Raw genomic sequence first — 102040 nt, forward strand, 5'->3', positions numbered from 1 at the left:
GAGCCCTGAGGATGGGACTTTGGAGACAGGACTCTGGAAGGAAGTTGCTCCAGAAGGGGGAAGGAGCACTTGTAAGCTTGCTCCAAGTGGCACAAAAATCCCCAGGTCAATTAGCACAAAAATGACAATTTCAAATCTATAGTGCTCAATTTGACAGTGCTTCTACCAAATCTGTGCATTATATCTGTAGGGCCCCTTGTTTGGTAGCACTAAGCGGGGCCCTGAAGCAGCCCTGTGCATCAACTTCCCATGACAAGCCTGGAAGGGACGTGTCTGTTAGGTCAGTCTCACAGATGGAGAGACAGGTAGAAGGGCATGAGACTAGTCCACAGGCCAGTAGCTAGAGAGTAGTTGGAAGAGGGCTGGAGTGCCCAGGAAAGGAAATTGCAGGCAGAGGGACTCCTAAATAATAACAGCTCCCATAGTGTGAATACCAGTTCTGGGCCTGGAACCATTTGAAGCTGTCTTTCTCTCTACATCAAACTGTTTAATTCCCATAAAAAGAGATGATCTCCATCTTTTAACAAGGAAACTGAGACTTGAAGAGGTTCAGTCTGGGTGAAAGTGGGATTGGAACATGACATCATGGCTGAAGAATGTGAGCTGTGGAGCCACAAATATACCATCATTAAGGGCTGCCCACTCCCTCCAATTCTCTGAACCTCAGTTTCCCCTGGGACAGTGGTAGTGTCCATTCTCTAGGATGGCTGGGAGGTTAGTTGAGAAACATATCTAAAACAGTCAGCAGAGCTTAGTGGCAGTGTTTAGAAGTTATCAGCACCCAACACCCACGGTGAGTACCAAGTGCAGTCCCTGGAGTCCCCCACTCCTGTTTCAACTGGTTTTTCCCCTGCCTGCTTTTTAATGGATATGAGAAAGATTCAGAGACATACTGAGGAGCTTGATTTCCTGGGAGGTGATGCCACCCACTCCATCCTGTTCCAGCCAACCCTTGAGCAGCTGGTGAACCTGTACAGGTCCAGCCTTGTACCAGGTGGCCCTCAAGGACTTGGGGGAATTTCTGGAGAAACCAGGTGCCTACTGATCCCTGAGAGGGCATGACAGAAAGAATGCAGCCAGGGACTAATGGTAGGGCATCTCAGAGTAGCAGTATCAATCGGTGGAGTCAGGGAGGGCTCTCTGTAGGCCACTGGGTAGGAATCAGCCTTTTAAAAGGCACAGTAAGAAGGAAGGACCAGCAGGAACTGAAGCATAAAAATGAGATGGTGTCTGAGGATTCCCAGACCTAAGTAGAGGTGTCCACCTGGCAAGGAAGATGAGGTGGCCCATCCCATTCCTTCAGACCCTGCCAGGCCTCTGAGCAAGACTTGGTGGATAAAATGGAGTACTTGGTTATCTTCTCTAGATCAGTGTGAGACATTAGTGTCCAGTGGAGGCATGGAAGTTCTGCCCTGGTTGTGGCTACTTCCTTTTCTTGAAGTGAATTCCTTGTGCTCAACCTGGTGGTGATATCAGCTCCTGTCAGTGTTCCAGGACCCAGAGACCAATGCACAAAGTCAGGGGCAGAGGCTCATGTCTAACTGGCATAGGCAGAGGAACTGGTGCATTCAGCCCACCCCATAGTTCTCTATCTCTTGAGAAGGAGGCGATGAGCCCCAGTCAGGTCCTTGCATCTTCTAGCCAGAAGCAGACATTATACTAGGTAGTTTTTGTGTTACCAGAAACAAGGGCAGACCCTAGAATTGATAGCCTACAAGCTCTGTCTCCCCTCTAGGCTTGCTGGGTTGCAATCTGGTGCCTTTGTCCTTCTGTGCTGTGGAAGGCACTCAGAGGGTTAAGAGTGAGTGCAACCAGCCTTGTTTTGAGCTCTGAGGACCCTGACAGAGCCAGACTATTCAAGAAACAAAAAAAGTAGGAAGCTCAGGTCTTGCCGTCATAGATGCATAGGCCATTGGATAAGATGAGATTTAATGTGGCAAACAAAAATCAAGTGCTGGTAAATTCTGCTTGCCTGCTTTGATTTCCCCTAAGAAGATCTGGAGATAAGGACCATTCCTCAGTTTGACTTCTTACAGTCAGAGGCCAGATGCTTAAGAAAGCTTTCGTGTCTGGAATCTCAGGGCCATAAGATGATAGACCATGGTCATGTAGAACTAGCATCATGTAATCTCAAATTATTATACTCACAGTATCCTGAGACTTCAAACATCGTAGGGAAATACCCATTTTACCCCCTCCACCCATTTCAGCCAGATAAGGAAGATGACCCTTGATCACATACCTGATAGCTATTCTGTTTTTGTTTTTTTTTAAGACAGTCTTTCTATGTGCTTCAGATTGGACTTGATCTCACTTTGTACCCCAGGGTATTCTTGAACTTGTGGCAGTCCTCCTGTCTCTGCCTCCTAAGTGCTGGGATTACAGGCATGTGCCACTATGCCCAGCTCTGATAGCTATTGTTGAAGCTGAGTTAGACTTCATAGCAGATAGTAGGGTGAAGAGGTTTTGAGAACCCAGGCAGTGGAGAGGACATGGGGAATTTCCAAGGGCAAAGAGCTGCCAGCTCTGGCAGCTACCTGGCTGTTTGGAGTGGGTCAGAGCAGGACTGGTTCCAAAATCTATTTCCCATAATTAAATGGCCCCCCCCTCTTGTTGCCCTCCAACGGCTGTACATTTCAAGACATCATCTTGGAGGCCCGCTATGGCTCCCAGCACCGCAAACAGCGTCGCAGCCGCACAGCGTTTACAGCCCAGCAGCTCGAGGCCCTGGAAAAAACCTTTCAGAAGACTCACTACCCAGATGTGGTGATGCGTGAGAGGCTGGCCATGTGCACAAACCTGCCTGAGGCCCGGGTGCAGGTAGGGCCCAGCTCCCTAAGACCCTGTAGAGAAGCACCAGCCCACCCATTTGGTCCCCAGTGTCCATGAGTCGGCATCTGCTTCATCTGTGCCTCGGTGCAGCTGCTCCCTCCACTGATATCTTCAGCCACAGGAGAGGCGATCTGGGAAGGATATCGGGGTGGGATTCCTAGAGGTGCGGAAAACCACATTATCACCCATATCTTACCCCAGAGCATGCCACTGTACAACAACCCCACTTCTTATCTTTTCCCTACGTCTAACTGTTCCTTTCTTTGTCCCTAGGTGTGGTTCAAGAACCGCAGGGCCAAGTTCCGGAAGAAGCAGCGCAGCCTGCAGAAAGAACAGCTCCAGAAGCAGAAGGAGACTGAGGGCTCCCATGAGGAAGGCAACATTGAGCCAACCCCAGACACTCAGCTGGAGACGGACCAGGCTCCTGGTCTACCCAGTGGTGATGCCCCTGCTGAGCTTCACCTGAGTCTGTCGGAGCAATCCGCTAGTGAGTCAGCTCCCGAGGACCAGCTGGACCGTGAGGAGGACCCCCGGGCTGGGGCTGAGGATCCCAAAGCTGAGAAGAGCCCCGGGGCTGACAACAAGGGTCTGGGCTGCAAGAGGGGCAGCCCCAAGGCAGGTGAGGCTTGGGGGACACTGCACTCTAGCTGAGTCTACCCTGTGGGGGCCTAAGTCTGTGATGGGTATGAGCAGGGCAGAGTCCACAACTAGCACTCAGGAACAAGGCCAGTAACACAGGGGTGGCTTGTAGACCTGGGCTAGGTGTTTGCTCTTTAGTTACTGTGGGATCTGTGGAAAGTGCTAGAGCATTGATGGCAAGGCTATGGCACATGTGCCACAGTGGGCTGTGTTATCATGGAAAGTTCTGAAAGGTTCGCCATCACTGGTTCAGAGGGTCCTGGGGAGGGATTGTGAGGCAAGGAGGAACATTTGAGGAGCTCAGGACAAAGATGATTTACCAACCATTTGAAGTACTCCAATGTTTCAGTAGCCAATATAGATGTACCAGTGTATACTGAGTGAGTACCATGTTAGTACTAGGGAGTCCCGTGTGCAGCAGTCACTTCTCCCTACATTCCTCTTTTCTTTCCATTCCTCTCCTTTCTAGCCCCTTCCATTCTCCTTTCCCTTTCTCCTCTCCCTTCCTCTCTCTGTCTCTGTCTGCTTCTGTTTCTCTCTCTCTGTCTTTCTTAAGTACTGGGGATCGAACCCAAGGCTTCACACTGAGCTACATCCCCAGACCGTTTTATATTTTTATTTTGAGACAGTTTCACCAAGTTGTTATCTTGCCTAGGCAGAGGTTGAGTTTCCTAGCCTCCTGTCTTAGCCTCCCAAAATGCTGGGATTTCAATCATACCACCACTACCACACCCAGCTAAATTCACCCTTTTCTTTGGATTTGGTCCAATGTTCTTTCACCTCAGGAGTCTGATTCCTCAGTGTTGCTTGTAGAGAGGGCACCTGTCAAGCCAGTGTAGAGGATGGGACTCTTTGAGGTTGGCACCTGTCTTCTCATCTCTTGCCTACAGAATTGCCCTGAGCTGGAGGCCCCTTCCCCAAGCTGTATTTATGAAGGAGCAGAGCTCTGGCATGTGGCATGTCCCAGACACAGACACCAAGCCTATGCAGGGAGGGCACAGGAACTGTGAGCTCAGGGCTGGAGGGAGGCAATAGGAGCTGTGGACAGCAGGGGAAGGAGAGGCAACAGCTCTTGAAAAGATAAAGAGGCTCTCTAAGGACTCAGATATGGGGGCCCTGGTCATGCTCCCTGGAGCTTCCTCAGGTCTCCCTTCCCTGAAGCCTCTGAGTGACTCTCGGGGGGATGTCCTGGCTTGGAAGGGATGGATATGCCTTCAGTCAACGCTTTGCTGTCAGCAGTGCCACCGGGATGGGAGGCTGAGCACACCTCTTGGCAGACGAGTGCCCTCATCCTGAGTACTTGGTTCTTGGTTTTCTGCTTGCAGATTCCCCTGGCAGCCTGGCCATCGGTTCTGCTGCCCCCGGAGGCGGACTTCTGGGCCCCTCCCACTCCTATTCCTCGTCCCCGCTGAGCCTCTTCCGTCTGCAGGAGCAGTTTCGCCAGCACATGGCGGCCACCAACAACCTGGTTCATTACTCGTCCTTTGAAGTGGGAGGCCCGACCCCCGCTGCAGCTGCTGTGCCCTACCTGGGTGTCAATGTGGCCCCGCTGGGCTCCTTGCACTGCCAGTCTTACTACCAGTCCTTGTCTGCGGCCGCCGCTGCCCACCAGGGCGTGTGGGGGTCCCCGCTGCTGCCTGCACCCCCTGCAGGCCTGGCACCAGCCTCTGCTGCCCTGAACAGTAAAACCACCAGCATCGAGAACCTGCGGCTCCGGGCCAAGCAGCACGCAGCTTCCCTGGGACTTGATACGCTGCCCAACTGACTGGTCTTCAGCCCAGCCAAGGGTTGTGGGTGACCCCAGCTAGTCCCATGGTTTTGCCCGGAAGGCTCAAGGAGCCCAGGATCTGGGGCCTGAGTCTTCTCCCTGTCCTCTTCCTCAGAGCCACAGCCCCAAGTGAAACCTTTGCGCCCTCTGCATGGCCCTGCTTGGACCCCACGGACGCAGAATGGGGAGGAGGTGAGGGAAGGCTAGCTTCCCTCTTCAGTGTCGCCTCCTCCCTGCCCCGCCCACGTCCACCCCTAGTAAGTTGATGTGTGGAATGTGAGATATAATTATAAATATATAAAACTATTTTCAAGCACTACCTGCCCCAGGCCCCTACCCTGCTCCCACTGCTTCTCCCTGCCAGTCTCGCTCTCCCTGCAGCATCAGCAATCCCCTGCAGTTTCCCTCCTCTTTATCTTCCTCTCCCTACCTCTCTCCTGGTCCCAGACTCTCTCTGTCTTCCCCACCCTGATCTCTCTCCCACATCTCTTCCTCCTGCCCCTTTGGTGCTGGCTGTGTTGGTGTCATCAGTTCCGCAGCCGTATTTTGTTTGGGGTTGTGTTTTTGGTTTTAGTAATTTCACTTTTTCCTGTTTCTCTCCTCTTCTCCCTCCTGACTTCTTTCCTGCCTGCCTGTCTCCTCCCTTCCCCTGCATCCTCTTTAGGCAGCTGTTCCATTCCATGCCCCAACAGGAAGCCAGGGCCTATAGAAAGACCTTGGAGCAACAGGCAGGGGTGGTCCTATCCCCCACTTCCACCCTGACATCTGGAAGGGGGCATGAGCCACTTTCTCTTCTCTCCTCAGTTTGGAGACTCAGTTTTCCCACTCCAAGGAGGAGGGACTGGAGGCCGAAGTGGGCAGTAAGATGACCAGTGTCCCTGCCTGTATCTCCTCCAAGGCCTGTGTTCACCCCGGTCTGACCAGTGCTCTAATGCCCTCTTTCATATGATTTTCCTGGTTGTAGGAAAGCGGTAGGAAAGAGGTACTCACAGAGAGAACTGGCATGGTGTTCCTCTCTTGGAGGCTCCTGGCCTCCAAGTTCAGCAATTTCTGTGCTTCTTTGGAGTGTGTCTGAGCCAGGAATGTCAGTTGAACTCAGGACTCTGATCACAGTGAGTACAAACCACACAGCAATGAGCACTTTCAAGCTTCTGTTGGCTTCTTGTTCCCAAACCAACAGGGGAAATAGGGGCTTCTGTCAAGCTACTCATCAGCGTAGAAAGGCATGTTCCTGTTGTGACCAGCAACCCAGCTCAGCAGAGCCCCTTTCGTAGAGATGTGACCTTGGACAAGCCCAAAGCCTCTCTGGGACCATGTCCCCATCTGCACTAGCTAGCCTGTAAGATCCTGTTCAACATTCTGCATTCTGTGCTTACAACCTCAAAGGATAGAAGTTTTTAGTTAAATCTAAGCATAACAACTACAACAAAATGTTCTGAATATATAAATTGGAAAATTGCTGTTGATTTACAGTGGAGCGATGAGTACTGTACACAGGAACCTGTCTACTGACACAGCCTAAGTTTTCCAGTAAGTGTAAGTGTAAGTTTCCTTTCTAGTTCAGACAATCGGGATTTGTCCTGCTTTTCCTGAGTTCTAGTGCCAGCTCCTGGAGTCACCCTAGTTCTATACTCATGGTCAAGGGGGAAGGGAGTGGCTTGGACAGATATTTCCTGGTCATCATCCCTAACTCTTCGTGGCTCACCACTGGACCTTCTGCCCCTTGCTTAGAGAAATTGAGTGCCAGGTCATGGTTCCTAAAGTTTGTCTTCCCCCCATGGGCACCCTGATAGGATTAGCTTACAGGGCAGTCAATGCCCATCATTGGAGGTCAGTCTAGGTTGATGCAGATGGAAGAAGCTTTGGGCAGGAAAAATGAGGCAGGTGGAGGTGTGGACCAGGAAAACCATTTGAACAAATCAGTAAAAATGAGACTAAGTGGGCCGTGGGGTTGAGGGGCCTAGTGTCCAGGCTAAAGAGCCCATCTTCTTGTGGCAAGTGTGCACAAGGGTTTCTGAACTGATGTCTTGCTGAGATCTGAAATCCAAAGCCATGTGAGCATCAGAGAAGGAGACCTAGGTAGGGGATGGGAGGGTAGCAAATACTATGGGAGACACAGAAGGTGTTTTTCATTTGGAACCAGTTCTGTGGCTGTTGGCCCGTTGGTTGATTATCTTTTGTGGTCAGCTCCAGGACATTCTGTTTCCAAAACAAACAAACAAACAAACAAACAAACAAAAAATATCATCTAGACCAGGTATGGAGCAGAAGCTTCTTGTCTGTCCAAATGACTATTGCTAGGCCTTGGAATCTAACAGCCCTAAACATCACTTCCTGATCACCTGGGAGGCAAGTCTACCTGTCGCTATGTCTTACTGTGGCAGCAGCTCTGCCCCTTTTAGGCTCATCCCCTCCCCTTAAGGTCTTTGTCAACTTTTCTGCCACCAGTGGATCCAAACCCATGAACCTGGAGAAAGGCAGGGAAGGTGCATGTGGTTCTGGCCTTTGGGGAGTCTCAAGCGAGTTTAGAACACCAGCCTGAAAGCAGAAGGAGAGAAGGAGAGGATGGCCTTGTAGGAGGTAACTATGGGGGTCCTTGACACGAGGAGTCAGAGGACACGACCCTGGAGCCTCCTGTCCAGGCCTGCTGGGCCTCTCTGAGGGCTCAAGCCCCAGCTCTCCCTTCCAGGAACTCTCATGCCACTCTGCTCCGTTCTTCTAGAGGTCGCCTATTTCCTGCTTCCCTGTTCTCCTGGAGGGTGTTCCAGGGGCCTGGGTCCCCACCTCAACTCCTAAGGCTGTTGTTCTGTACAGACTGCTTTCAAACCAGCTGTTTTGTGACCATATGTGTTTTGAGGTTGTGCCAGCCTGTGGCAAAACACTGTGTGCTGTATTTATTTATTCTGTTAGCTGAAGAAACAAAACTCAAACCATCCCCTTCCCCTTGTCCTGCGCCCTGCATAGTGCAGCATGATACTCAGTCCCTTGTATCTGTCTGTTTGTCTGTCTTACTTCCTGTGGTGTTGTGACCTGTTCTTTGTCCTACTTGGCTAATAAAAGATAACCTGGTAGCCCAGCTCTTGATCCGTGTTCATTCCGAGGAATGCCTATAAGGGGCTGAGCAGGTAGCATCTCAAGGTCTGTTCAGTGTCTCTCCACTCCTGCCGCTAGGGCCAGTGGGGAGAAGGCAGGCCTCCTTCCTGCCCAAAGGCCACTCCTGAGCTGTCCTTCAGCTCTCTTCATGATCTTTACCAGTCAACTTGCTGCTGATGTGAACACAGGGGAGCAGAGGGTGGTGGAGAGCTCCATCTTCTCTGGGCTGTTTCATCCTCACCGAAGCACTGGTAGCAGGAAAGCTGGGGCAGGAGATGTCTAGCATAGGACCCCCAAGAGTAATCAAGGTAACCCGAAGGAATAGGGCTGCGTGGTAGAGAGAAGGAAAGGATCCTGTAGAAAATCACAAGCAAGCCAGGGCCAAAAATGAATGATAAGGAGACATTTTTGGATCTAAAACCAAAGCTGTTTCCAGGGAAACACGTGGCCTTCAGAGGGAGTGAACTCTTGGTCTTCAGAGGTGAGCAAATGAGAAGCTGACTACAGTGTAAGGTGTATGGGGTATACGCTGCTGAAAGTCTATGTGCAGATGTGAGAATTCATGCCATGAACTCCTAACTTTACCTCTAGGCATTAGTGTGTGCACATATGCTCATTTGAGCAGGACAGAGAGACCATGGGACTGAATATTGCCGATAACTGTCAGAAAAGTGCACAACTCAGAAGTTCTGGCTGTGAAATCTTGGTTCCTTTTCATTTCAAGAAAAAGAGGACCAGAGCTCTCCATCATCCTGACTCTACTCTCCTTCCATGAGTTAGAGCCAGAAGGAGGTGCACACAGTGGGTTGAGGGCTCTTTCTGTTGGAGACCTGCAGGGAGCCATCTGTGGGGGTTTTTCCAGGAGCGGGGCCTGACTGCTCCACTTCCCAGATCACTTCTACCCTAGGAGACACATTCCTCTCTCCCCAGTGGGGCTGAGGATTAGGGCGGGGAGCATCCCCTTTCCTGGGCTCCCTGGCTGCCTGGGAGGGACTGGCAGATCAAATGTCAGCCCTGCAACCTGTGCCTCCCACATACCTCAGCCTCCAGGGCCACACCTTCCCTGGCATAGAAGGTGAGCTGGTGACACTGCAGTTAAGCTCACTCGTTCAAGCAGCATTGGTGAGCACCTGCTCTATATGTGTACCAGCCTCGGGCAGAGCACTGAGAAGCAAAGTAACAGGGAAAACATGTCCCTGAAAATCGCAGCACAGGGTGATTCAGAGGATTCACAAACAAGGAACTGTGTGACTCCAGAGAGGGTTCCTAGCTCAGCTGAGGAGGGCAGGAAGCCCTTGGGAGGGAGGCTGACCTGAGTCCCACAGGGCCAGGGTTCATAAGGTGGGTGGGGGTGTCCGGAGAGAAGCACAGTATGTCAAACCTGTAGGAATGATGTCTGACCCCTGGAAAAGCAGGGGGCCTGTTCTAGGGGTGGGTACACTTGAGACCAGTGGGGTATTGCCAGTGCACGAAGTCGAAAGTGAAGCGGTGGGTTTAGACTAAGGCAGGCCAGGACCTTGAGGGTATTGAAAGGTATTTCCAATGGAAAAGTGGGATGATCAGACTTGTATTTCAGTAACCATGTTACTTCTGTTGTTGCATGGCGATACATGTGAAGGAGCCAGTGTGACCAGAGAAGAGTCCATTGTCCATGTTCCAGGTATCATCTGGACTAGGGATGTGGGGGAAGGGAGAGAGGTCAAATTTATGTGAGATTCAGGAAGTAAAATCACCATGGTGACTGAGGAGGGGAGGGGTCAAGAATACTCCCAAATCTTAGGCTATCAACCATTGGAGAGATGAGGACACCAACTCTGTTGGGACTGGATGCTCCTGAACTCGGTGTTTGTGGGCACTATATCTAAGGAGCCTTCGGTTTATTCAAGAGAAATGTGTTGGGCCTCTGTCTGCTGCTGCTTTACTTGAGAAATACATAGTTCTTTCTTTTGGCCTGGTGCCTCATAAGTAAGTCACTTAATCTTCACGAAACTCTGAGGTAGATTCTCTTATTATCCCCATTTGACTGTTCAGGAAAGTGAGGCACAGAGCTGTTAAATTATTTGCCCTGGACCATGAGCTAGTCATGGGCCCAGCACTGTGTGGACCCGACTAATCTTGGAACCTGGGCTGTTTATCTTGATGGTTGCCAATAAGGAGAAGGTGACCAAAGCCACATTGCTAAATGAGACCTTACAGAGAGCAACTTGAGGTTGGGACCTCTGTGAAATGCTGGCTGTGACATGGAGAATTCTGATAATGGAGCTGAGACAAGCCGGTCCATGTTTGCTGTTTGCTGTGGTCTTGCTTCCTCTCCTGCAGGATGGGAACCATCAGCTATATCCAGCCTGCTTCCTGGGAGGCTTAGGTGTGATAAAGAGAAGAGGTAATGGCCCAGCAGCATGGTGCCCGGGCAGCCCATGGGGGTGAGATGGGAAGGGTAGGAGGGTTCTCCCAAAGTTCTCCCCCAGTTTGCAGTCTTGTGAGCCTTGGCCCCATGTTTCTTCAGCTTGTGTGGGGGACCTGGTTCCTTAGGTAGCCTTGAGGAAGAGACACCTGCTGAAAGAGCTGGGGGTGGGGGGATAGACCTCTTCAGGCTGGGCACCTGCCTCCCCATCTCTTTCCCACAGAGCCCCCACCCCTAATCTTTCATTCTCCTTTTGCTTCTGGGAAAGCCGATTAGGAGGCGGCCTTCAGCCCGCCCCCCTGACAAGTTTGTCTGAACTCCCAACAAAGGCCCTCAGAGCCTGCAGAGGGAGGGCTCAGGCACAGGAACCTGACACCCGGTGCTGCAGGGGTGCGGGGAGGATCACTCCAGCAGCCTAGAGGCGGCTCTGCCTACCTCAGGGCAGGCAGGAATGTACCTTCTAGGGAACCTGTTTCCAGAAAGGCCTAAGAGCAGGTAGGGGTGGGGGGCAGGCAGGCTGGGAGACTCCACCTGAGAACCCCTCACAATAGGGGAGATGACAGAAGCCTGTGCTTGGGATGTGCACACATTCATGCACATGCTGATACACATGCACACAGTCTCCTGGTCTCACATTCACAGCATACACATGCATACATCTCACTCATATAGACAAAGAGTGCTCACTTCTGCACTTGACCACAAATCCCGGGGTGTCTTCTCTCTGTCTCTCATACAGACAGATGGATGGATGTGCACACACCCTATAAAACAGCAGACACACAGCCCCCTGTCTGCCACCCAGATACTCCCCACATACCTGTCCCGCCTCTCCGCAGCATTCTGGCTTATTGACACTGTGCCCTGCACACTCAGAACCTCATAGTGTGGCTCTGTTCCCCTCTCCAGGTGGGCCTCACAAGAGACTGCAGTTGCTGCCCTGATGACATTGTCCCAAAGCCCACAAGGAGGGTCCAGCGATAGCCTGCTGCCACATGTGTGTCCACAGCCACTCCCACTCTTCCATCCCAACCAGCCACCCAGAGCCAACCCTTACACGTCTTCTCCTCCTTCCCAGGGCCACTTCCATGGGCATGTGACCTGCAGTCACACAGGACTCCAGGCTTTGAGGGCCCCTGTAGTCTGCTGTTATCTTGAAATCTTTAAACTTTGTTTTGTTTTGTTTGAGACAGGATCTCTCTATGTAGCCCAGGCTAGCCTCAAACTCATAGGGAGCCTCCTGCCTCAAACTCCTGAGTGCTAAAATTACAGGCATGTGCTACTATGCCCGGCTGAAATCCTTAGTTTTTAAACAAGCATCTCTGAATTTTCATTTTGTACTGAACCCACAAATTATGAAGCTGATCTTGCTCCCTCATCATGGTGTCTTTCAGACAATCCACCACTGAGAGCTTGCAGTGCTCCTGAATCTGTCCAAGTGCCTCAATTTCCCCTTTCAGTCAGGGATTCCCTCTCCACCTACCTTCACCACACAGCTGAGTGCAATGGGGCTAGGAATGACTAAGAAGAGCATTGTGCATCTAAACACACCCTTCCAGAACCACCTTAGGACTCAGTATCCTCCTCTGTAAAATGGGACTAGTGATGGTGCCTGGATTAGGGTTCTTTGTGAGATAACATCTATAAAACTTTAAGCACAGGTTTGGCATTTAGTAAGTGCTCAATAAACATTTATTATTATTACATTTTTGTAAGTAAACAAAAATAAATTCACCCCTATAGTCTAGTGGGTAAAAAACAGATTACTCAAATAATCACCTGCATCTAAATGTAAAGTAACAGGGTGAAAGAGAAGCACTCCTGCCTCTAACCTCATAGAGCTTACCGTGAAAGGGAAAGCCAGTCCAAGGTTAGGGTTAGAGACCAGCCTAGGCCAAAACACAGCTGTATTAGAGGCTGATGGGGCAGGGGAGTGGCTCAGACAGGGCCAGGGCAAAAATGCAGTCTGTGGTCAGGTTAGCGCTGACTTACAATGGACCAGGCTTCTCAGATTTTCCATTTCATCATCTGTAAAATGGGAAGACTTCTGCTTACCTCTAGGCTTGTGGGAATTGAGTAAGCTAATAACAGAAGTGAAGGATTAAGCTACCACTAATGACTCTAAGCCTGGCCCCCCAGGTCTTCCCTACCTTCCAGTCTGGGAGGCTGTGCCACCATCACCCATGTCTCCAGCTGCGGGAGCAGCCACCTCAACTGGGATCTCTTCCAAGAGGAGTCTGGAGATTTCAAAAAGCCCTTTGAACAACAAAGGCTGTGGGAGTGGTATTTCCTCCCAGGGGCTGACTGCCCAGTGGCTCCTTTATCTTGGCCACTGGGCTAGGGCTCCAAGAGCTGTTCTTGGAAAGAGCTTGTGTGGGGCGTGTGCGAGTGGTGTGAATTTGAGTGTGTGCGCACAAAGCTGCTCTTTGTTGCTATTACTACCTGAGCGGGCTGACAGACCTGTAAGCCTGGGTCCTTAACAAATCACCTTGTACACCCTGGGCCTCTACACAGCATGTGCTGGGCCACCAGCAGGGAGGGAATGCTTTCTTTTTTAACCTGAGATTGTCTTGAAGGAGAGAGCTCCAGGAAGCAGAGGCACAATGCTTCAAGACAAACTGAAGAGGCAAATGCAGTGAATGCTGGACATCAGGGGAAGGGTGAGAGGGTTTCCACTCTGCCAGGCAGGATGGACCTCAGCCTTGGGCCTCTCCAGTATGCACAGCACCCTGCAGGTGGGGGCCACAAGGTGGTCCAAAAGGCTTGCTCATTCCGGGTTCTCTTCAGTCTGCCCTTAACTGTGCACCCAGCAAGCTTCCTGCTGGCCCTTGGGCTGTGGGCTATTGGAAAAGTCCTTCTCTGAGTCTCAGTGTCTATTTTAAGTCAGGCTTCACTTGGATGGCTTCTGACCCAGTATTGAGTCCCCTGGACTGGGTTTGGTGGAAGCGGGACATGCAGGCAGGAAATTGAGCAACTGTAACTGTACGAGCAGCCATTCTGCCTGCTTCCTCACTTCTCTCTCCCCTGCTCCAGCCACCAGAACCCTACAGAGCCCATAAGAATGGGCAAGGTAGGCTAGGGTTGACCACAGAGGGCCAAGCCTGTCGATGGTCTGAGATTCCTGCTGCAGAAAGGAGCATCCATAGGGGTCTCTACTTCAGCCCTACCTGACACCAGGCCCTTACCCACAAACTGAAGGGGCAAGAAGCTCACTGCCATCCTGGGCAGCATGTTCCAAGTCAGACTAGGAAGTTCTTTCTAGTGTGGAGCTGAAATCTTCCCTACTCACCTTCATCTCAGGCCTGGGAGCCACACAGAGCACACCGCTCTGAGAGATGCCACCAAGCCAGACCAGGTGCAGCACACTGTCTGTGCCTCTTCCCATCTGTCTCTGCTCTTTCTTCCTCCAGAAAAGCCTGTTTACTCTTCGGGACACACTCACATGCCAGCACTTCCAGGAAGCCTTGCCTGACTACTGAGGGTGAGGTGGGGTGGGGAAGATGTCCCCTCCTTCTCTTGACACCTTTTGGTCACCAATTTAGTCTCATCCACTGCCAAAGGAAGCACCCTGAGAAGGACTTGGAGAACACAGAGCCTGACTCAGAGTTGGGGGTCCAATCAGTACTGAACTCGTCAAATTAACCTGGAAAAACAGAGGGACCAGGTCTCCCAAGGAACCTGGTTCCTATCTGGCCTCACCATTGCTCTATGGCAAGCTCTGGATTTTTCTGGGTCTGTTTGCCCAGTAAAGGATGGACACAGTGGTCTGTGTAGGGAGTTTGCCTTGGAGAGTCTTGATTTCTGGGTCTTGCTGAGATTTCTCTTCCCCCAGCTGCTCCCCCACTGTTTTTACCCAGGACCTCTTCTGACTCTGCATATTCCCAAATGTGGGTACAGATGAGACGTCGAGGCACTTGCATGGCAAAAGCCGGTCAGCCCCTGAGGAAGTGGAGTCAGAGGTCTCCTGGGATGGTACCTAAGGATGAGCATGCCATTCTGTGTGTGCAGGGTCTCGCCCTTTTCTGACCTACTCACTTGTGGCATTCTTAAGAGATGAGGCCGGCCTGAGGCACAAGTGAGACCACAGGCCCAGTCTCTTTTAGAGGATACAGTCCTGGCCCAGCACAGACTTCCATGCCCTCCTTTCAGTCCTTAGCACTGGGGATGTTCAGAGTTCAGGGAATATAGTGTGGTCTTTGCCAGGAGGGTGGGAGGGGCTCAGTCAACTAATATTGACTGAGCATCATCTGTGTGGCAGATGTAACCAAGGCAGTACTGAATGGGACCAAGTCCCTGCTCCTAACCTGCAGGAGGTGGGGAGAGATAACAAGTAAACAAGCAATGAATGAAACCTATCTATCTATCTATCTATCTATCTATCTACCTATCATCTATCTATCTATCTATCTATCTATCATCTATCTATCTATCTATCTATCTATCATCTGTCTATTTTAAAGGTGCTGAGAAAGTTATGAAGAAACTGAAACAGCACAAAGACAAGGCTCAGTGCATGGCTGGGTTAGAGCCCTGCCAAGGAGACAGAGGGAGTGAGTAGCTAGAGAGAGCTGGACAGATCGACAGTCAGGTGGACGGACAGTGAAGCAAGAGGCTGAACCAGGCCTGGAGGCTCCACTGAAGGCTTCTGAGGGAGAAGGGATGGGGAAGGGAGGCCAGATCTATTAAACTGATGACTCCAGGCCCTAATCCCATGCCAGGCCTAGTCTAGCAGACTGTGTAGGGGGAGGGGAGCACCCCTGCCGGGGTGTAATTTCACGCTGAAGGACCTGATGGGGCATCCCAGGGACTGATCCTTTCTGGATCAGAAAACCCACTTCCCTTTGTCCAATGCAGGGCGATTAGTGCCTTAACCCTTTATAGGCTGGCTCTGGGCCAGCCCCGCCCCATCTTACTTCCAACCCCTTGGGTCCTAGGTCAGAGCCCTTTGCCTTCAACCCAGCCAACTTCCAGAGCTGGTCATCCTGCTGTGAAAAAGAAGCTGTGACTGAAAAAGAAATCCAGCACTGTCCCTGTGCTTGTTCCCTGGCACTCAGCTTCCCTGGGCTTTCCTAGTCTTCCCTGACTCCTGGGCTTGGAAGAAGTGACCTGGCAGCTTCCACCACCTCTTTCAGCTCAGGCCAAGTCCAGGCTCCTTCAGAAAACCTGAGGTCCAGTCTCATCCTCTCACTTGCTGGCCACCACAGTGCGCAGCCTCCCAAGTGTCTTGATGGGGTGTGCACTTCTCCCAGGCCACTGACCATAACCTCCTACTTCTGCTGGGTCCTGATGGAGAATGAACATTGACTTCCAGAGGCCAAGTCCCTGGACTGCTAACAAGCCATGCTTTCAGTAATGTCCCAGAGACTTTGTGGCCATCTTGTCTCAAAGTGGAATTTCAGGATTGAGTAGGTTGTCACAGTCAGCCTGCTGCAGCTACGTGTTCTTCTGCTTACAACCTCCCCTGTTTATGTCTGTGCAAAGATCCATCGGAGAGTCCTCTCATGCTTTTTGGCTCCAGGTGCTCTGCTCTGCCCTTGGGGAGACTGGGTCATCCTCCCAGGCTAACTTCAAAACATCCTGGGCTGCAGTGGAAGGCTCTCCCCTCCTGTGCTCCTCCAGGGAGGGGGAGAAGGGCAGGGACCAGGCTGGGCCTCCTCTAAGCTCCCTGGATCTCTAAAACCCCAGCCCAATTAAAAGAAAGCCCCTAAATGTTATTTACACTTCGAAGTCTTAAAAACCATTAACAAAAGCCACTTAATTCAATTATCTTCCCGCCTGGCTTGGTTCTCAGTGCTGAGCACACCGGCCTCTCCTCACCCCCCTCCTCCTGCCCCCCCCCACTGTCATTGTGTCGGGCTAATGAGGTAAACTGAAGCGAGCCCTGTCCCCCCTGACAGGTTTATGAGAATTTAATAAAGCGTGGCCGGGACCAAATGAGTTGCCTCAGCCTTGGAGAGCTCATTGTCTTCAGCGTCAGCGTTTTTTTGACTTGAGCTGCTCCCTCCTCCATCCCATCTCCTGCCTGCCCCCCACCCCCAGGTAGGTGCCAGGCTGTTGAGCTGGCAGAGGCCAGTGAGGCTCCACAGGGGAGAATAGCCAGGTCCATCCCAGGGGAGGTCAGAAGTTGAATTGGCCAGTGTGCCCTGGGGAGTGGCCACGTTGTTCTTTGTGACCCTCTCTGGAGAGGCTTCCAGAGGCCGTAGGTACTTGCCAGCTACCTTCACTCCTGTGTCACAACCCCAGGTTATTTTAGGCTTGACTCATTTTTTTCATGCCTGTTTGGGGGGACCAGCCAAAGTGAACTTCCAAAGTGATGGGGCTTTTCCTTCTGATAGGGCACAAGCTGGGGACCTGAGCTCTTGGTCTCTTCACATGGAGAGTCGCCTTCACCTTATATTTTCCTGAAAGACAATGAGGGGATGGAGCACCACCCAGTGAGACAGGAATTTGTCCAAGGTTCTAAGGCAGAGACGAAGATGGTCAAGAGGCTTGCTGACTGCTCCCCAGTTCACGGGCAGAAAGGCTCCTGCCCTGGGGTTGGAATGCCCTGAGTAGCCCGGGTGCCTTCCCTTCACATGTCCTGAACAGCAGAGAACTGACCGTGCTCTGCCTGGCCGTGCAGGGGTCTACACTAGCCCAGGAGTTCCTGAATACTAGAAACCAGAATTTTTTCTTGCCCCAACAAAGGTGGTTCTGGGAGTTACTTTCTTCTGGGCCTAAAGCTTGACCAGACAAGAGCATCATCTGGTCCTTATGTCATTGGGGTGTTGGCAGAGCAAGTCTTAGAGATCAAGGCTTGTATTGTGACTATGATCAATCTTTGTCCACAGAGTTCAGGGTTCTGTGGCCAGTCAGAGTTAGGACTCAGTAGTGGACAGGGTTGGGGTATCTGCTCCCAGGGACTAAACTTAGGCTATAACTACAGTGTAGAGAGAGCTAACATGTGCCTAGTCAAGGCTCAGAGTCCAGATCAGGGTCTGACATACAGTAAAGGTCTAGGGTCAAGTTCAGTGTATGAGCAAAGTCAGGAACTGGAATGGACCAGGCGAGGGTTCAATCTAAGATCAAGGTTGGAGTTTAGTCTTCATACTGGAGCTTCTCTGTGGCTTTGATAAAGACAAAATCTATGTCCAAGTCAAAGCTGGTCATCCTGCTCTGAGAAAGAAGCTGTGACTGAAAAAGAAATCCAGCATTGTCCCTGTCCCTTGTTCGTCAGGTTCCAGAAATGGACAAATTATTTAGCAAATTTGCTGACTTGCCTTACCCACCAAACTCTCCTGCTTTTCCCTATCTCCCAGGCCTTGGACCTCAGAAGGAGAAAAAACAAAACAGCAGTCTGTTTGGGCTGAATTTCTCATCCCCTGACATGTGCCCAGGCTGCCCTCTGGTGGCAGTCCCTAGCAGTATCAGTTTTCTTGGGCTTGGTCCACTTATCTGGTCATCTTCTACTTTGGGCAGCCTGGTCATAAGGCTGGCTCACTGATGTCCAGCTGGCTAGGCCTTATGCCACCTCACTTCCCCCACCAGAGAAGCACAAAACAGGAATCTTCCAGTGAAACTCCTGTGAGACAATCATCTTCATAAGTCTGGCTTCCTGGGGACCTAGAGGCTCGGCCCTGGGATAAGATTTACAACTCTTATTCACTCATAAGGTATTGGCAAAAGCACTTAACTTGTATTGGGAAGGCACTGAGAGAATAGCAATAAATAAGATAAGAGCCCCAACCTCTAGGAACTTATATTCTATTTACTTCTCCCTAATTCCCAGCTTCTAGTCTATAGCCCTCATCAGAGAGGTTCTGCTGTCAGATGGTTAGGAGAGATTCCAAACTGACCAACTAAGGGTCCCTTCTGCCTAACTCAAAGGTTGGACCTCTCTAGGCTCTGGGCTCCCTACCTTTTCCTCTTCTCATGTGACTCATCTGGACTCATGGCTTAGCCACCAGCCACATACCAGGGTTCTGCTTACTAGAACTCAGACTATGGCTCCAGTTTCTCCATGGCAGTGCTCCTGGGCTAACAGGTCATGACTCTTGAATTTCCTCTAAATGTTGGTCCTCCACCATACACCCAAGGCTCAAACCGAAATTCTGGCATTCCTCCTACATTTCTTTCTCTTCCCTAGGAGATCTGGCAGGGTGACCTGTCCAATCTGCCTCAGAAACAGGTGCACGCTCTGTCCACTCCCCAGTGACCACTCAGTCCCAGTCCCCACAGGGCACAGATCTCTGTTGTAATCTCCTAACCCATCCCATTTCCTCTCTTTCCCCTTGACACTCTATTTTCCACACAGCAAGCAGAATGATTTTTACAATCATAAATCAGGTCATGTCACTTCCCTGCTTAAAACCTCCACTGGCTCCCACTCACCAAGAATCAAAATCTAAACCTCTCGTCCTAGTTGACTAAAGTTACCATGAGCTGGGCCATATCCTTTTCTTCACCTCTATAGTTTGGTCCCCTAACTGCTCTCTACAGCCCTGCTTTCTTATTCTGACATATGGAGGCCAAGTTCTTGCTCACCTTGGGGCTTTTTCACTGGCTTGAAATATTCTTGCTGTTGAAGACCCTTGCATGGCTGACCCATCATTTAGATTCAACTTAAATGCTGCCTCTCAGAGCAGATCTGCCTGAAAGTCCCTTTGCCACACCTTCCTATTGCAATTTGCTACACAGTACCTTTCACTAGCTAGCTGTCTTTTGATCTTGTTTGCTCACTTAATTCTTTACTGTTTTCCCCCAAGTAGAATATGACCTCCATAGAGTGTGTTCACACTGTATTCTCGGAACCAGCCACAGGGCTCAGGAATTATTTATTGAATTAATTAGTAAAACCTGATTCTGAGTGAATGCCCTCATTTCTTCTAGTGGAAAGAGAGGGAAAAAACCCAATTCCTTCCCCCTTACTGGTCTCTAATGTGCAGGCCAGGACCTCTCCAGACCCTAGGGAAACACTCTGCCCTCCATTGCAGCCTCTGGACCTCTGAGAGCAGTCCTTGATGCTTTGGTTTTCAGACTCCAGTGCCAGGCTTAGCCCTTATCAAAGGCCCTCTGCAATCTCCCAGCAGGACTCACCAAGCCCTGCTCAGATTTCTCAAGGTCAGGGAGTTGATGCCCTGGTGCTGCCAGGACTCTGTCTTCACCTTTAGCAGAAACAGGGCTCCCTCATGGCCTGCATGGCACTTGCCTGGGGAGAGGACTGCAGCAGGGAGGGGCAGGGCATGTCCTCCAGTCCCACTGTGTAAGGGAGTGGGCTGCTGCAGGGGCTCCCCGCTTGTACTTCCTGAAGAGCCTTGGCCCTCAGCTCTCACTGAGGAAATAATGCGAGAAGAGAGGAGGAGAGTGCCCTGTGGTAGCCCCAGAGAAATGATGTGCAGGTTGCTCTGCCAGTGCTGACTGGGAAGTGGGCCCTGCACATTGAGTATGCCTGAGGAGCACATTTGAGACCAGTGACATTCTTCATCCTGAGCTGGCAGCTGAAGGGACTCTAGGGAACCAGTGATCCCTTCTCTACACTATTCTGTCCCACTGTACTCACACCACTGCGCTATGGCCCACAGCCCTGAACTCACTCCCCCACCCCCTAACAGCTGCTCCCACAGCAAGTTCTGAGCAGGGGTGGAGGTGGGGAGTGGGTGGGGTGGGGGCTCTGAGAGTGCAATTTCTGGGATCTGCTAGCAGGTGGAAGAAGGCCTTGGACTAGGTCTAGCATTGCAGGTTGAATGTAGGTGTTTCCTTGTAAGAAGCTGGAGGGAAAAGGCGGTCCAGCCATACCCCAAGGCAGCATCCACAGTGGGCCCTTTCACATCTGCTCTACCAAGGCAGCAGGTGTCTGAGGCTGCAGACCAATGAATGAGGAGAACAGATGAGCCCGAGGACGTGACCTTACACTCATACACATGCATGCATGCTTACATGCACCAATCTAGTTAAGCTACAGGAGGAGAGGGGCAGACACTGGAGGTCAAGGTGAAGTGGCGCTCTGAACAGAGATTGTCAGCTCCAGAGGCAGAGTGCTTCAAGTGCTTTAGGGTCCATTGACCCATGTGAGCCACTGGAGATGAACTGCCGGGCATCTACTGGCAGATTTGCTCTCTTTGAGGAGACCACATGAATATCTTCAGTAGAAAAGAAAGCCAGCAGGAGAGGACAGAGATGGAGGTGGAGGAAGGAAGACAGAGCCCTAGGGATCTTGCGAGTGTTTGGGCCATGGCAAAAGAGTAGCAGAGCCCATCTTGAAATGAGAAACAGAAGCCCATGAAGCCAAGGAGGGTGGGCAGGGAGTCACAGCCCCCCACTTCATGGTGGGCCAGCATGTGCCAATGTTGCCACTTGCCGTGGTCTCTGCAGGAAGAGGAGGAACTAGTTCAAAGTCAGAATATTCCTTCGGTCCTCTGCTTCTTCTTCTGAGGCAGCTCCCATTCCTCTCCCAGATGCTGTCAACTGCTGGACAAACCCCACCTCTGCAAGCTCTGCAAGCCTGGGCTTTACAGTGTATGTACGTATGGGGGCAAGCTCTCCCCTCACCGTCCCTGCTCTGGGTGGTGATATCTATCTCAACTACCACCCCTCCTTACACTTCCCATACCTGTGTGCGATGTTGACAGTCACCCAAACACTGCCATTGCTACAGCTGTGGCTCTTAAAGGAGCTACAGCTAGGCAACTGCACCCATGGTCACACGCCTACATTTTCCCAGCTCTCTTCTGACACACCTGTTCTCACAGACATCTACAGGCATACACAGTCTCAGAGACATTTTCCCTTCACAGTCCCCCACTCCTCTCCTTGGAGGCCCCTTCTGGAGCTCCAACAAGGACTGGTACTAGGATGCGAAAGTGCTTAGTCATAGGCTGACAGGACCCCAGAATTAGGGTGCTCAGCCAGAGGTCCTACAACCTGTCCCTCCAGCCTACTTTATTCAGGAGGTGCTTTATTCAGGAGGGAGGTGCAGTCCTGGTTGGTGGCTGGCATTGCTAGCAGCCAAGGTGACAGTAGGCTGGAGAAGCCACCTTGCCACTGAGGGCCCAGGTCAGACAAGAATCGACCTCTTATCTGGGTGTGGTGTGGTATGGCGGCACACTTCTGTAATCCCAGCACTCGGAGGCTGAGGCAGGCAGATCGTTGCAAGTTTGAGACCAGCCTGGGCTACAAAAGTGAGCCCAAGGTCAGGCTGAACTGCGTGGTAAGACCCTGTCTCAAAAAGACCCCCCCCCAAAAAAAAATTACTTAAAAAAAAAAAAAAAGGAAACAACTTCTTCCTGAAGGGACCATCCTGAAGTCAGAACCCTTCCTCCCCAGAAAAATCCCAAAGGCCATGTTGAGACAGAGATGGGATTGGGTCCGGTGGAGGTGGGGTTGGGGGGGACTGATAGAAGCCTGGAAATTCTCCTCCTCTTGACCCTAAAAGCCTGGCTGGCAGCCAGTCCTCTTCCTCCACAGGGCTCACATGCCATGGGAGAGCAGAGGGTCAAGGTCCAGTTTCATCAAGGCTGAGGTTGAGGTGGAACAGGGCAGGTTCGGCTCCTTTTTTTTTTTTTTGGTACCAGGAATTGAACTCATGACCTCGCGCTTGCCAAGGCAGCAGCTTACTCCGCTAAGCTAAACCCTGGGCCCTTCAGCTACCTTCTTTGGGGTATGAGCGTCTACACCGATATCACATTCTCCACTTCTGTAGCTGGGACAACTGAGGCCAGCCACCATGCCCAGAGCCAGCGCTTTCAATGGCACTTGACGGAGAGAGCCGGGACAGGGGAGTCAGGCCGGGGTCCTGCCCGCTAGCAGACAGCCGCTCCCGGGACCCCTTCATGGCGCGGCACACAGACTGCTGCGGGTGCGGGCACGTCCAGGGCGAAGAGGCCGGGGCTGGACGGGCCCGAGGACGCTGCGGAGGCGGCGGAGCTGAGCTGCACCGCCGTGGTGTCCTGTGCAGTGCGCTCGCTGCTCTCCAGCTCCAGCGCCACCGGACCGGCGCGTGCGCCGCCCTGGCCCGGGCGGGCCATCCCCACGGTTCTCGCTCGGGGCGCGGGGGCCCGGCGGCCACACACGCAGCAGGCCAGGAAGAAGCCGAGCGCCAGCACCAGCAGCGCAGGCCCCACGACCAGCGGTGCGTTGTGCCCAGGCAGGAAGGAGGCGAAGGCACCCACCAGCGTCACATTCACGCCAGCCAGCAGCACGCACAGACCGCAAGCGCAGCACAGCGCAGGCGACGGCAGGCCAGGCAGCCTGCGCTGAGTTCCCCGGCCGCTGTCCGGCGCTCCCTGCTCTTCTTTGTGGACATGGGTCTGCGCGCCCGGGGCACGCATCAGCAGCCGAGATCAAGGGCCAACTCTCCTGGTCCTGCGGGCACACAGAAAGAGGGTGGATGAATAGGGCGCCTCAGTCCCAACCCCAACTTGGTTGGGGGCTACATTCAATGTCTGGGAGTGGAAAGGTCATCCAGAGCAGCTCTCTGCCTCAGCCTCTGGGCACAACCCACTCCTTTTACAAATTCTGCAAAGTCAGTTCTTACACCTAGGGCCTGGTCCTTTCCCACCTCCTCTAGTTATCCACCAGGAAGCCTCACCGTTAAATAAGAGAGGGAATAGCTGTAAAGTACTCAGCAGGGAGCTGATTAAATATCATCATCATCATCATCATCATCATCATCATGCTCAGTAGACCTAATTAGAGGGCAGGTGGCAGCCCTTGGATTTTAGACAACTCCAGGACCCCACATGGAAGGAAGCAGCCTGACAGTTCTCTGGCATGGTCCCTCCTCCTTCAGACAAAAAACCCACACTAGGCTCTGGTAAGCAGGGCAGTGACATTAATTTTTCTAAACATTAAGTAGATAAGGTTCTGGTGTGAGTAGTTACATGAGCGCAAAATGCTCTGAAGATTCACATGTCCAGGGGAGCAGGGAGAGGGGAGAAGTTCCTACAAGGGCTGGGCCCCTGGGCTCTTCCTATTCCGGGCGCTCTATTTTATTCTGGCCCTACAAGCCTTCAACCATCTGGGATCCCACAGCTGGATCTGGATTCACAAGCTAAATCACTGAATGCCAGAATTCTGGTTATGCATACAGAAGCAAGGGTAATATAAACAGAGTCTAGGGACTTAGGACTTCTATTTGAGACTTCTGTTCTATAACACGGAGTCACTGGTACCAAGGCTTGGGAAGGGCGAGAGCATAGCTGTGAGCTGTGAGAGAATTGTGAGACAGTGTCAGAGAGGGCCCTGTGGAGAGGGAGCAGTGAGAAGGCGGCACGGGTGGGATGCAGTGTGCAGGATGAAGAGCAGGCAGAGAGGACTAGCTGGCCTAGTGCTCTGGGCTCAGTGTTGTTTTGTGATGCAGAGCCAGTAACAGAACTAGCTTCCTAGAGGGGTAGTTCATTGCTTTCAGTGAAATAAAGTGCTTCGAGCAGTGACAATTTAATAAATGTTAACTATGTTCTTGTGTGATGGTTGACAGAGAAGAGACTCATGCAATCTCAGATCTGAGACGTTGGTCATGTTGGAAACAGAAGAGTCAGTCTGTTCTTCAAGTATCAGATTTTAGCTTTTGTGCTACCCAAAACTTGCACACTTTTGGGTTGGAAAAAGCTTGAAGACTTGGTGAGTGAAAATGATAGCTAGCAGCAGAAAAACACAGTTCACATACTTTACTCTGCTTTTTTTTTTTTTTTTTTTGTACCAGGAATGGAACTCGTGACTTGCCAGGCAGGCGTTGTGCTACTGAACTGAGCTATTACCCTGGCCCTGGATGCAGGTTAGAGTCAGCTTGGTCCGAGCAGCTCAGAGGCCCCCAGCCACTTCTAGGTTTCCAGATCATGATGCCTCTCCTGGCACCATGCTGAGAGGTGGCAGTTCTACTTGGACTCACTCTACACCAAGCTGGCATGAAATCAGAAACCCCCAAATCCTGGCCAAGACAGCACATGTTGACCCTTGAGGGCACCCACAGGCTAGATTCCTCAGGAAGCTCTGCATGTACACAAACCATCTTCTCTCTTTAACCTATTGCTGACGGTTCTGCCAGGGAGCAATAATAACTAGGTAAGTACAGCAGCATGCAGTTTGCAGGGCACATTTACATTTATGATATCATTGAATTCCTATAACTGCTTGAATAACATTTTATGTCTGAAAAAACTGAGACTCTGAAGGAAGTGGGTAGGGGTTCCTCTGGTGGTTGCACTGAGAGAAAGGAAAAAAAAAAGCCAGCGTGAGGCTGGAGTCAGAGGAGGTGATCTGGCGCTTGGTGTGCACAGGTGAATGTTGCCTCATTCTACAGAGAAGGGTTTGCTCCTCGGGAAGAACGGCCCGTGAGATTTCTAGGTCTTCCTATTCTGATTTCTTTCCCCCTCACTTATCAATACCAGACGTAACTTCTGCAAAGGCAGAGTCTTCCTTCCTGTGGGGAAGTCTTCTGAGGTTGACTGAGGGAGCCCCTGGTGGCGTGTGTGTGCTGGAGTCTGACCCTTCATCCCACTTCACACCACACTTGAAAACTGACAGCGGATGAAAGATTAAGGAACTCCTGGGTGGCCAGAGGATCCAAGGATCTCATTTCTTTTCTCTTACAGGGAAACCTCTGTGCCTTTGGATTTCAGTTTGACTACAATGTACTTGGCATGTTTTTCTTTGTGTTTATCCTTCTTGGGGTTACTGATGCTTCTACATGGTGTGGCTTGATGTCTACCTCCAGTTTTGGATAAATGTATGCCATTCTTTTTTTTCCTACATTCCCTGTCCTTCTCACACTGTAACCGCACATATGTTTAATTGTTCTATGTTGTCTCACATGTCTTTTAAATACTATTTTGTATTTTCCACACTTTTTTCCTTTCTGTTTCAGTCTGGATATTTTTCTACTGAGTTAGCCGATCTGTTAACATGTGCCTTTCCTACTTCTTAACCTTAGTTATAACTTTTCTTTTCTTTTGTTATTGGCAATCAAACTCAGGACCTTGTACTTCCAGGCAGACACTTGAGCCACTGAGCTATGTCTCAGCTATAACTTTTCAGCTCTAAACTTTCCATCAATTATTTTTCATAGATTCCTATTTTCTATTGAAAGACTCCCTCTTTCCTATTTCTTGAAAACAGTAAACTTTTAATATTTATACCTGAAAATTTCAACATCTGGATCTCCCTTGAGTTTGTTTTTCTTGACTATTTTTATGGTTCTTGGCTTTTGGTCATTAGTTGTTTTTTTTTTTTTTTTTTTGGTATAGGGGATCAAACTCACAACCTCATGGTTGCCAGGCAGGCACTTATGCCACTAAGCTAAATCTCCAGCCTGGCTTTTGGTCATTTGATCGTATATTAATGGGACACATTTATTTTTGTTTCTGTGCTGGGCTTCAAACCCAGGGCCTCACACATGTTGTACCACTGAGTTACACCTTCAGCATCCACATTATTTGTTTATTTTTGCAGGGCTGGGACTTGGACTCAGGAGCTTGCACATGCTAGGCTGCACATTCACCTAGTGCTGAATGTCCAATGTCATGCATGAGAAATTATAGATACAATTTAAAGCTCTATGCTAGATGATGTTGTTTTCCTTCAGAGAGGAAGCTTCTCACAGGCAGCTAAAGAAGGGACAGTCATTTCAGTCTAGTTTGGTATTGCACTGATAAGAAACTTGGTTCCAGTGTTTTTGAGGCTATTACTCACAGAGTGTAGCCCTTTGGGCACCCAACTAAACCCTTAAAGAGGGCCTGGGGTGTACCTCAGGGTAGAACATTTGCCTAGCATGTTCAAGATCCTGGTTTGATGCCCAGTATGGTAAAAAACTGAGAATAGAAGCTGGAGGTGTTCAACAGGACCTCTCCACTTTGTAAATCCCTAATTCCAATTTTACCTTATTAATCCCATTCTCTCTCTCTCTCTCTCTCTCAGACAGGTTCTCACTTTGTAATTCAGGCTGATCTTGAAGTCACTATGTAGTCTAGGCTGGCCTTAAATTCACAGTGATCCTCCTGCCTCAGCCTCTCAAGTGCCAGGATTATAGGCATGAGCATACCTGGCTTCCATTTTCTCTTACAAACTGGAAAATAAATCAAGGTACAGGTACAAATTCCTTATGATGAATATAATCATTATGTACATCTCAATTGTACCAATAAACAATTAAAAAAACAAGACAAAACACCAGAAAATAGCTTTTTTCTCTTCTTTGTACTAGGGATCAAAGCCTGGGCCTCATATGCTAGGCAACTGCTCTACCACTGAACCACATTCTCATCCCTGAGGCAGATTCCTTAAATGCTCAACCTGGCTTTGTAAAGTATACTCAGTGGTGCACTGGTCTGATAGAAGCTAGTCTACCTTTAGTCAGAAACACAGTTTTAGATGAGAATCTGAAATTTCTACTTTCTATTGATAACTAACATACAGAGCTCTTTATCCAATTTAAGTTTTCAACCTAAGATTATTACTATTACATCCCCATTTTATAAATGAGGAAATTGAGGCACAGAAAGATTAAGTAAACTCACCTACAGTGACTCAATGGCAGTAGTAGATTGGATTTAAAATCTAGTATCCTGACCTGGGTGCCTGAGCTCCCAGCCTAGCACAATGTTAAACGGATTTGCTAGATATTGGTTGGATGACTGAAGCATCAGGCTGGCTCTTCTCCAGGCCTTGTACATAAGCTTCTGTAATTAGCATCTACACTGATCAAATGTTAAGAGCGGAAGAGCACAGGGTGTGTTTTCTTTAATACCGAGCAAATTCCTGCCTAGGGGCTGAGCTTCTAAGTGCTAACTGTCAATGAGTAATTCTTATCTGCTCCTGGATAGCAGAGCCAACTCCATAAACAAAACCACTCCCAGAATTTCCACTTGGGCACAGGAAAAGCTAAGGGCAGGTGGGTACCAGTTTTATTCTTGAAGTTGCCTCCATTCTAGGGTGGGAGTTGAACGTGTGCAGAGGTGAGGTGTTGAGGGCATTTGGGGTTGTAATTCAGTTTGCACCACCACTTCCTTTGGTGAACTATGGTCCTCCAGATGTCTCTGTCAAGGTGTTGGTCCTGTTCTGTTCTGTAGTGGGACTTCTGGCTAGCACTGTGAACTGTCTTTGGTGTTGTTCAGTAAATCCTCTCCTGGCAGATCCGAGATTGGGCAGGGCTGAGTAACTAGTTTTGATGAATGACACAAAGCATTCCTAGTTGGAGTTCTGGGTTACAAGGCAGGGCCCTTCAATGGGGACTGAATTCAGGGCCTCACATATGAATGCTGTTCTATCCCTGAGCTATATCCCCAACCTCCCCTAGGGCTTTCTAGTTCATTCCAAGCTGAGCCCTCAAGCCCAGTACCTGAGCAAAGAGAAAGGGCCATTGCTCTGAAGTCCTGAATTTCTAGGATTAGAACTTCTAGGATTAGAACTTTCATGAGTCTTCCAAGCTGCTGAGCCTAAGGACATCACCAAGACCAAGTTCTCCAACTATAGGTAGAGGAAACCAAGGTTCAGAGTGGGAAATGGAAGGAATCTATACCAAGTCAGTTAAGAACCAACACTTTCCCCATCTATCCCAGGTTTTGAACACTGCCATCAGCTGCTGATGACCCTGGCCAAGTAGCTGTTCCTCCCTGATGGCCCGCATCTGGCTGAGTGGGCTTTTTGATCTGTAGGAGAACCCAGAAGCAGTGTGGGAAAGGGGCTGGCACTACTCAGAGATAGGCCTCAGGTGTCAAAGGTGTTGAATTTTGATCTGGCTTGGCAACTTAGAAGATCTAAGTTCCCTTTCTGGGCCTCTCTGAATGTAAATGGAGAAATATAACCAGGTTATTGTTCCCAAACTGTAGTTTCTTTTCAACCTGTGGCCTAACACTCTGCCACCTGAGGTTTGTGGAAGTGGAAATGGGGACTTACTCAGAAATTGCTATCATATCAAAAGGTTGCATGAAGACAGGACACTGATCAATAATGTGGAATATCCCTGTTCATCTTTCCACATTCTTTGCTTTAGGCCTGGATTCAGTTATTACCTGAGAAGTCCCTGCCAAACAGGGGTTCTGATTATGGGACAGAGGTATGCACACCAAGCAGAGAGTCTGTGCTAGGTACTTTCCCTAATTAAGACATTTAATCTTCACCCCAGCCCTGTGCACCTTGTAGCCTGTCCTGAGTCTCAGTGGGGGGGGGTGTACAGTCAATGGTAGTGGGGAATTCTGGGGCTTGAATCTGTTCTGTTAGCCTGAAGAGTCCATGTTTCTGCTATACTAGAATTTCTGCTTACTGAAAGCATAGAAATACGTAACTATTAAGAGTAAGCCAGACATGGTGGCATATGCTTTAATCTCAGCACTCAGGAGGCTGAGGCAGGAGAATAGTTGCAAGTTCAAGACAAGTCTGGGCTACAAAGTGAGCTCAAGGCCAGCCTGAACTGCATTTTTAAAAAAAAAGGTGTGGCCAAAATTAATATTGTCCAGTTAGTCATCGGCAAGTTTGGCGGTGGGCCTCAGGAGGTAGAGGGTTAGGGCCTTGGGGCAGACTGTCTGTCTGCAGCCCCTGCATGTAAAGCCCCATCTCCCCTGTCCCCACCACACAGTCTGGGATTTTTGCACTGCACAGGAGCAGCAGCCTAACTGGGGCAGCTCAGATCTTTTGGCCCTTAGTTCCTGTTCCAAGAGCCCAATAGTCTCTTTGCCAGAGGCTGGGGTCTCCAGGAAGGGGTCTTCCTCCCTGAGTGTATATTACACACACTTACCCTTACCCTTTGGCTTCTGTGAGACTCAGTCCCTCAGCTGGAACCCTTTGTCCCTCACTGAAACTCTTCTGATCCCTGAAGTCTAAGCCTTCTCCTCTGGTGCCCCAGTCCTGTGCTCTCTCTATTCCTACCTTACCCTCAGCCTCAGGGAATCTCATCATTACTCCTTCCTGGCTGGAACTCACTCACCCTCTGTATACTCTCAGCTCCTGCAACTGAATTCTGCCTTCTCGGAGTCCGAAGAGCCACCATCATCCTATCCCAGCAGTCTCTTCCCCATCCAGGGACACGTGAGCCTATAACACACACACACACACACACACACACACACGCACGCACGCACGCACGCACGCACGCAGATTCCCTGTGCTAGAAACCAGGTTCAAAGCTGAAGCTTGAAGGCTTGGCTTTTTCAATTCTGAAAGATAGTTTTGCAGGGTACATCAATCTTCATTGAAAGTTATTTTCCTTTAGAATTTGAAGTATGTCACTCCAAGCTCTCCTTGACTTGAGAGTTCAGGCTGAGAAGTCACCTGTGATTCTGATGGGCTTTCCTTTATAGGTGATATGTCTCTTTTCACTAACAGTGAAAAGAATTAAGATTCTTTTCTTGTGTTGAATTTCTGGAATATTAACTATGAAATGGCTGGATATAGATTTTTTTTGATCATGGCTAACTGGAGCTTTATATGCCTCCTTTATCTGTGTGTCAAATTCTTTTTTTCCACCAGGAAAATTTTCTGTCATGATGTCTGTGAACATTTTTAAAATGTCATTCTATGGAAAATGAGATAATACAGTAGTCATTGTTCATTCTCTGCTATTTGGTTCTGAAAGCCCTGTAATGCCTTCATTCTCTTGAATGGTTTTATACTGTTTTGTTACATTTGATATTATCATCTATGAAGCTATGTTCAACTATTTCAAAGAAAGAGACATTATGGTAGTTACTGTTAATTATGGGTTGTCTTGTAGTAAAATGCTGTGTTACTTGCATTGTTCTGATCTGATCTGCTTTGTTATGTCCTCTTTTGTCTTAATCTCTTTTAAAAAATTTAAAATGTCATTTGTGGTATCTCCTGCTTGTTTATTATTTCTAAGTAATCTTAAATTATTTGTCTTTGTCTCATCTAGCAGCTGCTGGATTGATTTCTCATGGTTACTTGCTAGTTTTGAGAAACCTTTCTTTTCCTGGTCCTTAACTGCAAGCCTGTCTTCAATATCTGAGATCCTGTCCTCATATTGGCCTAATCTGCTTCGAATACTTTCAGTATTGTTTTTATTCTCCTGGATATCTGCTTGAATCTGCTTTATGGATTGTATTTGTTTCCTGTGTTGTGCTTCCATAATTTGCTTAAGCTCATTTACTTTTTTTGTCTGTGTCTGCTCTAATGTCACTAAGCATGGTGTGTATTTTGGTAATCTCTGTAATTATTTGAGAGATTATATCTCATTTAATCTTTTCCAGAGCCTCAATTGTTTTGTTGTTTCCACTTCAGAGAGACCTGGTGGGGGGCTTTCAGACTGTCCCATCTCATTGGCCCCTGGGTTAGACTTGTGATTATATAACAAAATGTAAACCAAATCAGATAGGGCCGGGGATTTAGCTCAGTGGCTTAAGCACCTGCCCGGCAAGCATGATGTCATGAGTTTGATTCCTGGTACCATCAAAAAACATAATTATATGCAATATGTAAGTGCATAATGTGTCAATTTTAATTTTAGTGTTAAAATTTAAAATGGATTAAGGAGAAAACAGGGAAGTGGAAGAAGAGAAAGTAAGGCTGGAGGACAAAGGTAGATAATGCCAACTTGGAGAAACTGGTACAGAAGACTCAAGGAAGAAGAGAGGTGGAAGAGATAAAAGGAAGAACAGAACAGAACCACACCCACAAAGAGGTTAGGAACCACTCTTACACTCATAAAAAGAAAACTGAAAGAGAAAGAAAAAACAAAACAAAATAGACAAACAAAAAACTGAAAAAGCAAAAGCAAAACGAATAGTCCACTTCCAGGATTCTCTCTGAGTTCACTAGTTGACAGCTTGTCCAGACAGAGTCCCAAATCATGCAAACCATCCTAGTAAGACAGCAGTTGCTTTATGGTGGAGTAGTGGATAAGCAGGCCTGCCCCGAGACCAGACTCATTGGGCTCGCCATAGACCAAGCAATTTCCACAGATATGTGCTGCATGTCTCTACAGGCGCCTCTGGGGTTGTCAGCCATCACCATCACCCTGTGCATCCCCAGGTTCAAACAGCTCCTCTCGTGCAGTGAGCACAGCTCAGGGAGAAGGTACCTCCAGTTACTGCCTGCTTCTTCATTAAAGTTTTTCTTTTACTCTCTCTGTGGGTTTCAATTTGTACTTCAGATTCTTCCTGAGCCCAGGAGGACTCGCTTCCTTTCTTCCTGTCATCCTCACAATACTATGCTCCAGCATCTGTGGGTCTTCATCTCAACCTAGCAAGCACTCTGTGCCCCTCAAGAGCTGTTTCAGGGCTGTGGTATAAAGTGGGAGTCTGGTGTAGATGGTCTCTGCAGCTTTGACTTCTAGATCAGCCAAGGGCCTCAGCCACACAGGGGTCTCAGCCTTCTCTGTAGGAATCACAGGGCTGCATGCATCAGACCCATCTAGACCAAGGTAACGCCACTGCCTTGGGGGCTTTTTTGCTCCCTTCCTGATGTGCTCAGATATGTCATTAGTCAGGGCCACATCTGTGGGGAGAGTGGAATCTCCCGCCTCAGTCTGTGCATCAGCCTCCTTCCCCAGCAACTCAGGGGCCTGTGGACAGCAAGAGGCGTGGGCCAGACTGCAGCAGTAGAACTGCTCTCTCCATCCACCTCCTTCCATTCTTTAGGACTTACTCTGTGTTCCTCTCTGGCCTAACTCTTACCTTCCCAGAAGGACTGCAGCATCATATGCACAACCACGTGGCCCTCCACCCTCTTAGCTCCTTGATGCTTCACCTCCCAGGCCCAGCTCCTCCATCTACCCTACCGGCCCCCAGCTTGTCATCCTTGCTGTCAGCCACCATCAGTTCCCTTCTGTGACAGTTTCCTGATCCCATGCAGGGTTAGGAGGGGGGATGTTTGCTCTGTGGTCCTCTTGCCTTTGCTGCCTTCACCTGAGATCCACACTGACCGACTTTAGTTACTCTCTTGTCATTTAACATGTCCTTTTGTCCTTCTGCTAAAGTTGCCCAGCAAAGACTTAACCTGGCCTCAGTTAGAGCCTTCTCAAGTCTACACTTGCCCTGCTGAGCTTGGACAGAGAAGAAACCACAGTAAGCAGCATGGGCCCTCTATGTACCTACAACTCGGGCTTCAGTTGGGCCTTTAGGGTTCCTGGGAAACAGAAACCTCCCCACCACGCCCTCAGTAGACTGGGCCCTCCACTCAGACATTCTTTTTTTTAAATTTTTTTTTTGTCTTTTTCTTTTCTTATCGGTACCGGGGATTGAACTCACGACCACACACTCGCAAGGCAGGTGTTTAAGCTGCTGAGCCAAATCCCCAGCCCCACTCAGACATTCTTAAACCTGTCATATCTTAAAACCTTCCTTCAGTCCCACAGAGGTCTCCAGCCTTTCTTTCTTTCTTTCTTTCTTTCTTTCTTTCTTTCTTTCTTTCTTTTTCTTTCTCTTTCTTTCTGTCCCTTCCTTCCTTCTTTCACCTTTCTCTCCTTCTTTTCTCCTCACTCCCCCCCCCTTCTTCTTTTTTGGCACTGGAACTGAACCTAAGGTCTCTGCATGCATGGATCTAGAACTCTAGTCCTTTTTATTTAAGGCTCTTGGTCTGTTTAACCTAATCCTCTAGAACAAAATGTTGGTTATGGGTGTGAGTGGGAGGAGAAATATTGAAATGGTCAGAGTTACAGGAAGTAGGGGACTATATTTTGTGTGTTGGTAGAGTCACTTCATTTTTGTGTTGTTTTTTGAGGGGAATTTATATTTTAAGACAGGGTCTCACTAACTGGTCTAGGCTGGGCTCAAACTTACAAACTTCCTGCTTCAGCCTCCCAAGCCTCTAAGACAACGGGTGTTCATCACTCTACCTGGCTCTTTCTCTTTCTTCAAAGCACTGCTCATTGTATGTACTTCACCTCCTCAAACATCCTTCACTCCAATTTGGTTTCTGTCCCATTGTGCTCCCAGCTCTACATTCACCTGAGTTCATTGATCACTGCTCAGCCCGGCTTCCTGGAAACACTGTCTGAGACACCAATGTCACCATTTCCCACAGAGCTCACAGTCTCAGCCAGCCCTAGGCTCCTCTTCTCTCACAGGCTCCCCCAACCTGTTTCCAGCCCATCCCAGAGTCCTGCAGCTCCTCCTACCACGTATCTCTCTAGTCCAACCTTTCTCAGAGTCTCACTGCTGCTCTTCCTGTGTGTCCACGGCCCCCACTGCAGCTGCCCTGGCTCCAGCTCCTCCAGGTAGCCCCTTGATTCTGCTCAGAGGAGGTGAGTTCACCAGGTGTGAGCTGCACTGGTCAGGTGTGGTAAATGGGCCCAACAGGTGTGGTGGGACTGCAGCTCTCTGTGCCTGAGCTGCTTTGTCTTGCTGGCTATCTGAGTTCTACTTTCAGTGCAGCTGGGATGCTGCTTTTTCCCTCTTAGTCTTGTGAGTCCTCAACTCATGGCTCCTAAACTCCTGACTCCTTCTGAACACCCTGATGTGATTACAATCAGTCTGCACCCCCTGATTGTCTTCCTTGAGGACTGGGATTAAGATCACTTGCTTGCTGCTGTATCCCCAGTGCAGTCTCTGCTTCTTAAATAGACAGTGAAGGGAGGCATCAGTCAGAGGGGGCCTCGTGTTTGTTGCTTTTCTTGCTTGTTTGTCTCTTGGATTTGGAGTTGCTTGGTGTCCACTTTGCTCTGCTTCCAGCCTCACTTTGGGCCTAGGGCAGAGTGTGGAGCGGGGCAGATTCTATTGAGTTAAGAGGGGAGGGGTCAAGGCAGAGCAGAGGGGGCTCGAGGCCGCCAGTCCGCAGACATGCATCTCCTGTGTCTGCGACCCTCTTTGTTTTTCTCACCGCCTTTTTTCGCAAGGGCATGGGTCTGATCTTTGCCTGGCACTGACCCTTGCCCCAGGAGCTCAGGGCTGGATGGAGTGTCTCCTTCACTCCTTCTGCAGTGCCTTCTCAAGTCTTCCACCTCCCTCCACCCTTCCCCAGCTCCAGCAGCCTTGACTTGCCTGAGGCGGTGCGTGGACACTCCCCGCGGTCCAGCCCAGCTCCCCGAAGCGCAGGGCGGCTGGGGAGCACCGCAGTAACCGCAGCCTGCGGACTTCCAGGATCTGGGCCGAGTGGGGCACTGGGGCGCAGGGGCGCGGCGCGGTGGGCCTGAGCTGGGCCCGGAGCAGAGCCCAGAGAGGGGCTGAGCGGGCGCCGGCCGGCAAGAGCAGCCCGGCCCCGCCGGCTCCCGGAGGCGGCTCCCGCAGAGGCGGCGGCGGGATGGAGAGAAGCGCGGGCCCCGCTGCCGCCCACTCGCGCAGCGCCCACTGCCCACCGCGCCCGGAGCCCAGAAGGCGCCTCCGCCCCCAGCTCGCGCCGTCCGCCGTCCTGCTCCCTTTCGCTGCTCTGGGTTCCGCAGTTTGCTAGCTCCCCAGCAAATAACTCCCGCCCGCCCACACGCTCTCCGTGCACTCGCTGGAGCCGAGTCTGGGCAGAGCGCGCTACTCAGGCTAGCCCCGGGGGCTACAGGTGGCACTGGCCCTGCCTTCAGCTTGCGAGTCCCAGTCCGTCCCGAGGGCCCCGGCGCTGTGGGGGCGGGGAGTGTTTCCTGGGATGGGCTTGTCAGCGCCCCTTTGCCAATCAACCCCCTCCAATTCTGCAGTCTGGAAAGGATGTGACCTTGAGCCCCAATGGGTGATTCTATTTCCTGATGGGATTTGTGCTAGTAGCTAGCTAGCGAGTTTGGAGCTTCAAGCCGTGGTGAAGGCTAGGACGGCAGCGTGCCGGCAGAGGCTGGCTCCAGGCTGGACTGTGCAACCGGGAAACCTAGAGGGTGGGGAGGAGTGTGCGGGGTTGGTTTTCTAGGCCTGGAGGTGCCATCAGGAGGGTCTCTCCACCTCCCTTTTCTTTCAATCACACATCTGGTTGTCCCTGTGACAGGTGCCTTCCTCCCCAGTGGCCTTGTGAGTTTCCAGCGTCCACCTGCCGGTGATGCCAGGCTCAAAGACCTCTGCTCCCTGCCCCGTGTTACAGCTGGTGGAGTATTCAGCTTAGCCAACTTCTCACCGCTGGGATAAAATACCTGACACGTACATTTTGAAGGAGGAAAGGTTTATTTGGGTTCAGTGTTCACAAATTTCAGTTCATACTTGGTAGGCTTAAACACAGAAACATTACGGTGGAAGGGCCTGAGTGGCCAAGAGCTGCTCAGGGGGGTGACTAGGAAGCACAGAGCTAAGGGGGAAGTCCCGCATGAGGGCTTCTGGGTCACAATCCCAGCGGCCTGCTGCTTCCTACCACTCACCTGTAACAATAAATCAGCTATGTTGTCCTCCAAAAGCCCAGCCTAAGAGCCCAAGAGGCCTTTTGGGGACATTCACCATCAAAACCCTAGCAGTCCTCCTACAGTTGGGCACAGCCCAACCCAGGTGTCGGATTATGGTTACTGGATAGAACTGATTTCCTTTATGGAACAGACTGCTGGAAGAGCTGGGTCCCTGTCCATACCCTGTACCTATGCAGGGTCACTGGAGGACTTTATAGCCACTCTACCATATCAGCCCTGCCAGCTTGGCTCCCTTCACCTCTTCTCAAAGCCTAAGAGATGAGAGAAGGCAGGGGCCTCAGATGGCCCACTTCTGTGATATGGGGTGGTCAGGGTTGAGGTAGAGATACTCTTGGGGAAATTACACTGGATGTTCACCTGGATATTCACCAGGTTTCAGGAAACCCCCAACAAGGAAAAATGAGGACCCAGAGGCCCAGGCCCCAAGAATTCCCGGCCAGCTTCAAGAGTCCTTTTAACTCAGTTCTTCCCCACTGAATATCTCTTGTTATCTTATATGATCACTCCTTGGTTTATTTTTATCTTATTTTATGTTTTACTTTTAAGACAAGGTGTTACTAAATTTCCCAGGCTGGGCCTGGGCCTGAGCCTGCTTCAGCCTCCTAGAGTGGTAGATTTCAAGGGTGTACCACCATTCTGGGCTCTTTTCTTGTTTTATTCCTCTCTGATCCCTAGTACCTCTTTGTACCTGGCTCTTCAAGCCACTGGGGATGTCATGGTCCTGCTTTGGGCAGACTGTGGCTGAGAGTCGGGATGATGGGGACCCCAGCCCAGCTCAGGCTCACATTCTCCACCCCCACCTCTGCTACCCTCAGGTGTCTCTTAGGGGCACTGAGATAAGGACTAAAAGTGAAATGGAGAAGAAGTTTCCTCATTGGTCAGGAGGAGTCCAAGTTATTTGTTCATGATCTATGGTTGAAGAAAAGGTAGAGGGAAAGGAGATGATACAGAGAGCAGGAAGAAAGGAAGTGGAGACGAAGGGAATTAAGGGAAAGGGAAGCTGATTCTCTCAGGCTAGAGGAAGAACCAGTCTCCTCTACTGCCAGCACTTGTGACATGCAGCCCCTTCTCAATGGCTCTTCTGTGGTCAGGGAGTGAAGCCCTGTGGCCCGTGTGGAGGACAGAACCCTTTGTGCAGAGAGAAAGAGAGGAGACCTGAATGCAAACCTGGCTTCCAACTTGCCCTGGGTGGGCTCAACCGTCCTTGCTCCTGAGAGGTCTTGGCTTTCCCATCTGTACAATGACATGGGTGCTGTCCCTTTGGTTTGGTTTTTCTGCATTCACTGGATGCCTTCTGTGTGTCTGACTCTGCTCCTACTCTCAGGGGAGTCGGTGGATCAGAGCCACTCAGAGGAAAGCCCTGGTACTGTGGGAGCTCAGTGAAGATTAGGGGTGCTTCCACAGAGGACCCGTCTACACTGGTCCTGGGGGAATGAGAGCATTCTAGTTTGTCTTCTGTCAAACCAGGACAGAGGCCACATGGAACAGATGCCTCCACAGAGTATAAGAGTGCTGTGAAGACCAAACAACACCTGGAAGTGCAGGAGAGGAGCAGGGAGCACTGGACGTCCTGGCTCCAAACCCTGTGATAAATGGGCCCTGTGGGACTCTCCAGGAAAGCATAGGAGATTGTTTCTCTCTAAAATTAAGCATTAACATTCACTGAGTGTCCTGGGCTATCATGATGTGTGCTGTCATGTACTAGGGACTGGAAAAGAGGCAACATTCAGTAGTCACTATGTTTAAGTAGACTTAATAATTGCTTTGTGAAAAAGACTTTTGAGCCTCCCTGCCAGCATCAAAAGAGAGGGGACACGGGTTGGTGGAAGAGGACAAAGTGTGTGTGTGTGGTTAGGAGTCTTTGAATAGGGTGGGGGGGTTGACAGGCAGTGGACACAAGCCAAGGCCCAGAAGCTTGTTAAGGAGCTGTGGGAGGGTCGGAGAAGAGAAGCACACTGTGCAAAGCCCTGGGTGCTGTACTCAAATAGCAGGAATCCTGGGACTGGGCTCACCTGGGGAGCCACCTACTCTGACCCCATGCTGGGTCAGCGGCTCACCTTGACTCCTGTCATTTTGTTTGCATTTGTCTGTCTTTGAGTCTTTCCCTTCTGAGCCTCTCAAGGATATGGTTCTTGTGATTCACCATTGCTCAGAGGCTGTCCCTGAAGGATTACCCAGGGTTTGTCGTTTTGAAAGGCATTCTTTCAGCTAGTGAGCTCCCAAGACCCAGAGCCAGGCTGGGGGAATGGGGCTAAAGGACTCAGGGCCTGTAATTAACTTTGGTGGCCAGAGTGAAGCAAGGGACTGAGGGCTCCCTGGTTATAGTCAGCGTTCTGGGCCTCAAATCCAAAGGAATCACTCAGGAGATGAAAAAAGGAGAGAAACTGAGCTGCAGTCTAGAAGAAAGCCAAGTAATGGATGGAAATGTGGGAGCCCCTTGGAGCCTGTAGCAACACCGGTGGGCTGTGTTCTGTAGAGCCTGGATGAAGGCAAGTGCAGGTGTAGTGTCTCCAGGGCACAGCTCTCTGTGGCTCTGACCTTTCAACTAGGATGAGAGGGCTCTGAGACAAGGGTAGCAGGCAGGAATGGCAGGCAGAGCAGGGGCAGCTCCTCAGCCTTCCTCGGTACCCCGGGCTCCTGGCTTCAACTTCTCCAAGGTCCTGCTCACAGTGGACAAGCTGCTGCGGCCCCCTGGGGAGAGAGCAAGACACGTGCTGCCAGGAGTACTTGGGGGTGGAAGAACCCCAAGGGCCCCTGAATCAGTGCCTGGTGACCCAAGGGCAGAGCTGGGATAGATGTTTCAGCCAGCAAGGACCAGATGGCCCATGGAGCAGAGAGCAGCAGAGATGCAAGCAGCTTGAGTGAGTGTTGGTTCCCCCATTCCCTAGCTGTGTGGTCTTGGGTGTACCCCTTAATCTCCTTGTGACTCCTTGCCTCATATAGAAACTGAATCTCATTGCAGTACCTCCCTCATGTGGTAGTTGTGAGAATTGAAGAAGTTAATATATGTAAAGTGCTCTGGACAATGTCTGGGATGGGACCTTCTGCTGAGTACATACTTCAACAGAGACTGTAGGCTTTGGGTCGCTCTGGCCCTAGGATTTTCCAGTGTGTGTGGGATGGGATGGGAGGGGAGAAGATGCTGGGTTTCAAGTATCAGCTCTGAGAGTCAGATTCCACCATGAAGAGGGGAGTAGGGAAAATAAGCTAGGCAATGTGACCTGAGGGAAACCAAGAGATAGTAAGGGGCTCCCTGCCCCAGGGTCCGTTCTGGGCAGGACAAAGGGAGCCACAAGGACAAACAAGAGGAGGCCAGCTCAACCTGGAACAAGGGCTTGACTGGACACAGGGAAGAACCAGCCAGTGATGCCGCTTCCCTGGCTGGGCAGGTTCCTCTGCATGGCCCTCAGAGGCTCTCCTGGGGTGCCCCAAGGCTATCCAACCAGGGAGGAGAGATGAAAGGTGGATTCTAGAATTTCAGGAACTTACCTTCTTTGTTGCTGTTGCTGTTTGATCTTCCCTCCCCATGATCTGGCTCTGGATTAGGGTGAATTCTCAGGCCCCCTGCAGAATGAGACCCCCTGATTGCTAAGCCAAGCCCAAATCAAGCTCTTTTGCCAAAGAACGTCCTTCCTTCTGCCTAATCTCCATTCCCGCTGGTGTTTTCCCACTGCATTCCTTTAAGTCTACTATATGATCTGAGTTGATTTGGGGAGGGGCATAAGAACTTCAAGAGTTCTTGAAGGAGATGGTGGATTTTTAAGGAGACTGAGGTCGTGGAGAGAACTCGGAACACGTAAAGCCCCTTAAGGTTGAGGGAGTGTGGAGTCTGTATGTGGGTTGCTGAGATGAGGTGGGAGCCTTCAGACATCTTGGGGCCCTAGGGGACACAGAAGGTCCTTATGGGGCCTTAAGGACCTGAGGGGGTTATCTGGAGATCTAGGAGGCTGTGGAGGAATGGAAAAGCTGTCAAGGAAAATGGGCTCCCTAGGTTCCAACACCCTTTGCTGCAGGCAATAAGCTGGATTCTGGTACACTGTAGTCATGGCAACGGCTGCACAATCCACATACACAGCAACTCCAGCACACATGTCAAGAGCAGTCTGACACATGGGTCCTCTCAGCACACAGTCACAATATACACAAGGGGGCTTGCACAGTCCTTGGCAGAAGGTTCTGCTGGGGCTCAGGGAGGAGGCTCACTGATGGAACGCAGGATGTGATCCTGGTTGAGCCGAGCCTTCAGGAAGGGGTAGGCAAAGATGAGGAGACCTGAGAAGCACAAAGGGTTTTCTGCGGAAAGGACCTGGTTAGTGTGAGGCGCAGGGGCTGTGAGTGGACTGTGAGCCTGGAGAGTAGCTTATGAGGATGACCTGGGTATGCATGGGAAAAGCCCAAGAGTGCAGAATTGGAACTGTGGGTGTGTAGATGGGAGCCAGTGAGTGTGTACATGGGGCAGCTCCCCAACATCCAGCCTAGGTTGGGGGGCAGTGCTTATCTGTGGCAAGGGTTATAGATGGTGGTATTCACAGGCTCCTGGGTCCACCTAAGCTCAGATGAAGAAGAATTGGCTTTCTGCTATCAGGCCTGGTTGATACAAATACACAGCTCCCCCTTCTCCTCCTTTGACTCTCCAGGGCTGGAGTCAGCGGCTTCTCTGCATGCCCCTCCCCAGCTCCCTCTGGAGTGCAGAGTAGGTTCTGCCCTGCTTACTCCTTCTCCCTCCGGGACCAAGTGCTTGTGCCTGAATTCTGGGTACAGATGCCCAGAGTCACCAGCTTGGTGCTCCATGTTCTGCTTTTGGCCCTGAGGTGGAGTGAAAAATGATGTTCATTGTCACTCTGAGGATGTCGATGAGCCTAACTCAGACAGATAGATGGACAGAGCTACTGCTGAGACAGGAAGAAAAAAAAAAAAGAAACCCTTTATCTGAGCACAGCTGTGCTGTTTTGCTTGTCCCCTCAATCCATCTCAAACACGCTGATGAATCAAGCCTCTAACCAGGAAAACCCAAGAGCCTGGGGCTTGGGGCCAGGAAGCCAGACACAGGCAGCCAGAAAGGAGTGTGACCACCAGCCTCCACCCCATTCCCCTCAACTGGGGGTCCCATCTCCATTCTTCTCTCTTCCCTGTACCCTTGATGGCTACCTTGCACACACTTCCAGCTTCCATTCTCCTCAGCCAATTCCTGTGGATCCAGCTCACCCCACCATTTCTTGCTCACCTGATCAGGCCCCTGTTCCCCACCAAAATCTCCTCCCCACTGCCCCAGCCCAGCCCCTGCTTACCCAGCCCAGCAGCACCAAGGAAGACACCGCCCACAGCAGCTGCGGCCTTGGACACTGAGACGCCAATGATGATGCTGCCGGCCACCAGGCCAAGAGCTACACAGGCCAGCTGCAGACAGTGGAAGTCTCTGCTGTTGATGGGGACATCCATGCAGGCCTACATGGGGGAGGGTCCGTCCTCTTGGATGTCCCCTTGTTGAAGTTCTACCCTTAGAGTGGGTGTTTCTGAGTAAGATTAAGAGTCTAGGCTGGTAACCTTTGGATTTATCTACAACGTCATCCCAAAGCTCTCTTAGGGCTTCCCAGTCTTACCTTGACTTGGGGACACCAGCTCACTCTTAGTCCCACAAAATACACTGGAGCTGGAGGCTGCTCTTGGGACTTTTGCCTGGCCAGATTTCTACTTCAACTGCTAGAGCTCTAGGGAACTGAGCCTGTCCCATGGGATCCTTCCTTCTTTCCAGGAGCAGGGACTGCTTCCTTGCCCAGGACATCCTGACCTGGCTTTCTGGAGCCTGACTGATTTCCACTGAGCCTAGACCTATTAAAGTTTAAAGCACTGAGAGGCGGGGCGGGGCACAGATCCAGGGGACACAGGCTCCTCAGAGATGAGGGAGCAGGAGGTGCTGAGTTATTCATGAAGTTGCAACTCGAGCCATGGCCTGGGTCCTGGAGACTCAATGTGCAGTCACTGGCAGTTCCACTGTTGGTTCCGAACAGGAAGAATGAGCTGGTGGTTTAACATGGGGTCAGAGGACAGGGAGTGGAGGGGACTCTCTGGTTACACACTTGTCTTCTCTCTGCCCTCTGCCCTGGAGAAGCACCTGCAGCTCCTACTTGGAGACTTGGGGGCAGCAACATGGAAGATCTGCACAGGGCTCAGGAGAGAGGAACCGTGAGTGGGTCAGAAGGAGGAGAGAGGGAGGTAACCTTCCAAGTCCATACTCTGCCCCCTTTACCCTGTCACCTTTTGGCAGAGCTGAGGGGTCCTACTTTGAGGCTTGATTTAGGGGACTCCTTTCTCAGGAAGTTGGTACCCGCCCCCTTGAGTGGACCCTTCCTGGCACCCCTGGTGGGAAGTGGACAGGGAACACCAGTGGTAGTGGTGGGTAAGGGGTAGGGATGGGAAGAAGAACTGGAGGCGGTTCTGGATGTCAACAAGGCAGGAATAGGAGGCTGGGAGGCTTTCCAACTTCCTGGATGGAGCAGCCCCATCCAGCCTGACTGACAATGTACTTGCAGGATTCACCCAACTGGAGCCTGGCCAGCAGTAACCCAACCCAGCCCTACCTTGATCTTTGAGCCCTTTGCCGGCCCCCAGCCTCTAATTCCAGCCTTCTTGCATTCTCTGGCTCTTGTCTAGGACAGGGCCTTCACTGTCCTAGAATTCTGTCTGCCCCTTACCTGGGCACATCCCCAGGTCCTATGACCCTGCTTGGAGTCTGGTCACTGGCCCTTGTTAATGCCACCCCTTCTTTTCCTATCATTTCTTCAGCTTCAGCCAGACTCAGGGTCTCCAGCCTCCACCCCTGCTTCTCCCCTCCCAGCCTGCCCTCCCTCCTCTGAGCCTGTTTGCCCGCTGCTGGCCCTCTGAGCTATATCCCCAGCCCTTTCTTCTCCAAACAGCCTGTATGGCCAGCCTGCCTTGGGGCAGCCCTGACCACACCTGGACCAGTGCGTATCCCACCACACGAAGGGCCTGTTCTTTGCCTGCAACTTGTCTGCTTTCTGCAGGATGGCCTGGTCAGAGTGCACAGGAAAGGTTCGCATTGCACATCTAACTTGAGTCAGCAAACAGGAAGCCTAAGGGCACAAGGGAAACTGTCTATTACCAACAATCTTCCCTCCATGTGGAGCAGGGGTTTAAGAAGGCCCCAGGATCACCCAAGGAAGCTTCAGTTGTGGGAAGGCACCACCAGGAAGTCAGAGAGGAGGAAGCCATAGGGCATGGAGGGACCCTGGAGACCCCATAAAGAGGAAGACCCTGGAGCCAGCTGCTCCCTAGTCTCCACTGCCTAACCAATATCCCTTGTGCCTCCTGTCAGGATGAAGTCTGGTTATCCCTCTAATCAGGCATCAAATGACAGCTCATGTGTCTGTCACATGTAACTCAGCCCCCCTGAATTAGTTTTAGAAGGAGCTGCCAAAGTAAGTGTCCAAGAAAATGTGTTTCTCAGAAGTCCTGCTTTGGGAACCCGAGTACCTTCCATAAAGCCATGTCCCTCAACTCCTTTAAGACTCACTCCAAGACTGAGTCTCCCCAGCAAGACAGCAAGACAGGGCCTCCCGGGCCACGCTCTTGATGGCACCTAGACACTTGTACACTGTAAGTATCAGATTCTAGAGCACAACTGGAGACCAAATTCCAAATTAGAAATTTTCCTTGACACTTTAAACCCCTTAAGACAAAGATAGAACTAGGAGAGGGAATGGGGAGGACAGACACCTTGAAGCCAGTATCAGTTATCATGTCTGAACTCCAGACGTTTCAGCTTCATCTTGGAATACGTGGGAAAACCACAACAGGACGGCGGAGGAATTTCCCCAAAGCCTCAACAGAGCCCGTGCCCCTGGGCTTCTGCTCAGCTGAGAAGTTCTCTAGCATGTGCCTCTTCTGAATTTCTACATTGTGAGGTGAGAGGAACTGGCAACCCTACTGTATTAGTCTGTTTTCAGTTGTGGCAAAATACCTCAGGCCAGATACTTTATAAAGAGATGTTTATTTGGTTTATAGTTTTGGTGGTTGAAAGTCCAAGATTGGACAGCCCATCCATTTGGCTCCTGTTAAAGGCCTCCTGGGGGATGGCGTCACATTGGGAGGAGCACGTGTGACTGAGGTCACATGGTGAGATAAGAAGTCGGAAGCAGGAGAGAAGTTAAACTTGCTCTGTAACAACCCAGCCACAAGAGTGCACTCACTCCACAAGATCAGCATTCATTCCTTCCACTGGCAGCATCCCCAGTGCCCTATTACCATGCACTGAACCCCACTTCTTTCTACCACCTCCCAACATCGCCACACCAAGACCCAAGTGCTAACACATGAACCCTTGGGAACACACTCAAGTCATAGCCAAGCCACAGCACTGAGTGTCAGAGGAAGAAACTGTGGTCAAAGGGACTAGTCAAAGAATGTCTTCCTCCAAACCAGACAGTGATATTAAGGGCTTCTGAACCAGCTGTGATGCCCATCCTCCACTGACTGCAAATGTAATTCTTTCCTCCTTAAGAGCTATGTAATCCCTGAAAAAGAAAATATATTTTGGTCTCTACTTTTGTCAAAGTAACAGTTAAGTGAGCCTAGGCACTACAGCCCAAGCCTGATCGGTCTCCAGATCCATCCCAAGCATCAGAGTCCTCCTCCAGGGACCTGAGAACTCCTGGTGCCACAGTGCTCAGAATTCCACTACAGAATCTCTCCTCCTCATCACCTGGACAGGCGAGGGCAGTTACCTGTGCACTTTCCTTTGCAGAAACACCAAGTTCAAATATGGCGTGAGAAGGGGAAGAGTGGGAGAACTGGCTGCAGCTTGATTTGGTTCTGCTTATTTCCCTTGAGGGGTAACAACCAGGGGGAAAAGCGTGATCAGTGCACCAGTCCCTGGGTGACAGGCAGCTTTTCTGGACCACTCAGAAGCTGAAAGCAGGGAAGCAGCTTCCAAGGCAATTGCTTCCGTGGCAACAAGAGTGTCAGCCTTGGGGGGACCTGCCCCCGCTAGGTCTGAAACAGCAGGAGCAGCTGGCATGGGACGGAGGAGGCACTGCTGTCCGTGGAGATGGGTCTGGTGGGCGGCAGTGGGCCAGGAAGGAGGCGGGGCCCAGCACTCAGGTAGGTGAACACATGGAGGCAGAAAGACTTGGTTGCCTCTGTGGCCAGAAGCCTCAGACAGGAGTCCTTGGGGTTTTGACTGAACCAGGACTGGAGCTGAGGCCAAGCCCTTCTAAGTAGATTTGAGGAAAGGGGTTGAGGTGTGAGACACTCCAGCTGGTTGAGACTAGACCTCTCCTAAGGCCTCGTTGGATATGAGCCCTTGCTCTGGCTTTCACCATCTCAAGTCCCATGCTAGATAGGGCTCTTTCATCCCAGAGCCTCTCTCAGTACATCTGCCCTGTCTGCTTGTGCCAGGTGTCCCAGGGCCCCCTGTGGATAGTGGCAGGGGCAGGACTAGAACCCAGGGCCTTTGGTCCACAACCAGGTTCTTTCCCTGGCACCAATTTGCCTCTCTGGGATGGGGTACTCCAGCCCAAAGGGGCAGGGTACCCTATCAGCAAGGGGATCCCACAGAGGGCCCAGGCCTGGCATACCTCAAAATGGCTACCAACTGTACCACACAAGCCCTCCCACAGCAGGCTCTCTGAGCCAAAGGAAAGGGGAAGTTCCCTCCATCCCTGGGACTGTGGGTTGAATAATCCTGCCCCAGGAGTCAAGAGCAAGCAGAACTAAAACTAGCCTAGCTGATAGGTATGGAGCACTTACCATGTGTGCCAGGAACTCTCTCAACATTTTAGACTTATTACTTCATAACATTCCAGCAGGAGACATTCCCATGCATAGCTGAAGGAACTTTCAGAGACTAAGTCACTTGCCCAAGGCCCAAGGTCAGTAATATACTTATGTGGAATTTGAACCTGGGCAGTATTTCCTAGATTACAATTCTGGGCAAATGATTTTTTCCTTTCTCAGCTTGGTTTTTCATGTTAAGTGGAAAAAAATAATGGTATCAACATCATAGAACTGCTTTAAGAAATAATGTCTGTAAACTTCTTAGAAAGCATGGTTGTTTAGTGCACAACAATGCTAGCAAAGCCAGAGTAGGCAAGGTAGTAGCACTTAAGCAGAGCCATGGAGGGGAGAGGGGCCTTGCCATGGCATGCCAGGGATAGTAGGAGGCCGGAGAGCTAGGGTGGGAGAGGGTAAGCAGAGCAAGATGGGGCTGGGGTGGAATACGCTTGAGCCATGAAGTCCCTTGAAATCACATTTCTGTGGCCAACCTAGGGGTGGACTTCTCAGGCAGGGCTGAGCTCCTCTCCTGGTTCGGTATCTCCAGCATCTAGAGAAGCCTTGGGGCTAAGAGGCTTAGGTTCTATAGTCTGATCCTATTTCAGGTAGAGATGCAGGGATATGAAGGTAGTAAGGATCACTGCAAAGGGAAGATTAACAAGAAATGTCACATACATGTGCAGGTACTCAAAGTGTGGGACAGACGGTAGCCAGAGTGAAGTGCCGAGGCCCACCTCCTCTCTGCTTTCGCCAGGGCAAAGAGCTGTTGTCAGCATCCAGTCTACGCCCTGATTCTCAGCCCTCCCTCTTGTCACCTTCTTAGGAACTTACAAAGGTCCTTCAATCTGGCTCTGGGATTTATCACATGGGGTGATGTACATGGGAGTTCCTGCATGGTGTACACGGAGGCTAGGGATAGGAGGCACTGTTTTTCTGTTGCCAACTCTGGCAAGACATGTAGTCCTAGGCATGCAACAGGCCCTTCATAGTGGCTTAGGAATTCCTCAAGTTTTTTCTTGCATGGGATGGGTATGGGGACATCTATTAAAGTACGCTGGGAAGTCTATTGTGTGATGCCTACTTAACACTACCTGTCTCCTGATGGGCAGCCGCTGAAGAGCAAAGGCTGTTTTTTCATTCATCTGAGTCCTGCAGAAGAAATGATGTTTGATGAATTTCATTTCTTCATCTAAAACCAGAAAGGCAACATACATATTGCTTTTGTGTTATCGCATGTGCTGTTATATTTAGGGATCCTGACAAAAGCTCCTTCTCCCGCCTATCTGGGCTCAGTTGCTGTCCAGGAGGCCTGTCTCCTCAGGCTTGCTAGGAAAGAAAGGGCCACCAAATAGGCCACAGCTAAAATCAAAGAGTTTTATTAAAACAAGCAGACTATATGATTAGCATTGAAGTGGCTGAATTGAATACATGTCTGTCTGACATATGCAAAACTATTTTCTTTATAAAACTTGGCAGCTTATTGACAAATGTCTGCCCTTTCACGCTCCCAGACAGTGGGCAGCAAGTTGGTACGACCCAGGCAGTGGGGGCTGCCTCTGATCTGGCTTTGCCTCAGTCACAAAGCTCCATCTATCTGCCCCACATCTGTATCAACCTCCATACAGGGCCCGGAGGACACGGACAGGCTCTAAGGTGCTCCTCAGAGTAACAGCTTAAAAATGAGTCAGGACTGTAGGGAGGAGCTCATTAAAAACCAAGCACATGGACATTCTGCCTTTGAAAGTCCATGGGCAAAAAGGGGAAGCTTAAAATTCCATGTTTGCTGAAAGAGCACAGTTAAAATCATTTTAAAAATCAAATAATACTGACTTTAGCAGCAATCACAAAAACGGAAGAGGATGATAAATGAGGAACACATCGTGGTCGAGGCAAAGAAAGATTATGTGCTCCTCTGTGCCGCAGATGGAAGACTGATCTGGCCTCCTGAAAGAGAAGGGCCCTCTGCCCTCCCTGAATTGAGGAGATAGCTCTGCTCAGAAGGGAGCGGACAGGCAGAGAGGACGTCCAGAGGACAGAGGAAGGTGGAAGGACTGCTGGGGGAGGGCGACTGTATACATGGTGAAGAGGCATGTGTGTCAGCAGCCTCTGTCAGCCCACAGTTCTCTCCCTGAAGGCAGTGGTCCCAGCTGTCGTTTCCAGAGCAGGCTGGATGGGGATCTGCAGGCAGGTGAGCAGGTGGAGCCCCACAAAAAGATGTCCCTGCTGCAGGCGATTATGCAAAGTGACAAGTGATTGCTTTCCTTTCCAAAGACAACCCCTTTGGAAAATGCTTTTTCCTCCAAGGACCCTGGGGAAATGGGGGGGTTGGGTGGGAACTGCAGGGCCTTTGTGGATGGAGAAAGCTTGAGTGGAGCCAGAGAAGGCCTCTCTGTCTACTCTGCCAGCTTTGGCCTCACAGGTTTCTAGGCGGCAGCGACCAGACAGGTTTAGGCTTAACCATGAGTAGAATGGCTCAGAGTTCTGTGGGGGTCAGAGGCAGCCCTGCCTCTCCACCACGGCCTGCTTGGGTCAGGGCCCGCCGGCGGGCCAGGCGAGACTTGGAGGGAGGGGAAAGCTTCATGGAGCACAGGCTCTCAGCCAGCACCTCTGTCTCCTGGGCCAGTTCATTCTCCTCGTGCTGAGACAGCTGGCGGTTAAGAGCAATGGCTTCAGCTGCAAACAGTGTCAGATCCATGGTGCTGCTGTTTCTGCAGAGACAGGAAAGGGTACCAAGAGGGAAGCAGGAGCCCAAGTTAGCTTGGTTTGCTCTGTAACACGCTGCTCCAGCTGGGCGCCATACTCCCCCCGGATTTCCTGAGCTGTGTGGGCTGCTTTCTCCGAAGCAGTTCTTTCCTGGCTTTGGATTTTTGCTTGACTAAAGCTAGAATGGAGTTTCAATCACTAGTCTGGACAGTCAGGTCCTCTCAGAGGACTCTCCACTGGGTTCCATCACTGTGTACATAGCCATTCTGGATCCCAGTGCACTAAGCTCACCTGTGTCCCCTAACCCAAGCCCCAACCCCCAAGCAAAGAAGGGAGCTCCTGGTTCAAGGGCTATGTTGTTTATGTTGGTGTCCCTAGAACTCAGGTCAGGGCTAAAGTGTGGTGGGCACTTTGAATTTATGAAATATGTCACCTGTGGAGGATATTAGATTTGGTGCTTGAGGTTTCTGGAAGTAGCCCCAGAGAATCAGGTAGGATCCTCAGCTGGACATCAGCCCCATCAAGATAATGAATCCAGACCTTGCAGGGTAAGATTTCCCTGTGAAACTTCTAAAAACTGGCCATGTGGCTGAGTCTTAAGGGCGTTTCCCACATGGCTTCCTTTTTTTTTTTTTTTTTTTTTTTTTGGTCTTTTTCCTTTTTATCGGTACCGGGGACCGAACTCATGACTGCTTGCTTGCAAGGCAGGCGCTTATGCCGCTGAGCTAAATCCCCAGCCCCCAACATTGCTTCCTTTGGCTTTATAGGGTAGAGCCTGTTGGAAACATATATATCTGGGTGTTAAAAGGCTCTTACAGTCAAGGGCCAATGTGTAGCCTTTAACAAGTTATCTTGATCTCTCTATTCCTGACTTTTATCATCTATAAAATGAGGAAATCCTCTCTTTAAATTTGAATATTCATCTGCTGCATAATGACCTTTCAGTCAATGACACAAAATATACGATGTTGTTGTCTGTTTTGAGGTGTATGTGATAATTGGTCCCTCTGCCTTACAATGCTGCAGCCCAACTTTAACCAACTGCCCAGTGTGAATAACTCATTAACACGGTATGTCTTTGGGATGTAAATGGTGATTCCCCATGTCAGTCAAGTGGTTATGGAAGGTATCTGCCTGGAAACATGCACTGGAGGACAGGGGAAGCAATCAAGCTGGAGTAAGAGAGATCTACAATGTCAGGAAGAGAGCAAAGGGGTCTGAGGGGATACAGAAGGGGCACGAGAGCTTCTCTGAAGGGACCTGAGACTGGAGGTGGTGTCCTTTGGCCCACCTCTGCCCCAGTGTGGCTGAGGGCTGGAGAGAAAATTAAGGCCATGGAGAGAAAGTGCTGGGTGTACTTGGAGCATTTACCTCTGGAGGACTTGTGGCGTGGGGAGTCCCCTTTCTGGAGCTTGCTAGAATGGAATGACAGACTGTGAATACACTCTGCTCCTTCTTTCCACAGCTGTCCCACCCAAGCAAGCACAAAGTGGGTGCAGATGACAACAGGATCTCCACCCAACACTAGGACCTGGCTCTGCTGGTCTGTAAGGTCAGACTTCCCAAGGAGAAAGCAAGAAAGGCACACTCTGCGGTCACAGTTGCCTCTGGTGTTCTTCGCTTACTAGTATCACATCCAGCTCATGGTCATGCTGCACATCACTCCTTTGTGGCATCACTTACCCCCTGCACCCATGGGTGCTGTAGAACTTGAGCGGCACTGAGTCTCTGCTTGGCATCTCGAACCAGGAGCTTAGAGATGAGATCTTTGGCTTCACTGGAGATGTGAGCCCAGTCCCTGTCAGGGAACTCATACTTGCCTTCCTGGATGCTCTCGAACAGCTTGTTCTAGGTAAAAAGGATTCTTCCTGAAAAACACTGGCCAAGGGAGTGCAGGATGCACCTGTCAATTGTTCTGATCACCCTGGGTCTAATCGACCTCAGCTGCTGCTTGTGGCTGGGGTATGCTACAGATACAGTCCCTTTCTTGACACACTGCATCTCCTTAAATCTCCAAAAGATACAGAATGCCCTTGACAAGTCGAGATAGTTATGTTATTTGGGAGGTTGGTGACAGGCTGCCAATATAGCAAAGCCCACTCCGTGACTTGGCTCCTGGCAATCTTTCAGAGCCGTATCTCGCAATACCATTAAGTGTATCATATTTCTCCCTCCACACAAAAGCATTTGTTTCATGCCTCTGTCTTTGCTGGTGCCATTCCTCCTTATATTTCCTGTCCCTCTTCTCTAGCCAAGACTCATCCTTTTAGAGTCAGCTCAGGTGTGAGTTCCAAATGCCCTCTCTCAAACTTGTAGCTGAACTCAGTGCCTGGACATGAGCTCACGACTGCCCTGAGAGAAGAGGAAGGGGCAGTACACACCTCTATCAGACCAAGAACAATCTCCAACCCAGTACTGGCATCCCACTGACCCGTGCACCGTGGGCCCTGCTCACCTGGCACACCCTGCACACCTCTCCCCGGTCCCAGCCACAGTCAGCCCCGCAGTGACCCACAAAGGGTGGGTAGCCACTCAGCATGATGTAGAGGACCACGCCCAGGCTCCACAGGTCACAGCGCTTGTCGTAGAAAGTGGCCTCATCCCTGAAGACCTCTACCACCTCTGGGGCCATGTACTCCGCGGAACCGCACTGTGGGTACCAAGGATTGGGGAGGGGAAGATGACAGAAAAGAGAAGAGGTGAGTCCCAGGGAGGCAGGATGGCAAAGTGTAGAATGTAATCTGAGCGAGAGGATGAAAGCATGGCATCATCAGGAATGTCAGAGGGATTGCCTGATACCACTGCGGCACTCAGAGAAGCTTAAACTGAGCCCATCACACCCCTTCTCCAGTGGGCAGAGTCTCTCTGTGCCTCTGTAAACAGACCGTGTGTGGTCCAGGGATTTAAATGTATCAGGAATATGGCCTGGGAGGGGATATGGGAAAGCCCACTCCATCCTGCAAAGATTTCTTAAAGTGATTCCTGCTCAGCTTCCCCACTAACTGGGAGCAAGGGAATGATTAAGGTAATGATTTAGAATGAAGAGACCATCTAAATTAGAAGAATTTTGACAAACCCTCCTTCCTCCTCCCTGGCCCAAGAAGGGACAGGGAGTGCAGCAGTAGCAGAATCAGAATGAGGAACCAGGCTCCCTTCTCCCACCCTGCACAGGAAACTGCTGAGAAGAGTAAGACACATCTTATTTGCTGCCCTCTTCATTATTACAGGTGAAGAAACAGCTCGCTACTCTGCGAAGTTAATTTGATTAGAAGATAGTAAGTGCTCTCAAGAAAGGATATTTTCTTTGTTATAAGCAATTAGAGTTAATGATTTTGAGAACAAGGTAGCTTCTCTGTTAGAAACCACTATAGAAACACTTCTAACAAGGTTGCTTAGAAAAAGATGGAATCATTTAAAGACATGTCTTTTATAAAGGATATCAGGAAAATTCACTTATGAAACTTAGAAATCTCAAAAGAGTCAATGTAACTTTACTGTATCAAGTATGTTAAAAAATGTCCTGGGAAGAATTAGCTTCTGGGAGCACCATTTGGCTGTGAAATGTGCAGTGGGAGAAGCAAGAGGTTAACGTGACTAAGCGATCCCACATATGTGGCCAGGAATTTACAATTTCCACCATGGGTACTTCTCTTTCCTCTCCTTCCCACACCACAAGGGGGTTGTGCTGATTCCCAGAGGGAATGGGACCCACAGTTATGCACACTGCTGCACGTGCAACCTGGTGGGGCTAGGGGTAGTGTGTTTTCACTAGAAACCACAGCAGCCCACTGTGAGAGGCCCAGGGCACGCAGACGTACGTACTGGAGTGGTCAGCTCTGGTGTGGTTATGGGGATGCTGGAGTTGTTAAGTTTCATCCCACTGCCCAAGTCAAAGTCACAGATTTTCACTGGAGACACCTGCGAAGGGAAACAGAAAGCAGAGGTCACAGATACGAAAAGCCAGAGGCACCAGGAGACCAGTATAAACAAAGGGGTACATGGGCATATGGCCATCACACTTCAGCTTGACTATCTACCAGTCTCTATGCATCTCCTGGGGTTGAGTAGGAGCCACTTGGGGACTTTTTCCAATGTGTCCTCTGCCTCTGTTCTCTCTTCTTTCCCAGCTGAGAGAAAACCAGGTGAATTACATGGTGTTAGACTGTGGTGAACTCAGTGTAGAACTCCTGACAGTAAACAATGGCATAGGTTACAAGACAAATGCCAGAGAAGTAGCTGGGCATGGTGGCACACACCTGTAATCCTAATACTCAGGAGGCTGAGGCAGAAAGATAGTCACAAGTTCAAAGCCATCCTGGGTTATATAGACAGACCCTGTCTCAAAAAAAAAAAAAGCCAGAAAAGTTAGTACGTACAGTAGTCCCTGACTTGTGAACTAGTTCCATTCCGAGAGAATATCTGTAAGTCAGATTCATTCATGATTTGACAAAGTGAGTCTTACACGGTACATCTGTGACTCTCACACAGTACGACTGTGAAAGTTTGCAACTTTCATGTTTGTAAGCCGGGGACTTACTGCGTCACTGAAACACAGTTGTCTTGCAGTCCATTTAGTGGAAGGCACAGGAGCTTGGGGTAAAACCCTGACCATCTCAGGTGGTTTCGAGTCATCAACAAGTCATGGTTTGCTTGCTGGAACTTGGCTGGTTTAAAAGTCCTAGGGAAGCTGAGCTATTCAGTCAACGTGAACAGCGTGCACTCAGGTGCCAAGCCCAGCGACAGCACAATATATGGCCATGACCACAGCAGGGTGACTTATGTCTGCAGGAGAGAGGGAGGACGATGCAGAAGGTGCTGAGGAAGCTGGCCCAGGGGTCCCCGCTCGCTGCTCACGATCAGGAAGACCTGTGCCACCTTCTAACTTCTCTCCTCCCCCACTCTTTTTCGCATTCTTTTTCATTTAGTTTCTCTTTTCATTGTGGCCAGATGAAAACACAAAATATGTTCTTTTGGCCATTTTCAGATGTACAATTCAGTGGTATTAATTATATTCATGATGTTGTGGCACTATTGCCACTCTTTCCATCACTGAAACTCTTTCCATCACTGAAAACAGAAGCCACACCCCAGGAATAACTTGCCATTTCTGCTCCAGTCCCGGGCCGCTCAGACCTTCTTTATGTTTTTATTCACTGCCTATCTCAGGTATTTCATATAAGTTGAAGCACATAGTATCTATCCTGTGTGCCTTGCTTCTTTCACTTGGCATATTGGTTTCTGGGTCATTTATTTCGAACATGCATCAGTACACGTAGCATGTAACATGCATATTTTCAGGTTGACTAATGCTCTATCGTATGCATGGACTACATTATGTTTACCCATTCACCTAGGTGGACAGCTGGGTTGATTTGCCCTTGTGAATATTATGAAAAACACTATAATGTATTTTAATGGGCAACTAAGTATCTACTTGAGTCCATTTCCAATTCTTTTGGCATGTACCTGGAGTTGCTGGGTCATGCCTGCATTTAGCCTTTTGAGGAATTGCCAAACTGTTTTCCACATTTTACATTCCCACCAGTAATGTGCAAATGTTCTAGTTTCTCCACATCCTCACCAACACCGGTTATTTTCTATTTTTTTTACACCACTTTTTAAAATTTTTTTTTTATCGGTACCGGGAATGGAACTCATGACTGCCTGCTTGCAAGGCAGGTGTTTATGCCGCTGAGCTAAATCCCCAGCCCCTATTTTCTATTTTTAAAAAATTTATAGCCGTCTTTGTGGCTGCATAATGGTATCTTTTTCATTTGTTTGGTTATAAGACTAGGGTTATAGTGCTAGGGTTGAGTTGAACCCAGGTCTTCAGTTGAGCTGCAGCTCTGTCCCTTTTGATTTTTCAAACCTTGAGACAGGCGTCTCACTAAGTTGCCCAAGCTGGGCTTGAACTCACCCTGCCGCAGCACCTCAGAGTGCTGGTATATAGGCATCTGTGGCTTACCTCTGGTTTCGATTTTTCCCTAATGACTAAGAACTGAAAGTCTTCTCACATGTTTGTTAACCATCTGTACGTCTTCTTGTTGTTGAATTTTAGGAGTTCTTTGTTTTTTTTAGGTATCATACCCTTATAGATATATGATTTGAAAACACTTTCTCCCACTGTGAAGGTTGTATTTTTGCTTATTTTTAGTTTTTCCAATCATAAAAAGGGGGTAATAAACCTGTACTATGAAGAGCAAATGAAGTAAAGGACATGCAAATTCCTTGTAAATCAGAGGCAATGATGGGTAGTTCAGAGGCCTGGTGCAGTGTGGGGTCAGCCACCTTAGTTTTAATCTAGACTCTTCCACTCACCAAGGACTAACTTTATGTAAGTTTCTCAACTTCTCTGAGCCTCTGTTTCCTCATTTATAAGATGAAGATAACAATAGAACCTTCTTCCAAATAAATCTATAAATATTAAATAGGCATATAAGTCCCTGTGGTGTAAGCACTTCAGAAATGTTAACTGTAATTATTTATAATAATCATAATAATGAAGAATTACAAATTTGTATGGCAGAACCATGGACAGGTAGTCAAAAGATCTTACCTGAGCTAACACATAGTTATTCCCCCTCAAAGAGCTATATACACCAGGCTGACTCATGTTTCACTTGTAGTCATGCCTTATGCATGAGCCACAGCTTCACCCACGCCAAGACATGTAGCTCTAGCCTATGCACGTTTATAGACACACATAGGAGCCATGGATATGGGCCACCAATACTACTGGGCTAAATCTCTCCTAACAAACACAGAATTTACCGATTTAATACCCTGTGATGGGAATGCAAACACTTCCATTTATAGTAAAATGGGTTAAGGCAGTGTTTAAAATAGGTTGCATTTGATCAACATCACATGTAAATGTTTTCTCTTTAATGGGCACTTTTGGAAATAGAACTGGAAACTGAAGCACTTCTCAAGAACTTGCTTCCTAATTATTACTTCTTTGCTGGGTGTGATGGCACACTCTGTGATCCCAGCACCCAGGAGGCTGAGGCAAGAGGATCGCCATGAGTTTGAGGCCAGCCTGATCTTCATAGGGAACTCAAGGCCAGCCTGAGCTACACAGTGAGACCTTGTCTCAAACAAAACAAAACAAAAACAAAACAAAAGCCCCTAATTATTTCTTCTTCTTTTAGTGGTACTATGGATTGAATACAGGGCCTCAAGCAGGTTAGGCAAGCACTGAGCTACATTCCCAGTCCTTTCTAAATTTGATTTTGAGACAGAGTATCACTACCTTACCCAGGCTGGCCTCAAATTTGTGATCCTCCAGGCTCAGCTTCCTGAGTAGCTGAGATTATAAGCACACCAGGGTTTTAATTATTACTTCTAATGGTAGGTACCACCTAGCCTACATACCACACCACAAATATCATTTGTGGGCAGAGATGTGCCCATGTATGACTGAGTTGTCTCTGACTCTCAGCTACTCTAACGGAAGGTATACAGGACCTGTGTAGGTCTCAGATATTTTATAAGATGTATGCTTAAGCCAATCATATTAATGACAAAGCAAAGACAACGACAAAACTAACCCTATTTGGAATGCTGAAACGTTATATATTAGGCATGGCATTCTCATGTGTCCATGATAATCAGTTGTAGTTAGTACCTGAGGCTGAGGGAATTGCTAACGATCTACTGCATGCTGAGATCAGGGTGGCTTTCCTGATCAGTATGAACTAGAATATCCCAAAGCAGGCCATTAGTACCTTTTCTGGAGATTCACACAATATGTTTTCTGGCTTCAGATCACGGTGAGCAATTCCTGAAATGACCAACAGCAAAGAAGTGGTTAACATATGCACATAATTATCAAACATTCCACACACAATTAATTTTTTCCAAATGCTGTTGTTCGCAGATTAATTCCCAATTATGGTACATTAAAAAATCAACGAGCTGCAGGAGGCAGAAGTAACCAGAGACATAAACCAAAGCACAGTTGATTTTGCAAGTTCTTTTGAAGCAGAGACGTTAGAAGTCTGGCAGGGATAAGAAGGCCTAAATGAATCCCAGCCAGCCTACCTTTCAGCACTGTGGTGACAACCAAGAATTCTTATTGTGCAGCCTAATATAAAGCAGAACAGAGCTCTGCAAATGGCAATACTTGGAACAGCAATGCACAAATAATTAGAGTCTTATTTAAGAGCATCTCAGGGGGCTTAGAATGCTCTACCTCATTTCTTCCTGTGTAGCTGATTAGAAAAAAATTTTCCTTCAGTGGGGCTCCCTCAAATTTCTCCAAGCCTGCCTGCCTTTTTCTCACCTCTGCAAGGACATCCCTGGCCTAAAGGTGCTGTTCTTCAGAGAGGACACCTCTGCATTTTGGCTAGGCCTCCTTAACTGATGAGGGGTTAAAAACTGCTGACCTGGCCAGAAGGTGTCTAGGGGGAAAACCATCTTATTTGTTTTGTTTCCTATGATACTGGGGACTGAACCCAGGGCTTCACAACTCCTAGGCAAGCACTTTGCCATTATACTACACCCCAGATCTTTGAAAAATTTATTTTGAGACAAAATAAAAGTGCTAAGTTGCCCATGTTATTCTGAACTTGTGGCCTTCCTTCAACCTGAGTAGCTGGGGTTACAGGCATGGGCCAACAGTGCTAGGTGAAAGCCATCTTCTAACCGAAACAAAGGGACAAAGAGCAAATAGGGAGGGCCATGGTGCTCCAGAGAAGAACACAGAAACCAACCTTTCTCCCTTCCTTTTTTCTTCCCTGCCCTCTCTTCCCTTCTCTCCCTCCATCCATCCATGCCATGCACAGAACAGAGACAAAAAAGAAAGTCTGGTAGCTTGAACAAGAATCCACGTCAAAGACTGAAAAGTAGCAGAGGATTCTTGGGGATAATGAAGAGGCAAGATCTGCCCTAAACTCACTGGATGATCAACTTTTTAGGCAGCCCTCTAATTCCCTACTGGAATGCACAGCACAGGCCTGGCTCACCTGAGGCTCTTTACTAGCAAAGGAAAAGCTGAGCTCTGGCAAGCTAAGTAACATCATCAGTCACCTAATTGAATGAGAACCCAGAGCAACCCAGTTCAGCCTGTGCAAATTGAGTCAGGCTCATGCTCAGCACACTAAAAGTGAAGGATATTTTCCATTATGGCAAGTGCTCCCACAGAAGGATCATGAGCCGCACATGGAGCCTTACTCGTTGAATAGGTGCCCATGGCCCACTCGTCCTTCAGTGTGAGAACTCAGAGAGCCAGGCTGTAATAATGGACCTGCCTGTATGAGTCACCAGCCATCGAGCTGTGCCAGTTCATTTCCCAGAGGTTAAGCCACAGTGTGTCCAGTATTTAAAAGTATGGAACTTGTTTCAGGGCTGGCCCATTCTTACCCAATTCATCTTCCCAGCATGAAGTTATTTAGAAAACAGCCAAGTTTGGCTGGAAATCGTTTTTCATACCCTCAGCTCTGAATCACATGGGCAGCTGGCCAGCTAGATGTGAACAAGCACTTCAGAACTCCTAAAACCACCCGCCTCCATTCCCTTTAGTGTAGTCTTGTAAATAAATAAATAAATAAATAACAAAACCACCTCTACCCCTCCTCCAAGGTATGGCTCTTGTAAAAAGCATGACCCAGTTTTGCAATCTATAGAGGCAGCTTGGGGAGCAGTTGTAAATCTCTGTCACGTAGGTGTTACCTACATGCATCCCAGCTTTCAGAAACAGAACTGCTGCTATTCATCATGCTGAGGAAAGTCAGACCACCCCCTGCCAGGAATTTTCATCCTAGGTGCAAGTCAGAGTCCCACCATGGACAGTGCCAGTTTGCAGACCTCTGTCAACCACTGGAGAAGGCCAGGTGGGATCTGTGACCCTCCACACACCAGGCACAGCAGCTGCACTATGTCGGGGCACCTTATGGGTGTGCTTGCAGCTCATCTGCAGTTGTGCCTGAGCTCCACAACCAGGGAGCCCAGTCAGCAACCACAGGCATGAAGTAGGGGAGCCAGGTCATGGATTCTTGGCTGACCTCCACCTCCACCAGGTAGAATGCTTTCCTCAAGGAATTAATATTAGGGGGAAAAATGCTTTCTGTCTGGTGGAGGATGAAGATGGAGGAAATAACATTTCATGAGAATCTAGTATGTGCCAGGAACTAAACTATGCTCCACCTATTTTATATATATATGTATATAAAATGTGTGTACTATATACACATATGTACATATATATTTTACATAGAGAAGATGTACAAAACTACATAAATGAACTCATACAAATAAAAGGCCTAGAACAGTACCTAGCACATACCAATTGCCATGGACTACTACAGATGATATTATCATCTCTCCTAATCTTTAGCATAGCTCTATGGCTAGCTCTTTTCACTGAAAGCGCACAGTTGGAAGAGAAACGAAGCCAGAACTCATTTTTTCTATAACACTGCTATTGGAAAATTTGAGAAACTTCAAATGGTACAACATATTTACAGAACTGTTAAAACAATTTGCAAAAAGACTTGATTTACTACAAAAGTTCCTGAATTATTAGTTCTAGGAAAGGGAGTGTAAGCAAAGTATAACTCAGACAACAGCAACATACTAGTTACCACTGTGATGTTCAACAGATACTTCAAACTGTCATATGAACAGAAAAATATATTTTTCATTTACTGTAAACAACATATATAAAAGCATATATATATATATATATATATAGTACCAATTTTTAAGAAAGAGACATAGGTGATGTATTTTGAAAAACTAAAAGGAATGTTAAAATATTTATAAGAAAGCCAGGCGTGGTGGAACACGCCTATAATCTCAAGTCTTGGCTGAGGCAGGAGAAATGCTGCAAGTTCCAGGCCAGCCTGGGCTACAAAGTGAGTTCAAGGTGACCCTGAACTACATGGTGAAACCTGTCTCAAAAAGACAAAATACTTACATGAGAATGGTTGTTATCATGCATGATTTTTATGTTTTTCATCAGGAAAAGGGCATGATCTACACACTCAGGCAGGTATACTTACCTTGTTTAATATGAAATTCATTCTTTTTCCTCCCACTTTCTCCTTTATCCCAATCCTATTTAAGAGGATTTCTCCATCACCTCTCCATCATCCATAACAGAAGCCTATGAGCCATGCTGGACTGACCCTGCCTCTCAAGCTGTTTGCTAACCATCTCCAGAGCAAGCCCCCTGCAGGCCTCCTCCCTCCTATGGTACCCAGAGGCTGGCCAGCCTGACCCACTGACCCAGGGGTGGCTTGGCTCACCTTTGGTGTGCAGGAAGTCAAGAGCAGCAGCAACGTCTCGCACCACTTGGCTGGCGTCTCGTTCATTGAAGTGCTTCTGCTTCTGGATGTGGGCTAGGATGGAGCCTGAGGAGCAGAGGGGACAAAGGAGGATCACCTTTGCAGGCTCTAATGAGCACTACTTCTTAGAAGCCAAGTTTTCACAAGTTTGAGGTGGTGACATGGGCTGACTCAAATGCTAAATGTCAGCACCAAGTGTGCTGCCTGGAACTAGCATATGTCTACTGAATAAACTTAGACTGCTACCCTCTGTGCCTGTCTATGAGGAGCTCAGGAGTGGCAGAGACCAATTATTTACATGGCCAAAAAATTAGTGATCTAGGAATTATTTGGCTTCTGAAATCAAAAGGAACTGGAAGTGAATACACATGGGGCTGAGAGGACTTGAGACATTTGCTCTTCTGCATTTAGACTTAGACCCAAGTAAGAGCACAAGTGGAAACACCAGATCCTCTCTAGATGAAAAAAGGGGTCAGCTGCTTTACCTCTTGAAGTTTGTCTTATGTTGTTACTACTTTTCTGGGAATAGCTAACATTTATTGTTTAGTTACTATGTGCCAGGCACTATGAAGTGCTCTTTAAACAAATTATCTTACTCTCACAAAGGTATAAAATGGGCAGTATAGTTGTCCTCATTTTATAAATGGGGAACTTCATGCCAAAAATGGTTAAGCACTTGCTTCAGACATTACCCCATTAAGTTATGGAATCAAGATTTTTAGGTGTAATACATCTGGTCCCCAAACCTGTGCAGACTTCTCAGCTGAACCTGCTGGAGGGATAGACTACTCTAAGCCTTGTGCTCCCTCTTTACCCCTTGGGTCTGGCTTCAGTGGAGCTACACTCTAAGCATTATATAAAGGCTACAGAGGACCCAGCTGCTTGTAGCATTCCAGACATGTAATTCTGAGTCCTGATGTGCAGTGATGGCAGGGTGGGGTCAAACACACACATAAGCATACAGCTTGGCTTCATGGGACCACACTGACTACTGAAAGCCAGTATTTCTGGGCTGAAGGTGTCATTTCTGTGTCCTAGAAGTGGCCTGTGCTTGTTATTTCTGGGTATGTATATATGTATGCATTTTTGGTATGGGGAGGGAATGAGAGAAGGCAGGAAAGAACTACTAAAGATCTTTCACTTGATTAAACAAAGGATCCCAGTGTGGTAGGGAACATTTCCAAAAAATCCATCTTCTGGTTCTGCTTTAGCTTGCCCCACTTCAGGGAGCCTCTTGCTTCTAAATTTGTTAAAAGGGAAGGCAGAGAGTAACATATGTACTTCTAAGGCAGCCCCAGCTTCCAGTTGTTTTAACATTAGCAGCTAGTATTGAGCTCTTAGTGCACACCAGACATACAGCTAAGTGTTTCGTGGCAATTAATTTAAGCTATTTAGCAATCTCATGAAGTAGGTGCCATCATTGTCCCTACCCTACAGATGAAAATACTGCTTGGAAAAGGGAAAGAGATTTGCAGAAGGTCACAAGGCTGGAAGTAATAGAGCCAGACTAAAGCTTAGCTTTGTTGGTTTCCAAAGCATGCATCCTTGACCCCAAGCCCCAGTGTGCCCTTCCACTCAGCTCTGTGTATCCCTGCACCCTGTAACCTTTATCTTGAAAATAGGTCCTAGGGTCAGGGGAGGCTTGGGGAGTAAAGAGCACCTCTGTCTCCTTTACTATGTCACAAGAACGAACTGAAAACACATGTCCTAGTGATACCTGTGTGGGTGACAGCAGTATAGGAGCAGGCAAGTGTAGTGCCCTTCCACTTAAAGGAAGGATGTAGCATTTCAGACATGTAATTCTGACCTTACCCTCCCCTCTATCCTGGGTCTGTCCCAAACAATGGGGTCCCCTTCTCCTCTGTTTAGCCTTCCTGGACTTAATAATGTAAGCCAGAGCTTCCACCCCATAATTAATTTAGTTAAATAGTAAATGTGTCAAAACAGGGATAAATTGATCACTAAAAGTATCTATATATGACTCATATAATGAAAAAGCATTTACAGAATGCCGAACAGGCAACATTCTAAGCTCTGTGAAATGCTAATTAACATCCATTCCTTCAGCCTTCCCTATCCCAAATCAAGGGCAACTTTTAAGTCCTTCATCCTTTTATTAGCTTGACTTGTTTTAGAAGTCTCTGGGATTCATGATGGATGATCACCACCCTTGGTCTTAATTGGAAGTCCAAACACATACTCAACAGGAAGTACCTCCTTGCAATTTCTCAAAGACCAAGTAAAACCTTGTGTCATCTTCAAAGAACTCAATCAGCTCCAAAATGTTCCTTAAATGGGGAAAAATAGGAGGAGAGGGAAGGGGGGAATATTATATATTAAAGTTTATTTATAAATATACAAAAACCCCCACAATACCCTGTAGTGTGGCAGAAATCAACTTGAAATCAAAATGCTTATTAAAATCCCATGTTTGAGAAGCAGCCAATGGTGTTAGCAAGATTCAGGTCACCTTATCTTTCCATAATGTTTAGTCTCTGGTGTTTTCACCAAGTCTGGCTGTCAAACCCCAACCCTAAAACCCACTAGGTAGAGTTATAAAAAAGTCCCGGTCACATTAAACTGAATAAAATCTGCAGCCGACTGGAAGCAATTGCGGCTAATAACAGTGAATAGTAGGTGTGTGTCCTGGAGGCAAGCAGCAAATAATTACTTGCCCTCCCTCTTGCCCATAAATCACGGGGCAGTATTTACATTGCCTGGAGAAAATGGAAACATCTGTCAAATAGACTTGGGGCCTAACATGGGCACTGCTAGACCCTAACTGCTAAACGCTGCTTAATGAAACGGCTGCGTTCCTGGCCACTGTAGCACTTGTGGCCTTCCCCGGTGAGCACTCTCTGTCTGCCGGAGTATTGCTGTGCTCAGCCAACAAGGTCGTCTTGTAACTCAGTAGGGAAGCCACCAACCTGGATACTGGAGGTGTTGGGATTTTTTTTCTTTGAAAGAATGAAATAAACCAAGTAGAGTCTCTAATGCTGAACTAAGAAGCTGCAGGGCTGAAAATAAAAATCTGTCCTTCATAAAAAAATGCTGGCCACTTTGGGAGACACTACACTTTTACTAGTGTGAAGGCGTCCAAATAAGATGGCCAAAATGGCCTAATTTGAAAGAAGATTGTAGAGGCAGTGCCTGGAGTTAAATCAACAGCAGCCCCCTTCCTCCAAGCTTAATGACAAAGCCATCAATACCAGGCTACTGGCTCCCTGCTGACCCTGCCATGAAGGGAGAGAGATGGGGAAGCAAGTCGTGGGGGTGACCCTGATTTAAAGCCACCATGGGAGTGCCACTCATTTGGAGCGGCCTTAGTGGAGACTGAGGTTACTGTGGCCCAGTCACCAAGCAAGGAGCATCGGATCTGCTTCAGGACCTGAGCGGCATCCGTGCACATGGAAATATGCTAGGACAGAAAACAGCAGTGAATATTCTTAACACTTCTTGCACTCATCACAGTACTAAAACAGCTCTAAAGATTTCTACCAGTCAGCTGGCCAGGCTTCCACAGGCACTTGAAAGAAACGGAACCTCAGTTTCCCCAGCCACTGATTCCTATTACTCCCCTAACTTGAGGGACTGCTGATATTTTAGTGCTTCAGCTAAAGAGGAGATGGCTTCTTGGGGTTACTGCCGCTTTCCCTCCCTCCTTCCTTACCTCTTTCCCTCTCTTGTTGACAGATGGAAGGACTTACTTGCAGTTGTGGGGAAGGAATGAGAGCCAAGTGCTGGGGTCAGGGGATGGTACGAAGTCTTTCTGCGGCCACACATCCCCCAGAGAAGCATCGAGTCACCCACACTCACTTGTTTCCTTGACACTGATAAAGCGTCTCCACCTCTCGGAACACCCGACTCCGACTGTGCCCTGCTTGTTTTTCTATGATCTGTGGGAAGAATAAAGTATCATGTACATCACCTTTGCAAAACAGTCGCTTGGCAGGAGCTTCCTGGAAGAAGACAAGGTGAACACAGTCCAAATCCAGTTTCCATGGAATGGGCCATGGTGACACAGGCACTGTGGTTCTTTCAGCAAAGCAGTAGCCTGGCCCAAGAGCTTTCAGTATGGCTGAGCCTCTGGCCACACATGACACCAAGGTCTCTAGGTGGCTGCTCTGGGGAGACAAGGGGAGCCAGACTGACATAGAACTAGCTCTGCTCAGCTCCTCTTGCCTTACAGGTAAGAAGTGAAGGTCTCACAGAAGGGTCTTAAGGTGAGAGAGGACACAGGAGGAACCAAAGCCTTCAGGCCAAGCTCAGATGCCACTCTGAAGACCCTCGAGGCCGAAGTGTCCGCTTGTTCCTCTGAGCACTCACTCTTTGACAGGGCCTGTCTTAAGTAATGTATATATTTAATCTCAGTTAACCCTTACAAAAGGGATCAAAGATAGGAAAGTATAAAACATTCTGCCCACAGCCCAGGGCTGACCTTAAAGGCCTCACTGTCCCATCCCTGTGCCTAGCCTAGACAGATTCTCCCAGCGCCTGGAGGCTTCTCTCGTGCGAACCAGTGGCTTGCTCCCTCCACACCTCTCGCTGAGGTTCTTGGTAAACGCACGAGCCCATAGTGGAGTGGGTGATTTTCAGTAGACCCAGATTACTCTGCAAGCTCTGTGGTCCCACCAGACCGTTCCTATCGAAGCTTGTAGACAAGCTTTCTGCAGACCTGTACTCGGTCCTGGCCCTGCTTGATGATGATGTCGCACTCTTCCCTTCCAGTAATGCTGGGCACAACACCTCAGAAGTCTCTAGTATGCTGCAGCACATACTGAACTGCAAGTTGTTAAATAAGCCCACATCTATTAGTAAACCACCCTGGGTCCATTTTCTGACAACAGGCAATGAGGTCCAGTGCTGGGGAACTATGAGCATTCAGCATCATACACCAAGCAATTTGGGTCAAAATGAGGGGCAATTTTGCAGCAAGCAGGCTTTCCAGCAACAGCACTGTTTTTCTCAGAGGAGGTAACAGGCTCTGACCACTAGAGATGGAGAATAGAATATGGACAACTATTTGGGAAGAAAATCTTAGAGAAAATCTGGATCAGATTATCTGGACATTGCATTCTGACCCTAAGGTCCATCAGCTGGACACCTGTAGGGAAAGTGGTAATAAGTCAAGTCTTGTGGAGCCATGCAAGGAGAAGCAGCCCATCTTTAGGGGGCTTCCAGAAAGAAGAGGTGACACAAAACATTGGCAGTGCTGAAACCAAGGCTCTACCAATCCACGGGAACATGGAATAAGGGCCAGGCTGTCCTCTTGTGATCCGACCTGGGAGAACGGATCTGTCATTTATCAATGTATCAAAACTTTTGACAATCAATTTACATTTGTGGTTTTTACCACAGTAGGCATACTTTTAAAGAAATTACTTGGCCAGGAATATGGCTCAGTGGCACAGCAGCTGCCTGGCAAGCACAAGGTCCTGAGTTCAATTCCCAGAATGCTCCTCCCTCAAAACAACAACAAAAATAACAACAAATAAATGACTTATAATTTATACCAGTCTTTCTAAAAGGAATGGGGGTGGCTCTCTTGGTATCATGTTTCTGAGGCTGTAGGAAGATGGGGATAAAGAGATGTCTCTTTCAGAGCCATCTGGCTGGGTTCCCTGGGAAGAGGACTGGGAAGCAGCCAGTATTATCTTAAGCACTTTACATATTAACTTATTTATCTCCCACAACAATTACATGTAGTCTCTATTATTATAACCATTTCACAGATGAGGAAACCAAAAGAAGAACAGCTGGGGAACTTGCCTGATGAAAAAAACCAAGATCTGAATCTGGTAAACACAGCTTGAGAGCCGAGGTTCTTCCTGAGCAACTATACTATAGGATGTGAAATATATTTAGTTTACAACAAGCTGTAAATGACTATGTACAACATCCAGAAGGGACACTCACTTTGACAGCATACTCTTGGCCAGTCTGCAGGCTCACAGCACCTTGAACTTTGGCATAGGCTCCCTCTCCCAGCAACTCAGAGGTCAGCTTGTACATATCTAGGGATGAAATGGGGGAGAGGAATAACAAAACACGTCAGCCTGCTGCAAGCTCAGGAGGGAAGAGTTCCTGTTGCTCAACTTCCCCAATCTGACCAGCCCGAGAACCAGGCACATGTTGACTCTGGAGGGCTCAGTGACGAGGAAGATGTATAGTTTCCCCAGTCACAGCAGGTCTCAGTTTCTCAACCGAGGCCAGATGTAAGCATCCTGTTCCTCATTTCAGAGATCAAGTCAGAGAAAGGGTTTCAATTCAGCACCTCTTTCCTGAGTACCTACTATGTGCCTGACAGCATAACAAAGACATTGTGAGGAATAAAATAGAGTCTTATCGCACTGAGGTTCTCAGTCCAGTGTGAAGACAGACAGATAACCTATTGGCCCCAGAATAAAACAGGAACTGCTAAGTACCATCAGAGATCACAGAGGAATAAGACAATTTTTAAAAATGGCTCAGGAAAGGGGAAATCTGGAGAACCCAGGGAGCCTCACAAAAGAGATCAAATTTGAATGAACATCATTCATTAATTCACTTATTTCCTGAGCAGCTACAATGTGCCAAGTTTGTGCTGAGCAGAGGTGATGCAAAGGGGAAATAAGCACTGTTTCATTTTATATCAGGCACAGTGGAGGTGATTGGAGGTTTCTAAGAAGTTTCCAGAAGTTCCCCACAGGAAAACAGACATAGAAGTAGGATGTGAATGATGTGCTGAGCTTTTAGGTAATGAGTCAGAGCAGCTGTACCACAGCAATAGGCCTGGAGTGAAAGAACGTTGGGATGACCTGCTCTCACAGAGAGCACAAGCTGACCTCATCTGCCATTGACCTTCACTCCTCAGCTTTTCCTCTTGATGCAGCTTAGTCTTAAACCCCTACACTGAGCAGAAGACTAAACTGTGACAGAGATCTTCTTACTCTTAGTCATGAGAAATTGGTGACTGTGTAAGCTTTCCTTAAACAACAGGAGGTACTCTCCTGTGTTCACCAAGAGTGCAAAAGACTTGTAGACTTGTAACCTATTCTAAAACCCTGGGGAATTTTGCCTATTAACTCCTAGTCCTAGTCTACCCTCCATATATATATACAGTTCTCTGCTTTTGAGTTAAGGACAAGCAAACAAACAAACCCTTGCACTAAGTACTTCCTTGGTTCTACCATGGTTGGTCTCGAAGCTATGTGAATAGATGGCACAGTGTTGTTCGTATTTTAAACGACATGTTTCTCTCAAGGTGCATGCACATTCATGTTAATCCTTTACACTTATCAAGATGTTCAGTGGTTGGAATTCAATATTCCTGATGCACAAAGTGCTTGTTGTCAGAACCTCTGGTGTGCCTACAAGGTCAGGCAAAGGGCTCATGAGGGGAAGATACTTCAGGTCTTCAGAACAACACAACACAGGTAAAGGGGACATGTTACTCCTAGAAGTTGCTACTGATCCTCTGGGTCCTCAACAGAGGTTCCAGCAGAGTGTCACGTCACCCCACCGTAACCCCTATATCACCCCGTGATAACAACTTGAGCACTGAGTTGCATGCCACATGCATGGAGTACCCCAGAATGTCACACCACTTCACATCACCCTTCCACAGGGAGTCAGACACTTACAGCACAAGAAGCTTTGATCTCTAGGAGTCCAATCCTCCCCTTAGCTAGGCCTGCAGTGTCATCTGCAGCCTCAGCCCTCGGTGTTTCTCACTTCCTCTTATGTGGTTGTTCTCCTCTCAGCAGCCTTTCCAGGAACTGCTGTGGTAAGGCTCACATCTGACAAGGTGCCAGGACACACGAGGCAATTCACTTACAGCTCTGACATATTGGTCTTCCTTTCCACTGAGGAGTACTTGACAGCCAGGGGAGGCCAGCATGTAGACCAGGAACTGTGCCCATCCCCAGCCCTGTCACTGCTGTGTAAACTTGCTCCCTTCTGAGATGCAGCATCCAGTTACTTGCAACTACAGGTGCCACTGCTTAGACAGCCATTGGCTCACAGCTGTGAGGGCTGTGGGAGTAACAGACCTTCAAACCTTCCTGGCAAGGAGTCGGTGTCTCGGGCTTTCCGCTTCTTCTTCCTCCTCTTGTGGCCGTCTGTGATGGGAAGGGGCTCACTGCTGCCCATCTCTGGAAGACAAGAGGAGATATGAGGGAAACAGCAATGTACTGACTAAGCCATACGTTCACCCGGAAGGAGAAAAACAGGACGGGGGGGGGGAGCCCAGGAGCTTTACGCTGATGGTTTTTAAATATCTGTGAGGACTATTGATTTGTTTTGACCCAGGAGGCAAAACTAAAGGCAAAACCATTATAGGAGATCATTAACTGAGGAAAAGAACTCAGACAGGAAGGCTAGATTATAAGAGGATAGCAGAAGCCTGTTTTAATCAAGCTCATTAGAACATGAGATTTAGATCTGCCACCAGTCAAAACACATCCCCCAAACACCACAAAGAATCCACGAACAGAGTGCCATCTGCAGCAGCCCCAAACCTCAGTGCCAGAAAGGCAGGACCCAGGGAGCTAGGCCAGAGAGAGGGTGCAAGAGGAGCTCATGTAGATGAAATCAGAAGCTCTGTAACTTCCCTAAAGATAGAGGTCTCTCACTGGGTGTGATGGCACATGCCTGTAATCACAGCACTCAGGAGGCTAAGGCGGGAAGACTGCTACTAGTTCAAGGCCAGCTTGGGCTACACAGTGAGGCTCTGTCTCAAAAAATTAAAAAGAGAAAGAAAGAAAGAAAGAAAGAATTAATATATACAGGCCTCCCTTGGTGTTGCCCTAGGGAAGGTAATGAGAGGGCTGATTACGGAGCTGATCGTAGCCCGCGTTTCTTCATGCCTAGGAGCACAGACTTGAGTGCCACTGCAGCCTGCAGCACTATCTCCTTCTCCCACACCTTCCTTGGAGGGGTGTGATGAATACCCATTTTGAAGCCTCCTTAGTGACAGGTCTGTGCCAGGCTGCCAGATGAGGTCAGTTAGTGTGAAAACATTATTCTCTCTTCTTGGCAGGCACCTGGCTCCCCTGTGAAAGGGAGGCAGACAGACACTGGATTGAATGGGCAGGAAAAGGTCAGGACAGTAAGGAGATGCAGGAGACCAAAACAAGGAAAGAGAAAAGGAGCCAGTGCCCAATCACACTTCTGTTTCTAGGCCATTCTAGTAGGAGCCTTCCTCTGTTAAAGATAAATTACTTACAGAACATGTCATGCCCCTGATCCAGAGTGGAGCCTTAATACTCTTTGCCTGCAGTTAGAAATAATAAGATTTCTCTGAAGTCTCTGCTTCTAAATCCCCACCAGAGTGATTAAACCTTTTACATCCTTCTAAAATAGAGGCACTCGAGTGCTGATGGGGCACACAGTATGAGAGACTTTTAGATCAGCCTTCAATAAACACAGGCTCTAGGTTGCTGGACTTCTTTTTTTTCCTTTTCTGAGATATTTTAAAATAGAAGCTGGCTCTTGCCTACTGAGGCCACTTCGTTCTCAAAGGATCCAGCTGAACATGAACAGAAAAATGGCAGTTGGGCCCAGAAAGTTGATTAATGTCAATGCCGGTCTGCTTGCTGTTCTCAGGGTGAGCACACTGCAGCCACTAGGAGTAGGAGGAAGCACACAGAGTGCACCTTCAACACCACCAAGGAGAACGCACAGTTCTGCAGACAAGGGCCTGACATCTCAGTTTGGTGCATTCTTCCATTTCTGGAATCTGTGACAGCTGATATTCAATTATACTTTAGGGTAGAGAGCAGATAATCAACAGATAAAAAGAATCCACAGAGGACCTAAATCCAACAATTTTAAGCTCAAGTTACATATGGGGACAGCAATATCCTATGAATTCAAAGAATTAAACATTGGCACTGAAATGCCCACCTTTGCCAAGGTGAATCAGAAGGAAAAATGTTCTCCCTGTGCATTTGTTGAGCACAATGAGAAACTGTACAGAAATCAAATGTAAACTCACTCTTCTCCAGGAGCTTGAAAGGGAACACTGGCCATGGGACAACAGACTGGGAAGGAATGAACCCTGCCCCTTTGGCCCTGACCTTGCATGCAGTCTAGCGCCCACCCTTGTGCCAGCTATTTTTTTTTTATCAGTGCTGCAAACCAAGTGTGGGGCTTTGCTTCTTCTCCCTCCCAGGCCCACACTGTGGTGGGGGCCTGCAGACAAGCGAACAGGCCAATAGGCAGGTGGTGCAGAGCAGCAGCAGGAGAGCTGGCAGCATTGTGACTCACAGAGGCTGCTCAACTATACTTATGGCTCTACTAGAAAATCTGTTAGCGACAGTCCATACTTGCTCTTCACCACCGTATGGCTACGTAGCCTCTTGCAGAAGCAGCATAGCTCTGGGCACCGCCAAACACTCAGTATTAGGTTTTATGGTTTCACACACAAAAGACAGAGTACCTGGTCTATTCTGCATGGATCTCAATGGAAGAGGAGACACCGGAGGGACAAATGGTTAAGTCTGCCCTTGTAAAAAGAACTTGAAAGAAAGTTGTTTTTGAAACTAGAAGAGAAAAATGCAGAAAGAGTGAAGTGAAAGAAACAAGTTTAACTTCCCTACTTTCACAGGTAGAGCGAGGTAGCACAATTTCACCAAGGGGTTGCCAGTCCCTCCTCTGGGGGTAGGCCACAGAGAGTGACCTTATGCAGTGACCTAAGGCAAGTGGGCCCTTAACTCAGTATGCATGTAATCATTGGACAAATGCTTCCCCGGCAGAAATTCCCACAGTCAAGCTGCACTGGGGCTCACCTGCTGCCCCTAGCGTAAGAGGAGTTCTTGGCCATCAAAACCAGTTTAAAAGCCCTTGTCTCTCTGGAACAAGGGGAACCCTACCCTGTACTCCCAATAATTGCAAATGAGCTGGAGCTTATGCTCAGTCTTCTGCTCTCAAGCCTCCTGTGAGGAGCTCTGTTATAGTGCTTGTTTTATTTGGCTCTAAATGTGGTACGTTCCTTGTGTTCTTAAGGCCAAGGTTCTGTCTTTCAATAAGTCATGGCACAAAATGTCAGATATAGATGAGCCCTCAGAAACCATGCACTGAGATGGAAACAACATGAAAGGATACACATAGAAAGTATTAAGCAAATGGGCCCTGTAGGTACCCAGTTACTCTGAAGGAAATGTGGGTACACCTGTGCCCCACAGAAAATGGGGGGGGGGGAGCTATTCTCATCTATGAATTTGGCTCAGGAATTCTAGCCATTAATTCTCTGCCATACTCCCTCTCCAAAGGCCCTGTGACTAAGGGTCCTTAAGTTTCTAGCTGGAAGTCTGGTTCTTGCCATGGGACTGGGTGATGTATCTGTTATTTTAGAGAAGTAAGCACTTCTCAGCTTTCAGATAGATCCAGCTGATCTGGAGGCTCCCAGCACTGCTGCTGTCTCTAGGCTCTGCCCTTCTTTCGAGCAGGTCTGGAGGCCTGTACTATGTTCCTGGTGCAGGTGGAGGTGATGAGAAAGCACACTGCTGAGAGGGAAAACACATGGGCTTGATCAGGACACCAACGTGGAGATTCTAGTTCAGATACCACCACACTGCATCAAGGCCAAGTTACTTTTTGTCTTGCAGAATCTCAGCTTCTTCCATCTAGAGAACAGATTTAAAAATATGCCTGCCCTGTCTACTTGCCCTGTCCACCTCACAGGGTTGCTATAAGCACTCAATGGTATACTTAATATAAATGTGCTTCAAAAAACAAGTGTATGCGAAGGCACGTATGTGTGTGAACACACAAGAAAGTGAAAAGTCTGGACAGAAATACACAGAACTGTCAATACCACTATCTTTCAAAGAGTGCCAGTGAGGTGCCAGGCACTGAGCTGGGTATAAATGTATGTCTAATTCTTTGTTGTTGTTGTTGTTGTTGTTGTTGTTTGTCTTTTTTGTTTTTATCGGTACCAGGGATTGAACTCATGACTGCATACTTGCAAGGCTGGTGCTTATGCTGTTGAGCTAAATCCCCAGCCCATACGTCTAATTCTTACAATATCAAAAGATAAATGTTATACCATATTTCAGGCAGGGAAACACTTTCAGAGCAGATAGCTGGTAACCTATTAAATGCCAAACATCTAATTAACAGCTTCCCTAAGATTTAAACTCAATGCTGCCATTTCAAATCCAGGCTACCTCTAACCTACAGTAGTGTTCTCTGTGTGATTTGTCTTTTCCAAATTTTTTAGTATTCTACAAATTGTATACAATGAAATGCATTATTCTTATGCTATTGTTATTTAAATAAAAATTTATGCTAATGAAGTACACAATTTTTCTTTACTATACACTAGAATTTAGAACCTAATTATGATTTTGAAATTGTATTTTTTTCTGTACTGAAATTCAATATTCAATGATGTAAAAGTATTATAGAATGTGGTACCTTAAAGATATAAATTTACAACTGTGAAAAACACAAATGTTTATTTTTTTGAAATGCTATTCCTTTGTCTTTTGTTTTTGAGAAAGGATCTTATTATATAGTCCAGGTTGGCCTCGAACTTGCTATACAGCCCAGGGTGGTCTCTAACTGCTTCAGCCTCCTGAATGTTGGGGCCATATGGGTGTGGCACTAGCTTGGCTAAAATGCTACTTTTCTTTTTTCCTTTTTATCAGGACCGGGGACCGAACTCATGACTGCCTGCTTGCAAGGCAGGTGCTTATGCCACTGAGCTAAATCCCCAGCCCCTAAAATGCTACTTTTAAAGAACTATTTTACAAAAACAATTATCATGTAGGGTATAATGAGCATGCCTGTAATTATAGCCACTTGGGAAGCTAAGTAAGGAAGATCACAAGTTTAAAACTACCTGGGAAACCTAGAAAGACCCTGTCTTAAAATTAAAAAAAGGTTTAAAAAAAGTAGAGTACTTGCCTATCACAAGATCCTACGTTTAGTCCCAGTACTACAAAACAGCCGCAAAAAGCCCCAAGTGTTGGAGCTGAAAGCTGTGGCTCCCAACTCCTGCCAGCCCCTGGCAAGATGCCTGGCTCCTTGCTATGGCAGATTTTGGGTAAGAGTAAGGCTGGGCTGCCTGCATCGCAAGACTGCTATGAGGATCAAACAGACTGTATGTGGAAGCATCACTAACTTATTCACTCAACCAATATCATATTTATTAGGCAACTACTGATCCAACTAGAAAGGAAGAATGTAAGAGACACAGCCTCCCTTGTTGTGGAATTTAAATCTCCTGACATAAAACAATTTCAATATAGGATAAGTATTATGATAGAGAAATAACAGGTGCTGTGAAATGGAGAAGACGCTAACTCAGGTGGGTAATTAGAGGATAACAAAGCTCAGCCAGCACTGGAATGTAAGTGGCAGCTGCCCAAGGTAGGCCTCAGGGAAAATTCCTACTCTGAAGAGTGAGTCCCACAGAAGACATGGCATAGCTGGTGTGGGCCACCACCCACTGAGCAGCTGGCTGGGGCACAAAGTAGATGGGGAAGTTATGACTGATTGGATCATGAGCAGTTTCAGCATCTCAATAACAACTAATGTTTCTATTCTTAGGTTTCTCTGCTTATCTTGGTTTCTTTGATAGGACAGTGATGCATGTTTTGTTTCTTTGAGAAACTTGTTAGCCAACAAGTCTGACTATATTGGAAATGTAACAAGTGTTAGAATATAGATCCAACACTCAACCTGGCACCTGCACAGGGAGTATCCTAGAGCACTCAGAGAGATGGGAGGGGTCAAGGTGGCCCAGGGGACTGGGATGAACCATAATAGCAACAGGTGCCAAGAACTGCTCTCCCCCACAGATGACCTCAAGTCCACCTTATGAAGAACAGTGTCATTTCTCTGGAAAGCCTGATGCACACTGTCTCCTGAGCCATTAACTGCATACTTTGATAGAATCTGTGCTGTCACATCTGGAGTGCGCTACAGAAGGGGGTCTTCTGGCTAACTTGGCTCTGCAAATGGCTCCTGCTCCCTCCATCTATCCACTCCTGAGCTCTTTCAAGGTCCCAACTTGCCCAAGCACTTCCTTTATCCACAAGGCTCTCTAGAGAAGTAACTGTGGAGATTCAAGCCATAGACTTAGCTGCCTTCTCAGGCATCATCCATTTGAGGGACCCAAACAAATGGAGAGCTGAGACAACTGAAGGACTGGAGTGTGGTATAGTGGTGGAGTGCTAGCATGCACGAGGCCCAAAAACAAAAAAGGAAAACTGAGGAACCACAAGAAATAGGACAAATATTCTAGGAAGAGGCCAAGACTAAGCCACACGAGACAGGAGGTAACGTGCAGGGCCGGGGAAATTGACTCAGAGTGGTCATGACTTTGAAGAGGCAGCACAGGCATGCAGCTCACTCCCACTAGGAAAACGTACAGTGCACACCTTTTGTGGGGTTCACCACCATGTTTGAGGTGCTTGATAGATACTACCCTTGACATGCTGTCCTTGTTTAATCTTCACAACTCTCTGAGGTAAGCACAGTTACTGTTCATATTTTGCAGATGGAAAAGCCCAGGTACAAAGAGGAAATGATTTGACCACGGTCACGTAGCTAGTAAATAAAAGACTGGGATTTCAATCTAGACAGTCTCGCTCAGAATTCAAGCTCATTACACTATACTTAAACATTAATGTTGAGGGGCTGGGGATTTAGCTCAGCGGCATAAGCACCTGCCTTGCAAGCAGGCGGTCGTGAGTTTAATCCCCGGTACCGATAAAAAGGAAAAAGACAAAAAACAAAAACAAAAACAAAACATTAATGTTGAAAAGGGCAGGTAGGTGTAGCCAGGAACCACTAAGAGTGTTGCTGTTTACACACCTTGGTGCCCAGCTTCCCACCTCATGCAGGGACCAGATGCTGTTGCCTCCTCAATCCTCCAGTGACCTGGGCCACTGTTTACACAGGTGTACTGGACGCTACTGTTCCCTCCCATGTGCTGTGATGTCAGAAGCACTGCTTTAGCTTCTGTAAATAAAGGGGCACGATCATCGCATCCTTGCTATTATACTACTTTAAAGTTTCATCTATCAGAAGTTTCTTTTTGCTCTGAGGTATCTTTGTATTCTATGCTTTGTTGTATTATAAGGATGAACTACAAACCAAAGCCTGGGTATCAGGTACAAGTCTATAATCATCTGCCTGACCTGGTAGTTGGCTGATGTGGTTTCTGATATTACTAAACAGGGAATGAGGAAAGGGCACACTCAAGAGGAAGACGGTCAAATTCAGTACACCATAGATGCAAGGAACTCCAGGGGATCGGCTCAGAGGACAGTGAGTGAGATCCCACACGGCTGAAGTATTCTTTCTCTAGAGTCCTGTGGATGGGAAGGCTTGGCCGCCTCAGGCAGACTGCACTAAAGCTGGAAGGGAGCCCTGCTTGGGGCCAGCAAGGTGATCCACAGTAGGCTTCAAACAGGGCTGGGACAGGGACAGTCCTACAGCCAAAGGTCTAGATTCAGGCCCATTTTCCCCTTTGCTGATTCTGGGGTCACAGCCTTCAGGCTGTGTGCGTCTCCTAGTGGAAAGAATGACAAGAGTTAAGGGCAGAGAAGGTGGAAAGGAGTGCGTGCTTATGGAACAGCAAGCAGGCAGGGGTGAAAGACTTGGGTGAGGAACAGTGAAGACTAAGAAAGGCAGGCTGCAGTGGGTCACCCAAGCTTATTAATCTGGCCTACTTCAGAACCTGTCCTCACATTTCTTCTATGCTCAACAACCGACTCACCCTTTCAAAACAGCAGCTCATTCAGTTTACAGATCTAACAGTCCCTGAAGTGCTTTTCCTTGGGGCCACTACTGTGCCCTGATATGCAGTAAAAATGTGTTGTGTACTTACTGGAGATATAGCTCAGTGACAGATCACTTTCCTGGCGTGTGTGAAGCCCTGGGTCTAATTATTTAGCAGCACACACACACATACACACACACATGCAGTGTACTCAAGGACAGAAATTCAATACAATTAATAGTTTTTGCTTTATCATCAAGGACATTCTTAAGTGAAAATGACACTTTTAAAAATGTGAGCATGCAATAGTGAAGCACCAAATGGTCACTGGCACAGTTCAGTGTCACTAACTTCAACAGCAGCTCCTCCCTGTCACTTTGCAACAACAAATACTATTTTAATATTGCTATGAATATCCTTTGTGAAGCTCTGCTCTAGGCAAGGGGGAGCTACAGCAGAACCAGGTGCAGGCTGGGGGGACATGACGGGATAAGGGAGGCTGCTGCAGCAGACTGGGAGGAGGTAAGGAAGGGCAGCAAGAAGGCAGAGAAAGGCAAGGTCTGCTGCAGTGGGAGGGAGGACACTACAGAGGTACAATGCATCTTCCCAGAGCCAGTGACTAGAGGTGGAGATGGAATCAAAGGCTACACTCTCCTTCCGAGAACAGATAGTGTCTTATTCTTCTTTATCTCCATTGCCTAGAATGAAGCCAGGCAGAGGTGAGCCTCAGCATACATTCATACATATATGCTTTTTTTTTTCTCCAAGAGTAACTTATATGCTTTTTAAAGCCAAACATAGCGGTATACGCCTATAATCCTAGCCCTGGAATTGAAGAAAGTTCAAGGTCAGTCTGTAGTACATAGTGAAACCCTGTGTCAAAAACAACCCCAAACCCAAAATGCTTTTTAACCAAAATCAGGTTATAAGAACACAGTGCCATCTGAGAAGGGGAGAACTCAGGAAGGGGAGCTATGTTCGGGTGAAGAGCAGAAGAAGACTGGTGTTACGAGGAAGCTTCAGAAGTAAGCAATGCCACATGGCAGCCAGGGACTGTGAAAACTCACAGACAAGGCTAAAATCATCTCACCCAGTGATCACTATCACCCAGCCAAATCTATAAATAACTTATAATTAGCCAGACATGACAAAATCTCAGATTAAAATGGAACACAGAATGCTTTAAAATATCATTATGGGCCACACGTGGTGGCGCATGCCTGTAATCCCAGCACTCAGGAGGCTGAGGCAGGAGGACTGCCGTGAGTTTGAGGTCAGCCTGAGCTACACAGTGTGTTCAAGGCCAGAGTGAGCTATATAGTGAGACCCTGTCACAAACAAACAAACAAACAACAGCAACAAAAACATTATATATGTCATATGTAAGTTAAAAAGGAATCGGAAGTGATACATCCCAGATTATTAACAATGGTTCCTTGGGGAGAATGTGATGGGTTTCTGCAAGAATTTCTTTTTTTGGTAGTGGAGAATGAACTGAAGCTACATGCCCAGCTCTTTTTATTTTGCAGTAAGGTCTTGCAGGCTGGGCATGAACTAGATTCTCTTGCGTTTCCCTCTAAGAATGCTGGCATGTGTGCCACCATGCCTAACTTTAATTCTACTTTTTAACATTTCTGTTGTATTGATTTACTTTTACAATCAAAAGTAAGTAAATATATCAGTGCATATTTCCTTATGTCCCGTGGTCATTTTTTTCTGGAAGAAATGTGCCTCCTCCTGATGAGCACCGTAGGCTGCTCAGCTAAGTACGGCTGCTCAACTAAACCCTGAAAACCCAGCACTCAGGAGGCTGAGGGATGAGGATTGCTGAGAGTTGAGGCCAGTCTACACCCCATAGTGAGACCTTACCTCAAAACTAAGAAATCAATCAACCAACCGACTCATCCTGAAAACCACTAACAGCTTAGGTGACTGTAGGTCCACACCTTTCTCTGGAAATAGCACATATTTTCAATTTGAAGTAACCTAAAAGGATAAGTAAAATGTACATCCAATCTTACCTATAGGTTTCTGTGAACTTGGAATTCCAAGGCAAATAATGCTGCTGTCAGGGGTTGGTGTCTTACAGCCGCAGGCAGTGTTCACTGGCTACTGTGCTCAGCAGCTCCTTCAATTCTCTATCTGCTTCTGCTTCATCTTACTTGGCATGAAAACCTTCAAGAAGCTGAAGTAGAAAGGACATCAAAATGCTGACTTCTCTAAGAGGACCCAGAGAAGACAGAGATCTACCGTGCCCCCAGTCCTGTAAGTTATACCAGAAAGTAGAAATGCACATGGAATCCACAGATGATCCCAGGATTTAAAATCAGACAGCTCAGTCTCTGCAAAGGCTGACCCTAAGCACTGAAGATTTAATGAGGGCTTGATTAAGATTTTTCAGATTCAGTTTCCACTGTGGAGCTTCATACCCTGAAAGATCTAACTGAGCCAGGGTGAAAGCAATAGACCCCTCTGTCAGTCTGAGGAATCTTGTGCAAAATGGAAAAGCTTACAGTTCTCTGCGGCCCACTTTTTAGTGGTGAATGGGCTCTGGTTCCACCTCCTAGTGGCCAGGCCTGATCTTCAGTCAAGAGGTCATACTGCCAGAAAGATAAAGCAGATGCTGAGAGCAGCAGGAGGCAACAGTGGAAAGTCTTGTCCCAAATGCATAAATACTGCCAGTTTTCAATGTGATGCCTTCATTTTCTGTATGTCCGCTGCTATTTTTAATCCTGTGACTACAGCTATCACGTGCCAAAGTTGCTTTGTCAACTTCTTCTCTATTAAATAAATATGTACTTCCTCTCTTCCCAGGAGAAAAGATCCAAAATTGTAGCTTAAATTTGAATTCTTGGCTTTTGTGATGGAAGCTGGATGTGTTTCAACATTATCTCAAGCCACATGTCTCAAAGTAGACCTGTCCCCTGCCCTACCCACAGCTTCCTTCCTCTTGATTTCTTCTCTATCAGATTGCATCATCCTGCCAGTCACCAGCCACAGTAGCCTTTAAATTATTTCCAATATTTCTCTTCTATCTATATAAGTTCCCCATGTTGACACTATCAGGATTTCCCTTAATCTTGTATAGTTCCTCGAAAAATAACTCCTATTGGTCCCTTGAGGCCCATCACTAATTACTAATTCTTCAAGTTCTGGAAGCATTCTTAACTTTCTTTCTACTTCATTGTGCATCTCATCAAGCCCACAGTTCTCCTTTGTAACCAGAGGAGGCTATACAGCTGCTCATGTGGCCCTCCTACCAGGCCATAAGCTCCTCAAAGATATGGACTCACATTCTTCATCTCTGTAGATCTGGCAATTGACAAAATATCTGGCACTAAAAAAGGGCTCCAGTGAAGCTGAATGAATGACTTCACCCACAGTATCCTTTTATTGTCCATCAGTGGACAGTCTTGCCTACTACATTTTTTATTCCTAGACAAATCTCTGAGACTCAATAACACTGCTTCCAAAGCCCAAGGAAACTTAGCCCTTTCTTCTGCTGCGACACTGCCAGGGACAGCTGTAACATCTCTGAACTCTGGGCCTTTAATCTTGACACAGTGTTGTTGGTGTTTTTTTTTTTTTTTTTTTTCTTCTTTCTTTCTTTTTGGTTACAGGGATGAAACTCATGACCTTGTGCTTGCCAGGCAGGTGCTTATGCCACTGAGCTAAATCCCCGGTCCAGCTGTTGTTTTTTGAGACAGGGTCTTGTCATGTACTTCAGGTTGGCCTTGAACTCACTAGGTAGCCCAGGCTGGCCTCGAACTCACAGTGATTCTTCAATTGTGGCCAAACATTGGGAAAGCTGGGACAGAAGAATTGCTGTGGGTTGGAGGCCCAGCCTGAACTACCTGGCAAGACCCTGTCTTGAAGGAAAAAAAAAAAAGGAATTAAGAGGTCATATGTAACCTTTAGAGCAAAAAAAACCTCCGAAAAATAAGGGATCCCTCACACTACCTTCAAGATGGACAACAGTAGGGCACCAAAAAGACTACTACTTACAGAATTTCTTTTTTTTTTTTTTTTTGTCTTTTTTTGAGACGAGGTCTCGTTATGCAGTTCAGGCTGGCCTTGAGCTCACTTTACAGCCCAGGCTGGTCTCGAACTCACAATAATCCTCCCACCTCAGCCTCCCAAGTGCTGGGATTATAGGCATGAACCACCACACCCGGCTACTTACAAAATTTCTATCTATGGTCCAAAGATTTGGACCTCCATTTCCTTGATGCAAAATCTCTAATGGGTATGGAAAAACAAAGCTCCTGTATGGTTACAAATGGTCTCCCCAGTGTTGCCCAGCCCAGCTTCCTGCTTTCCAGTCCCTTTCTGAGCCTACACCTATACTCCAGCTACAAGCCTGGAGTACCTGATGGCCCTAAACAATTTCCAGCTTCTCCCACACATGCATGACTGAATCACACTGTGACATTTCATTACATATCTCATCCTAAAGTCCAGTGTGGTAGTACATGCCTGTAGTACCAGCACTTGGGAGGCTGAGGCAGGAGGAGTGCTATGAGTTCAAGGCCAGCCATGGCTACACAGTAAGATCCTGTCTCAAAACAAAATGAAATGAAATGAAACACAAGACAGAACATCCTAGACAGAGTTAAGGATGGGGTGAATACTATGTCTAAGTCAGCTCTGACCCCCCTACATTTAGTTCAGGGTCTGGCACAGGGCAAATGCTTCCTTATATTAACGAATGAATATATTCTCTGAAGTTTTTTGCTCTTAAATTATTTTGGTTGTACCCTTATTTTAGCAGACTGAGCACAGGAAGTAGAAAACCCAAAGAGAAAGAAAAGAAGCATAACCAATGTGATCCAAGCAATGGAAAATCAGTTTTATGGGCAAGGAGAAAGCAGCCCCAGCTGTTTAGCCCAGAGAAGAGAAAATGAGGTCTAACTGGATTTCAATTTTAAGTAGAGTAAAGGTTCTCATGAGAAAATCTTGATCTCATCCTCCCTTCATTATCAGAAGAAACTTTTCCATATTCATGGAAAACAGAACAATAAAAACTGGCTTAAGTTAAGGTCAAAAGGGCTTAAACTGGAGAGAAAGAAGAACCGAATTAACACCCCTTTTCCAGAGGTACTGCATTTTTGTTCTCTTTGGCAGCTCTGGAGGGGCCTTGTTTAGCCCTTTAGCTGATGGCTGTGCAAAAGGAAATGAATACATGGCTCTGGTCTTGATTACTGCAAAAAGAAGCAGAGGAATCACAAGTCAGGTAAGATTTTCTAACAAGCCACTGACTTTTTATTGACCTTTTTCCTGCAGGCACTTTTGTCATGTCAGGATTTGTAACCCTGTGATCAACTAATCTAGTATTTCCAAGTTTTCTGCTGGTGCAATGGAAAGAGAGAAGATAATAATGCCAGAGTGATCCAGGCATGGTGGTACATGGCTGAATCCCAGCACCCCAGAGGTTGAGGTAGAATTACTGAGTTTGAGGCTAGCAGAGCTACAGGGAGAGGCCCTGTCTCACACAACACAACACAACACAACAAACAAAACAATGTCAGAGTGAGAGAGTTGGGAAAAATGGTCCTAACAAATGTAGTTTCTATAGAAATACTACCAGACTGGGCATAAATATACTGGCCAGTATTATTATTAAAGCTAACATTCATTGAGCACCTACTACATGCCAGGTATACTGCTGGTTAGTAGGTTATCTCAGTTCTCTTAAGAACTCACAAGGAGAAACTGAGACTAAGTAAGGTTAAGTGACTAGCCTGATTCACACAGTTAGCCAGCGACAGAGGCAGGATTCAAATACAGACAGTTTGGTTCTACTCCATAGCCAACCTACTGTCTCTTTATTTGGGTTGAAAAGCTGAAACTTGAACCCTAGTCTCTCTGAATCCAGGTTCATATTCTGTTTTACTCCCTTAAACTTCCCCAAGTCTGAAAGAGAAAAGCAACACATGACACTGGCAAGAGACAAACCCTCAGAAGAGAACCCACATCCCATACTACGTTGGGGAAGGAAGCTGAGACCAAGGACTCACAGATAAGGAACAGCAGACCAAGCCTTGAATGCCAGCCTTCTGTCTCACTTGTAGGGTTCCTTCCTCTGTTATGGGTTCTGGTTGAATCTGATGCAACCAGATGTGTTGGATGGGCTGTCTCCCTAGAAGACACTCCACAGTGAACTGCCAATCACATATCAGAACTTGTGCCTGAGATACAAAGGAGCCTAAAGCTTTTGTGAACTCATCCCAAAAGCCTACAAGTTAAAAGTGGCAGTGAACTGACCAGTGGCACTGCAGGGGCTGCCAAGATGCTCACCTATTCACCCAAGGGAACAGATCCGGGCTCTGGAAGCTTCCATACTGGGTGAATGGTGCACAGTTTGAAGCCTCCTCACTGGTATCCCTATTCTGGGAGCTTCTCTGCTCCCATCAGTCTCCATCTTGTGGTCACAGAAAAGGGAGCTCTGGTCATGGGCCATTAGGTCTGCAGCACAGGGGAAAGATCATGTGCTTTTAGGCTCAAGCTTCCTGTGCCACTTGCTAGATATCTGACCTTAGAGAAGTCACTTTAATCTTTCTGAGGTCATCTTTAAATTGAGGATAAGTATCCCTATACTACATGGATTGGAAAGATTAAACAAATTATAGTGGATAAAACATGTTGTAAGCTACAAAGCAAGGAGACATTTGATAAATGTTAATGTTCTCCCCAGTTTTTTGGATTTTGTCCACGATTACTATTCCAGTGTATTTCCCCTCCTCACCAACTTCTCTTCCCTCCCCACTACACACACACACACACACACACACACACACATGTCTTCCTCTAGATCACTGTTTATGTTGCTCTCTTCCTCACAAATGTATTCTTGCCAAGGCCCAGCATAAATTCTTCCCATCAAGAATCTTCTGATCACATTGGGATTGATTTTTCCTTCTTCCAAACTCCCACTTTGTTTATATTCCTTAGTATATTTACCATAGTGAGTCTGATATCAGTTATTTATGTATTTATCTATCTTTCTAACTACACTGGAAGGAGAAAGCTTGGAGAAGACCATTTCTTATAGAAGGGCAAGAAATGTGCTGTCTTTGGTGTGAATTTCTCAGTACCATGGGCTTGTATGCAGCAACAGCTTAGTAAGTATTTATAGATTTGAATTTTTCCATCCTAGAGTAGGAATCATTATAGAAACATCTAGAACTAAGTTCCTCCCCTGCAAAAAACTATGTATTTAATAAAGAGGCAACTTTTGAAATATATTCCTATTCCTAAACTAGGATCCACAAGTACTAAGGTGTACTTGTGTTATTCCTTCCACCATTCTACCAACATAACCTGTACTCCTCTCTGGACATCTCTCCAGCATGCAGGGAGACACCGCTAGGAAGATGTCTGTCCATCATAGAAGAAGGGGGATCTGGGAGCAAGTTCTTTGAAGAACTGTTCCATTCCAGTGGGTAGAGGTGACTACAATTAAAACCATAGTAAAGGATTTACATAGTTTAGGATTTAGATCATTTAGAGATCTAAACGATTTCTATCTGCTTCTAAGTCTATAAAATTGTTTAAATTGTTGAAAACAGTATCCATCACTCAATAATTATTAGATATTATATTAACAATATAGACCCAGGCATACTGGTACATGTCCTAGCTACTCAGGAGGCTGAGGCAGAAGGATCTTTTGAACACAGAGAAATGGAGGCCAGCTGGGAAAACATAGGACTCTGTCTCAAAAATTTATAATAAATAATTTAAAAATTATTTTAAAAAGTAACAGGTTGAATTTGGGTATAGTGGTGTACACCTGTAATCCCAGCGCTTGGGAGACTGACACAGGAAGACTGCCATGAGTTCAAGGTCAGCCTGGGCTACATAGTGAACTGAAGGCTGGCCTAAACTACACAGTGACACCCTGTCTCAAACAAAACAAAAACCAAAACAAAACAGCTAGAAAAAGTCAGGAGACCGCACTTCCAAAACTCTCTCTCCCCTTGCCTGATTCTTGTGTAATCTTGATAAGTCATTTCTTTCTCTGGGTCCTTCCCCATCTATAAAATGAAAGGTATAGAAACAGATGGTTTCCAAGCTCCTTCTACTTTCAACAATGCATATTTTTTTAATGATCAGCAGAGAACTTGCTGTTCCATATGCTGAGGCAGTTGGCAAGGAAAAATGTGAATTTGTAGCTGCTGATCCCAGATGGGAAAGACAACTGTTTACCACGGCAGAACAACTGATTAGTCAGTCACCTGTGAGCTTTCCCCTTTGTGACCTGTACCAGAGACTGAGCAGATACCTGAACAGAGCACTAATAACAAAACAGCAAAGGCAGGACACTGACCTGAAAATAAGGCAGCAATGTGGAATCCTAGTCAAGCAGAATTTCTGTACTTGCTGGCCTCTGATGCCTGTAAATGGGGTACCACCAATACAAACTACTGTCCTTCTAGTCACAAAGAAAAGGAAAACTACAAGGTCCTCCTATGAACCAAATAACTCATAAAAACCAAGTACCAAAATATATAAAAAATGTAATTGGTTGATTTAATCCTAAAGATTGCAGAGACCTCTTGTGTCAGGCAGAGGACCAATGAAACAGACATTGTCTCTGGCCACCAGTGTATTCAAGGGTATATATAGGGTGCCATATCCCCGGGGCAGACTGTGATAAATGCTCTAGCATAGAGTCAGTCTCTGATGCAGAAGATGGGAAGGGGAGCAACTGATCTAGCAGGAGGATGAGAACCATCACCAAAAGGGAATATGAAACATGGGGCTTGAAAGATGGCAAAGAGAAGGGAATACAAGCTCAGACTGGAGCAGCAAATCAGGGACTATTTAAGGAACACAGACTAGTTTATTTTGACTAGGGTGCAGGGTGTAGGTTGGAAAAAAAAAGGGATCAAGGCAGAAAAATGATTTTGGGAAGAGAGATTATGGAGAGACTTCTTGAAAAACCAATGAAGTCGGGCTGGGGATTTAGCTCAGCGGTATAAGCTCCTGCCTTGCAAGCACATGGTCGTGAGTTTGATTCTTGGTACCGATTTTAAAAAAAACAACAAAACAAAACAATGAAGTCTGCAAAATTTCTGAGCAGAGATAGTATAACCCGATCAGAACAGTGTCTTAGATCACATGAACACTCATAAGAAGATACAAAAGGAAACATATTACAGAATTGCTGTAGGACCTCCTAGAAGGAGACCATGTACTTCCCACCTAGATGTGCACTGCAGTCTAATAGCTCTTATTTACAGGCTTCTCTCCTTTGTTTTAGCCTCATGAGAAGCGAGTTGCCATGCTCCAACTATCAAAATCTGCTAAGCATGTGGGTACAGAACTCCCAGACAGGTCAAGAGACTAGGATCATAAGAGAAAGAGCTGAGATGGAGCAGGAGGGTGGGAATACTGAAGTCTCCTGCTGGCTCAGTTCCATAAAAACCCAACTCTGGGTCTCCTTTTCACATGGCTTCACTTGGCAAAGCATAGTTAGCCAAAAGCACTGGGTGACGAATGAGGCTCTAGTAGGACCCTGGACACCAACTCTCCAACAGGTCAGCACCTGCTTGATCGGCAGTGGTCACTAAAGACTAGTCCCTTTCCTATCCTACAAGGTCAGTTCCACTTGTGAAGGCCAGTGAGGTTTCAAGGCCCAGATCAGATAAGCTCTTTCCCCAAAGCTTCTCTAAACTATCCTAGACCAAAATGACCTACTTTCTTAAAGTCACAGCAATCATGTACACACTACATGACAACTGAGCAGCTGAGTTAGATATAATCCTATTTCTCCTTCACAGTGATCCTATTATCCCATTTATATAGAGAGAAGAAATGAACTGAGAGGGGAGATGAGCTGTCCTAGGTAATACAACTGAGAGGTGGTAGAGCTGAGATCCCCAGAGTTGCCTCATTCCTGTCACCAGGTTGGCCTTCAGCCTTTCACTGCAATTTCTGCAAGTAGCCTGGAAGGTCTTTAAGGAGAGAACCTGCACCTGAAACTATTACCTCTCACCACTGGACAACCACCAGCACACAGCAGAACTTTTAAGTACTGTACTGTTCAATAAATGAAAACAGTTAACTTTAAACCAACACAGCACACACATTTTATAAATTCTCCACGTGAAAAACTTCCTGACGTTGGACTGTCTGTGCCTTGAGCCTTACCACAGCCTTGCCCTGACCTTCAGTTTGGACTGAGGCTCAAACCAGTTACGGGCTGACCTCCAACCTCAGACACAGACGAACTCTGTCTTGTCACAACACAAGTCCCAGCTGATCCTAGGCACAGGCTGAGCCCCTACTGGGACGCATGCTGCACCTTGGTCTTGGCACAGACAGGCCCCTGCCAACCAGCCACAGTGTACTGAGAACAGTACTAAAAGTGGGTCCCCTTCGGCTGTCCCTTAGCAGCACGACCGGGTCGTGACCCCCAGTCGCTCTTAAGGCCGCGAATGCTCCTTTCAGGTTCACGGACTCACTCCGCACCCCCAACCCGTCCTGCTCAAAGGGATGCGGAGCTGTCTTATTTTTACCTTGGCAGAGCACGGCGGGAACGGCGGCGCGCACCCGTACCTGCGAGTCTCTGTCGGGAACGCGGAAGAGGCGGAGCTAGACCTGAGGGGCGGGCCCGAGCAGAAAGGGGCGTGAGAGAGCGGAGTGGCGCCTGCGCACACAGGGGAGGCGGGGAGCAGACTGCGCAGGCGTACTAAAAGAGGGGAGGGAGCCTTTCGGCTCGGAGGCGGGGCCTGGCCTCACACTCCTTTCAGAGTGGTGGTAGGAGTTGGAAGGTAGGGAAGTGCCTGGAGGGCGTGTGCAGGGCAGAGCAGATGTGATAGGTATTTACTGAGCGCTTCTGCAAGCCAGGAAGAAATTTTAAAATGTCACTTGAATGCAAGGAAATGCTTCTACGTTTTTCTAAAACAGGGCTAATTCTGTAACATGTCTTTAAAGGTCTGGATGCCTACAATTTTCCATGAAAGTTTCAGTAAAATGTCTCCAGCTGTTCAAAATTTAAAACGAAAACAAAATTCTTTCAAAAATTTGGAGATAAACAACTGTAAATGGATAAATACATCAACCAGGTCCTTGCCCTACTCCCCAGGCTGTGGGTGCCACAAGAAGGAAGAACAGTCCTAGCTTGGATTTCATTCAGGTTCTTTGTGTGATGGACATGAAAATCCTTTCCCTACCTTATTCAGGCTTGTGGTGAGGGTCTGGTGAGCTATGCTACTTAAAAAGCTTCTTGAACTTTAATTCTCTGTTCCCCCTCTGGGCTGTACTCACCTGTATGATGGAAGGAGGTGAGGAGCCTTGAGGAACATTTGGGACTTTGCTGTATTTCCCAATCCAGATGAAGGAGTAGGAGATCTTCTCCCGAACTTCAGTGTTCAGTTCCTCCTGGAATCAGTCCAAGCTGAAGGCCCAGAATCTCTCACCTATCACCTTTCAGCTACTCAGGCAGGTTTCAAGCCCTCAGAGGACTTGTTTCCCTAACCATCTCTATAGCCAGCTGGTCATGACTCAATGATCTAATCCAGATTGCTGTGCTCCCCACATGGCAACCAAGTTCAGTTACCATCAGAGAAGGGCTGGAGGGTGGGGTTCAGAAGAAGGAAGGCCCCTCCGAAGCAGGTGAGACTCCAGCCTTGCTTGTGGCTCTTTCCACATCAGGTTTCATAGCTCCTTACGTAAGGTGGCAGCAGTGAATCTCAGGCTGTAGGGTTCATGGGAGCCAAAGGTGGTGGGATGTTCTTTACTAAACATGAGGATGATCTGCTCTAGGGAGAAGATGGCTTACTCCCTTGTTTGCTACTCCAAAGATTGTCATGGCTGATGAGCCACCAGGAAAAGAAAGTCTAGTTGGCTTCCCAGCCAAACTGTGACTAATTCCAATACGGTGCCTCTCCAAGGACCTTCTGGTAGGGTTTGCACTTTGGAGGGAGTAGCTATTTGATCACCAAGGACCCAGTTCTCTCTTTCTTAACTTCTCTGCAGTCCCCTCTGCATCTCTCAAAGTGATATCCATGTCAGCTTCCTGATGTATTTGTGGACATTGCTATGGAAGTTGTGATCCTTGGACCACATAGTTCTGAGGTAAATTTACTCTTGCCTTCAAGATGTGTTTCAAAATTACCTAGACGCCAGCACATGGACTTTCTAATAGTTTGTATTGCCCAGGGTTGGAGGAGGTAGTGAGATACAGTGGTGCCTTGGTTTAGGGATTTAATTTGTTTTACATTTTGGGGGAAGATGGTCGTGGTTGTGTTTGTCATCACATGCAGTGTTTGTGAACAGAAACAAAACTTAGCCAAATGCTTTTATTTGTGAACTGAGTTGTTTGCAAACAGAATTGTTTACGAACTCAGGTACTGCATTCTATATTTGTTATAGGAGATGTGTGACACCCTTTTAGAATGATGGACCTTGGGCCTTCTTTAGTTAGAAGGAGCAGCAGAATGAAGGGCAGAATGAATCTGGAGATCTCAGAGTAGTGAAAGGATGGAAAGATATTAGGGACTGAAAGGGGAGACAGGCAGCTGGCTAAAGACAAACTTGATTTGAGAAGCTTCTATATGCAAGTACTTATAACTATATCTGACCCATAGTGATCATTAGCCATTATTGTTATTATGAACAACTCAAAGGTTCCAAGTAGTGAATGAGAGATCAATCAGTCCACTTCTGATCATGAAATGGATGGGAAATTGAGGTCTACAGGTCAAAGGGATTTTGCATGGCACCTTGGGGGCTGGGCTGGGACTTGCACACAGGCCTTCAGCTCTCAGGAGACCCCTTGCACAAAAATATCTAGATATTTTACAGGGAGAGAGGAAACTTTAGGTGGGCTTTTGCTGACACTTAAGAACCAAACTCCTGTCGGGGAAGCTTGTGGATTGACTGTAGTGCAATGACAGCAAATCTGAGCCAGCAGTCTTAGATGTGGTCTAGAAAATAGGTTCAGGAGCTTTGTGTCCTACCTCTCATGCTTCAAGTTCTCTCCTGTAATTAGGGTTGGGATTATACTTTCACTCTGCCCCTTTACTCATTAGTTCCCCAAAACCAGCTTGATGAAGGGGATAGAGTGACTGACCATAGCTGGTGCCAGTTGAACTGAATTAGGATGCAAAGTTTCCTATCAGACTGAGTTCCTGGAAGACAAGGAGCAGCCCTTCCTTTCCCAAGGTTTCCTAGCCCAGCATGGGTTAGAATTCTCAGAACCCTGGGAGAATCTTAGTGTCCCCACCCTATGGATCTGAGCAAGGGCCAGACATGATCACACCAGCCAAACCTCCACATGGTCCAGGATCTCACAACAAAATCCCCCTAAGCTCCATTCTGCCCTAGATCCTTGTGGCACCCAGACCACAGCTTCTCACCAGTGACTGCTTTAGTTTACTTCTTTTATTTTACCAAAAATAACAACAATAAAGTCTTTCTTCTTTTTCACAAAAATAGATTCCCCCAACCTTTCCCCGCAATCAGCCCTTGCCACAGCCTAGAATCCATCGTGTAAGCCACAGCCAATGCTGGAGGAAGCTCCTACTCCCTTTACTTTGGAGCTGCTGGTAAAGTTGCCATGCCAGAATATGTCTCTTGGGAAATTCTTTGGAGCCGGCAGAGGCAGAAATCCCAGGCTCGGCTGGCAAGCCTTCAGTGGTTTCCCCAGAGGACAGGCAGTTTCTAGGCCATGAAAGGAACATGATTTTGGAGGGTTGGCTTGGCAGACAACCCCAGCCAATCCAAGAAAGTGTTATAGTTCTTGCCATCTGGCTAGAAATCTTTGCTTAAAGCAGAACAGTCGTGTCCTGGAGAAAACCTCTTTCCATATGCATCTCTGTGTAATAATCAATGAGCCCTGGGATGGGAGTCACAAACACTTGATTTTACTCCAGCTCCACAAGACTCATCCTCAGGATGGACAGTTTTTCTCCCTTTACCTGGCTTCAGTTTCCTCTGTTGTATATTGAGAAACTGAGACTGGATGATTCTCAGGGCCCTTCTGGTTCTCCATCCTAGCCTCTCAGTGTAGGTTCCAGGAGGGTAGAATCCTCTTCCTGCTTCAGTTCCCACACACATGGGTCTGGGCACAGGGCTGGGCATGGAAGTACTGAGTAATGGGCTGCTGATTGAACATCCCAGCCTCTCTGTGAATAGCTGTGTGGAGATCAGCCAGCTGACTGTCTCTGAGATGGTTGGGAAGAAGGCAAGTATTTTTAGGATAGGGGCTCTCCATAGCTACGTGATCCTCAGTGTCCTGGGATGGGAGACAAGATTCCACATACTTCCCAAGTCGAGTACCACTGGCGTTTTGGGCTGAAGGTTTATTTTGTGCTGGGCTTCAGAGCCTATGAGTCAGGCCTGTAGATTTGGGAGCTAAACAGGAGAACATGATTCCCAGTTTAAGAGACAGGAGATCTTCATGGACATAAAGGATCATCTTGAAGCTTAGAAGACTTATTATAGGGCTCCCCTAGAGACAGGGATGAGTGAAATGACAGATTGTTTAGCATCCTTGGCTGAAAAAATCAGAAATGTGGTTGGCCTGGGCTTTAAGGAACTCAGGTAAAGCTCCCCTTTCCAACTTCCACTTAGCACCCCAGGATTCATGCTGGTGGAAGATGGTTGTCTGAAAGGCTTACCTGTAGAACTACCTCTCCAACTGCATTTTATGTACTTACACATCTGGTCAGATACCCTGAGTGGGGATACTGGCCTGTCATTATTCCTATAGTGGTCATGGTCAAATAGTCCCAGTCTTTTTATACATCCAATGGTCCATCCATCCAATATCTGTGAAGGCCCATTTATGTGCCAGGGAGGGTCTGGCTTTCAGGCACACTCTAAGGTCAAAATCATGCTCACAGACACACTCACACTGGTGTCTGGGCTTACTCACACACAGGCACTCCTCTCTTGCACCTTTCTTGCCATTACCTCTGCCATACACACACTTCCCAAACAGGCCTGGGAACCAGCATGGAAGGGTCAAGTAATGGAAAAGAACCTGGTATCCCACCCCACTCCCAGACCTCTTGCCGGGGTTTTGATTCCTCCATTCCTTCTGTTTGCCACTTGAAGCCCTTTTCTTCTCCATTCATAGTCAGGGGGACACACAGACAGACTTCACAGCAAAAGAAGTCTGGAGGCACTGGGTATGCAAAGGAGTCCTGGAGCCTTCAGATTCTTCTATCACCAGAATCCCAAGAGTCTCCTCCACTAGCCATGCTGTGTTCAGATGGTCCAACAATGTCCAGGACTGGATTCAGTGACAGATGCGTTCTGTCATCTCCTTCTATAGAGACACAAGGTGTGGAAGAGTCAGCCTGACCTCAGTTTTACAGAAGCCCTTTCCCAAAGTACAGGGCCTAACTACTCTCCTGCCTGAGCCTGGTCCCTCCCACTCCTCCCCAATTCTAGGGTGCAGATCTGGGGTGTAAACTGACACTTGAGTGAATTTTCCACTGAAGTACACAATCCACTATTAAATGTTAATCCACTGGGATACTGGAGTTTTTTACAGCAGGTAGCCTTTGGGTCTGCAAACTCCCAGAAGCTACCCTTGGCAAGGAAGGGTTTGGTCTCACCAGTGGCTCCAGCTCCCGCTGGTCCACCAGGCTGAACTCTTGGATGAAGTAGTAGAAGTGCTTGTAGCAGGTGTTGACATGAGCCTCTGCCCCCATGCTGAGGATGCTGTCAAAGTGGTGGATGTAGACGTGGACGAAGACTCTGAAGAGCCTGGTTAGTATCTTGGTGCAAACTTGCTGGAAGTTCTTGGGGAAGGGAACTCCTAGGGGCCAGAGAGGGACAGACAGTGCAATCAACATCCTATAATGAAACTCAGTCCACCACTGCCTCCTCTATACAGGCAGCCTTCACACAGGGTAGTGCTGACCCATCTCTAAGCACATTTTCGTGTGGGGGAGAGGGAGAGAGGAGGGACAGAGAAAGAGAGGGAAAGGAAAAGGGAGAGAGACAGGCTGTGGGCCAGGGAGAGGGAGAGCGAGAGGGGGAGAAGAGTTTCTCTTTCTTTCATACTTTGCTTTTTAATGAATCATATATTTGACTGGTCTTTCCCCTGTCAAAATACAAATCATCTTCCACCTTTTCTACCCTTGGGCTTAGATCACCTTCTTAGACTATGATGGATTTTATGGCTCAAGCTCTCCCCAGAAATAGTGTACTGCAAGGATCACATCCATTCATACAATTCCAAAAGAAACCCACCAACATCTCGGTTTATTTTTAAGAACCTCGGACTGCAGGATTAAGTCCTAACTTCCCAGCATGGCATTAAAAGAGGCTTTTCATGACCTGATCCTGACCTCCCTCTCTAGCCCCACTGGGCGTCCCTTCTCTTTTCAACACTCATGCAGTGGGCCCCAAATGCCAAATGCTGATAATTATTAATTCTTGAGAATTTACTCAGACATTCCCTCATTCCTTCAAATAGTTAACAACACAAAGAAACTTCCAACTGTGAGTTCAGCCTTTGTTCCTTTGGCCTCTAAGTCTAATGATTCTGCTATGGGGCTGATAGTCATTCTAGGTGTGACAAAAGAGGGTGTGTGCAAAAGGGAAACTATTTGCCCAATGCCACATAATTATTAATCAGCTGAGACTGGAGTCAGGATTTGAATGGTCTTTTCACTACATTACTTTTCACTATACAACTGATCTAGCCTCTTTTGGACTCAGGCTCACTGTTAGGTAAGACAGTGCAGGATATGGCAGCTACGACCTGGGGAGAAGCCATGTCCACAGAATTGTGACTTGGTACCCAGCTTCCCTCAGCACACTGACATCTTCCCTCTGGGCTTGACCAGCTGACCCACTTTTCTGAGTCCCAGAGGTACAGCAAGGAAAAGCAGGAGGCAGGTGGGAGCCAGGGCCAGAGGTACAGGTTGGACTGTCCTGAATACATTATCAGTACTTGTTTTTTTGTTTGTTTTGGGGGCTTCTTTGGTATCAGGAACTGAACTCATGACCTCATCTTGACAGGCAGGCACTGTGCCACTGAGCTATATCCGCAGCCCCTGAACACATTATCATGCCTGCTCAGCTCGAGTGAGGAAGCAGGGCTGGGATGACATCACCTCTCCTCTCCTCCCTCACCCACTCAGGCTGCACAGTTGAGATTAAAAAAAAAAAAAGGCCCGTGACCTGCACCTGACAAGGAAAAATTGCCCTCAGTCTGAGTTAGATACCTTTGTCCCACTCAGTCTTCACACCCTTCCTTTTCCTGGGGCCAGGAATGGGAGAGAACTACCAGGAGGCTGGAAGTCAGGTCAGCATGAGCTGGTGTGGCTCGGAGTGGGATACTCATGCATTGGGTCAGAAGAGCCTCAAAGGCAAGTAAAACACTTAACCTGTCTCAGCTGCAGTTTCCTTTCCTACAATATGGCAAGGAAAATCTCCTGCTCTCTAAAGCTGCTCTATTAAACTAAATGCTGCATCTGTCCTTTGGTAGCTCCCACTCTTCCTGGCCAGGCAGACCCTCCAGCTAGGTGCACTCACCAACACGCGTGGGAAAGACGTCCTCATCATTAATGAGGCCCTCGATCCAGTCCATGAGCAATGCCATGTAGCGCGGTGCGGAGAGCTTAGCAGGCCTCCGGTACTGGTGCTCGTCCTGCCAGCGGTACTCATAGCGCGGTCCGCCGGCCATGACCGGGCAGCTGGTCTCGCTGCAGCGCTCCGCCATGGTGCCATAGATGAGGTTGATGCGGTTGAAGAAGTCCACCACGTGGACTGCGATCCAGTCATCGATGCTCTCACCAGGTGGTAGCCTCACCACACTGCGCAAGTCTAGGCCTGACTTGAGCGATGCCTGTGCTTTCTTGTACAGTTCAAAGCGCTGTGTGCCTGGCTCAAAGCGCTTTCGAGGCCTGAATGTCTTGTCCTTGGCAAACACCTGCTTCAGGCACAGTGCCATGTTCAGAACTGGTGGAGCTGGGTGTCCGGGGGCAGAGACCTCAGGATCCCCTGTCAGGGACAAAAGCAGGGGGTGTAGGTTGGTCAGGACCTCATCATATGGGTTTTGAGTTTCCAATACATCGCTTCTCTCTCACCTCTCTGCTTTAGATCAACCTCTGCCCTTTCAACCCGAATTTGAATTCCTCCTCCCTTAGGTCCAGTGTCCTAAGCACTTTCCAAGCTACATTAGCTCCTCCTACTGTGCCTTCAAAGAACTCCTTTCTCCTTTCAACGCGTCTCACCACTAGGGGGCTGGCCCAGGGCTCAAACAGCTGCTCCTCAGTCTTGCAAATTGTTACAAAGGTGGGAGAGGCTCCCGCAGGCCCACCTGGAGAAAGAGGTGTAGACAAGATAACTTTAGGAAGCCCTGTAAGCCAGCTGTGCAGTATGGTAAAGCTGGTTGCATTGTGCTTGTAGGGAGGAGGAAGGTCTTGGCTTTTGACTTCCTCTGGGATATCCCGTATCCATCCGGCCACCTGGGATTCCCAGGGAGAAGGAGGGACTTCTCTACCAAACATGTCCTTTCCTTTTTTTTTTTACTCTGAGAGGAAAGGGCTCTCACATGGCCAGCTGGATGGCCTCTGAGTGTTGCTGCAGGCACAGGAGGAGGGGGAGGGAGGCAGGCCAAGAGCACAGCTTCCTCTGACAACAGCTGAATGGTCTTCCTCCCAAGCCTTCATCTTGCAGCTCCAAATGTGAGTAAGTCACTGGCTGTCCCTCCGCACCGGACACTGGAAAGACATTCCTACCTTGCCTACTCTGCACCTGACATATAGGTGGGGGAGGGACAAGGAAGGGAGCCAAGCCTATCTACAGCTTTGTTTATATGGTCTCCTACAAGTGAAAGATCACAGACTCAGAATAGATTTTGGGAAGCAACAATCAGAGCCCCAGACATAGAAGCAAGAGTTCTGGGTTCTAGTACAGCTTCATCACTGGATGCTGGGTAACATTTATAGTGCCAGTGCACAAGCAAATACTGGGTCACTCTGATACAGCCAGCTTTTTGAATGTCTCAGAGCAGTCATCCATCTCTCCTGTGAATATCTAACACAGCAGGCAGGGCAGACCCAGGTATCTGCTGAGAATGGAGTGTAGCCACAAGCTACTCCCTGACCCTGTCCCAAGACTGAGTGCCAAGGCTGAGTGTAAGCTAAGCACTGAGCTGGTGTTCCAGGCTACACTCTAACTTGTGCTTTGACCCTGGTGAATCTGAGTTTTACTCTCGCCCCACACAGAGCCTTGACTTCAGACTGACATTGATACACTGAGCTCAGATCTCCTTTTCTGGAAGCAACTCACATCTGCTTAACTGATGGGCAGGACTGGGAAGGGGAGGGTAGGACAAGTGTCAACTAAGTATAATGAAAGGCATAGCACACATGGAGGGGATGCTGTTTCTGGCAATAAATCAAATTATAACAAATTTTGGCACAAGGGTCCTTCCTTATAATCACAACAGGCAGGCCAGGGCCAGAACAGTCAGGAAAAATGAAAGCTGTTTACAAAGCAGCAACAGGTCTCTTAGCAGGCCCTTGTCCTCTTGAAAAGAAAACTCAAAGATGCAGAAGGTTCTCTTTCATCCCTACTCCCTACTTCCTCTCAAAGAAAGGGTGGGACCTGAGTGCCCTGAATGAAAAGGAGATTTTCTATCCTTCACTTGCTGTCTCCATTTGATGCTCTGTTTTTACAGGTACTTTCCAAATCATTCACGCTGCAATTAGGTGGGGGTTCCCAGGTCCTTCACCATTACACAGCCCCCTTTGCTAACAATCCAGACTCTCATTCTGGCATTCAACACAACCCCCTACCTCTCCTGTGCTACTTCCTTACACCAGCTACGCTAGGCCTCTTCCTGACCCCTGAACACAGCCCCTCACTGCTGCCTGTGTATTTTCTCTCACTGGGCCTGACAACACTCCAACAGGTTCAATCTTCCCTCCTCCTGCAGCCTCCTCCAATGGGCTCTGATCACCTCCTTGTGTAAGGCTGGTGTTTGGATACTGCTGTTTCTACCCTATGACCACTTAGGTCAGAGGCTGGCACAGGCTTTAAAGGAAGCTTATACTCAAGAGTCTTACAACTGAAATAGCCCTGAGAAAAATCACAGCGCAGCCCACTTGTTCAAATGGGGAAATTGAAGCTCAGACAGGACAGGAAGCTGCAATCACATAGCAAGTTACAGGCAGAACTAGGAGCTGGGATAAGGAAGGGCTCAGCCCACGACAAGAGCTAAAGATCATTTCCCTGCACTAGCTGGTCACTGACCTGGTGCAGATAAGAGAGCAGAGTAGAGGGAGGGGGTCAGCAACTTCTTTCCAATCAGACCTACCTGCTTCCTGTCCCTAATACACTGACACCTCCTGGCACCCCTTACCCCCAGCAACTTGGGTATCTGCATTAGGGAGCTAGAGTCCCATCTTCATGCTGAGTCTTTTCCTAGGAAAATGTAAGCTTGGAAGTGGGTACAGGACAGGTGCCTTTCTATCCTTGTCTCATGGCTCTTCACTCCCACTTTTCTGCCCTGGTGAGCCTGTCTCTCACTGAACCTCCACCACTCTCCCCGATCCACTGTTTAGCCCCCATATTCTAGGGCTGACTGAATGGCCGGAGATTTGCTCATCCACTGCCTGCCTGTGCACCTGGGCTTCCCAAATGAAGACCATGCATTTGCTGACATTAAGCTCCCTGCCAGGGATACTCTTGCGGGCTCCTGGGCTTCACATAGGAGCTCAGCATGAAGATGGCCCCAGCTCGAGTTCAGAATCTGGCCTGGGACGTAGGACAGACCTATGAAAGCCAAGGCGAGGACTCCACGCTGTCCCTGCCGCTCACACCCACCCGAGGCTGCCCTTTAATCCCCACCCCCCACCCTCCGCTCTGCCACCAGCTGTCAGGGCCAAGCAGGGTGGAGGACCTGGAGGAGCCGGCTTGACGTTTCCGCTCCCAAAGACACGCCCCCCTCCGCACTGCCACCTCGTCCCGGCTTTCGCCGAGGTGAGCCTAGGACCTTGGGCCTCGGGGTCGCCAGCCTTCTCCCGCCCGGGTCGCCTTCCGGCGGTGCCACCCCGGGACCGCGGGAGAAATGAAAGTGGAAGCAGGGCCTGGCGGCGGGGGGCGCTCACTCGCGACGTGGCCTGGTGCGAAGCTCCAGTCTTCCGGCGGCCGGCCGCGCACGGTCAAGTCCTAGCGCGCTGCGGCGCCCTCCTCCCGGCCTCCTGCCCCGCGCCGGTGCGGCCCGCCAGCCCCGCCGGGCCGCGGCAGTCCTCCTGCCCGCCAGGGACAGCAGCTCCGCCCCGGGCCTCGCCACGCCGAGGCCGAGGAGCCAGGAGGGCGGGGAAAGGGACTCCCCCCACCCCGCTGCAAAGACACCACACCCCTCCTTTCCGGAAAGTCCATATCGGGCACCCCACTTCCCGTAGGGAAGGGGACTGACGGAGCAGCCAGCCCTTTTGCTGTCTCCTTGCACCTCAACTAAAGAGGCAGCCCCAGATTCTGTCTGGAGCAGAAACCAAAGGCCAGGGGTGGCCTTGTCCTCCTGGAATCACCTGCATCTCCTTCCTCTCAGAACTCAGTATGAAGTGGAGGCTCCCTATCACGCCCTCAGCTTCTCTCAGGGCACTTAGCAAACATTTAAAACCCCTTTGAATAAATGAGTGACGGAAGGAATGCGTGCTTGACAGTCAGAATCAGAGTCCCTCACCCTGAGAGGACTGCCCCATCCCCTACTACGGCTCAGTTTCTAGTGCTCAAATCCTACACTTCACAGGTCCATGGTGTGGAGGACCTTACTCTGGCTAGATCCATTCTCACTTGTCACCCAGAGTCATCCCACATCCACCTTTAGACCTTTATCTCAGCTGTTCACATCTTGGAAAGCTTTTCTTTGAACCAAATCCAAATCCTTCCAGACTTGATCAGCTCTGCCAACTTTTCTACCTGGAGTACTTCCCTGGGGACAGATAGCTCACACTAACCCTAACCCTAACTCAGTACAAGCTATGGCCTAGATCCAGAAACAAGTTGCCTGACTCTGTCTGGGCTGGGAGGGAAGACTGGAGGACCAAGGACCTAGTGGACCAAGGCAGACAGCTACTCTGCAGAAGTCCCTTAGAGAGGGGCTAGGAACTGAACACGTGTGGGTAGGAGAGTGCTGGAAGCTGCAGGTGGGCACTTACCATGGCACAGATGCCCTGATGGGATCCCCTCAAGTCTGGATCTGTTTGTTTGATGACATGAGAACACTTAGATCCCTAAGAATTCTAACTTGCCGAGCTTCTTTTGCCCAGAACTTAATTTTGCTTCTGCCTAAAGTTGTCTATATTTTATAGCTGTCTTAATCTACTTTGAATCCACTGTAAACAAACATCTGCATATGAAAGGATGTCAAATGTGCTCCTTCATTTAATTTAGTATTCTGAGTAATATTGGGATTAGATGATGAAGTTTATCATGTGTTGATAGGTCAGCATAGCACAAACACACAAACACACACATGTGCACAGGGTCAAAACTCATCTAGAAGTGAGAACATGGTTATGCACTAATGGCGGAGCGATTTGTAATAATGGGGCTATCTGCAGGAAATTCATGAAATACTGCAGGTGTGTATTTTGATGAGGATTTAATGAAGGCACTTTGTATAGGGATTAAAAAAAGGTGTAGGGAAACCATGAGGATAGTGTAACATCAAAAGGCAAGCAAGGGCAGTGGGCAGCTGTCAGTCTAGGTTGAAGGTACACAGTGAGTGAGGGTGGGAGTGAGAGATGCAGAGGGAACTACTGATGGTGCTGTGGCCTAGGAAGAGGGGTGTACCATCCCACAGCAGTTGTATGGAGGACTACTTTTCCTTCCCTTCCTCTGGCCACGGGTCCTCATTAGCTGAATCCAACCAGAAGGCAAGGATAGGGAAGTCTGTTGTCGCAGGTCACAGAGGTCAGCCTCTCAGACACAGGGTGGTGGGGAGGGTGGAGAGATCTGGAGAAGCAAATGAGTCAGGGCCAACTACACAGGGGAAATGACTTAGAAACTGTGTGTGCTTTCCTTATCATTCACTTCTAAATATTTCACAAATTTCATTGTAATTTCCTCTCTGACTCTGGATGATTTAGAAGTATGTTTTCAGTTTCTCAGTGTATGAGAGGTTTATGTTTTTCTTGTTGACTTTTACTTATATTGCATTGTGGTTAGAGCTCATGGTCTGGGAGAGCCTTTGGAATTTAACATGACTTCCTCAGTGGCTTTGTACGTGATCATTTTCTGTGCCTTGGAGCTGGGTTTTATAGTATGGGTAGGAATTTGTATGGTGGAGTGAAAAGCACAGAAGAGTGTTGTGGAAAATATGGGTGATCCATTTAGAAGGAATTTCAGAAGTTCCTGGCTCATCTGCACATCCCCATTGTCTTTGGGGTGGGAGGCAGGCATAAGGGTAGGGGGATCCAAAAAAGCCCAGATCCTTCAAATACTTTGCTGCTGCTCTCAGTCTGGTCTGAGCAAGACAGTTTGTGTGTTTTTTAAGAGACTGCTGGGGCTGAGAAGACCCAGACCTTGGAGAAAAAAATGCTCACTTTACCATGTATTTACTGTGACCTTTGGTTAGTCCTGTCTTCTCTGATGGCACACTATGACCCTACAGTACTGCACGCCTACATAGGACAGACTGTTCCCTGGGTGTGATACGTGGGTCAGAAGGCTCAAACAAGGCTCGTGTCTGTAGGTGGTTGGGAATCAGTGAGGACCTAGGAGAGTATGTACCCCGCTTCACCATATAGCTCAGGCACTTGCCTGCCCTATTGGAGTTTCAAGTGGTAACACTATGGCATCCAAGGCTGTAAACCTGAACTCCTGCTCTGGATCTGTTACTCCTCTGATGTGTCTCTGGGAAAACCTCTGCCCCTTTCTGGATCTCAGTTTCTGCACTGTACCGCACAAAAGCATCTTCTAGTCATACCAAGTACCTTATCAGAACCAGCTTTCAGTTCTTCTCCTCTGGGCCTGTATCAAGTGACCCTATGTATACAAAGTGGCCTCTCCCTGGGGACTCTCCCTCCCATGCCAAGAAAGGTTCCCCATACCTTCACTCCTCCCAGAATCCCCAGTTCATCTCATTGCATATCTACCATAGCTTTTAGGGCCTGATCTCTCCTTACTTTCATCCAAAAAGAGCTTATGCTTCAGCTTTTGCCATTTTTTGCCTAAAAGGCAGGATCTACCATCTACAATCTTCCATCCCAGCCCACTGAGGAGAAGGCATGGCAGTAAGAGGAACCAAGATGAGACTCCTTGTAGTATGAAGAAGACAAGGCTCAAGAGAATAGGGTAAGCCAAAGTGGATAAGGATGTGTGTAAAACTTTGCTGTGACTTTGGGCAAGTTACGTATCCTTTTTGAGCCTATTTCCCCTTCTCATTAGAAACAACATCTGCCTCCACAGAAGGGCCATGAGGATTGAATGTCATAGTCCTTGTAAACAGCAGAAGGTGGTGACCAGTCTGTTTCAGAGGTGCTGCTTTCAATCACCCAAACAGTATTGGTGTAGCATAGGGGTTGAGTTTATTGTAAGGTTCTGAATGGCACTAGCTGAGACCCAGGACAACAGGATCTCACAGCCTCAGTGGTGTTGGTCTTTCTTAGGAGAAAGTTGTGCAAGCAGAAGCGGTACAGCCCCCTGAGAAGTGGTGTTTAGTAGGCTCAGTTCCTCTGAAGCATAAAAGGTCCCTGTGCCTTTGGGAACCTCAGACTCTTGTATTCTCTGCATCCTCCTGCTTCTCGGCTTTCCCTGTGACATGGAGGCATTGCCCACATTTCTCCAAGGTTAGTCTCTTCCATCTTGGGAAGGAGACTCCTGGAGGTTCTGACAGAAGCCTGGTGTGTACAAATAAGTACCTTAAGGCCATTTCAGAGCCTCAGAAAGGACCTTCAGCATGCCTCTGGTTGACATTGTTTCTTCCATCCATGGGTTTTTCCGCTGGCACAGGCGCACTCCAAGAGTGGAGGTGATACTTGGGGAGTGGATTTTACTACTTTCCTGGGCTTAGCCTTCTATGGGACTCATCATGAAGCCTGCACAGAAAGTTCTGCCTAAAGCTACCCCTTCCTATGCTGCTGTGGTCCCTCAATTTCAACCTGTGGGACGGAGTGCCTGGAGCACCTGCTCCAGTCCCTATGGTATTTTCTTCCTTCCTCTCTCCAAGTGTGCTCAGTAACACATACCTTGAAGTCACCAGCAGAGATGGTGGGAAGTTCTAAGCATCTGGTGTACAATCTCTAGTAATAACTGTAGGAGATTAGTATGGTTTTAATATCTTAGACAGTGTGGTGCCCTAAGCATTGCACATCTGTTTCTTTCTTTCATCCATTCATTTGACAAATATTTACTGAGGGTTTATCAGGTGACAGGTACTGTGTTTTAGTCGGGAGCATCCTTGTCCTTGACAAAAGCCTCAGTCTTATGAGGACCGTCCACTAGTTTAGGGTCTAGTGCAGAAGACTGAGGGGCAAAATGGATATTGATGAGCAACAAGTCAAGGACAGGGTGGGTCTTGGAAGGAAGGGCTTTGGATATTACTTAGTCTAATATCCTGGAAGTACATGGGGAAAAGTTAGGCACAGGGAGAGTGGGAGATTGGCCTAATGCTAAATCATTATAAAAATCTTCAGTGAACTTTCTATACCTTGCTTGAGACGCACATGGGAATTCTCATTTCTTCCTCTCAGCAAACTTGGAGTGGAGGGGAAGGATGGAGATTTATTTTTCTAGAGCTTTAAAGTTATCTTCTCTTCAGAGTGAGAGATGGAGAAGCAGGAAACAGGGACAGCTTCACCAAGTGGGAAGTAGGGACTGGACTTGTCAGGATGAGGTTTAACTCTGCCCTGCAGTTTTTTCTGGGTCCCATTCTGGCTTCATTTCTGGGAGATGGGAAAGTTGTGTCTGCTGTAGCTGGCCAACAAATATTCAGGCAGTGGGTGGGGTTCACTTCTTAGTGAAGAATCACACTGTGTCCCAAAGAATCTGGATTCCACACAAGTCCTCATGACTGTGGGGAGTAACACTTGACTCCTTGCAGTTGTTATCCAGTTTGTCCTCCAGCAGAATTGGAAGCTTTTCAAAAAGCAGCTGGGGATGCTCCATTTTGCCCAAGGCTGAATGGTCTTAAAGGTGTGCTCATTTTTTCTGAGTCTACTTAAATGACCCCAGGTACCTGGAATCTGCCCTCCTCAGGCAAAGTCCTGCATACAGAGTTCCCTGTGCTTTGCAGGTGTGTGCCTTGGTTAAGCCTATGGATGTTTTTGTTTTCCCCTTGTATTGTGAGCCCTTAAAAGTGAAATTTTAAAAATTTTGTCTCCTCCTATGCAACCCTGTAGCAACAACTATAAGGACCTTTTTGAATTATAAAGTGCTTTCTCTACTCTAGTCATTTTTGAGACTTTCTGCTACCTGGGGAGGTGATATTGACTCTAAAATGTGAAGTGACTGGCCAACAAGTAGAGTCTGAAATGGCAGAGCTGGGACTCAAACCCAGGCTTGCTAACTACAGCCGGAGGGTCTTCCTTTTTGCCCCGTACCACCTGAGTGCTTAGCAAATATACTGTTCAAGAGCTATCTCATGACACTCCAGTAA

The 102040-nt window shown here is 48.1% G+C and overlaps 5 protein-coding genes across 14 annotated transcripts in view; 1 reads left to right on the top strand and 4 right to left on the bottom strand.

The window, feature by feature from the left end:
* The window catches only part of Dmbx1 (diencephalon/mesencephalon homeobox 1), an 8482-nt gene extending 167 nt beyond the window's left edge, over nucleotides 1–8315 (top strand). The window contains exons 2-4 of the mRNA XM_003462483.2: nucleotides 2625–2820; nucleotides 3106–3451; nucleotides 4797–8315. Of these exons, the coding sequence (XP_003462531.1) occupies nucleotides 2625–2820; nucleotides 3106–3451; nucleotides 4797–5236 (982 nt within the window). The 3' untranslated portion in view covers nucleotides 5237–8315. The remainder of the gene's footprint in view (nucleotides 1–2624; nucleotides 2821–3105; nucleotides 3452–4796) is intronic.
* An 11201-nt stretch (nucleotides 8316–19516) lies between these two features.
* On the bottom strand, nucleotides 19517–23072 carry Tmem275 (transmembrane protein 275). Its single transcript, XM_063235217.1, has one exon. It carries the CDS (start codon nucleotides 23039–23041, stop codon nucleotides 22514–22516), a length of 528 nt encoding a protein of 175 aa, XP_063091287.1. The 5' UTR covers nucleotides 23042–23072; the 3' UTR covers nucleotides 19517–22513.
* Nucleotides 23073–35725: 12653 nt separating this feature from the next.
* Nucleotides 35726–46974, bottom strand: Kncn (kinocilin). Of its 2 annotated transcripts, none has more exons than XM_063236406.1 (4): nucleotides 41250–46974; nucleotides 40174–40233; nucleotides 39451–39549; nucleotides 35726–38652 (listed from the first exon to the last, which is right to left on the bottom strand). In XM_063236406.1, exons 1-4 carry the CDS (start codon nucleotides 41398–41400, stop codon nucleotides 38573–38575), a joined length of 390 nt encoding a protein of 129 aa, XP_063092476.1. In that variant the 5' UTR covers nucleotides 41401–46974; the 3' UTR covers nucleotides 35726–38572. The 2 variants fall into 2 exon arrangements, with proteins under 2 accessions (XP_063092476.1, XP_063092477.1); XM_063236407.1 differs by having other exon boundaries at nucleotides 39451–39525; nucleotides 40165–40233.
* A 136-nt stretch (nucleotides 46975–47110) lies between these two features.
* On the bottom strand, nucleotides 47111–86112 carry Mknk1 (MAPK interacting serine/threonine kinase 1). 7 transcript variants are annotated; one of them, XM_013144223.3, is made up of 14 exons: nucleotides 85980–86112; nucleotides 77478–77641; nucleotides 70162–70264; nucleotides 67772–67873; nucleotides 65658–65755; nucleotides 63558–63637; nucleotides 61956–62029; nucleotides 59703–59807; nucleotides 56181–56236; nucleotides 52276–52371; nucleotides 50909–51103; nucleotides 50137–50301; nucleotides 49825–49868; nucleotides 47111–48458 (listed from the first exon to the last, which is right to left on the bottom strand). In XM_013144223.3, exons 3-14 carry the CDS (start codon nucleotides 70175–70177, stop codon nucleotides 48224–48226), a joined length of 1266 nt encoding a protein of 421 aa, XP_012999677.1. In that variant the 5' UTR covers nucleotides 70178–70264; nucleotides 77478–77641; nucleotides 85980–86112; the 3' UTR covers nucleotides 47111–48223. The 7 variants fall into 7 exon arrangements, with proteins under 7 accessions (XP_012999677.1, XP_063092471.1, XP_063092472.1 ...); XM_063236401.1 differs by having other exon boundaries at nucleotides 86020–86100; XM_063236402.1 differs by lacking the exon at nucleotides 70162–70264 and having other exon boundaries at nucleotides 86020–86098.
* Nucleotides 86113–88833: 2721 nt separating this feature from the next.
* Mob3c (MOB kinase activator 3C) lies at nucleotides 88834–96740 on the bottom strand. Of its 3 annotated transcripts, none has more exons than XM_013144220.3 (4): nucleotides 96431–96740; nucleotides 92962–93429; nucleotides 91032–91234; nucleotides 88834–90739 (listed from the first exon to the last, which is right to left on the bottom strand). In XM_013144220.3, exons 2-4 carry the CDS (start codon nucleotides 93377–93379, stop codon nucleotides 90710–90712), a joined length of 651 nt encoding a protein of 216 aa, XP_012999674.1. In that variant the 5' UTR covers nucleotides 93380–93429; nucleotides 96431–96740; the 3' UTR covers nucleotides 88834–90709. The 3 variants fall into 3 exon arrangements, with proteins under 3 accessions (XP_012999674.1, XP_005000254.1, XP_003462528.1); XM_005000197.4 differs by having other exon boundaries at nucleotides 96338–96740; XM_003462480.5 differs by having other exon boundaries at nucleotides 96546–96739.
* Nucleotides 96741–102040: the final 5300 nt, after the last annotated feature.

The sequence above is a fragment of the Cavia porcellus genome, unplaced genomic scaffold, assembly GCF_034190915.1.
Source record: "Cavia porcellus strain 051 isolate PalLab524CR breed Dunkin Hartley unplaced genomic scaffold, mCavPor4.1 scaffold_25, whole genome shotgun sequence".
Lineage (NCBI taxonomy): Eukaryota > Metazoa > Chordata > Mammalia > Rodentia > Caviidae > Cavia > Cavia porcellus.

Coding starts and splice junctions, on each gene's coding strand:
- Tmem275 (XM_063235217.1), bottom strand. CDS start 23,041: ATGCGTGCCCCGGGCGCGCAGACCCATGTCCACAAAGAAGAGCAGGGA.
- Kncn (XM_063236406.1), bottom strand. CDS start 41,400: ATGGATGTCCCCATCAACAGCAGAGACTTCCACTGTCTGCAGCTGGCC. Junction 39,550..40,173: donor CAACCAGGATCACATCCTGC/GTTCCATCAGTG, acceptor GGCTTGGCTTAG/CAATCAGGGGGTCTCATTCT. Junction 38,653..39,450: donor CAGCAACAGCAACAAAGAAG/GTAAGTTCCTGA, acceptor CTCTCTCCCCAG/GGGGCCGCAGCAGCTTGTCC.
- Mknk1 (XM_013144223.3), bottom strand. Junction 63,638..65,657: donor GCCAAGAGTATGCTGTCAAA/GTGAGTGTCCCT, acceptor TTCTTCCCACAG/ATCATAGAAAAACAAGCAGG. Junction 51,104..52,275: donor CACCAGAGCTGACCACTCCA/GTACGTACGTCT, acceptor TGGTACCCACAG/TGCGGTTCCGCGGAGTACAT.
- Mob3c (XM_013144220.3), bottom strand. CDS start 93,379: ATGGCACTGTGCCTGAAGCAGGTGTTTGCCAAGGACAAGACATTCAGG. Junction 91,235..92,961: donor CGTCTTTCCCACGCGTGTTG/GTGAGTGCACCT, acceptor TCTGGCCCCTAG/GAGTTCCCTTCCCCAAGAAC. Junction 90,740..91,031: donor AGCGGGAGCTGGAGCCACTG/GTGAGACCAAAC, acceptor GTGTCTCTATAG/AAGGAGATGACAGAACGCAT.